We start from the raw sequence: 144,179 nt of genomic DNA, 5'->3' as shown, positions 1-144,179 counted from the left end.
ATCAAGGTTGTGTTTAACCTATGGGGGCTGGGTTAGCCCAAGCACTCTGCCAGCAAAAACGAGTTCCTGAGCTCTATTTCCAGCTGCAACGGCCTCTTGAAACCTACTACCAGCAAAAATAAAGTTTGGGAGAGCCGCACACAGCCCTCCTGAGCTCCGTTTTCACTGGCAGAGGCACTGCGGGCCAGTCCCTTGCTGTTTCCAGAATGGCCCTATGGGCCAGATTTAAGTAGCCCACGGGCCAGATCTGGCCCCTGGGCCTTGAGTTTGACACCCCTGGTATAGTGTGAAGAAACAAAAAAAAATAAAAATCATAGTATCCAAAATTTATAAGTTCACGTTCTTGGAATTCCATATAGCCCTCAAAAGCGTTGCTCCAATTTTTTTTTAAAGGTGTAGATGCTGGAGGAAGGGAAGGACAAATTGATAGTATAATGCACAGCAAGACAAAGCAGCAAGAGTAGCTTTACCAGTTTGCTTTTTTTCTGTTAGATTAATTTTTTAATGACTAGCCATGTATACTGTAGCACCTTTGAGAAATAGTGATCTCATACTCTCCCCAACCCCATCGACATTTTATTTGCATGCTCAGGACATGAATTCAAAATGTAAAATGTACCTTTGGCTCAGAAAAATGTGCCCAGTTTAGCTTTTTCATAACATATATAGATTATCATTTAAGTCACTAAACCTGAAGGGAAAGAATTAGGAGCCAAGGAACACAACTCAGCTTCTAGTCCTAGAGGGTTACAAAAGCCATCTGATATCATAAGGAGTGGCTAAAAGTTTTCCATCTTTAAAGCTAGCAAAAGGAGTGAGAGACCTCTGGATGACACACTGTAGTAATTCTCAGTGTTAAAATTTCCCAAAACCTTTAAAAAAAACAACTAAATAAGTCAGCCAGCTATGACACCTTTCCTATAGAATTTCAGCAATTATTCTCTAGAGGAGCAGGGGAAAATACAAGTTCTTCATATGGTATCTACACCAAATCATAATGGTGCTTTAGAGACTATTGTTGTTGCATTCACACAACACAGCTAAACCAAAATCAAACTAATCATATTATGGTTTAAGATAATGTGTAAATCTGGAGTGATTTAATTGATATTTTCTTCCCTCTGTCCTTGATAATTCCTGTTGTTTGACCTAAATTATTTCTTTGAGGTTATTTTATGCATATCACTATCTTGTATGTCTTAAAATCAGTTTGGTTTGTGGATCACTGATTATTGGGAGGTCATCAATCCTCCCCCCTCCCCCTTTAAATGTAGCTTGGCTTTTAACCAAATTGCTGATAGGTTTGCCTAGCATCCTTGCAGTTGGTAAAATGAGGGTAATCTTTATATTCAGCTCAGGCAGCTGAACACATTGGGCCAATCCCAACTGCACATAGGTGGGAATACATAGTATTTTCTACTAACATTTATATATCACACATATACTGGTAGTCCTTGACTTACAACTGGACACTTACCAACTGTTTGAAGTTAAGATAGACCAGCTAAGCATGTCTCCCAATCACATGACCACATTTTGGGCGCTTGGCAGTCAATCCACATTTACAGTCATTTGCAGCATCCCACTATCACATGACCGCAATTTATGACATTTTTGCCAAAAACCATAATGTACTTCTGAATTCTGGCAAAAACAGCCCAGAACGAACAACATCCACAGCATTCGCTTAGCAACCATGGCATTCATTCTATAACTGTGACATTCACTTAACAAGTGCTGCAAAAAAAGTCATAAAGTCAAGTTTGGTTCTGTGATGTCCTGTTTTATGACCAGTATATCTTACAACTATAACAGGCAGGCTTTTTGTACAGTCATAAGTCAAAGACTGCCTGTATTTCTCCCACTTGCTACTTTCTCAATTAGTTGGAACTTCAGTTTCTGACACAACTTCCCCCATATCAGGGAAGGCTTCATTCTTTTCAGCTTTCTAATAATTGTCTGCATAGCTAGGCAAACTTGTGCTTCTCTGTGTATTTATGCTTACCTATTTCATCTCAACTCCACTTTGATAGTTTTATGCATGCTTGTAAGCAACTAGTCATGGTTGGTATCTAAGATGTCAGAACTGCATAATATTGCTCAGGTTTAATATGTGATCACCATACTGACTTTTCCTTTCCCAGACAGCAAGAAAAAGATTAAACCAGGCTTCTTCTTGGAGGGAGAAGATTATGATCCTGGAACCATGTGCTCAAATATGAAACTATATTGGTCTTTGCAGATTGTTCCATTGCCATCTTTTTAGCAGGAAGAAAACAAACAGCTGGAGCTGTAAAACTGCAATTGTTCCATATTTTAGACTGCTTTAAGAATAATATATACAATGTTATTATGAAGCACTTTCTAGTGAAAATAAATTTTAGAAATACTTTAAAAAAAACCCCACAAATATCACTTCTAAACAATTTTTTTAAAAAGATACATCAAGTGCAGGAAAAAATGATGAGGTTAAATTATGTTAGCTATGGCTGCAGTTTAACTATGGATTCTATCTTACAATTTATGCAGCAGCTCACTGGAACCAAGATGAAGCTCTGAGGAAAGGGGATACTAAGGACTGGACGGATTCTCATTTTGACTTTGAGAGAGCTTCCTCTTTTCTTTGCCTCTGAAATATTCTAATCTCAGCATTTGTGCCTCTTACTCAGGCTTGGTTCAAGCTTTGCCATTTCCCAGTAAACTCCAAAGAGGCATTTAGAATTTTACTTATACATCTTTCATGTTTTCTAATGGCTTGATAGCCTAAAATAGAGAATTGGTTGTCATATTCTCTATCAATATTGACCTGCGAAGTATTTTCTTTAAAATTTAGGTTGTGCTGCTCTACCTGGTCTTCTGTTACCTGTCCCTAATGAGAAAGAGCCTGACCATGTTTTTATGATCATCTGGTCATTAAGAGACCTGTTTCCTTATTTGAGACTGTTCCACTGAGATATTCATGTAGCACAGGGATGTCAAACTCGATTTCATTGTGGGCTGTATCAGGGTTGTGTTTGACCTCAGGGGGCTGGGATGGGTATGACCAGGGTGGGCATGGCCAGCTCAACGTCACTTATGTCGGGGGCGTCTGTGGTGGCCCAAGTGCTCTGCCAGCAAAAACAGACTCCAGAGCTCCATTTTCGGCTGCGACAGCCTCCTGCAGCCCTCTGCCAGTGAAAATGGAGCTTGGGAGGGTGCCCTCCCAAGCTCCGTTTTTGCTGGCAGAAGCACCATGGGCCAGTCCTTTGCTGCTTCCAGGGTGCCCCACAGGCCAGATCTAAGCACTCCACGGGCTAAATCCGCTCCCCAGGCCTTGAGTTTGACACCTGATGTAGCACGTTTAATTTTGAAAACTCAGGGCTATTGCCTCTAAATTCTCTCTATCTATTATACTTCTTTCGTTGTTATTATAGATTTTTAAAATGCTTTTTAAGATTTGCTAATGATTTTAGATATTTATTTTTTAAATTCTGTTGTACACTGCCCAGAGTTATTTGTTCTATAAATTAGTTAACTATATTAGCAGCTAGCTGTCCTAATCAGCCAGTCAAACAAATAGCCAGCCAGTCAGACAATTTGCATTAACACAGTTGATCATTTTGTAATTTATTAATCCAGAGTTGAGTGTCTGCCCAACCCTGCTTCCAGTTTACTAACACAGTCATCCTCTAGCAATACTAGTCTTCCATTTGATCATACAATATTGTCTAACTCTTTCTCTACTTGAAATAGTTCAGCTGAAAATATTACTCACCTGTTTCTAAGTTGATAGAAAAAATATTGGCATGAAATGTCTCCAATGCCAAACCCTTTCCTGCTTCTATCACCTGTTTCCAATCACTCAGTCACTTATGTTTCCTTCGAAGTAAGGGATGAAAAAGCCTAACAGATTTTTATACTGCGAGGCTGCATTTGAGCAACATTAACAGGCAAAATGCTGCTTTAGGATTGTCTCATGCATAGGCTGGAGATAAGGTGAAGGCAACAATTATGGGGCCATAGTAGGAAAAAAAAAACCCATGTTGCCAGAGTATGTTTGTGGCATGGTTTGTTTCAAATGTGGAAAGACCTTTCCTCTCAAGATTATGAGTGAAACAGCCTTTGCCCTCCATTGGCCATCTTGTTTTATAAGTTTTTTCCATTCTATTAGCTATCTGTTCTCCTTTTTTTAGACTAACTTTTCTCCAGGCTTCCAGTTATCCTGTTTGGGGAAGAAGAGGGTAGGATGTTTTTCTATCTTACTTTAATGGTATTCTGAAACATGTTTTGGTTTTAAGATACAGCATTCTTTTCTTCATTGCAGTGTCCAAAAAAACAACAACACTATAAATGGCCACTTGCAGGTAGTCCTCAAAGCCCCTAAGAATTGATACTGAAGTAGCCTTTTGTTGTGTTTTTGCCATTTTTCTTAAATCTGTCAATTCCATTTATTTATTTCTTCTCTCCAGGAGAAGGGTTTGCCTGCCATTTGGTCAGTTTCACTTCTTCTACTCTAGGGACTTAGCTAGTTGCACAATTATGGCACAGCCTGCTTCTCTGTTGAGCTATTTCTCCGTTGGTGTCTGCCCCTTTTTAAAATTCCACATTACTTTTCTTTGAGAAATACTCAAAATGGGTGTGTGGAAAGGCCCAGACAAACCAACATGGAGCAAGACGGGAAGAATCCTGAAGTGAGACCTGCCCCATTCCTGCTGTAGCTAGAGGTTTCCCCCATAGGTTGGTGGTTTGCTGAAAGGGGATGGCAACAAGCCATAGGAAAAAAACAGTAACCCTTGAGTATAATGATTGGCACATTCATAAATGTAAAGGCAATACTATTCACTAATAGAAAAAGTCAAGATTGGCAATGGAAACTGCATACTGAGCTCGTTTGTGCCAGTTCTCTCTCTACAAGATCACACTTTATTGCTGCGTCACAATCAGTGTTTTTAATTTCTTAATTCCAAGATGGGATTCTATGTATGCTTGCATTTTACATTTTAGATAAAAATACCTGTGTGTCTCTTTCTTTCAGAAACCAGTTTTTGGCTCTCTGCTTCTTTGCAACTGTTTGCCACAGTCATGTTCATTCTTTCCTAAAGCGGGTTGACTTCCATTACTTAATTTTAAAAATAATTGAAAGATTTAATGATTCACTAACTGGATTTAACTGTATATTAACGTGTCATTATATAAATGGCCACTGGCAGGTAGTCCTCAAGTTACAATCATAATTGGGACTGGAAAATTCATCATTAAGTTGTAGAGCCTTGAGGTGTCATCTGACCACAACTTTTTTTAAAATAATTTTTTTATTATTTTTCAATAAACAAACATAGACAAACAAAACACAAAACATGAAAACATAAAACTTCTTTTTGGAAAGCGGCTTAGTCCCGGGTTACATCTTTTTGTACAGACATAAATCAAATTCATGCTCACTTTATATACCATTTCATATCTTATTTACCATTCTACATTTTCTGTACAGCTTCTCCCCTCTTTTTACTCTCTTAATTCCATTTTATTTCTTTCATCTCGATTTAAATCATTATGCTTGTATCTTTTGTCTGTTCTATTTCAATTATCTATTATCTTTTCTCATTAACACAAAATTTCTCCTGTAATCACTGATTGAAGTATGACGCCTTTATATCTTTCCCCTAAATTTAACACTTAGAATAATATGTAATTTTCATTCTGATTCTGCTTTGTACATTCTAAAGCTATGTACTATATTTTAAAATAGGAAAATAATAAGTTTATAATATAATTAAAGCAATAATCCATAGCAAATTAAACTCTATCATTAAGTCTTAAGCATTTTACACATTACTTTTAATATTTCATCCCATTTTATAATCATATAATGTTCCAGTTGTCTAACATTATTTCAAATACAAATACAACAATACAGTCTTATGTACTTTTGCAGAATCTCTTTTTTAATTATATTTTTACCCATTATCTCTGAATAAATCCTGTTTCTTTACATCTTGTTTCAAACCTTTGTAACTTCTCTTCCCTTTTTCCCTCCCTTTCTTCTCCAATTTAGCCTTTTTACCCCCCCGTCTCTTGATCTCACCCTCTTAATCTCCACTCTCTTCTGTATTCCTCTTTTCTGATGCTTTCTGACATTGTATCGATTTTTCACCTTATTTTTCCCTTTTTTGGTTGTTTTTTTAAGTCTTAAATTCTCCATTCTCTTTCCCCTCTTTCCTTTTTCTTCCCCAGCTAAAGTTGTTTGTTCATTAAAGATGGCTTCTTCTTCTTCATCCCAACCTTCTTGTTCTTGTAATTTCTGATAGGTAGAAATCGCCATTTCTAAAAAGTGAAAAACAGATCCAGAAGAGCCCTTCCTGTCTTGTTCCTCTTCTTTTAGCTTTTTAAATTCCATTTTCAGTTCATCAACAAATAATGCCATTATGAAAAAAAAATTTAAACAACCCAAATGTTTTTAGTCTTTCAAATAATAATTTCCAAAGGTCCCAAAGTCACCAAGCAATCCAATACACAAACTGTTTCATTTAGCACTTTCTTCTTTTTATACTTTCTCTTCCTGGGGTACAGTTCAATTGCAAAGTTCCAAAATATATCTTTTAGAAGTCTTGTTACAATTTAACTCTAGTCTTATAAGTTCCAAGTAGCCTCCTCCAGCAAAATCTTAATATTAATTCTTTTCCTCTCCCTTCCCACTTATAGCAAAAAAAATTTTTTCTTTTTTTCCCCAGTGTTCAGAAATCTTTAATGTCCCCTTGGCTTTAACTTTCAAGTTTAATTACCTGCTGGTGCCAAAACAGGTTTTTCCGATTTCCTTCTGCTATCACCGTAAGGAAGGAGAGTGAGAAAAAACAAACTTTCCCTTTTAACTTTCATCTGCCGCTTTTTCTGATCTTCTTTGAGAACGATGTATCTTTAATGAAATTAAAATTCCAGGGTATTTAAATGTTACTTATTATCCTGGTCAGCCAAAAACTTTCACTTTCACAGCTTCCTCCTGTACATTCTTATCCGGATGAAAGCTTCTTTGTGGCGGCCATTGCTGACCGCCGCTCCACCGCTTTCAGAAAAGGGAGTTAAGCCAGCTGAGGAGGGGGGTTGCGATTCTCCCAGACCCCTGTTGGATCTCCCCTATCTTTAGTTACCTCTATGGGGTAACTATTAGCCCCCAAATCCGACTGGATTAGGGGCACTCCAGCAGCAAGCACAGCAGGAACCGTGCACGATCGCGGATTCCTGCTGCCGCCAAAGCCTTGCAAACTGGAAGACCATCCGACCACAACTTTTGATCTTTCCTATCAGTTTCCTCATTGACTTTGCTTGTTGGAAGCTGGCAGGTGTCAGCCTTCAAGATCTTCTACTATTGCTTTGCATCTTTTGGCTGCCATAAGTAATGGGGGGAGGAGGGGGTAAAGTCTGGGAAGCAAGCTGGAGGTGTTACATTCTAGTATTGTATAAATTGAGGAGGGGGGTATAAATTCTTGCTTAGGTTTCTATTTCTCGCTTAGCTTTCCTTTCTCTGCGCAGATGCAAACCTTTATCAAAATATGCCAAGGTCAACGGACAGAGGCCTCATCACCACCTGAATCAGATGTCCACATGATCATATTCACAACTTTTAATTGGAAGTATCATTTGAACTATTGGGGGTGGGAACCTTTCCATTACTTTGTATATGTGACTTGCGCGCCTAATTTATCAGATTCAGAATTCTACGGTTGCTACCACTTCATTTTCAGTAAAAGATATATTTTCTCTAATCTATGGTGTCTAAGTATTTCTTTCTTGAACTCTGAATGGAGCACCAACTGACAGCAGGTAAGGTTGCAAATAACAGTCACATGACTGCAGGACACTGTAAATGTTGTAAGTGCAAACTTGTTGCTACATGTCCAGATTGTGATCATGTGACTGTTGGATGCTGTGATGGTCGTAAATGTGAACACTGGTCATAAGTGACTTTTTTCAGCGCTGTGGTAACTTTGAATGATCACTAAACGAATGGTTATAAGTCTAGGACTACTTGTACAGTGGATATACACATGAAAAATAAATAACAGCTCAAAAAGGAGAGAGACAAGTTCTAAGAACTGAAACTACATTTGGTGAAATGGTTGTCTTATCCTATAGCCACTCATTCTGAGAGGGGAAGGGAAAAACCCCATTATAGATTTTCGGGAAATAGTGTATTAACTGAATAATGGCTTCCCAGTGTAGGGTTTATAGGCCATGCTAGGAAGCTGAGATTGCATGTTGGCTTTTGCTATATTTTGTGATCTTATCGCAGTAACAAATGCAGAATGATTGTTGATCCAAGTAGATATATTTCAAATGGTGTTTGTGTGTCTGTGTCTGTGTCTGTGTCGGGGCATTTTGACTATAGCTATCTATGTTTATTTGCCCTTGTCAACATAGGAGATTTTTGCCCCATAAGTTATAGAGATTGTGTAAAGTTCTAAAACCAACAATCCCATCCATTATCATTATCTCTATATTTTAATGTTCTGCCAATTGGTTTTCACTAGCAGATACATTTGTGTATGCTCCACCAGTGTATCTTGCCTTGTGCCCAGTCCTCCAGTACCTGACTCAGCTATTCTAACACACATATATAGGATGGATCTGTAAATAGCAGAAGCAATGGTGGAGGGTTGTTTTTTTTTGGTTGCTTTTTTGAGTGTGATTTTATTAATAGCTTAGTTATTATTTCCCTTATTGTCACAATAAAATCAAATATATATGAGAAAACCAGTGTGGTGTAGTAGTTAAGAAGACGGATTTGCATTAGAAAGGCCACTAAAGCTTACTGACTTTGACCAATCATACCCTCTCAGCCCAATCTATTTATAGGGTGAAGATTGTAGAGAAAAGTGGAAGGAAAGAAAACTGTATGCACTGCCTTGATCTCTTGCATGAAAAGGCAGGATACAAACATACAAACTCATAAAGGTAGAGACTATTTCTGCCATTTGGCCGGCAGCCCTTGCATTATAGGTAATCCTCGACTTACAACAGTTTGTTTAGTGACTGTTCAAAATTACAATAGCACTGAAAAATATTATGACTGTTTTTCATAGTTACAACCTTTGCAGCATCCCCATGTTCATGTGACCAAAGTTCAGGTGCTTGGCAACTGGTTCATATTGATGACCTTTGCAGTCTCCCAGGGTTCTGTGATCAACTTTTGTGACCTTCTGACAAACAAAGTCAATGGGGAAGGTAGATTCCCTTAACCCAGGTCACTAACTTATCAACTGCAGTGATTCACTTAACTACTTTGGCAACAAGTCCTAAAATAGGGCAAAATTCATTTAACAAATGTCTCACTTAACAACAGAAATTTTGGGCTCAGTTTAATGGTAAGTCAAAGACTATCTGTATTTAGAGTCAACAACTTCATATTCCTATGGAGCACTTTGACAACCTCTCTTTTAAAAGACAAGTATTGTCATACAACAGGTATTAAACAATCTTTGTAGAAGATCTGAGAAAATAAAGCGAACAAGCAAAATGCTAAATAAAAATGCCATGTCATAAGTAATAAATGACATATTATAAAAGTTATCACCTGTTAAGTGTTAAACATGGAAGCTAAATGTTAGGAGGGAAATAACTGATATTTCAGAGCAGGGTATGCTGTAAACTGAAAGTGTCTTTGTCACCCACTGCCTTCCTGTACCATTGGGAAATGTTTTAGTTTTTCTCTTTTTTGATACTGCTTGCCTTTTGAGATAGGACAGCTGCCCCTATCCTGCCATTTCCCCTTCCTCTTTGGGAAAATTTAGTGGGGTTGGAAATGGGTATTATATTTAGTGCTTCCTATCCAGTGATCCCAAAGGGCTTTCCACAGATGGGGAACCTGAGGCCACAGTGGGGAAGTGAGTCATTCAGCTTTACATGCTGAATCAGTAAGAGGCCCAGGAATAGAACTCCAGAGCCCTGGCAGCAAACTCCTCCCAGACTTAGACAGTCTCATCCCCTTATCAGAGGATATAACAAGAATTGTTTTAATCTATGGGCAAACCTTTTCTTTTCATGCCTATTTTCAGAAAAGTCTTGCGTGGTTTAAATACATAGGCAAAAAGTTACTGAAGGCTCTGGTCCTATGTGCAGCTAAGTAACAGGGCATTCATCTGAATACTGTGCTGATGTTCATTCAACATGCATTCTTATGCTTAGCTTAATAGCACATTGCTCAACACAGGTTTCTAGATTTGCACTGAGCTATTTTCATAGATTGGATTCACACAGGACGCATTGTGGATCAATGCAAATTCAGCCATTGGGGCTTGCCTCTTAGTTAATTGCACACAATTACATTATTTCATTCAGGGCAAGCATCAAATAAAGCGGAGTTCAAATAGAATATCCCTTCTGAAATAAATGCTACTTAATTCAGGGCCAGGTTTTTGAAAAGGGGTGAATAGCCTGTGACCTAATTATCCCTTTAAGTCTTAGTCCAAGAGCTGGGATTTGCAATCACATAGGTAGTTATGTGATTGAACCCTAAGAACCCTAACTATTTATTTAATTATCATACCAGCTCTTTAAGCTAATACCCTAATATATCTTAAAGTTTCTGTGCAGTCTCTATCTTGATTGTTCTATAAATTACAGAGAAATCAAGCACAGGTTTGTGAAAATTAGTTCATCTAGTTAGAACTTACGTTTTGTTGAAGCAAGCAGTTAATTGCATTAAATCATGCTTTATAAGACTGAAGTGTCATCTAGTATATACTGAAGTGAATACCCTATTCTATGTTAGATAGAAATCTTATTGAAGAATATTTTAGCAATTCACCACGGGTCAGATTAGCACACAGAGCCGAGTAGCAAATCATTCAGTCACTATTATGCACATACTAAACACTATCCAGCTCCACAAGATGACAGAGACAGACAGATTGCAAGTAGCTTTTAATAGGATATTAATTGTGATTTTTAAAAGAAAACTTATAAAGAAAAACAATTTCTAAATGTTGGTGTTTTTTATTAGCCAAATGCATGTGCTGCAATTCTAGTGAAGAAGGAAAAAAAAGTGTGGGAGTGAGGTTATTTCTGAGAACTGTGCCCTTGAAAACCTGAAACATAGCCAGTACAACAAACGGTGTTGCCTGGAAAGCTACCACAAACCAAATATCCTCAGATCTAAGCTGTTTCATAGCCACCTACAATTATTCATTTTAATAGTGCTCCCTTCTGCCTGTATTGATTACACATACAGTTTGACAATTCTAACACATTCATGTGCTACTTGGATATATGAAGAGCAAAACTGTGGCAAATCTTCAAGGTATGATAAATGAACTAGCTCCAAATAATGCATATTTTTTTCAGTTGGGGTTTCTGGCTCATTGTTATCTATCAAATCCAGAACCGCCATTCTGGATCTTAACCCAGATATATTAACAATTAAGATAATCCATGATATTGGTAGTTTTGGGTCTGAATGACACAATACATCTAAAATATCAGATTTGTACATTGTAGGATAAAAATGTAGCTACACACAAGTTTGCTAAGAAAAGTTTATAAATTATTATGCAATGCAAACACAACCCAATAATACATAATATAAAACATAGATAGATTATAATATGTGCCAATCATTCATTGACATTCTTTCCCCAATATCACAATTGTAAAAACACCAAGAAAGCAGTTGACAAATGTTGTAGGATTTTTCCTGGTTCAGCCATTGTCTTATATACCTCAAAAGGTCCTTTGAAGATTTAAGTCTGGACTGGAAGCATCAAGGACTGAGGTTAGGATCCAGAGAAAAGAGCAGTCAAATACTAAAGCCTGGCTCACAATACATCAAGCTATTTCTTTTTTGAACATTGATTTTGATTTGTTCATTAAACTGTGGAAAATCACATCTGAGTGCAATAAGTGCAGCTAATGTCCAGGATATAAAAGCTAGTTCAAGGCCTAGCAAAGTCAAGGGATTCTGAATTCCATTTTCTGGCAGTTAGTAAGGAGCCAATAAACAATTCAATTCTATCCTATCCCTATCCCTGTCCCTATCCCCATTCCATTTTATTCTATTCTGGACTAGTTAATCCTACTCTAAATTGCATATGGAAATTTTTATTGCTCCACAGCCAAGAGATAATTTTTCTTTGGTTCCAGCTTTTCTGAATTCTTACATTCCACTATTCTGTTTATCCCTGTGTTTTTAAACATTTCAATAGATAGAGCTGTATTCTTGACTTAAATATGTGATTGGACTACTACCTCTGCCTGAGCTTCTTTCTCATAATCATTTTCTAATTTTTACTACTGTTTTTACTGTTTTATTATTTCTGTTCCAGCCTTAACTGATAGAATATGAAATTCCCAATCTATGTAGTATATAAAAAGTCACTGGCTCATACAACATGCTAATCCATTGTTTATGGAATAAAATAGTCATTGAAGTTCATATAGTACACTACCTCATACATGGCCTAAAGCATGCTAGTATAGAAATATAGTAAATAAACAAACCATACCTTACACGCCACAAATGGCTGATTTTCCAAAACAAACAGTCAAACAAAACACATTATAGGCATAGTTAATGTGTGGATGAACTCATTCGAAAATGCATTACCAATAAACTATATACTTTAACTCTTGATTTCTGCCTTCTTCCTTATCCATATCCCAAATTAAAATAGACATGGCATAATCCAAGATTTTTCTTCCTTCACTGTTCTAAAATTGTATTATTTTTTTTGTTTTGTGCGTTAAATGACAAATAGCAACTGAAACAATGTATTTTTATTGTTTTAAAATGTTTTTAATGTTTTAAGTGTAATACAGATAGTCCTTGATCTACAACACTTCATTTAGTGATGGCTTGAAGTTACAACAGCACTGAAAAAAAGAGAGTGATAACCATTTTTCAAACTTATGACTGTTGCAGCATCCCTATGGTCATATGAACAAAATTCAGATGCTTGACAACTGACTCATATTTACAATAGTTGCAGTCCCTAGGTCATGTAATCCCCTTTGGCGACCTTCTGACAAGCAAAGTCAGTGGGGAAGGCAGATTTACTTAACAACCATGTTACTAATTTGACAACTGCAATGATTCACTTAACAACATTGGCAAGAAAGGTCAAAAATGGAGCAAAATTCACTTACCTCTTGCTTAGCATCAAACATTTTGTATTCAATTGTTGTCGTAAGTTGAGAACTATCTCTGTATTTTTTTAAATTGTAAACCCTGTTTCATTGACTGGGATGGGCAGCTATAGAAATTGAATGAATGAATGAATAAAACGAATAAATGAATAGACATAAAATGATTTTTGTAAATATGTATAATGTTTAATCAGAATCCACAAATTGATATTCCTGCTTGCTTTTTATTATACATTTCAAATGATGGTTAAAAAAATAGCTTCATTAACTTTAACATTTGTATTTATTTATTGATCAAATTTATATAGTCGCCCATCTCACCAAAGGTAATTCTGGGAAGCACACTTTTGTGTTGCTTCAAAACTTCATCATGTATTCTACATGAAATGTTATAGGGGCAATCACATTTTTATATGCTACAGAACTAGATAAATGACTTAAATTATGACAAATACTGAAAGGCTAATCAGTATATAACACCATTTCTTTGCAAAAGAAAGAAATGTGTACTGCTTTACAAAGTTCATTTGGATATATCAACTTTTATTGCTAAGTTGCTTCAGAGTTATTTTGTATATTCTCTCTCTCTCTTTCTCCCTCCCTCCCTCTCCCATTGTGCAAGGTTGGGTACCTTTTCGATGCTTGCCATAGAAGAGTGTTCCCTGCCACACCCTGCCACACCTTAACCTTCACCCTCTTGCCTGATGCCTGGGTTAAGCAGGCAAACAAAGGTAACGATTAAATGGCAACGCCAGAGGCTGGCACTTCCTGCTATGGTACTAGAGAAGAGAACAAAATCTAAGGCTGGGTCTTGTTCTAGCCTGATAGAGCCTACAGTGTTTGTCTATCTGGAACACCTCCTTTCATCACTTATGATTTATGCATTTTTGCAATAAGATTTGGGAGGTTGCTTCCCTTTCTTTCAGTTCTGCCCCCATGCTATTTAGTTTCACACATTTTACAGTATGTTCTAGTATTTCAATAGTTCTGCATATATTTCAACTGTCACTTCAAAAAGAATTCCTGCGGACAGGAATAGGGTTATCTCAACATAAGCAAATTGCTTTTAGGCCATGGCACAGTATCATTTTTCTGCATAGAGCTTCATTCTTATGGGTGTAATCTGTTGAAAGCTCTATACAAAAAATAGGTGTAACCAGAGTCCAGGTAGGTGGATCCATCTTTTCTCTTCCTATCCTTTCCCTTTCTCGCTCTCTCCCATTTGTTAATACATTAGTTCTTTAGCCCAAAAGAAATTGGTATGCCTGACATTAATTTAGGCTTCTTTGTTTTGGTTTGGGGGATTTTTTATTGTCTCTTTTGATTATCTTTATTTTTCCAAGCATCAGGGTCTTCTCCAGTGTCTGTTGCCTTCTTTATGTGTCCAAAATATTTAAGCATTACGTTCATTATTAGCGCTTCCGGTGAATAATCTTCAGCTAGTTTTGGATGACTTTTCTTTGTGGTCCACGGTTGTTCTCAACAATTTTTTCCACAACCATAATTCAAAGGCACCAGTTTTTCCATCTTCTACTTTTCACATGATCCAGATTTCACAGGTAGCCTCAACAATAGATACTTTATTATTTATGTGTTGTTTTTGCACTTTAATATTTTGTCTGAATCTGTCATTGTCTTTCTATTTATAGCGCTGTTTTTAAAAAAACATAGTGCTGTACTGTAGCTTTCATTTGTTTCTTGCTACTGGACCATGTATCCATGTAGACAAGGACACTTGTCCACATGGATACATGTTCTGTCCTCTCTGTATCTGAAGATGTTGAGTCCAATTTACTCAGTTCAAGTATATTTTAATCATACTCCATACAGGAATTTTTTTTATGATTGTTTCTTTCTTACAACAAGAAGAAGAAAGGTAGGGCATGAGAAAGCTTTTTTGTTACAAAGGTCAGTTTTTGTGTCAGACACCAAAGTAGTTGATTTCTACCAAACAGTATAATTGGGGACCTTTTAAATGTTTGTCTCCATTAGGGTGCGGTCACTTAGCCAGAGCATAAGAAAAGTTTGTTTCAAATTGCCTGTTATTACCTGGGGAAATGCTGTGAAATTATGAATGCCATATATATCTAGATATATCGTATATACCTGTTTTATTCACATACATGTATCTAAACTTAAACTCTGAATACTCGTTCCATGACTATCTTTCAATGTTAACGTACCTGTTTCATAGTTAATAAAGTTATTGAGGGCAAATGTTATTTATAATTACTTAGCTCATTTTTTCCCTTTTCAGACACCAGATAGACTAAATCTAATATATGATGGCTTTGGAGACAAATATATTATTATATTAATGGAAAAATATTTAATATGGTGTTTCTCCAAAATACTTGTGGTTATCTCTGTATGTATATGCATACACACATAGACACGTGTCTATATATAAAAAGTAAGCATGTTAAAGGCTACGAGAAAGAATATATGTAATATGGATAGTCCTTGATTTATGACCATAATTGAGCCCAAAATTTCTGTTGCATAGTGAGACAGCTGCTAAGTGAATTTTGCCCCATTTTACGATCTTTCTTGCCACAGCTGTTCAGTGAGTCATCACAGCTGTTAAGTTACTAACATGGTTGTTAAGTGAATCTTGCTTTCCCATTGACTTTGTTTATGAGAAAGTTGCAAAAGGTGGTCACATGACCCTGGGACACAGCAACTGTCCTAAATATAAGTCAGTTGCCAAGTGTATAAATTTTGATCACATGACCATGGGGATGCTGCAACAGTTGTATGAAAAATGGTCGTAAGTCACTTTTTTCTGTGCTTATAACTTTGAATGGTCACTAAATAAACTGTGGACTACCTATACATAGTTGTGATTAGAAGAAATAGATTCCCCTCTGAGTATTTAGATATCAGGATTGAGTCTGGCTTTCTATTTTGGATATCTAGCTGTAAGTGACTAGGTTGGATCAGAACTGATACAGGTCTGTATTTTGAAGAATCTTGTATGTGTCCTCTCCCTCAAAATTCTTGAATGTATGGGTGGAAGTTTTAACTTAACCCTTCCGTTCTTATTCCCTGCTATTGCAAGTAGTTAAGATAACTGTACTAATATCCACTCCTAGCCATTTTCATCTTAATGACCACTTTAGATACGTGTAAAAAAAAGCTTTTGTGTGTACATTATCTTTGGCATGTTTTCTTTTTTTCCTTCTCTGGAATCTGAATGTGGTATGCAGATCTAAGTTCTTCATCTGTGTTTATTTTGAATATGGCAGGGTGTAACCTATGTCTGAGCTATGCCTTCAAGTGGTATTTGTCTGTGGTTTCTGATTTCAATGTGTGTATTTGACATAGGATTATTTCTACATATTTTTATGGCATTTGTACATCCCTGTTTGAATGCATCTCAGAGTATACATTTATTTCTCAGTATGCTGGGCTGAACTGTTTGTGTCCAGTCAGTGGGGTATTAACCATTAAGCAGACTAAGCAAGTGCTTAGGGCACCAGGCCCAAAGGGGACACCGCAGAGTTGAGAATATGGCTTCATTTGTACAGTTTGTACAACGGAGGGGGGCACCAAGATTTGTCAGTGCTTAGGGCACTAGTGAGCCTTAATCCACCACTGTGTCATTAAATTTTCATAGAGAAGAGGACATTTAGCATCAGAAGTTGGGTATAACTGTCATTTAAGTCTGTATTTTAACGACAAAATATTTACTCAGAAGGCTTTTCTAGCGTTGATAAACCATGTTATCTTCACAGAGGCAGTTCTCACAAAGAAATGCTTCCCTGATATTTACTAACCTTGAAAACTCTTGCAATCCTGAAAAATCAGATTGGGTTTCTGGCGCTTAGGGAATGAAATTGATCTGCCTTTGCATACATTTTAAAAACAAAACAAAACACCCAGTTCCGATCTGTCACCTTTCTTCAAGAAAGCCTGCCTGCCTGCCTGCCTTATGAGCGTTGTTTTACTTTTCTCTTTATACATAGCTCCATGAGGTTGGCTAGGCTGAAGGAATGATATGCCAAAATCACCCCCGCCAATGCCCCGACCTCTCTGGGGACTGTTCACAACCACCCTCCGCCCCTATTACCTCTCGGTTACAATGCCCCGCGCTTGCTTAGAAATAAGCAGCGCTTAAATTCAGAGAGAGGCTCATTCCTCAGCGCAGAGGACGTCACGCGCCACCTCTCCCCGCGCCTCTGCTTCGTGCGTGCCTTTGCTCACACGGCCACCGCGGCTGCACCCTTTTTTTTCTGCTTTCGCTCCCGGTTTCCTCGCTCTCCCGCCCATCCCGTTACTCTGACGCGCTGTCCTCCAACCCCCGCCGCCGCCCCGCGGGCTGTTTACTGGAGCACGAGCTGCCGAGCAATGAGCTCAGTTCCCCTTTCGCGTGCGGCTCCGGTGGGCGGAGGCTCTCCCGCTCTCCAGCCAATGAGGGCGCCCTTCCGCCAGCACCGCGGGTAAGGCCAGAATAAAAGGCGCCGGGAAACGCACGCTGCAGCCCAGATAATTCACAGTTGGCGTCAGCGCGCTTTGGAGGCTCTCTCCCTTGGCCGGTACGGTACCTGCTCCTTTTGCTTCTCGGGGAGGGCTTGAAGCCGGCACGCTCGTCCTGTGGGCTTTGCCTTCTGTGGGGGACAAGCGTGAACCATCCTCGCTAGCGGAGCTTAGTCAGGGCGGGAGGTTGGAGAAGCCGACTGAAAGACCAGCTTTTCTTCCCCCCCTTCTGTGTCTGTCTCGCTCTGAAATCTGGAAGTGAAGCTTGGGAGGGAGGCGGAAGCGCGCTCTCCTCGCGTTGGGAGAAGAACTCGATCCACGCCCCAGGCAGGCAGATAGAGAAGGCCTTTCCTGTGAGCCCCGAGCCATCTCGGACGGTCCTAGCCCGGGTATCCACCCCCTCCTCCTCCCAGCGCGCGGCTGATGTGCACGAAGATGGAGCAGCTTTTCTACCCTGACTCCTTTTTCTCCGGCTACAGCCAGGACTACAAGGCGCTGAAGTCGGGCATGGCTTTGAACCTGTCGGCCGAGCCGTTCCGCGGCCTGAAGTCCCAGCTTCCCCATCACCTCCGCGGCCAAGAAGACGGCCCCGCTGCCTACTTTCCGGGCTCGCTTCAGCAGCAGTCGGCTGAAACGGCGAGCTCTTCGCTTAAGCTGGCTGCCCCGGAGTTGGAGCGCCTTATCGTTCAGAACAGCAACGGCGTGATCACCACCACTCCCACGCCGACGGGACAATACTACTATCCGCGGGGAGCCACCGAAGAGCAGGAAGGCTTCGCTGACGGTTTCGTCAAGGCGCTGGACGATCTCCATAAGATGAACCACATGCCACCCCCCAATGTCTCGATCGGGGCCGCGGTAGCAGCTTCGTCGGCCAGCAGCGGCTACGGTGCCTCCCTTCCCCAGGAGCCGCCTCCTGTCTACACCAACTTGACCAGCTATAACCCTCCCGGCGCCCTGAGTACCACCTCCAGCTTCCCCAGTGCCAACCTGAGCTACATGCCGCAGCCTCACGGCCTAGCTTTGCCCCACCCCACGCGGGGTTTCAAAGAGGAGCCCCAGACAGTGCCGGATGTGCAAAGCCCGCCCGTGTCTCCCATTAACATGGAAGACCAGGAGCGCATCAAGGTGGAGAGGAAACGGCTGCGCAACCGCCTGGCCGCCACCAAATGCAGGAAGAGGAAGCTGGAGCGCATCGCTCGGCTGGAGGACAAGGTGAAGAGCTTAAAGAACGAGAACGCGGGACTGTCTAACACTGCCAGCGCGCTCCGAGACCAGGTCGCGCAGCTGAAGCAGAAAGTAATGAACCACGTGAACAACGGCTGCCAGCTCCTCTTGACAACCAAGATGCAGCAGTCTTTCTGAGGCGGTGAGGGACCAAACCAATCGCCGTCTTCTCAAAGACTTTTTCTGCCGTGAGAAAGGGAAGCGGACTTGTCACGCAAAAGTTTACATGGAGCCGGACTGACGTTAGGCGTCTCTGTTCCCAAGTCCGTGTTTCCTAGTTACGTCTGTGACTCAGTCTGGTGGATCCAGAACTTCGATCTGTGCTGAGTGTGTACAAGGTTTTTTTTATAGCTGTCTGTGAGCGTGATTTCGTATGTGTGTGTATTTAAAAGAAACGCGTTTCTCTCGCTCTCGTGCTCTCGGCTGCATCGCTGGATGGTGCAGTGGAACTGGAGGTACTCGAGACGGAGTCCAGAAAACTGGCCTTTTGGTCTCGTCCATGCCAGTAGAAAAAGAAATGGACTTAATTTAATTTATAACTGAAAGAAAAGGGACCAGGACAGTTTGTCAGGGAAGTGATGGAATCTCAGCCTCTCTCTTCCCCCAAGAGGCCATTGCGTGGACAAAAGGGCCAAGAAGGGGAAGCGGGTTTGTTTACTAGCGCCTTTAATACTTTTGAGTCCTCAAGTTCACCCTCTATGATTGTATTTGTGTTTTGACTTTTTATTAATTATTTAAGTAAACATGTTCCAATTACTTTATCTGTGTGCCTCTTTTCATGTGCCACAACTTACCAACTCGTTTTTTTTAAAAAGTATTTTGTGGATTTCTGTACAGGCATGGACACGACCTACTTAATCTCGGAAAAACATAGATGGGGGAAGATTTAATTTCTGGAACGCCCGGATGGCAGTACCTGGTCGTTAACCCTTCCGGTGGATGTTTGTTCTTCCTAATGGGGCTGTTAGTGGAAACCTAATTAGACCGGCCGTCAGGTGCTCGATGGAATTCACCGCGTTTCCTCTTGCTCTCTTTCCTTTCCTCATCTTCCCCGCCCGGTGTCTTCTCTGTGATCCCCCAGATCGGAGCTCTGCCGCGCGTCATTCTCCCGAGGTTTTCGGAGTCTGTTTCCGTTCCCCTCCCATTTCTTTCCCTTTTGATGTCAACATCTCAGCTTTGATGCTTAAAAGCCCCGGTGCTGTTGGAGTCAGGGACGGGAAAGGGAGGGGGCGCGCCCGAGGGCCCCAGGGCTTGGCCTCCCACACGCCTAAGCTTCACTTCCTTGATCTCGCAAGTTCTGACTTCAGCTCCAGTGGGTGGAGCCTCCGGGGCCGAGCGGGAGGGGGGGGGTCGTGCTGACGCAGGGGAAGATGCCCATATTTGGGCAGTTTCTGCCTCGTGGCGTTTCTGCTGCTCGGGCTCCATTCCGGGAACCCCCGCCCACGTTGCCAGGCAAAGGCCCCTGGACTATGTCAATTTCCAGCCAAAGAAGGAAGGGGGCGATGTTTTGAGGGCTGGGAATGTCCCAAGACACCGCAAAGTCACGAACTTTCAGTGAGCGGGCTGGGTGGAGCGCGCTTTAACCCGTGGGGGCAACACAAATGCTTGGTTCACACGTTTGTGCTGCGGGGGAATGACAGTGTCGAAGGGGTCGTGGTTGTGGATTGTCGGCTTTTGTTAGATTTCCCGTAATACTGTCTTCTTGCCGATAATCTTCGTGTGGTCAGCGCCAACTATGGCTCCGTAAATATCACGGAGTTTGTGCTAGCGGGGAGAGAGCACGCCAAGCTCCCCTCCCTTTCAGAAGTCGTTTCTTGAGAGCATATAGGACTCCTACAAACACAGATAATCGGCGTGATCGAGTTTCCTTTAGAAATAAAATGCTAAGCCAGGCCTAAAACAGCCCAGTGAGGATATTAGCTGGTTTTACTTCATCCCTAGTCCAGGAGCTCGAGCGAGAAGCTAGCAACTGAGGCTATTCTGACTCTCGGGTTCTTTCCTACTCCCTGGCTAAGCAAAGCACCTTTCCCAGAAGATTTGTTAGTGGTTCTTACGTTACCATTAGCGTTGTTTCGTGAAGGATCTAAGAGAAGTGTGTTTTTTTGCTATGCGTCAGACTTGTAAACATATTTGTTGAGGTTCTATTTTGGTGCTTTCCTAAGGAGTATTTGCCGGAGAGAGGAGACACTGACTGAATTCACCAATTTCTCTAAGCTAGACTTAATTTAGTCACAACTTGTTGAATAACATAAAATGGAGTGGGTTCACACACTGGCCTAGAGATATGTGTTTATAGTTGATTTCACACAACATACAGAAACTGTTTAGTGAATTAATGTGGTGGGGGAACTTGTTTTAGGCATTGTTAAGGCATGAACTGAATAAACACAATAGCCTGGACTCGAGCAACATGCTAAGACAAAGTCAACCAAACTATATGAATTAATATGCTGTATGCTCCAGAACTCTATTTCACTAATAATAGTTGGGGGAAACTTTAGATGGCTGGGTATTTAGAGTCACTGTAGTGCAGTGGTTCAAGTGTTGGGAGTAGCACTGGGATAATCCAGGTTTAAGTCCTTCTCCAGTTGTGGATAACACTGGGTGATTTGGAGCTAGTTCTCTTTCATCCCAACCTCTCTCATAGGGTGGGGGTTTTGCAGAAAAATAGGAGGGAAAGTTATATACTCTACCATGAGCTCCAAAAAGAAAGACAATGTAAATCTTAACTAAATTGCTAAAGAAGCAAACTACACTACACAATTTGAGCTCATCACAATTGGTTTCTGTGCTTCAGAATATGTTCCTTGTACATTTTCTTTGCCGCACTATTTGCTTCCTGATGCCTTTTACTTCAGGGAGTGCATCTGACAGGACACAAGAAGAAATGTGAGCCAGCTTAATAAATGCTTTAAGTTTTATATAATGAGAATATAGTGGCAGATCTAAACAAGTTTAGATCATCACCGCCATCTTTGCTATGCACAATGTACAAACAATTTTAAGGGACTTTCAAGAGTACGTTTTTATTCCTGCATCTGTAAAGAAGAGCAATAGAGCTATACAAAATAGGAGTTTAGTTTTCCATTTAAAATGTATCGTATTTGCATCTCTTGCTTAACTGTCTGAGTGATTCACATGTAAAGCTAAATTATCAGGCATTTTGTCTGTGTGTGGGGAGCATGATATAAACTTACCCATTATAGGTCAACACATATGCCAAAGTTTTCCTGAGTTTACGGCCGCTCTTGCTTTTGAGGGGACCATACTCCCAAAAACAGTAGATGTAGTCAGAATAAAATCTAATTTTGATTCCATTCAATTTTAAATAAATAAATATGGCTACTCCCCATATAGTCAAGTTTTCCCTCTGATCATATGAAAGTTTTAACAATTTAGTAACAATATTCAAAAGCTCTGGATAAGTGCTTCAGGCTTTACACTTCTGGCTTACTATAACGCACAAACTATGCTGTAAAGTAGCTGTCCTTTCAGCCATAATTATCTCTGAATTCTGTTGTGTGAAAATCTGAAGGATCTTTGATTGCTTATTGACTTTGCTGATGTTCCTTCTTCCAACAGATTAAAGTTGGTAGGATACTGTGACTTTGTAAACACACTTTGACTATCCCTTTTCTTTTGTCATCAGATTGATGGCCCTGAGTAACACTGTGGCTAGGTCCACACTCACATTAAACCATGGCTTATTTTAACTATGATTTGTCAAATCACACTTGTTGGGTTAAAATGACACTAAGTTAGAAATTATGGCTTAGTGTGATGAATAATTACAGGCTGCATGTCACTATATTTTAGTCTTGGTATCAGCTTGTTTTACTTTAGTGATTTTGTTTAGATGTCAAACCGGCAGCCTGCAGGCCAGATGTGTCATGAGCAGGCCACACCCACTCCAGCTCTGCGAAGGGGAAAAACGCCACGATACGTTACGTGACAGCAATGTGACACCATGAGTTTGACACCTGTGGTTTAGGCAATGGAACACCAAACATCCTATATTTCATATATGCTCCTGGCTCAAAATCCAGCATGTGCTTCCAACTGGACTTGTAAGTGAAGTTGTGAGTGGGCTAAAATAAAGTTACTCATAAAAGCAGGATGTGGTATCCTGCTTTACTTGTCTTAAAAAAATTGCTAGTCCATGATTCAGCCACAGATCAAAAGGTCAGTGTGACTCAGTAAAAAGTAAATGGGATGTCGGACCATAGAGAACATTTATAGTCCTCTAATAGCAATGGCTGAAGAAAGACATGCGCATTGGGGTTTTCCTGGACTGGAACTGCCAAATTCATTCTGGCAATTTATCTTCAAAGATTACTTGACAAGTGTTCATAAAGGCAGCACCAAGTTTATGTATGAGACATAGAGTGGTTTTGAATTGGGGGAGGACATGATTATTTCTCACGGTATAGATGCTGAAGTTGGGGAAAGAGGAACTGACAGCCACTGTTCTTGATTTGTATATATAGTTTCTGATTATATATGATGTGAAACACCAGTTTCACCAGAAAAAAAATAAATAAAACTGTTATTTTTAAAGCTTGTAAAATAACTTGTTAAGAACAACTTTGAAAAGCCTAACTTTACTAGATTGCAAAGGACTATGCAGAAGAGCCAAGCTAGAAAATACTTTCATAAGCTGAGAGGCAGAATAGAGATGTATTAACAAATGGGAAATTAGATTTTGAGTTAGGAGTTGTATCTTTACACCTCTCTATGATCCCAAGTGAGGATAGCAATGGCATACTAGGAATACAACAGGTATATAATAGGTACAAGGACATTTGAGTCAGGGTTTTGAGGAAGGTCTATTGAACAGACAGAAATTATAGCAGTCAAACTCCTCAGATGCCATTTATCACTGAGGATAAAAACTGGATTTTGATTAAGGGGCAGCTAACACCAGATTACCAAATTCTTTCTGTCTACGTTGTCTTCTTGGGTTCTTAACTACTTGTTGCTATCACTTAAAGGATCGAGGCAAGATCCTTGCTAGGCCTCCCTGGAGTTATATGGAGCAACCTAGTGTCCCTGGTAAGACGACAAGCTGATCTGGAATGGAATGTGGCTGCAGTACTTATGGCACAGCTGAAGATGAGGCAGCACACTGTGCCTGTCTTCAATTATATCTCTGGGCAACTGAATGGAGGGTGGGAAGACAGGAGAGGGAAAGAGGCAGGGAAGAAGTTTTCCTGTCTTCTATTTCATATCTAAATGACTGAAATCATAAGGGACACAAGAAACTGGGAAGATAAAAGTAAAGCATGAAGAAGCCTTTAATGCTGTGACATCATGAGGTAACTTAAAGGAAGTAAAAAAGCAAAACAGGTTATCAAGGAACAAGTAGCATAAATAACCCGGGACAAAACTGGAACAGCAAACTTGCAAAACAAGTTGTAACTAACAAAGGATACTGGGGACAACACAAACACGTAAGATTATTAGCAACCAAAGTAAATCTGGGGATGGGGAAGTGGATTTGTTGCTCGGCTCCAAACAAGCAGACGGTCAGATGCACGTGTGTGCCTGTGCCTGTGTTTGTTTAAGGTCAGGATTACTCAATACACAGTTCTTGGGCAAAGAAGGAAATTGCAGTGCTACATAATATTGACAAAAACAAAGATGCTAAAAGGTAGAATAAGGATTCAAAATACTTGGGCAATCTGAATTCATGTTGCTGAATCTTGGTGGCTTCAAACCTCTTAAAAGGGATGTGGGGCAAATTTCTTAAAGATAAATATGCAGAAGCCAGGTCCTAGATTTGTTTGACATTTATCTTGACTCTTCAAAGGACTTAAAATGGATAACTCCCAGGAAATGTCAGGGAAGCTGAAAACAAAATAAATGCCTGGCTGGCTGGCTAGCATTTACTAGGCGAATTAAGGAGGAAAATTTTACTACTCTTCCAGGAAGGCACTGGACCATGAACATCTGGGAGAAAACATTCTGCAATTGTTAGGCACAACCTCCTCTTTGTAAATTTGAATCATAGGTAGTACAGTCAAGAAAACAGCGTGGCCACGGACACAATTATACTGAGAACTGAAGATAAATGCTGAGATGTGCAGTGCCCAAGGCATATTAGACTTCAAGATCAAACTTAAACCTTGAATTTTATCCACAATCTACAGGAAAAAGGAGCAATGGATAGTACATCTCTTTTGCCAGGGTTTTATAAAGTAAAATAAGATTCAAAGAATGACAAATCATTCCTGATTTATTGGGACAAATCAAGCAATTTGATATAAGGTCAGAAAGAACTTGCTTAAAAAAAGAATAGCATCAATTTAGCTTCTGAATTGTTTATCAGAATCTAAGTCAAATTATCCATTTTGACATGATAATTTATTGAGGACCTCCATGGCAAAATAGCCTTATAAAAAAGTTTGAGGAAGAAATACAAAGATAATAGGAAGTGGGTAAGTAGCTCATATACTAATGAACAAGGTCACCTATTTTCTCATTAGAATGATAAGCAATTGGCAAGGTATAGATAACACATACAGTAAATTATCAGAAAAGTAAAATAAAAACAAAAACCAATGCTAAAATGTTATGAGCAGGAAAGTAAATGATGATGAACCTTGTGCTCAGGGGATTAGACAAGGTGAGACACTACAGGACAGTAGAGGTAAGTTAAATATAAAGAGTTGGAGCAAGAGTGGCTTAGCAGGGGAATATTTACAGAGAGAAATGATACAATTTCCTTTTGGGAGATCTTATGAGAACAATATAGACTAACACCCATTTACCTTCTTTTTTTAAAGGCATAGAATTTCTTACTCAGTGGAAGTTCCCTCATTTTTGCTACCATCTGTTTCCTTAATTCAGAATACTTGGGAAGATATGTAGCTAAAACTCATGACTCCAAGGTTTTCATTCTCGTTTGTTATTTTGCAAAACCTAGGCACAGGGCCGCACAAAGCAAGCACATAATTTAACTAAGGATAAGTACTGTAGAATGTAATTGGGTGGAGTGGGTGAGAACATTTTTCCTTGCCCTGAGGAAAGTTAAACTCATTAGACTATATGTAGAATAAAGCTTTAGAAGAGGGTTTCCATTCTCATTTCTACTATCTATGTAAACTTGGGGCTCCACCTGTCTGGTACTCAACAACAGTTTAAGTAAATGCATTTGAGCTTCAAAAAGGTTCAGGACTGTCTGAGGCGCTGCAGTGCTGTGCTAGGTTGCTACCTGTTACTTGTACAGGTAGTTGTTCTGACCTAGGCTTCCCCAAAAAGTACTAAGCAGACTTTTTGTCCTCTGGCAAAACCCCTTTTATTAAACAAAGGTGAATTACTTGCATTTACATTCAGCCAAAGGCCTGGCAAACAGTCTAATTGGGAGCATAGACCTTATCTAGCCTGGAGAGCTGCCAAGTAAATATTTTCAAATTTGTTTCCTAGAAAAGCCCCCTCCCATTTTGCTCCTTCTAATCCCTATGGGAGGAGCCATTCACCTGTGGCATTCTTCCCATGTCAACCCTTAGTTTGTAATTGTTCTTCTCTTTTGGCAGCTCTGCACATGCGCAGGCTGGGAACTGGCTCCAGCTGTTCCCCTGCCTCACTGCTGTCCAACGGTGATAACTGCCAGCTTGTCCTGGCCCCATCTCTGCTTCTGATGCAGAACCCTTATCCGAGCCTTCCTCAACCTCCAGGACTGGCCCATGTTCCTCCCCATCCTCCTCAGTGTCTGATTCTACTGCCAGCTCCATTAGCCACCGCCGGGCCACAACACTAGTCCTCAACTTACAACAATTTGCTTAGTAATCATTTGAAGTTATAGCAGCACTGAAAAAGTGGCTTATGGCCATTTTTCATATTTATGACCATTGCAGCATGCCTATGGGTCAGGTGATTTACATTTGGATGCTTGACAATTTACAGTGTCCAGCAGAGGTGAGATGCTACCGGTTCACCCTGGTTCTGCTGAACCAGTAACGTGACAGCAACGGAGACCAAACCAGTTCTCTTAAGATGCTCAGCTGTCAGGCCCATCAGGGCTCCCACCTTTATGTCCTGCTTTTGAAGCGCAGCTGCTTTGCACAGCACAGCGCCGTGTGTCAGCTGTGGGAGACGCAAGGAGTGTGCAGGATTGTAGGTGAGTAGGAAAGCCTCTGCGCATGCACAAAGTGAGCCCAAGCCATGCCCACCGAACTGGTGGTAAACTACTTTAAAACCCACCACTGGCGTCCAGGGATCACGTGAACGCTTTTTGCAACCTTCTGACAAGCAAAATCAACAGGAAAACCAGATTCATTTAACAACTGTGTTACTAATTTAACAACTGCAGCCATTTACTTAATATGGCAAAAAGGTAATAAAATGAGGCAAAAATAACTTAATAACATAAATTTGGGGCTCATTTGCTGTCATAAGTTGAGGGCCACTTGTAATCTGTTATGGTGCAAATATCTGAATTGTTCATTCCGTCATCCCTAGAGCTATGGTAACAAAGTGTGCTGCCTGCTGGCATTCCTGGTAATTAATGCTTACTTTCTCTAGCAGTCTTCTCTAAGCTGGTCCATTTTATGATAGATATTTTGAATTTCCCTTTATAGGCAGCCCAACCAGCATGAGCCTCGGTGGTGCAGTGGTTAGAGTACAGTACTGCAGTCTACTTCTGCTGCCTACTGGCTGCCTGCAATTTGGCAGTTCAAATGTTACCAGGCTCAAGGTTGACTCAGCTTTCCATCCTTCCGAGGTGGGTAAAATGAAGACCCAGACTGTTGGGAGCAATATGCTGACTCTGTAAACCGCTTTGAGGTCTATAAAGCATTATAAAGCGGTATATAAGTCTAAGTGCTATTGCTATAATGCAGCAATACAGGGAGTCAAGTTACAACCATTCACTTACAACAGCATTGAAGAAGGGAGAGAACTTATAATTTTCCATGTAAAATTTTAACATGTGTCTCCCCACGGTCATGTGATTGCAACCCAGATACTTGGTGCTGGGTTATGATTATGTCAGTGAGATGGCCTCATCATCACTATTTCCAACATTCCTTGCCAGCTTCCTACAAGCAATGCCAGTGGGAAAACTGAAGTTGTTCCAGTTCCTTTTCATCCATCCATGGCACCCCTATCCCTGTGGACCAGTTCACCTAATAGTGACATCTGTCAGACTGCTTCCTGAGACACCCGCCTCTTCCCACTTAATCATATGATCCTGGGCTTACAAGATTGCTGTCGCTAAGTAATGGGGTCATGGGACACACCAGTTAGTGACAGAAACTCAGGTCCCAATTCATTCATTCATCACATTTCTTGTATCACCCCTCTCACTTCAGTTACCCTTTTAATGTGAGGAATGGTTTTTCTCTTTTGTTTGGGGGTGAGTAGGAAGGTGATATGCCAGCAGACCCAAGTTAGGTATTTTCTCATCTAATAGCTTTGGGGGAGCCTTCTGGCTCAAAGCTCGGAGAGTTGCCAATACAGGTAGTTCTTGTTTATAGTATAATTGGGACCTGCAATTTGGTCATTAAATGAAGTGTTGCTAAGTGAAACTGATTTACTTCAGCTTTTCTTTGCTTTATAGAACTGTGAAGATTGTAAATGCAAGGATTGGTTGCAAAATCTCTTTTTAATCTAGGTCATACCTGTGAAGTGTTACTAAATGAAGTAAGTCACTAAATGAGAACTATCTGCAGTCATAGAACAACAAAGAATTTTAAAAGCATTACCTATCCCTTGTTCTCATTGTTTTTGACAGCGAATAAACTATGACTAAACTGAATGGCATAAGTGAGATATGATTTGTTGGGTTGAAAAACCTAACATCTGTTCACAACGAAAGACAGTGTAAGTTAAGTTGTCTTTCTGCATATTTTTCAATATACAGAGAAAATGCATGGTGATATAGGATGGAAAGCAGCTCACTGTTACATACCTAGTTCTGTTTTAGATGGTTCTCTATTGGCCAAATTAAAGTAGATGTGGAAAACCAACATAACAAACACTGTGGGTGTGTTTTATATAATCATTTTGATTAAAGGGGAAAAAATCAAGTTAAAACTCCTAGATTAACCAGGATTAGAGATCAGAGAAAAATAAAAATAAAACGAAACTCATTCTGTGAAGCAACAGCATCCTCTAGTGGCATAACAGGTACAGCAGAAGTTTTCCTTTTCAAATCCAAATACAATTCCTGGCTATATAGAAAAATGATAGTTTTAAGTGTAGCTAGTACTGTAGTTGACTGAAAAACTTCCAGGGTATACCAGGGCTGTAGACGAGATTGGAAAGTTTAAATAGCAAAACCAAAACAGAAGACAGCAACAAGAAGTCACTTATGCTTTGTTGCCAAAAAAACCTAGATGAAATTATTAAGATGGAGCAACACATTAATATTTATAAAATGCTTCTTAAATCTACTCATGTAATTTAATATTAAAGGACAACATCTCATATTGCTTATATAAAGTCAATACCTTAGTAATATTAAATAACTATTACATGGTATTTTAATTTCAGTAATTTATTTTGAAAGAATATGGAAAGTCCAGTTCTACTGAATACGGGGCATTATGACTGCAACTTACAGAACTCGTCAAAGTACCCAATGTGGTTGTAGTCTCACTCACCAGAATGGTGCCAAGATGTATTTGGTTAGTTATGACATGTAAAGTAATATAACACGTTGAGCCAAGTGGCTATTTACTATGTAACATGTTGAGTGGTCTCATTTGGTGATATTTTTCCCTCCCAAAAAACCAAGAGTAAGTAAACCAGTAATTAACTATAACCACAGCCAAAAACAGTTATGCTGCTTACATTCTAAAGGCAGGGGAAAAACTGGGCATTTAAGTACATTTAAGAAAGCATGGGATAAGGTCCTCCTCCTTAAGCTAAGGAAGGACATGTTTATGTACTCAAAGACTGGGTCTAGAGGATTTTTCTAGCTTCTAAAGGCCATGTGACTGTATCATAGGAAGGAGTTGACTCGAAAATTTGGTAAATGGCAATTTTCTGAAAGTACAAAATAACTATCTTTGTAGGCTTTTTCTTAAGAAACAATCTTTCTCCCCGCAAGTTTGGCTGTAGGAACTAGAGGGAAGACTGCTTTGGGGTTCACCACAAAAGGGCTGATGGTGCATCATGTGGTATCTAGTACTTTTGCTCTAAGCTTTCCTAGCAATTAGCAATATAACCAAACTTCTGGTCTGCAGCAAATTTTCCACCAGTAGTCCTTGATCCATGACTAATTTAATCACCACTTCAAGTTACTACAGAGCTGAAAAAAGTGACGTTTGACCAGTCCCCGCAGTCACCTGATCAAAATTTGGGTGCTTGGTGACTCATGTATTTATGGTTGCAGCATCCTAGGGTCACATGATCATCATTTGCTACCTTCCCAGGTGGCTTCCCTTAAATGGGTGTAGCCGTATTTGTTTAGCGACCATGTGATTTGCTGAAGAACCATGACACAAAGGGTCAGAAAATCAGGCATGATTCACTTAACAAATGTACTGTTTAGGAGCAGAGGTTCCAGTCCCAATTGTGGTCACATGTCTAGGGCTACCTGTACATTCTGAATCAGGGTGTCTTTGCAGGATTAAGGAACCTACCTACGGTAGTACTATTTTTCTTATGTTGCACATTTTTCTTAGGAAGATGAATGTATCATTAAAAAATCTAAATCATTATAGCTATGAATGGTGAAATTAAGCAACTAAACACAAAAGAAAAAAACAAAAATACTAAGCAAAATGGTTAATATCATACACTTTTCAGCAGCAGTCCAGCAAACTTTAAAACTACACAGCATCTTAAATAGAGGACTGTAGAAGGTAGATGCCTATAGTTAGCCAACTTGAGCCTATTCAATTTACAATTGTATATGGTTCTTTTAAGTTCCTCCTTATTCACAAGACAGGGGCTAAATTTTTCCCCTACTCTTTCCACTCATTATCTCATGGTCCTCAAAAATTCCTTCAACCCCCAGGAATGGATTTTCTAGTGGAGAAGTCAATAACCTATTTTATATAAATAAAATGTTTCAGGATATCAACAACTTGCACTAGGAATTGTGTATTTTCTAGAATTGGATGACAATGGACTAAACAAGATTTCCATCTCAACAGATTTAGTTCTACTTTCTTACCTAATGGATGGACAGATTTGTGGCTTGTCAGCTAATAGTTAAGTCTTCTCTTGATTTTAGTACTTTAAAAAAAAATCAGTGCCTGTTACATCACAAATGCACCGTAGCAAAGACAAACAAGAATGTATGCTATGCATTTCGAAAATCAGACCTATTTGTATGCTCCTGCTCCTGACCTCTCTCGTATAACATGAAATGCTAAATTCAGCATTATGATCTTGGAACAGTTTTCTTATTTTAAAATAAGTTCAGCAATATAGACATTAGAAGGTAACATCAGGCTTCCTTTAATGATCATTTTACTGAGAAATGAAGATGCCCAACTGAAATTTGCATCTAAACTAGTTCTATGGGCAATTACTTATACAGCAGCCTACTTTTATAGACAAACTATCTCCCCAAACTCTTTGTTATGGAGAATTTATTGCAAATCCCTTTACATTAAGCCAGGTTACTTCATTAATAGAGCATACAAAAGGAGAAATCTACAGTTGCTTGGCAAAGAAAAGCTTGCTGTCTTTCACATTAGGCTTGATGGTGTCACCGCCAGGTTGCCAGCCAGCTGGGCACACTGTAGCAAGAACAGGAACAAATGTTAGAGTAGATAATTATTTTGAAATAGGGATTTTTCAAGACAAGAAAGGGAGCAAACCTAAATAACAAGGCTGCCTCTATTTCTGTTGAAACAAAAAGATGAATAAAGAGATGAAACCAGTTAGTTGAATTAACAGAAATACACCCAAACTAGTTCATAACATGGATGTATATGTGCTTGCACACTATTTAGAATTTCTACAAAAGACAACATTTCCCAAAATTCAGTATTTTCCTGCTGGAATATATTTGCATAAAACGGTGATGTTGAGCCTTATTTTATCTCCCCCGCCCTCCAAAATTGTTATTTTGGGTTTTTTTAATCCTCTTGGATAATATGGCTTAAGATGGGTATAATGTAGATTTGAAGATATAATCAGCAAGGATCATAAAAGATTTTAGAAATTAACAATTGCAATGGCAGAAATGGCTAAATAAACTATGATGACTTCATGCTATCTGGGAACTGTTTGCACTTTGGGCAAACAAAGAATTCAATCTATATTCCTGGTTCATACAATGTTAAGCAAGCCATGGAGGAAGCAGGACTGCCAGGATATCCAAACTCAACTTCATAACGTTCTAGTATTTATTTAATGGTATTTAATGTAGTCAGTTAAAGCAATTTAAGATGTTCTTGCTCTGAGGTAAGGGTGTATTGTATATGTACACTTTTAAGACTCTACACTCTACTTCCAGTTTGGATCTAGAAGCTCCTACTCTGGCTTCAGAATATGCATGTCTGCCTGGGAAGGCAAATACCTCATGCTTCTTTACTGGCTTAATTACCAATAGTTATTTCACTAGAAGTTGTTCCTTTTATGAAATGTTTTGGACAATAATGTACACTCTAGATATATGGTCCTAAATTAGAGGACATAACAGGGCAACTAGCTATTTTTCTACATGCAAGCTAGTTGTGCAAGTTGAGATTGTTACATCAGATCAAAGGAATTTCATGTTCATTCTTGAAACTGTCTTCAAGACACAGCATGAGAAATGGAAAGATACCAAGCTTATGTTCCAGTATGCTCCAGGCAAAAGTTATTAAGAGTGTTGCGAACTGTATCTTAAGAATTCCAAATACATTAAAAGGCTCTACTGAAGAGGTTCACTATTTGGCATGGGCATAAAACGTTAATTACTTTCTGAAACAATGTCAGCAACTATCTGTCTACCTGATTACTTACAGGACTTATCTGTCCCTGATTCAGGAGGCGCATGCTCTGGGTGTCATCAGCTAAGGAGTGTCAGCTGGTGGGGCCCAGAAAGAGAGCCTTTTCTGCAATGGCGCCTACTCTTTTGAACACAGTTCCCTCTGAGATTAGATTAACTCCATTCTTGCTGATCTTCCACAAAGCCCTGAAAACTTGATTTATAGTTTAGTGCCTGAACTTGGTGCCTTGGATTCATGACAGAGCTTATCTCCTGCTATATTAGTGATTTTTTAAATGACACTTGGATGCTAGGTCTTCAATTTTTTTATACTACCGGTATGTATTTTACCTAATTTAGAGTCACATATGTGAGGTAGATGCTACATAAATCTAATAAATAATTCCACCCATCCACACCAAATATATAAAAATGGCTGACATCTTCATCAAAACCTAGGGGCAAATACTGAAATTTGGTAATCTTGCAAAACATAAGCAGCAGCTGGGAAGATTCTTGGTCTCTGCTTTGCTAAATGACAACTTCTCGTTGTAGCTTTCCCATAACATAGCTGTTGAACATGCTAGCTAAGGGATGATAAAAACTGAAGTCTAAGTCATCTGTAAGAGTTTAGACTGGGAAAGAAAGCTGCTAAGGTAAAGCCAAATTTAAGTTACCTTTCTGCTAAATTGTTTTAGAACTGTTATACAATCCCCACTGTGTCTCACTCAGACACATCATAGCACCCTAAAGAGAAACAAGGCACTAGGAGCCAATCTTAAATTGATCATCTTTCCCAGAGCACTACTGCTATATCTTTCTAAGTCCACTTCATTATCCCAGGATCTGTCACACACCTTCACCATGCTGGTCTGTAAATTGGAAGGCTTGAACCAGGCGCAGTGTCTCATCCACAGAACGTCCCACAGGTAGGTCATTGACTGTGATCTGTCGCAGGATGCCTTTATCGTCTATTATGAACAGGCCCCTGAGGGAGAAAAGGTGCAATACCAATTGCAAGCATTATCGTTTTAAAATGATAATGGAACCTATTAGAACCTTTTACCTGTCAATCAATAGGACATAGGGCTAGATCAACCACGAACTGTGACATTTTGAATTTTTGCATATGCAGCTTTCTCAATTTTAAGAGTTAAGCTAGAAAAAAAGTTAAGGCTAGGACAGAGAGATCCAGTGAATTCTCTGAACCACAGATATTCTTTTATCTTGTAAAGGCTCCAGGTCTGCATTTGCTAAGAATTGGATTACTATAGCTTCCCTATATTTACTTGACCAACATGTTGTTGTTTGAGCAACATGGATTAGTTAGACATAGCTAATAAACAGAATATAAGTTAGTCCTATGACGCCCTGGTCACTCTGCTTACATCTCTAGGAACAATATGCTAACTGGGATTATATCAGCTAAACTACCAAGATATCCGTCACCTAAGAACAGGTTTTTCCAAATTCACTTAGAATTAACTTTTCATACCTGTATGCAATGCCATCCTCTTCCTTGAGCACGCCGTAATCCTTACAAATGTTATGGTTGATGTCTGCTACAAGTGGGATATTTGTTGAACCCAAGCCACCATCCTTTCTTGCTGTATTTGTCCTACAGGGAAAAAAATAATATTCACAATACTATTGTTTTAATGACCTGAAATTCACTACACTGAAACCATTTAGGTTTTAAAAATTATTAAATTAACCAGCAACTTTAAACATAGAAGATATTTTCCTAACTAAACACACAACTTTGTGAAAGTAACTGTGTCTGAAAAATGGGTAGATCGTTTTTCTCCTCACTAAAAAAATGGATTTTCCAAAGAGCCATTTCATTTACATTTGCTGGCTCAAAGTAGTGCATACAGTTCTCTGCACCCATTTCAGGTGTCTGGCATTAATTGTACAACCAGCTTATGTCAGCTAGTGAGCCAGCTGATAACCCCCTAACCAACAACCAAGTTTTGCTAGATAAAATTGGTGGAGACCTCCACACCCATCTGTCAGTTAACATCTGCCTAAGTGCTTCTCAGCACTATAACTGCAAGGATTTCTTGTGACTGGTATATCAGTTGTACCTTCTGCCTGAGTATGACTGGAATATTTCCAGCTCCTAGGCAAGAACGAAGCCTGAGAAAAGATCTCCACATATCAGCAAGATCCAGGCCAGGGTACACTTCTTAGAAAGCACAATTATTCCTTTCTGTCAGTGTCCTATTATTAGACAGTTTTTAATATGCACCTCTGGAACTAGTTTTCCATCACAACTTCTATGAATAATTATATACTAGGAGTCTCACCAAGCCAAATGGGTAAATTGAGAGTCGACAGAAGCAGCAATAACCTCACAATTAATCTTGCGGAACTCCTCAACTCGATCGTTGAAAGCTATTATCTCAGTGGGACAGACAAAGGTAAAATCCAGTGGGTAGAAGAACAGAACCACATATTTGCCTATATGGAAGAAATGGGCATCAGTAAAACAATCACAATCAAGAGTCCCAGAATCTTTGCACTCCCATAATCTTTTGGCTAGTATTCTTGTTAAAGTTTATAAATGGAATAAAATTTGGAGTCACTAGAAGAGAACACCCATAAGTTGGTTGCATCTTATCCAGATCAAATCAGGACCTTTCTTCCAGTTATAAAACAAACATGCCATTTATCTATGCACATTCATTTGTATTTATACTGTCATTATTTTTATAAATAACCCAAGACAGTGAAGACACACAATACTCCTTCCTATTTTTTTTACCCTGTAAGGTGAGTTGTACTGACAGTAAGCGACTATCACCCAAAGTGACCCAACCAGCTTTTATTTAATGCAATGGCTACCTAGACTGAATATGTTTTTGTTCTTCATTCATAGTTATAACACTATCAATTTAAAAACAAACTCTATGAACTGTAAGCTACCTCTTCTTTGGCTTTTGGGGGACGGTGGTGCCTTCAAGTCAGTTTTCGACTCCTGGCAACTGCCTAGACAACCCCCTACAGTTTTCTTGGCAAGGTTTTTCAGACGTGCTTTACCACTGCCTCCTTCTTATGGCTGATAGACTGGGAGGTCCAAGGTCATCCAGCTGGTTCCCTAGTTATAGCCTGATGCTTAACCACTACACCAAATTAGCTCACTGATAATGTATTACATCTTACACTAAGTATGATGACATAGATCTTAAACTACAAATGTATCCTGGACTGGAGACTCTCATTATGGTTGTTACCCTTGAAAAGCATTTGAAAGCTTTAACTGGAGTGTAATGGTATGGGCAGTTTTAGTCTGGCCTCTACAGTGGCCCATGATACACCACTGTTCCACGAGCTGCACTGGCTGCCTGTTTGCTTCCAGGTACAATTCAAGGTATTAGTTATTACCTATAAAGCCCTGTGTGGTATGGGTCCAGCTTACTTGAGGAACAGTCTGACCTCTATGGGACAAGCCTGCCACACCCATGTTGGCAGAGGAGGAATGCTCTAAGTTCCACCAAGGAATTCCAGATGGGGTGGTGGTGTCCAGGAGAAGCACCCTCTCTGCCATGGCCCTTGCTCTTTGGAACATGGTACTCCCTGAGGTGAGATTGGCTCCTGCCCTCCTGACTTTCCACAAGCATATAAAGACCTGGCTCTGCCAGTTGACTTGAGGCCCAATGAGGGAATATCACACTGGAGGTGGTTGACTGATTTAATAGCACTTCCCCGCCTGGCCCCTTCTTCCCCATCTTTAGCTATAACTTGTATTTTATTGCAATTTTAATGGGATTATATACATTTATAAATGTAAATTATTCCATTTATAAATGTATGTATAAATAAAATAATGTAATTATACACGGCACACATTATGCAATATTTTATAATATGATATTGTAAGCCATCCAGAGTTGCCTTGCAGTTAAGATGGACAGCAAACAAATTTAATAAAATAAAATATGAAAGCACGTGCATTTCTTCTATAATTACCAAAGATGCCAACATGGCTAAAGTGGATTCATAAAGCATTCTATTTGGAAAATGCATCTTAGCCTTCCCATAAAGTCTAGACAGGTTAGAATACTAAGTAACCCAATGGATGCACAATTAAAAACTTAATAGACGATACAGTGCCTTACCTCTGTAGTCTGATAACTTTATATCCTTGATGTCGCCATCCACCACTGCTGTAGCACGAAAATCTGGAACTGGTTTCCCAATATATGCTTTACCAGAGGCCATTTCCTAAAATATCAGAACAATAATGTATGCCTTAAGTTGGCAAGGGCACCACTTCTCAGGAATGATTGGTTGATTCAGAGTACGTACTGTTTAATTACCTTTGATTATTTAAAGAGGCAGCACTATTTTGGCATCTCTTTCCCCATTTTCTGACAACTTTTACCCAATTAGAGCCCATAAACTCAGAGAAAGAGCAAAGTCTACCAATCCAGCATAATGCTCTATTCAAAGTCCTAGTCACAGGAACTGGTTCAATAGAATGGTTTAATAATGATTTTAAATCCACAGCAAACCCTGAGGCATGCACTGTGAGGCTATTAGATATTCATATTCTTTGTTTTGAGGAGCAACATGCTGCATTTCCTAGTTCAGATGCCTCCTTCATCTTACTAACTATAGAAAGAAAAAGTATGGTGCACAGAGAGAGTTACCAACAAAGCCATTTATTATTTCCAACCTGATCTTGACCTAAAAGGTATGTTTATAATACCCCAGAAATGTCTACTTTATTTTGGCAATAGTTTTCATCAGGGAAAAAAGCAACTTTTTGGCCTTTAAAGCAGCCAAATCATCTGGTAAGTTTAGAACATGCTTAAGCTTGAAAATACTTTCACTGTTGCAAACTGGTAAGACCAAATTGAATTTGAATAAATATGAAAAAGTCCAGTAGCCAATTTAAAGTAATAACCCCAGTTCTTATCCAAGCTTTCTAATAAAATGATTTACCACCAATTTTCAAATTAGAATTTATGAAACTCAAATTATGTCCAATGTGGTCTAAAGATTTGTCACTATTCCTACTATTGGTAATAAAACCTTTCCTTGCTCTATGTTGTTCTCAATTACTAATCTTCCGATTTAGCCCATAAATATATTCCATTATATTTTCATTTCACACCAGAAAAGATGGCTGATAAATTATTGGTCCAGTGGTACTTTTACAGAACATATAAATTAAAAAAACCCACTTTCCTCAAATGATAATCTCACTTTAGCTAAGGAAAACCTTGGTGATCCATTTTCCCCAAATACATTCCCTAAGTAAGTTTTCAATATATTTATTAAACCATAGAAGTACCTATAAGAATATAAAGGAAATAAAGGAAAAATTTCGTAAGAATAATTTTAATTCAAAGGTTTAAAGGAATTTTAAGCTATTTATTAACATCCACTTAGTAATAATGTTCAACATATTTCTTAGTATTTAGAAATACCTTTGGGTTTTATACAGTTCCAAATGTGTCAGTAGAAATCACAAATCCCATTTCTTTACCTAACTATGTATTGGGATCCAGCTAGATTTATTCCAGTTAGAACCAAAATACTCTACAATCTTTATAAAATAAGACAAAGTAGAATATTGATCCAAAATTCTTAAATATCACCAGTATACAAAAAGAAATTATATCTACACCCTTCCCAACCTTTAACATCCAAAGATTGCCTTAGATGGTGCCCAAAACTAAAGCAAATGCAATTTATTTTTTATAACCTAAAAAACAACAGCAACAGCAACAGACCAAATAAAGTCAGAATGGATTCAAACTTCAAGCATAGGAAATATTATAGTTTGGGTCAACTCAATATACATGTGAAGACAATGACCAAAGACAAGCATATATCTTTTTCAATCTTCAGAAGAATTTACATTTCATTTCTTTTCAAAATATTTATATATTTTCCTCCTTTTAAGTTCTTGTGTGAGCAGAATAGATAATAAATGTATAGTATAAAGGAGGCAATTGGTATTTTCTTTTTACTGTTATTTTCTCTGCATTAAAATAAAACTCTTGTCTCTTTTGGGAGGCTGGGGCAGGTAGTTCCCAAATAGTCTCAAATTTCAGTGGAAAATTAAAGAACTACAGGACAATTTCGTCCTTTTTTCTTAGAACAAAAATGTGAAAAACTTATTCTAGGCTTGGGGCAGAGGTTGTCCTTATATAGTAACAAACCCCCTCCCGCCATGACATTTCACAAACTGGCTGCTGTGATAGTGTGCAGCTGAACTGGCAGGGGAGGAATGAACTCAGCAGTAGCACCCAACTTCCCAGGAAGGAGACAGCACATTCCAGAGAAGGAACTAAGAGATTGTGTAGTCCTGAACTGGATGGGGGAAGGAGGAAAAGCTTTAGGATAGCCACACCTTAGATTAGCTTTGAAGGTTATAGCCTAAGTCTTGCAAGACTACATTAGATGTAAGCATATAAAGAACTGGATTCAATTGGATCTCACTGTTGTCTTTGGGCACCAGTAGTTTGAAAAGACACCTTACCCTGACCTAACCCTCTCTTTTCAAACTATTGCAGTTCTAAATGGTGGCAACCAGAAGTTGGTACAGATCATTCATGAAAATTTAAGGGTATAACTGATCCTAGCACTGCCAAGCACCACGCTCTTGCTAGAACAAGGGCCAAAATCAACTAACTTAGCTCAAAAGGGGCAGTAATGCTTTAAGATATTTGGTTTGGTCAATAGGTTAAGTAACTGCCATCTTTTGAAATAAGCTTTGGGAAGTTATGCCCCAGCAAAGGGACTGGCTGCACCTAGCCAATTCTAATGCTACATTTTGTCTTCCAACCTTGACCATTTCCAGACCTGCAGTTCTTCAGCAGTTTAGAGCATAGAATAAGAGAGTTCTATTACATGCTGTTACTTCCTGCCATAAAGAGTTCCAGCAACCAATAACTTCCAGGACTATTAGCAGCTAAGTCCTACTTATTAGGGAGATTATGAGTAGGTGGCAGAGAGAAAATGCTCTGACTATTCCTAACTTTGACATTTTTTTTTCCAGTTTTGGCAGGTGGTGTAATACTTCACAGAATTCCTCAGACTATGGCATTACAAAACTAGGCCTTGCACAATTCTCTGGTAGTTCAAAGAAGTGAAATTTGCACTAATAGGCATAATGCAAAACACCTAACTGTATAATCTTTGCATTTATCAATGCAGCTGCCTAAAAGAAAATGATATTCAGAACAAAATCATTAAGTATCCCAGCCCACAGCCATTACTGTACCTTTGGTTCTCTCCTCTTAAACCTTAAAAGCTACTCCCTAACCTTGAAAAGCTTAGGTAGTCACTTTCAAGACATAAACTGAAAATTGGGGCATGAAGATACCTTATACCATTCGGTACTTTGTTTTAAAATATGCATACCTCTATTTTTTTTTAAAGGAAAGCTGGGATATATTTTGTATAATCCCTAGCCAGCATGGTTAGGCATTCTAGAAATTGGGAAAACACTATGTAAACTCTAAAGAAAGAGGAAGGGATGCCTTTTTAGCTATTTAGATTTCTGTCTTTTTTTCAGGTTACTAGAAACCTTAAGTATCGTGGTTACCTGCTCTGCCTCCCTTCAAAAATTAAGGCCAGCCTAGAAAGCTTCCCCCTTTTCCTAAGGATTGGGGCGGGAAAAAAAAACCCTAGCAATTGGAAGGTAAAGAGGGGGGTGGGGTATATATATAGAAAGGATTAAAGGAAGCAGACAGGCTTCCTTTCTTTCTCCATCCTCTCTCTGAACAAAGAAGACCCTATTCCTCGCCTGCAGCCTGCAATTTAATTGGAAGAAAGCCCGCCTACCTGGCAGTTTTGGGGAGAATAAGAGAGACTATGCGTCGCAGAGCCCTTAATCCAGCATTAGCGTTTCTCCCCAATATCACGCCTCTAAAAGAAGAAAGGACACTACCCCCACCACGGAATCCTCCGTCCACAAGGCTGAAAACGAGGGCAAAGCGCTTCGGCGGGCCCACCCGCCCCCGAAACCTTGCCAAGCCCCCAAAACGGCTGAAAGGCACCCTTTCTGTGGCTTTTTTCACGAGCCTCGACAAGAGCGTGAAAGCACCTAACCTACCGCAGTCTCCGCGAACAGCACGAGGGAAAAGGGACCGCTTGCAGGGAAAGGAGGTGTGGCACCAGCAAAAGAAGAAACCCGCGGCTACCGCGGAGGGTTTTATACCCTGAGAGACGGGAAGAGGGCAGGCCCGGCAGCGTAAAGGCGGGGGCACGGCAAAGAGCGGCACACGTGCTCCTCTCCCTCGATCGTATCCGAAAGGGGGATATTGGAGGCGAGAACGAAGGTGGTCGGCGCGTGATTCTAACATGCAGAGCTTGGAAACGCCGTCATTGGTTTAGGATTTCTTTTTGTTTTTTTTTTCGTTTGGCCCTCCGTTCGGGCCTTTGCTGATAAACTCAGGTTCCTTGCGACGATCAGCGATTGAAACGCAGTCCGAACTGTTTAAAAAAGAGATCGATCTTCGTTACGCTAACCAAAGCAATTCGCGGAAACCAAAAGAGCGACCTCTCTCGCCCCTCTCCCCCGAGCTTCTGTTTATAGCTAAGTTATGTAAGGTTTTCCACTCGCTGTCCCTGTCTGAAAACCAAATTGGCTTCCCGATAGTATGGCTGCCAGGTGGTCGGCCAACAGGGCGAATTCTAACACTGAGAAAGCCATACTTGGAATAATTGATTCTTGACATTGGGCAAGTGTTGTTGTGGTTTTTTTTTGGGGGGGGGGGCGGGGGGTCAGAATAAAAGAATAGCCTTATATGGATGTTACAATGCTTTAGGAAATGCACCGAAGGAATAAAGGCATTTTTTTCATTATCTCCCGTAATTGCTTCACCCTAAGTTCTTTAGGGTATGGCTTGCTGTACAGTCAAGTTTTTAGGGGACGAGGAGAGCATTTCTTAAAGCTACAATGCATTCTGTGTCCCCATTCCAGTTTTGATCTCCTTTGAATTTCCAGCTGATGTGGAAATCCACAAAACGGGCTCAAGATTCCGAAAGCCCAAAGGCTCAGCCAAACGGAACACATAATAGACCAAATTAAACAACAGCCTGTGTCATACTTTCATTAACGACAGGCATAAGCTCGGGTGTGTGTGTAAAACTGCATTAAAGTACTCCGCAGCTTTACTCACTGCGCACCATGTAGGATTGTTAATGAAAATTCCTATTTTAATTTGGAGATGCCACAGCCTTTCGACCAACCCTAGGAATTGCGTAGCGAATCCTCTCGTTTCACAAACTACGTTTCCCAGAAGACATTGCACTCTTTGGATTTCCCTTTCTTCTATTCGTTCGCGCGCTGGAAGCCGATTGCTTCCAGCGCGCGAACGAATATGGATCTCGGCAAATTCGAACGGGACAATTCGGTGAATTGTTTGTTGGCCTCGGCGGTGCCTCCTGTTTGCCGGACTGAGCCCTGTAGTTTGGGCATCGATGAGGCAGGCAGAGGACCAGTACTGGGTATGGATTCAAATATATGAGGGAACACTTCTTTGGGGTACTGGCCCCAAAGCATCATCCGGGGTGAATCCGGGGTAACACGCTGGATTGTATGGATTTCTAGATAGTCTAATTGCCTGTTGGCGTGAAGCTAACTTACATATTGTAGTATCTTCTTGTAAACATAGTACATAATTAATACAGTCTTGATTTGCAGCCCATTTTCTCATTTTGTGCCAATATGCTTCCGATCCTTAAATCCACCGATACGATGTTCACATTCCTCATCTCCGGGAATGAACGAATGCAGTGTAATTAAAGTTTATTGTAAGAGAACGTTATGGAGGGTTGCCTGTTGTAGAGATGATGTTGTAGCTTAAGTACTGTGAAAGCAGTTTTTCAAGCCATTTCATTTGTATTACCTACTTACCTGACAAGGATGTTAGCTAATTTTATACTTTTTGTAAAGAGATCATAGTAGCTGAGACTGAGTAACTTTTTGGAGTTTTTTTTTTTCCAGGTCCCATGGTCTACGGAATCTGTTTCTGTCCTGTGTCTCGGCAGGGAGACCTAGAGACTTTGAAAGTAGCAGGTAAAAGGAGTGTCAGGTTCTGATTGTACTTCAGTAATTTTGCAACTGTGTCACAAGACAGAGGGTCTGTACAAAAAGGAAAACAAAAATACTCTATTTTTATTGGGGGAGCAAGGGAGAGGAATAATGTTTATTTCTTCCATGCCACGTTGTCTGAAAATGATCTTTTTCCACTTGCTTTCAGATTCTAAAAGTCTGACAGAAGCTCAACGGGAAGAAATCTTTGAGAAAATAGATGCTGCTAAGGAATATGTAGGATGGGCCCTACACATCCTCTCCCCCAATTTCATCTCAACTAGTATGCAGAGACGGTGAGTGTGGTAGAGACAAGGCAGTTTCTCTATTAGGTAGATTAAATCTTAGGTTTTAAAAGATGCACACATTTCTCTAAAATTATTTCTTTGCCTGACCTACCCTCCCTAGAATTGAAACACGTGTCCTATGGATCTAATTATAATGTGGTGTCACTATATATAACATATACATCTGGAGAGTTGGTTGAATTATTACTAACCAGCCAAAATGGTTTAGCTGTAATAGAGTATAACGTTTGTGTAATTTTTTAAAAAACCCAAATTGTCCAGAGTAAGTTAGACATATTATATATCCATATTTTTAATGTCACCCAAGGTTATAAAACAGTTTGTTTCTTTGTTTCATTGATACAATGGCCCATCCTATTTCTAATTATTTGTATTTGTCCAGAATGAAAATCATTAATTTATATTTGTTGTATTTATTGTATGAACATTGCAGCGTCACATCTGATTTTATCCGAACAACAACAATCCATTTAAGTAGACTGTACTTAAAAATGACAGTCCTCATCACCCTGGCATATTAGCAGGTAGAGATTAGAGCCTGGGTCCCTCTTATCTTAGTTACAATCCTTAAAGACAAGTTGCATTATCCAGCTAATTTCAGTTTTTATCCACCTGTTTTCTGATAAGCTTCATAGTCAGTTGTCCTCATCAGTCAATGTGATTTCCTTTTCCTTACAGGACAAAGTACAACTTGAATGCACTATCTCACGATACAGCCATTGGCCTAATCCAGCATGCACTAGATTCTGGAGTGCAACTTGCAGAGGTGAACTAGCTTAGTGCCCTAGACTGCCAGGAAGTAGCAAGAAATCCTCCTCTCTCCCTTAAATCCTTCATGGGTCTTTTTGTGTTCAGGTTTTTGTAGACACAGTGGGACCAGCAGAGAAATACCAAGAAAAGCTAAAGCAGCAGTTTCCTGAGCTGGAGGTTACAGTGAGGGCCAAGGCAGACTCTCTCTTCCCTACCGTAAGCGCAGCCAGCATTTGTGCCAAGGTAAATGCGAAACTCCTTTGTCTCCAAATCCATGTAGGCTATGTTATCTGGCAAGATGCGCAGATTGGCCCATCAGCTCAATTACCATCAGGCTTTTCTTAATTTAGGCAATAATTGTCCATTATTGAAGAAAAAAATGCCAAATTATATGGACTTTTCATATGGTACAGGAAGTGTTATCTCTTACAATCTCTAGGTAGCAAGGGACCGGATTGTGAAGAATTGGAAATTCTTGGAAAACCTGGAAGATGCAGAAATGGATTATGGCTCGGGCTATCCCAATGGTAAATTCTAGTTTATTCTTTCAGTTCCATCTCTGTGCATTTGGAGCTGTGATAGTGATGTTTAGATCAGGTGGCTTTAAAATAAGATTAGACAAGCAGAAAATGTTTGCTTTGTGAAGACACTCTAATTCAGGATGACAGCTGGATGGGCATGCTATTTTTCTGTAATACCTTTCTAGTCATCTAAGGCTCTGCACTGAAAACTGGAGGTGACCTGAATGCCAGTTGTAGGGGCCACCATGTATTGTTTTCATGCCATGGCCTAATAGGGTTTTATGTTCCTGTGCAGGAACACTGAAAAGCAAAGACATTATTTTTGGCATTCCTGAGTTCTCTTTTCCCCCAGTCTTACATTTGAATCATAATTATAGTTAAATGATTTTTCCCCTGTGAGATGTCATCATTTATTATTCCATTAGGGTAGATAGTGATGGTGCCAAAACTTCACTGTTGTTAAAACTGATGCCGTAGGTTGTATCTTGATGCAGTGATGGGTTTTCTAACCCCTACGACTCGGGTCAGGTTGTAATGTGGAACTAAACATGTTGCAATTATAGAGCAGAGTGGGAAGAGAAGAGAGTTATCCTAATGTTTGTTATACACTTTGCCTGATGTCTGCTCCTATAACGGAAGTAGTGGACTGAAATATATTATTTGATAAAAGGATTATGCAAAGTCTCTTAGTCATCCCTTCTCTCCCCAGACCCCAAAACTAAAGAATGGCTCGCTCAAAACCTGGACCCAATCTTTGGCTATCCACAGTTTGTACGATTTAGCTGGAGCACAGCTCAGCTCATTCTGGAGAGCAAAGCTGTGCCTGTTCATTGGTAAGTGGAGGAACAAGCTATGAGGTGGACTGATGGATAAAGATTATAATGGAGGGTTAAGGAGAAGTTAAATAACTTACTATTCACTGCTGCTACTATATACTGTGATGTGTCAGGAGTTTCATTCTCATAGTTTAATTCTTCCAGAAGGAAGTACGCTTTCTCAAAGGCAGCAATTGGGTTGGGGAGTTTATTATTTATTAGGTTGTTATCCTGCTTTTATTACTTTGTAAATATGTCAAGGCAGCAAACATACTTAATACTCCTCTCTTCTATTTTCTCCACAACAACCACCCACTGAGATAGTTTGGCTGAGAGAGAGTGACTGGTCCAAAATCACCCAGCCGGCTTTCATGCCTTAAAGTGGGGCTAGAACTCACAGTTTCCTAGATTCTAGGCCAGGACCTTAAACACTACAGCAGACTGGTAGAGAACAGGAAGTGCATGACATACTGCTATTGACTGGACACCAAGTAAGTAGGGATGAGTTGAATATGGATGACAAAAGAGAGTAGGTGAAGAGTTTGGGTTTCTATTTGAATAGTAGGTATGTGTGGAAGATTAAATAGAAGGAATGTGGGTTGTATTTGATATCTGAATGGGTCAGCTCCCTATCTGCAAAATTTATACCTCAAAGTGATTTATCATTTTTGAGCAAGAAATTCCCGTTTCCCTTCAAAGTTGGTTCTGCCAGTGGTCACTGGTTGCAGCAAGATTCACTGAGTACTGTATGTTTCTCAAACTAGCACAGAAGAAGATGATAGTAAAGTAGGTTAGACCTCAATCCTTCATTTCTCCCTATCTTTGCTTCCTTCTTCAGGGATGATACTGAAGATGGCCCATCCCAGCAGAGTGCAAAGTCCTTGCTCAGCTACTTTACCCGGAAGGTTTCCCTCTCCAAGCGTACACCCCATCACTTCTTTTATGAACGCAAAGTGGAAACTGTCACCAGCTTTTAGTTGGTGGCAGGTGGCTTTCTTCTTGTTGAAAATTATCTTATGACAGAAAACTGACATTTAGTTTTTATTTAATGGGCAGTCCCAAATCCTTTGCGCCATAGCTACGAAACAGCATGAAACCCAAAGGTTCAGCTGAAAGATATAAAATTAAACAGAGAAAGAATCTGGTAAATGTTCTTCCTGGAAGGCCCTCCTGCCCTTGTGACTTAATTCCTTTTTAGTTAATAAATTATCAAGAACTGATTGTGAGACTTTTTGTTTGATGTAAATTAATAAGCACTGATGCCAACTGAGATGCATGAACACCAGGAAAAGCTGCAAGTGAAAGACCACACTTTTTAAAAATGACCTCTCTTAAAGAGTAAGATGAAAGTTTCCTGACTTTTATCTGAAGGAAAATTATTGGTCTGTGCCAATTACTGTCATTTTGAACTTCAGCGTGGCATGGGTGTTGTTTTGTGCTGCTGATCTGGAACTGAATTTAGTTTAACCTAACACAATCTCAGGAGGACAAATAGCTCTTTCAATCCCAACCCTTGACCTTTCCCAAGAGGAATTAAAAAACTGTGGCCCATCTTCACTTCAAGGATACCACTAAGATTGGGCAAAAAAATGTGAAACAAAAAAAAATATCAATTTACAATCAGTCACTAAGCAACCATTTGACGTTATGACAGATCCACCAAAAAGGCACTTACAACCCAGATTCAAAGTTACGGCCACTGCTCCACCTCTCCTTGGTCATGTGACCTCAGCAACGAACCACATTTACAGCTCTTAGCATCCCAACTATGATTTAAATGTTTTTACCAGAAACTAGTGTTTATTTCTGGTGTCTTGGGGAAAATGCAGATGGCAAACAATGAGCTCACTTAAAAGGTCCTGACATTTGTGATTGTTGCATTCACTTAATGATTTCCACAGAAAAGGTGGTAAGCACTGATGATGTTACCTAGTTTGGATAATGAAATGTTTGCAAAAAAACAAGCTCAGAGAGCACCAAGGACTCCTCAAAGGTCATAAAAACAGGTACTGTAATACGTTGACATGTGTAACAACTGGCACAACTTATGATGGTAATGTTTGGCTGAATTCCAGGACTAACTTGACTGTGTGTGAATACATATATATACTGAATATATATATATACTGTACACACACACGCAAATATATACTGTATATATATATATATATGTTAAGTTTTCGTGGGTACTTACATGTCTGGTATTCAGCTTTGTTCGGTATTTTCCCACGTCATTATAGTTGTGATTTTAAAGTTGTAGAAACGTTTTGGCAGAATCTCATCTGCCATCATTGTGTTCGTCTGTGAGTATATATATATATATATATATATATACACACACACACACACACACACACACACACACACACACACATATAAGTACCCATGAAAACTTAAGAAAACATACATACATATATATATATATATATATATATATATATATATATATATGTGTTTGTTCCGAGATCGATAGCACGTGAGAGCCATTCACTTTCTCGCCGGTAGAGTAGATGCAGCGCTCTCCTAACGCCAGTGGGTGACTTGTGGGGCGCTTGAGAGGGTTGTTTTAGGGCTGATGTGAGGCGTGCAGGCTGTGCTCTGCCGGGGGATGAGAGGGATCAGCTTGTTCTGCCTCTGAAGATGCGAGGGTGCAGCGAGGCTGTCGGTCCATCTTCGAGTGGAGAGTCTTCAAGGTGTGGGACTGCATGCAGGTCTCCTAGGCGAAGGTGAGCAGTTTCGTGGCGTTTCTCAGGCTTCGTTCTTGAGTGAGGCTATGATCTGCAGAGGTGTGAGGAAGAGTCGCTTTTCTTTGATGAGTCTATGTTCTTCAATGCAATCAAAAAGAAGAAACGACCTCTTCCCTGGTCCAACACCTCAAAGCCACAGGACATGAAATTGATTTTAAAAATACCAGAACTACAAAACCGAACACTTCAACAGCAGAATAATCAGAGAAGCCATAGAGATAGAAACGCCCACACAGCATGAACAAACGAGATGACACCTCCGCCTTCCAGCCATTTGGAAACCCGCCTCATGAACAGACGAGTACCAACATGAAGAAGGACACCAGACCCACACCCATGAGAGCCACACAAGATGCCACCACCACACTTCCATGTAGAAAACAGACTCTCACCCACTCAGAAGATGAGACACCACCATGGACCAGAAGCTGCACTACAGCTGCATCACTACCCACTTCAAACCCTCCGAGCCATACATGAAGCAAACCGACACCCACTATGAAGATGCAACAGGACCACGAACTAGAAGCCAAACAGCAAGATCACAACTCTCCAGCTCAAATCCCCAGCAACTAAGACTAACCGGAGCACAGCCAAGCCCCACCTGAACAGAACACGCTCCAACCAATCAGAACACGGCTAACCCCCAACCAATCAGAACACAACCAAACCCCTACCAATGAGAACACACCCCACCCAATCAGAACACAGCCAAGCCCCCACCCAATCAAGTCCCACCCCACTGGCAGTTAAAAGGAGGAAGCAGCTGCAATCTCACATTACTCTGAAAAGCACAGAGCCGAGACAGAAGCCTGAAGATGATGAATGAGACTTCATCGAACGCGCCTAGATACTTCAATCTTACGCGGGAGAAAACCCAACAACCAAAGATCCACATATAAATACCCAAGAACTCAGAAAACATATATATATATATATATATATATATAAAGCTGGGTTATATAATGAAACTAATGAAAATTACTTTTATTTATGATAGAAATAAAAAGCACACCAAGAAATCCTTCTTAATTAATTAAGACTTTTCTTTTGTATAACTTTTTGTTTTGTCCAGTCTTGATTTCTTTGAAGTGAAGATGGGCTAGTGCTTGGAAAAGATCAAGGGTTGAAAGAAGTATTCGTGATCATGAAACTGAAATGAAGTCCCTGTTTGAAATTTCACTTAAATCATAAACTGATTTGCTGACCTTTCCAACCCATCTCCAGGCACCATATTAATCCTCTTTACAGCGTTGTTACAGAAGACACTTAAAGGAAGCATCATCAAAATACTGTTACTGCTGTTGCTTGGCATTGATATGACAGTGTCTCAGTGTGGAGGAGAGTCACTTTTTTGCATTTTGCAGGCCCTTATTTTTTAATAATGCATTATCTCTCCAGCCGTTACTCCTTCGATGTATATAATTCCATTTTGTTTTCCAAGTTTTCACATGCTCTTCTACTTCAGTTCCTGATCTCTTTCCTCTCTGAAAGCTTGGCCTGTTTCTTTCTATTTAAAGACACCCTTCCCCTCTTTGAACAAATTCCTTTCATATCTCTTCAAGAGCCTCCAAGATCTGCTTCTCTACCAAGCCTCTTTTGACATAGAAGAATATTGTCGTACTTGCGCTTGACTATCCATCCTTCCTTCTCATCTGTCTAAATTAATTTCCAGGCTTTCCATCTCCTTTCCCTTTCCTCAAAGGCTAAGTCATGTTTGTTGTATCCTCCTTGGCAGTGATAGAACATGGCCTCTTAGCAGGACATATAACAGTCCTATTTCAGGGTTATATAATCCAATCTTGAAAGCTTAGTTTAGTCTATAAATAGATAGCTTGTGGCCTGCAGATGCTCTTCCCAGCAACTCCCAAGTAGCATTGATAATGGTGAGATACATTGGGAATTGTAATTCAACAATATCTGGATGGTTTCTGATTGTTACCAAGTGCAACAATGGAAAGAAGACATTTAATATCCTGTGTGTCATTCAAAAAGTGCTCTTACTACAATGCCAATTGCCCAGATGTCTATATGCCTTCATGCAGTGTGTAACTACACTTGACTATATTTTGTCAACTGGTTTATGATATATGAAAAATAAAAATGATATTTTGAACTATAAATGGAAATTTTACCACATTTCTGTTTAATTTACCACTGTCCATAATGCCATTATGCATTTAACCGGGTTGGCTCTTTCCCTAGTCAAATCTTACCTGTTCTAGTAACAAACTTTTGGGAGTATGGAATATACAATTTGTCAAACTAATGTTAGTTTCTCATAAGCCCTTGCACCAGGAAAGTATTGGCAACATTTCAGGATATGACTAATCCTCCTTTATCTGGTGTATGGTAAACTGGGCGGAGAGTTTTCTTTTCAGAGCTGTATACGTACCTTCTAGAACAATCATTAACATCCAATCCTCTACATTGATTTTTTTTTTCACACATTCTCGTAATAAAACACAAACACGCACTCCTTTTTTTTTTTATTTCCCCACAATATTAATAGGTTTGAATCAATCCATAATTTGAAATTTGTCATAAGCGTAGCCAAGGTAAACAATATGAAGTACAGCTGATAAATGAGGATGGACGGACAGATAACGATGGGTCTGTTTTGGATGTATAATATAAGGGAGGTTTAGAGTGAGAGGATAGTTGGTGGGAGAAGCTCAAGGAGCACTATGTAAAGATGTGAACATGAGCATGACAACTCTTGGACTCTCACCGCCACCATTGATTAGATGTTTTTTGACTGGCATATATCTACACTGACCACTTCTGTTTAGATGCTGTGTATATTATCCTAGGATTTGAAACCCTTTCCTTGACATGGGTTGTTTATTATGTAATCACTCACTTTTGCACAATCTCTCTCTCCCTCTTCTCCCACTCAGATTGGGTTGCTTTGAAAAAGAAATCTGTTTTGGATGTAATCCAGTTTCGTAACCTAGCAATGCTGGTCCTCCAGTAACCATTGCTTTCCAGCATACAAATGAAACAGGAAAGTCAGCCATCCTGGTCTCTAATCTAACTTCCCCTATTTTTCCTTTTCTTTGAGCTCAGGGAGATCCTTCCATTATACTTGAGTCCTACTTGCAATTGTATTTGAAGCCATGGCAACAACCGAGGCTAACTTTTCCAGCACTGATTATTTCACTCCATCCTCCCTTGGCCCCTGTTCATTCTCTCCCTTGCAGATATTATCCTTTAGCTAATTGCTTATGAAGGATGCTTTCCCTTCAACTAATGCTCATTAGTTTTGCGTTCTATGACGACTCTTCCTTGAGACAGGTCTTAGGACACAAAGAAGACAGAGAGGGAAATGCTTACTGTTCTCTAACACCTTTTCTACTCTGGGTATTTGGGGAATCTTGGTTCCAGGCAAGTTCCCAAGAGGTGCCCTAATGGTGTAACCTCTATTGCTAGGGCATAGGGCTCAAGAGTCCTGGAAAGTGCCAGATTCACAGCCTACGCCATGAGATGCACAAGAGTTGTAGAAGATGGCAGGAAGCTGGTAGTATAGGATGTGACAGAATTGCATAGATCACAAGCGATCCCCCCCAAGCTCCAGGCAATCACTGGAGAGGGGGCTTTTTTTTTCTTCTGGAAGGATGGTTACCTTGGATTAGAATCCACTTCCACTTCCCTCCATATCTTCCACAAAAATAGAATGCTTCTGCAGATTCCTTCTTAGACGCTGAAGTAAAAGGTTGCCTCTGCAAGGGCTCACGCGATCTTTTCTTTCTTTGCCTGCCTTGTTGATGTCTATCTCTTTTAGGCTGTTGCTCTCTTTGAGGTGAGAATAAGAGGTGGAGAAGGCTGTGTCAGAGCCATCCAGCATCAGGCACTGGCAAGGGTCAGTGCTTACGATGAAAGCATCATCCCAGATGTTCTCACACAGCTCCTTGCCATCCTTATACATCTAAGGGAAAAAAAGAGGCTCGTGTTACCAAAAAAAAAAAAAAAAAGTCTTCCTTGGGAGGTACTCCTCAAACTCCTTTCCAACCTGCTTTCAGGTTGGAAAGCAACTGGAATAGAAGCTTAGAAAGTTAGGAATATAAAAAGTATTGCAATCTTCCCCCCAAAGGGCATGATGCAAAGAACCTGAGCAGTCTAACAGGATTTGATTTCTAAAAATTAGAACCATTGCTATTTAACTTTTTCAGGAAGTCATGTACCTGTCCCTAATGGTGATTGTTCTATTCCTTGTGTAGAATATAACTCATATTTCTATGTGGGAATACTATGATAGGCTTCATAATATTAAAGACACTTCATTTATTAATGTTGCCCAGATACTTTTATGGTAAAAAAAGGGTTAAAAGTGGCAAATGAATCCATAAAATGGCCATCAGCTACCACCACTTTCTAACAAAAGTATATTTCCTATCAGCTTCAAGACAAGCCACCATCATCCTTTGCCTGCACTTCAGTTTCAGTATACAAGTGACATGTTACTGAAAGAGACAATCCAATCATTTTTAGTGAGAGGTTAGTAGAAAATAATGGACAATTCTTGCTTCTTTCAATCACTATATTTCATGGTAAATAACCCTTGTCTATCAGTAACCATTCCAGTCCTGTGTGTATGTTTATAACCAAAGATCAAACTGTTGCTTTCTAAGTTCCACAATATTTCAAGAAAACAAACACAATTGTGGCAAGGAGTTAGCAATGATAAGGGAGTTGTTACTGCTACAAAAACTTTAACTTTCAGATATTTTTCATTTGAATTGGCCAGTTGCAGATTTTTTCAGTCACAAACACCATTAGTATTCATAGAAAGCTAATTTTATATAAACTAACTGTATGTAATGAGTTCATGAAGACCATTGGGAAATGGCAGGATATAGGAAACAAAAAAAACTACAAGGAAGAAAACATTTATCTATAAACATTTGGCTATATATGGCATTTTTTTCTTTCCATTTCCTATTCCTATCCCTACCCTCTGACAATACTTTTCTTTGATTTTTTTTCTTGAGTGTTAGAAATCATTCAGATTTGAGGAAAAGCAAGGCTTGCTATAAAAGTCACATGGGTTAAACTCAAATTGTTCTGGGAATGTGTTATTAACACTGAAAACTGGATTGTTTTTTAGTGTAATTGGTGCCTTTCAGGAAAATGCAGTTCCTGTTTTTCTCTCCACTTTCCAGTTACTCTTCTCAAACATGCTTCAGTTTCGGAAGCCACAGCCTACGCATCATTTTCAGGCCCTGTACAAACATATGCCATATGTTCCCTCACATAAACATACTATGATCTCATCCAATGCATACAAATTTTAAAAAACATTGGTCTGAATTCTGAAATTAGGTTTTTTTGTATTTCTGAAACTCCTGTACTCCATATGTGAAGATATCTGTACTTTTAACCCACTCCCGTCTGAAGGGGCAAACTGTTCAGCTGAAAGAGATTAATCACCCTAAGTGGCTTTAATTAGATTGTATGTATATGTGTATGTTTGTCTGTTTGTTCTGGTCCAATTTGTCTTTTGCCTTGGTTTTGCCTACTTTTGGGAATGTTGTCTCCAACAAAGTGGCCCTTGGCACAGACACCTTTATGCTGTAGCAAGAAACAGAAGGACGGTTCTGCTTGTGGCTAAGTAGCACCTTTAGTGTCCTCACCTGGCCAAAGGAATGGCATTCCTGACTACAGTTATGTCCATCAGCTCCCCAGGGCCAGTTGCCAGGGCAGGTCAGATCCTCTCTGCAAGCATCGTACCTGAGTGGACAATAAGTTTGAGTGATATGAAAGACAGCTCATTGGCATTTGACTCAATACCAACAGACCCAAATTCACTCAGTGAGACTTATGAGAGGAATTTGAATTTGAAACTCCCCAGAGTAAGCCCCTACCCTTTTCAATTTAGGGGAGAACCTCAGATTTTTATATTCAACCAAAAAAAGCTGACATTCTTTCACTTGCTGGGTTAATTTTTACACTAGTTGCTAGTAGCTTCTCTGCCCTTCTCTGAACACCCTACCCCACAAATTTATTCATTTTTAAAATAATATACTTTATCACATTGGCTAACAAAATAATAAAAGTAAAAGGATGGGAATGTTCTCCAAGCAACATTCGTATTCCCTTGCTACCCAAGTCAAATTTCTAAACCTAAATCCTTCCTTTTGCCTGATGTTAATTTTCCTGAATGGAATCACTTAATCTTGTCAGGAAATTTTTTTTTTAATTTTAAAAATATTATTCCCCTAATAGCAAGGTTGAACCAATAGAGAATAGGACACTAGTTTTCTCAAATTTTCAGTAATTTAAAATGACTACATCAGATTAGTATATGTTTGCTTTGTAGATGGTAGCAAAGGCCTATGCTGCCATCTAGTGCTTATCCAGATTTTTGCACCCCAATCATGGTAATCCTAAATAGGTAAAGGTAAAGTTTCCCCTTGCACACACATGCTAATCGTTTCCAGCTCTAGGAGGCAGTGCTCATCTCCATTACAAAGTTGAAGAGCCAGCACTATCTGAAGACGTCTCCATGGTCATGTGGCCAGCCTGACTAAATGCCAAAGGTGCACGGAACGCTGTTACCTTCCCACCAAGGTGGTCCCTATTTTTCTACTTGCATTTTTACATGCTTTTGAACTGTTAGGTTGGCGGAAGCTGGGACAAGTAACGGGAACTCACTCCGTTACGGGGTGCTAGGGATTTGAACCACCGAACTGCCTAATTAAATCCCAATAACACTTCTATAAATAATGGCCTTAAAGATATGTGTCTCTTCAGAAATATGGGCTCTTCTTTTCAGATAACAGGTAAAGGGTCATGGTTCTATTTAGCCCAATGTGCATATGTATGCTTTCAATCACGACAACAGAGCTATTTGTTAAGTTTCTCTTGTGTCTTCTACCTTCAACAGGTACTGTACTTCATTCTTCCTCCCTAGCAGGTCTTCTTCTAGATGTGAAGACGTGATAACTTACCACTGGTCACAGAAATTCTGGCAGAGAGGTACAGCCATCAGGGCTGTGGGTTTTTCAGGGTGAGGCCATTGAGCAGCAATGGGGGAGCAGTGGTAAAAACAATCCAATTGCTGAAGGTACTCCTCACACCTGCCAAAATGAACGAAACAACAGCAAGCTTAAATATTTGACCCTAAAATGCAGGGGAGAAAAGTAAGGCAGGCATCAGACCCGTCCCCCCGCTTTCTTGGTATTTAGTGATCAGAAAGGCTGGCAGAGGAAAGGTCATGAGACAGGACCCAGCTTCACAAGCCATAGGGGCCCATGGCTGACATAGGTGGGGTCCCCTTCTTTTCAGAAGAGCAGACTTGGGGATGACCTGATGCTGAGGCTTCCACAACGATTCCAAGATCCAGCACCGACTTTGGAAAGTTCCTGGGCAACTTCTGTTGAGCAACAGGCATCTATGGAAAGAAATCTTCTGTCATTATCTCTATGTCTTGGGCTTGAGAATAACTATAATATTAGTCTACTGCAAACTACCCCTCCAACAATTGCAGTCCAGACCAAGGAAGATGTATGCCAGATGAACCCAATCAAAATCTGGTTATAGACTCAGCAAGTCAAAAGTTGTGTGTGTGTGTGTGTGTGTGTGTGTGTGTGTGTATGTGTATGTATATTCTTTTGACTTATCGTGTTTTCAGGATTTTAATTGTAAGGCACCCAGTTACTTTGGTGTGAAGGGCCTTGAAATCACCACCACCACCACCATCATCATCTATATTATGGATATTTTATACCCTCTCATCCTACCATACTCTCATTTTCTCTCTCTGTTACATAATTCTACAAGTTTCTATAGAGAAGCCATACTTACTTTCTGCATAAATCTGGCAGATGCCCAACTCTTCTTTTGCGCTTGGATTGATGTTGTGCTTCCCTCCAGATAAGCAGTGATCTTCTGTATCCTTTGCATTGACCCAAAACATGGTCAGTGCCAAAGCCATCACCATTATCCAATTGGTATTGCCACCACCTCTCATGACTAGAATATCAAGGGCAGAGGAAACGGAAAAAATGAATCTGTGGAGAGGCTTACTTCTCCTCTGTTTTCAAGCATGCTAGCCAGCCAATCAGGTTATAGGAGATGGGTCCCCACGGGCCAGGTATATCTTCCCCCCAGTAATGCCCTGGATACATTGTACTTTCATCTCTGCCCAACAATTCCCTGAATCTTGCTTCTTTCTTGATAAGCTACTAAGATGCTGCAATTGCATTATTCCCAGTGTTCATCTCTAGCTGTGGTCTACTTTCATTGCTAGGTAATTCAAGGCAGCCAACTGTAGGCAATTCTACAGCACCCAGATGATGGCTAGGTGTCATGACAAACACCAGCAGCTCCCTTCTTTAAGAGAAGATATTCTTAAGAAAAATGTGAATGCTTCCCTCTTCATGGAGAAATTAAGAAATGTGCAAGCGAATAGCTCATTTATGTAAACAAGCATGCAACGGGGAAGGACACACTTCCAGGAAAGATTTATATGAACGAGGTGGGCAAAGAAAAAGAGGGTTGTGGTTTTCACCACAGTTCAGCCTGCACGAATTTTCCAGGGATTACCAGGCTGTGGAAAGTGCCAATTGGTTTATGACATGACATAAAAGTCATTGCTGAGGAATGTAACTACATGGGATGTCACAAGCAATGTGTGGAGAGGTGTCCCCGTTATAAATCTGCCCCCTGAACTAGAGGACAATTTGGCCTTGCAATGATATTTTGCTTAAATGAACACCTTCTCGGTTGCATTTGCTATTGGCTATAAACCTCACCTTCAGGGATAGATTAAATATGGAGAGAAAGGACAATTTTTACCAGAAGAACCCAAGGAAGGTTTGATCCATCTGAGGAATAGAATATTAATATGGGAGTGTTGAAAACTTGGCCACTTGAGACTACGCCTGACATCTCTTTCATTTTTATTTTCCTTGCTTCTTTGGGTTGAAAAATGTTCATTCAGATGCTTAATAATCATTCTTCTTTCCCCTCGTGGAATGGGGGAAAAAAACCCCATCGAAATGAAACACAGATGAAAGGGAGGTAGTTATGGTCAGTCAGAAAGCCTGAAGCTGATGGCGTGATGAAAAAAACAGCTTTGGGACCTGAAGCTGATGGCGTGTCAGTGCAGAGGTGTATCAGCACCACTAAGCCAGCCTGTCTGTCTCCTGAAGCTCAGCGTGCATTACCACCTATGGACACACACGTCTTGTGCCTGTCAATTCTGTCTAAGCCTCATCTGTGGAAAGATGTGGGCTTTAATTAATGTTTGCAAAGTGTTCTGATAAGCCTGAAGATAGCATTGCAGTAGAATTGTGCGGCGGGGGGGTGGGGTGGGGGGAAGGAAGATGATAGCACCAGAGACAGAGAAACAGCAGAGACATAAGATGTTTAACAGACAATATAAAGCCCATCACATCTCAACGCCTGCTTCCTGATGCAGCTTGTACACCCTCTTTCAAATTTGGCTGTTTATTTTTGTTTTATTGCACTTATAAAATATTACCAGTACAACAAAAATATAAATGTCAAATTTGATATATTTAAAGGGTAACAGTTACAAATACCCTATGTAATGTGCAATTAGAGAAGAAAAAAAATTCATGGTAATATGTAATTGCAAAGAAAGTCAGTGTAAACTTTGACAAAATATCCATCCATCCATCCATGCTCCACTGTTGTATGCCAAATGTCAACTTAATTTTCCAATGTTGCAACTTAGTTCTTTGACAATCCCTGCCCACTCTAGAAATATTAGTCACATCAGTAATCAAGTTCATAAAGTCCAAAATATTGGGGACCTCGACACTATGCATTTTGCACATACAGAAATCATTTTGTTTCTTAGCATGTTATCTTTCTTCTGTCCCCTGTGAAAGTCCGCATATCCTTGCTGCAATTGCGGGGCCTGAAAAGTAATGAGCCTTTGTTAAAAATGATAGAAATAAAACCGAAGTCTCCCCACTTCCAAGTTACAGATTCCAAACATTGTCTACAGAGGATTTTCGTTTTCTACAGAGGGGAACATACATTGGTGAATGAAAACATTTGATCCATACTTCCTGCAACTTTTGTTGTTAGATCCTCGAGGGTAAAATCTCACAACAGCAACTATTTTCAAGGCAAGGTGTCTCTCTACTCCATCCTTTCTTTTGTGATATCAAATTTTGGTGAGGCAGCCCATGAAATATGAGTCTAGATTTCCAGTTCCCTAGAAACAGTGTCACCTTAAGTAATAGGATGCAGAAATTTGACAAGAAATCTTTGTTTCAGAGCAATGGATAATGAATAAAATCAACCTAGCTAAGATATGGCTAAGACCAAATGATCTGATTCCCTCATATTAAACTATTGCTTTTTAAATCAGCTGATGAATAAACCTAATTGGTTAAGTTTAAGCACTATGCTAAGCCAAAATCAATAAAATTATTTTTGGGCAGATTTTATTAGACTTTGCTATGAGTTCTCAGATACACTTTTTGATTAAAATACAATATATGGGGTTTATCCAGCACTCTAAATAAAAAAATCATGGTTTACAAACTTCAGTTTTATTTACTTTTAAATTTTACATGTTACCTTTAAAACCAAAGGTTTCCCCCACTCCCAAATAATTGGTTATTATGCTAAGAGTAAAATGCTTAATTTTCATCAGCTTAGCTCAAGCAGGATCTACATAACATCTCCTTTAGTATTAAAGAAATTTTAGTGATAGGTACCTGCATCCAATTCAAAGTTCTATGATAGCATTTATGGTACTACTAAAAGTAAAACTTGAATACAGGTAATCCTCAACTTCCTTTAGTGACCATTCAAAGTTACAAAGGTGTTAGAAAAAGAGATTTATGACCATTTTTCACACAACATCGCCTCCCTATAATCATGTGATCAAAATTCCGACACTTGGCAACTGGTTCATATTAATGAATCCCAGAGTCATGTGATCCTCTTTTACAACCTTCTGATGAGCAAAGTCAATGGAGAAACTAATTCACTTAACAACCATGTTCCAAAATTAGCAACTGCAGGGTTCACTTAACAATGGTGACAAGAAAGGTTGTAAAATGCGGCAAAACTCATTTAACAAATGTTTGATTTAGCAACATAAATTTTGGGCTCAACTGTGGTTGTAAGTCGAGAACTACCTGTATATATGTTGTCAGTAGTTTAATTTATCTCATGTTTTGTTAGGGCGCTTGCAATTTTAGTATTAAATACCATGAGAACTGAAAAAGAATATAGATGCAGTGTGTGGAATATTAATGGTGGCACTAAGACCAGAAGAAACCACGTCGCAGGATATGAAACTGGAAAAACACAGCAGCCTGTGGAGATAAATACCTAATTTCAACCAAACCCCAACTGATTAGCTGTCTGGGAAAGGAGAATGAATTGTGTTTCCTGTGGTTTCTCCCAAACTTTCCGGGAGGACAAGATTAATGGGAATGGGAATTGTGTCATGATGTCGGGGATCTTTTCCTCCCAGATGCATCAATAAAGCTTTGACATTCAATGAAATGAAAAATGAAAAAAAAAATGGCACTGCTTTGAAAAACCATGGGCGGGAGAACCATCAGTGCAGAATCATCCTATCTGCATTTATTACTCCAAAGTTTTGGTCACATCTCCGTTTCAGCTGTCATTAATAACCGTGTGCTTCCATGTCAAGCCCTGTCTCATAAATCTTATTTCATAAAATACAAATTACAGGCTGGTTTGATGCTCAGAGGTATTTGTCAGTATTTCCCCCTCTCTGCTGCAAAAGGTGGCAGCGCTTAATTGAACTTGTCTGGGTTCAAGAGCTAAGCAGGGCCAGACCTGGCTAGTACATGGATGGGAGACTACCAGGAAATTTCAGGGTTGTAGATTAAAAGATATCCTGGAGGAAGGCAACAGCAAAGCATTTTTCATGCTGCTGCCAAGAAATGTAATGCACGTCTATAAATCCCCAGGAGTCAAGCTTAACTCAAAGGAGATATTACCTTTAATACAACACACACATATACAGTACGCAGGTCACCATAAAGAAGAATGATAGTTCTTCCTGTCATGCGTGGTCATGTGCATACAAAGGGGAGGGAAGTAATACAATGTGTTATGCACAAATTTCATCTCTTAGTACTTACACAAAAAGGCAGAATTTGGATTATGATGGTATGACATGTTTCCACCTTTGCCTGTTATCAAGGCTAGCTGCAGAAACCTCCGCCTCTTCCTTATTCCTGTTACCCCTCCCACCACCTCTGGAGTGCTTGAAAAGGGGCTAAGCCACAATTCCAATTTCAGATGATAAATTAAACAAAGCATGACTGGTGTCATCTGTACCATCTTAGCTGGCCTGCTTGTGGAAGATCAGTAAGGGTTTGTCAATAACCTATAATGTGGCATCAGATAATGAAAACTGAGCCAGGAACTTTCCAAGTAGCCATGGATTTGGCTATGAATCCAGTTCTTTGGAGTCTACTTCAGCAAGTTTCCTTTGGTTTCTAATTGTTATGGTCTCCCCATTTGATTGTAAGCAATCCCAGTTCCAGACTCTTTCTTGAAATCTCAAAGACCTGGAATAGGAATATTTGTCTAACCTCACTTTACATGCATGCTTCCTTTTTCATCCTATGCAAACATAACTTGCTTTTCCTTATGGTATTTTTCGTGACTCCAGTAGTCCCGTAAACTGGAAAGGTAGGAGACCCACTGTTTGAAAATAAATAATGGCATCCTAGTTTATAAGACTAGTTTTGCTAGCCTGAATGAATTCAAATTTGAAGCGATTGTCATCCTAAGAGTTGGAGGCAACCCCTCCATTGCTTCTGCACCCAATAAGATCCACTTTAGAGCTAAACAGCTAATTTTTTATGGAGGGATATTCTCTATGCCTAGGAGCATGAAGGGGTCATCCATTATTAAACCTTCCTTTCTTGGCTGACATTGAACAGTGACTCTCCCATGGCTTTATTATGAACCATCCTTTTATTCCCTGGCACACAGCCTGGAAAATACTGATGGCCTCAATCCCAACACAGATTAGGGGCAAGTTTCGCTGAGCAACTGTCATTCTTGTGGCCGCAATTTTGGTGATCAGTTCCTCCAGTGGTCACAGTGGCGCACAAGAAGGCAACCGTTAGAAGTAAAAAGTTCTATGAACACATGTCAAGGATATTAGACTTCCTTGCTCATTTTTTGTTTTATGAACAAGTCTGATTTGCAAGACATCTTCAAGAAACCAGCCAGAACATATCAGGTCAGATTAGAATTAACAGGATTCCATCCATATAGCTTTTAAAAGAGCATCTTATTTGGGATTTCATTTGAATCAAAGCTGACCTCCAGAATTTAGTGTGTATATTTGTGCGGGGGCAAGGAGTTGTTTTAAATTAGAGGAAAAGATTTCATAAAGTGCTTTTCCTGATTATGTATCCATAATATTTTAGTAGGCTTATGGACAAAAATCCCGGCATTTAAATTTTCTTATTTTAACAGACAGATACGCAAGTAATCGATAAATATGGGGTTATACTTTTCTCCTTCTCAAGATAAATGCTTATGGTTTCACTCAAATTATAATTCAACCCTACACCATGTGTACATAGCAACTCACTTTTCAAGTTTCAGGAACCCAAAATTTTTTACCAATATATTCCATAGATAACACTGATTTGCACATGGAAAATAACATACACACAAAAATAAACTTTCTTTAGAATCTGTAACTATAAGCATCATTTTCTGAAAAGAAGTCTCATGAAGTTCAAAAGAATTTCTCTCCCAACCACTGGGTATATATGATTGCATTCTTACTAAACTACCATCTATTGATTTAAGAGTCCACAAACATGCAGAATGAATTAAGAATGTGTGCTTACTTTAAAGCCTGCCCTATTCCTTAGAGCAATTTTCACAAAATAACAAGTAACAAGTTCTTTATTCATTTCGTATTTGCCTGCTTTCTTAATCTTAATCCTCTTAATCTAAAATTTATTAGAAATTAACTCAGTAAACTTTGCTTATTTGGGGCTCATGCTGTTCAACACAATAGTTCATTAATAAACTATGTGCCTTTCTCTCCCTATAGGGTGCCCCCCCATCTGTCTGTTTCTCTCTCACACATACAGAGTCACACACACATACTTCTAAAAAATTGAAGCAAACTCTTGTGCTTTTGAGTACAATCTTATTTATCTACATAGATGTACTATGCATAAACTCCAATTGAATACTCTTTTCTGGTTTGAGTTTACCCTATTGCAGAAGTCTCCATAACCATCATAGAGTTCCATATTTACTTTACGATGCAGGTTATATTAAAACTGCTGCCAACAAAGACCTGTTTAAAAATTATGATTAATTTCATTTATTCATAAGTTAACTGTTCATAAACTCCATTATGCACAATTTAAAGGGGGAGAGGGAGGGGAGGAGAGGTTATGTTGCACAGCCTGTCTAGTGAAGTGACACTCCCCACACCCCACAAACCCCAGATCGGGAGAGTCCTATCCATCTGGGCTTTCAGGAGATTGTGAAGACCTGTTTTTTTTTCTCCTAGGCATTGGGCAAGAATATAGAGTCAGCCCAATATAGGCATGGTGTGTGTGATAGAGTTTATGGTGCCTGCTGATCGCATTATGACTGTTTTGATATGGTGTCATTTGCTGGAGTTGAACAAATCTCCTTAGAGGTTTATTTATATTGTCTTCGTTGTTTGTTTTTAGCTGCCCAGTGTTCATATACAGGTGGTCATATAAAATGTCTAGTAGCTCAATAAACAAAAGATAAACTTTATGGCCGTTCAGTTGAGGTGGGAGGTTCCAATTTGGAATAGTGGGTGACCCCTCTTGTGGCTCATAAGAGTTTTTGAAAAAGTATCCTATATTTCAGGATATTTTTTTTTAAAAAAAACAGTTTTTCAATAGTCCAATGAATCCCCTGAATTAAATTGCAGCCCAACATTTAATCTTAGATACCTCGGTGCACCGATATCGAATGAATGAATGCATTTGGTATGACACCCATACTTTACAAACCTAGCAGGTTTTCCCTGCGTTATGCCAAGGAGGGGGTCCCTCTTATCCTTGGTTATAATATTGCAATGCCACGATTTTAATTGCATTCGAATGCCAACCCCCACCTCTCCCCCCAGTGCATCCAAAGCTATTTTAAATTAAAATTAGGTCGGTAAGAAAAAAAAATCACACCCCTCCTCATACCGAGGGAAGAAAGACGGAGCAAGAGTTTCTCCTTTGCCCTGAAATCTTTTGAGACTAAACTAAAATGGATACCTGAAGAATCTCTCTCTCTCTGTCTCTTGTCTCTTATTTATTTATTTTGTCAAGCGATTATAACAGGTGTAAGTATAAACATAGTTATGAATATATGAAATGGATACATATAAGAAAAGTAAAAAAAGAAACAATAGGACAGGGACGGCAGGCACGTTGGTGCGCTGATGCACTCTCTCTCTCTCTCTCTCTCTCGCCCTCCCTCCCTTTCTCTCTCTCTCTCTTTTCCTTCCGAAAAATCGATTCGGCAAATAGCACCCCGGTCTCTCCTCAGTAGTAGCCTTCAGGTGTGAATTGAAGCCGCACTGCAGCCGCACGTTAATTTACAGGCGCCTCTACTTTCAGCAACCCCATCCAGGCTCCGGTGGGCGCGGAGGGGGGTGGGGGTGCCTGCAGAGAATCGAGAGTTAACTTTTCAGCAACACCCCCCCCTGCCTCCAATCCCGCGATCCAAACCGAGCTGGCTTCTCCGCATCCCGAGTAGCTTCCCCCCCTCACCCCGCGCTCCGCATCCACTTCTACCGGCTTTCGCTTTCTTGCGCCCCCTTCCTGGGCCATCTGTGGGGTTACGTTGCATGCGGGGGGAGGAGGACGCGGGGGCGACGATCGCCTCCCTGTTCTCGGAGCCCCCCTCTCGACTCCGGACGGGCTTCGCAGTTGTGATCCGGCAGGGCAACCCCGTTCCGCGGGACGCCTTTACCTGGAAGCCGCGCGAGCCGCCTGCCCGCTCCGAATGCCGTCGCCTCGTTTCCCTGGGCGAGAGCTTCGCCCCAAAGAGCCCCCGATCCCCCGGTTCGGATCCGGAGGAGCTGCGCCGCCGCCGCCGCCGCTGCTCTTCTTCACCGCGCTCTGCTTTGAAGCAAAGGAGCCGAACTGCCGCCACCGCAGCTGCGGCAATATACCAACCCTCTCCCCCGCCCGCCCCCCCCCCACCTCCGCCCCCCTGGCTCTCACTCGCCTGTCCCAATCGCCGCCAGACGGCCGCCCGTCAGCTCTCGGGCAGGTTCCCCAAGGCGGCGCCTGGTTGGGTAAAGGAGAAAAGACTTTCTCCGCCGAGGACTTTCGAGGCAGGGGGTCTGGCCCGGGGTCCACGCGCTGTTCCCAAAGCAAGTCTCTATCCTCAGCAGGAGGAGGAGGAGGAATGACTTTTGCCATTCAGATGAACAGCCACCGGTAGATGAAGTTATCTAATGTTTCAAAAAGTAGTAATTGGGTTTAACCATCCCTGGGACTTCTTGTGGCAATGCGTTCCGAAAGACCTCACAAATCTCTCGCCTGGATCTACTGCCTCACTTGAAGTAATCGGGAAAGAAGAAAGTTATTTTATTGCATAAGCAGGTTGCATTTGATCTCTGTTTAAGATGTTTCTTTCTGCTACTAAAATGGGAGGATCAACAGAATTAACTGCATGAAATTAACTTATACAATCTATCTATCTATCTATCTATCTATCTATCTATCTATCTATCTATCTATCTATCTATCTATCTATCTATCTATCTATCTATCTATCTATCTATCTATCTATCTTCTACCATCTATCTGTCTCTCACATCATACAGTTCTAGGTGTTTTGCAATGCACATTCAACAGAACCACACGAAATTAATGTATTGGTTTATGCAGCTCTTCAGATAGAGAGCCACTATTTTTATTTTGTCCATCAGTAATTTGGAACTCCGAGCCTTCGCAGTATGATCCTCTTTTTAAAATGCGAGGCGCAGCTTTCACCAGCAAGAAATTCTGCCAGACTGGCCTTTGCTCTGAGCCAGCAGGGAACATCACACATTCTGATGCAGTTCAGCTACTGGAAATAGGAGATTCGGCTTTATGAACCCTGTTGGGTTCTGACTCAGCCGTCATCAGAGGCTGACATTAGCTCCTTCATGTTTTTAAGTTGCTGATCCAGCTGAAAAATAAATAAATAAGGACTCACGTCTAATATAGTTCAAACCATTTCGCAAGACATATATGTAAGCGGGCTGTTATCCACAACAGCTTAACCCCTTAATAAAAATGAGTCTTTAAGATGTGGCCAACAGCCCCTTAACTCATGTCTTACTTCTACCAAGCTCAGCATAGGTGCTTGGCATTCAGCACCATGTTTCTTACTGCCTGCATAATAAATTATAATACTTATGGTTCACAGGGCTGAATGAAAAAGAATATAGTGCATTTAAAAAGCAAAATGCAAACAGTAAATTCCATTTAAAGAATCACCTTATTTTCACTGTCTGCAGTAGAGAGATAATTTTACTGCTTTAAAGTAAATAGGCTTGACTCCTACTGACTCCTAGTGACTTCATGGATGCATTCATGGGTGCTTCTTGGCCCCAACCTGAAAAAAAATGCCATTTTTTTCTGGGATGTTTATTAGACTACCTCCTTAGGCTTTGCTCTAAGTCTCTCATTCAAATACATTATACATTCAGCACCAGCCCCGCTTAGTTTGTCAAGATAATGGGAATTTAACAGCACAGCTGCCATTACATCAGTGTCCTTCCTTTGCCAGGTTCTAGGTGGGTGCATTGACAGCAATGCCACAAGAAACCATTCAACCACCCAGGATGTCTGGGTGAGGAATGGTGAGCCAGATGACTCTGAATGAGAAAAGATGATGCCAAGGCCACAACCAAAAATTAGTAGATCAGTCACACATAACCTCTCTGGATAAGGAGAGGACAGGGGATCACACACACGCAGGGGTGGTCCTCACAAAGAGCAATCAGGATAGTGGTTTCCCGTGGGGCTGAATGGCAAAAATGAAGAAAAGTCATCACACTCGCAACTATGACACACAACCTTTGGGAATGCTAACCTCACTTTTTAATCACATTTTTAAAAAATGACCTTTTAAGCTATCTGAAGGCTAGCAGAAATATTCAAAACAACAAGTTTGCAAAGCCAGCTGATGAGTTTAACATAGTTCCAGAATTAAAGAAAAATTAAATATAATCATTAGAATTTGAAACAAATTATAAAAAGCTAAATCAGACTTTAATTCAATTCAAATAAACCATTTGTGACAAATAGACAAAGAAACAGTACCTCCATGAAAACTAAATTGTTTCATCTAACTTAATTTGTAACAGACATTTTAGATTTTGTAATTTCAGAAATTGGACGCCATAGGGGACTAATATTTCCAGGAATAAAAATTAAAAGAAAAAAAGGCAAAGAGGAGGGGGGGATTCTCCTTTGTCTTTGGGAATGTTTATTACACTACTTTAGAAGTCAAAAAGGTTGGCTGCCTTTGAGCAAACTCAAATCCTGATGACTTACACATCCATACAGGTTTCCTGACATGATACAAAATGGTTTGCCCTTGCATTTTTGGAGGCTTCTGAATTGAACTTACAGCTCCAGAAGATAGTATCAATATTGATACTATTCTTCAACATTGGAAAAGGTGGGCTGAAAATTATCTTTAATACTAATACAATACAAATACATGTATTACAAATACACATACAGTCCTTTATATAAGAGAAAAAAGTAAGAGAAAATCCCACCCAGTTTACAAGATCACTTACGAAAGGGATGTTGAATTTGTAATTATGTAATAAATTACAAAGTATACATGGGCTTCTCTCCACCCACCTCCGTTTTGCACCTAACCAAGATGCAAATGTATCCTAGAAGAATTTTTTTTTCTGCCAATCCACAAGGAATCTTCATTTGGCCCCTTAACTCACAGATGAGAATGTCTGAAGCGTTTTTAACTGGATCAGGTTGAAAGTAATGTTTCCATCCTTGAGCCAATGTATGCAATGGCAAAGGCAAACTCGTTATGCTTTAGTTGACGTGGTTCATGTTCAGATTCATGTAACAAAGACAAAATTGAACAAACCCTTTACAATACTAGGGAAGACACTTAGTGGTTCTGCACACTATGATGAGCTAAGGTTTATTTAATAATGGATTAAAACATTACAAATGGTATGTCTCATACTAGATGTGGTTTGGATTAATATTTCAAAGACTTTTGGCTGTGTGAATCAAGCTAATTGTGGCTTGTTATACTATTGTTAAATCATGGGTTAGCAAAATGTATGACTCCTATTCTATATTTAGCCATCAATTAATATCAGCTTCTGATGATTATACAGATATATGTAGAATAACTAGTCTTACATGAGATTAGGTGGGTGCAATACCTAAGGCCAAGTTCATAAATTAAGACAAGCTATTGTAAATTGTTTGAGTTCACATAATGTATTTAAACCAAAATCAAGAAACTAGTGTGTGAATAGAGCCAGCTGTGGTTTGTTCATTAAGTAAAATATATATATTTATTTATTTATCATTCCTTCAGAAACTCAAGAGGGCATATTTAGCGCACTCTCCTTCTATTTGTCTCCTCAAGAAAAACCACCATGAAAATGGCGGGTGGTGGTGGTGCTGAGAGAACGATTAAAGAATTAAAGAATTATTAGTAAAGTCCCTAACATGGTTCCATAGCTGAGGGAAGTCTTTTTGCTTTGACCATGACACCATACTCCCTTAGTGGTCCCCCATCTTATGAGTCACATAAGCTCTTAAGAGATAATATGCTTTGCTTATTTTCAGTTACCATATTGTACGATCTTAGTCCATTGATGTGTGAGCTGAAAATTTAGCATGCTGTGTAAATTTGGTTTATGTAGCAAACCACAGTTAACCCAATTATGGCTTAATGTAGTATGAGAATTATGTTATTTTATGCAGATAATAAATTTATGTTAGTAATATTTTATTCCTTTCTATTGTAGGAAGTTAGCACCCACACCTCTCCTAGAAAATTGAAATATCCTAGGAAATATTTAAAAAGGCAGAATATTTCCCCTAAAAAGAGTAGAAACTCAGAAGCAGAAACTCACCTCAGAAGTAGAAGCTCCCCCCACCACCACTTTTGTTAATGGGTGGGCCATTAAGGCCTGGGCCAGAATACTTTACATAACAAAGATCTCCAGGTAAAGCTATAGCAATTGCTCAAAAGCCCTTTTCAGTGCATCATCATCCAGCAAGGCTCAACCAAGCCTGGAGCTCAGGACAGCCTACAGAGTTGCCCCCGCATGGTCCCTGACAACCAATCAGAATACAAACTCCAATTCAAATCCCAACAAAGGTTATAAAACCCAGCCACTCTCAGCATATCAGCCCTTCTTGATCTCTTCCTTCACCTTGAAGCATGTGATCATCCTTCCTTTTCACTCTGGAGCTCCAGGCCATGTGGTCCTCCTGTCCACCATTAAACCTTCCAAACAGCCTCCATGTTTCCAGTGTCTTTTTCCCCACTTGGAACTGAACCCAGAAGGTCAATTCTTCCAACATTACAAAAAGGGTTTTCCTCCCTCTCCCTTGTGAGAATGTAAATTATTTTAAAAGGATTTCAACCAAAACTGTGGTGAGGTCAAAATACAATTTATATCCCAAATGTAGTTAGCCCAGATGGCCAAGTAAACTAGGAGCTCCTTTAAACAATAACTTACTGTACTGCATGTCACAATTATTTCCTTTACTTCAGAATTTTAAAATTCATCCATCTGTACTGGCATATTTAATCATCTTTACATTTTCAAAACTATTAAGAACTAATGAACCACATATGTCTAAGTAACTTGGGCTCTCTATGGAAGTATATTTTTATTGGGAAGGGTGTCTATTTTTTTAAGTTAAGAAACTTGCACTCTTAATACATCTAAAAGCCAGCTTTGACCTTATCTTAGTTTCCAGAAATATATGGGCTGGATCACATACTGCAATAAGATATTGTCCAGTAACTAGGGTTTGTTGAAAATTTATGGCTACCACAATGAACTGGATTCAAACATGTTACTCTAAAATCAAATGATATCATAGCTTAGTAAGATTGAATAAATATCTCTTAGTGACAAATCAGATGTATAAATTATCTGTGGCTGAAATACAGAAGAGTTTAGTCAAAAATGGTGTCTATGTATATATGCCACATGTTGCAATGATCAACAATTTATTTTATCGATCTATGATATGTAAATTCATTCATAGGAAAAGGATATTTTGTGTACTTTTGGGTCTACTGCAGATGGTGAGCACTTTTAATTGGAACAAGACAGATATTGGACATCTGGTTCTTACAATTAAAAAAAATGCATTCCTTTTAAGAATTTTTCAAAAATCAGCATGGGTAGGAAATCATACAGGTAATAATTGAGGCACAAAGATGAACCAAGGATTGCATGTACAGTCAGCAGAGGGCTGTAGAAGGCAGGAGGCCAATTGAAGCTATATTGTTCTGCAAAGCTTTGAAATGTTTATGCAGCCTGTCACCATTTCAAAGTTTAAAAAAAGAGAGACCAAAAAGAAAAAACAAAGATGACTAAGAGTTAGATCATGAAGCACAAGAAATGCAATTAAAGACTGTTCATTTTTACAGAAAACAAATAGACATGAATGACATGACAGCAGTTCCAAATATCTAAAGGAAAAGGAACAAATTGTTTACTTGGAGAAATTGAGTGAATTGCCAAGATTTGCAGCTCAGTATCAGATCATTTACTTTGTGATAGAGGAGTTAAACATGCTTCTTGTTCTGTATGCTATGTTACAATATAAGAATCAGTTACTGATGTAGTCTTAAGGTGTACGATACATTTATGTATGCATTTACTCAATTGCAACTTTGCATCTTCAATGCATTTCCTCCAATGGTAACTGTACAGATGACAACTGTCCTAAAAGGATATTGAATGATGTCTCTTTTGGAAAGGCTTAAAGAAGCTTAGGCCAGTTTCTAGGTCATTCTAAAGCTATAAGATAGATTCAGCAGGCCTCTGTGTGCACTGGCTCCACCACTGCCTATAAATTTGGTACCTCAGCATAGTTTATGGGTAAATGCAACAGTCTGGCTTTTGTCTACCTAGAGGAAGCCAGGAAGTACAACTTTTAATAAAATATTGTTTTACTCTGTTTTTATTTGGCAATTACACATTTCTACCTCAACTTCTCTAGGGTGCAAAATAACATTTATGCTTCCATTCTCCTTTTATTCACACAACAGCAGTATAGACATCTTCATCTGTTAGTGAGACCTACATACTTTCATAATACAGTGGATTGAATTTGGTTATCCCCAATTCTAGGCCACCCCTTTAAACCCTACATCTATTATCTTTTAAAAGCAAGGACAAGCATCTTCTCTAGTTACCCTTTCACATGAGCTGGATAAACAATGTTTGGTTAAAGCATAGTTTGTTGGCTTTGGCTTAATGTGTTGTATGTACCCAGCCATCATGATCTATGAACATATGTATTTTGGTTTAGAATGTTGTAGTCCATCTGATTTAATCTGTACCTTATAAACCATGGCTTAGTGATTTGTGGACATTGCTCTGTCTAAGGGCTAGCATATTACTGCTTTTTATCTTTCTTTTTTTAAGGGCATCAATGTTCTCAAGATACATTGAGAAAGTTCTAGGCTGTCTCAGTTCAAGATATCTGTTGATCTGGAGGATCTTTCCTTGAGTCTCTGCATTATGCCTATTACCATCTTACTTTCTGTTTATTTTATTCATTTATTTGTTGTTTTTCTGTCCTTATGTGAGAGCTTGTGTGACAATGATTATTTATGGTTGTTTTGAGCCTCATTGTGGTTATTTTCAGTTTAGTTTATACAGTCTGTAAGCTATTCAGAATAATTATATTAAGGAGAGAGGGGAATAAATTACTCCTATCCTATAACTCAGGGGTGTCAAACTCACATCGTCACGGCGGCATGTGATGCATCACAACTTTTCCCCCCTTCGCTAAATCAGGCATGGGCGTGGCCAGCGCGTGATGCATCTGGCCCATGGGATGAGAGTGTGACAGTGCTGCTCTAACCTGCCATTTCTCAAGCTTGGCAACTTTAAGATGGATGAATTGGGAGTTGAAGTCTACTTAGCAAAGTTGTGAAGCAGAGAAGCACTTGCTCTGACTTGAAGCAAAACTGTTAATAGCAACTCTTCCACCCTCATTTTCAAGTCAAGGAGCATTTTACCTAATAGGGCTAGCAGAGGGAGGTAGCAACTGTCCAAGATGACCATTAAATGGCTGCAGAAAATTAGAGGTGTGCTAAATCACATTGCTGCCAGCTGGATTTATGCATTTCAGGTCTATTGTGTTAATCTAGTCTGCTCGGCAACAAAAATCATTTGATGCCACCTTCTTTCAGAAGTATTTTTCAAGTTTCCTAAGCTATAGCACGGAGATTTTCTGAAGGACTCTCATTTAAACACTAGCCAGAGTTGATCCTGATTAGCCAGTCACCTAAGTGCAGCCACCTGCTGTGACCTGATAGATTAGGGCTTACCTATAAGAGGAAGACTCTGAGTGGCCTTGTAAAAAATATTTCTTATATTAATCTTGCTTTTCAATCAGATGGTACAATACACCCAAATGTTTGATATGGACAGTGCACAGACTGTTGTTTTATGTCAGACTACCACTAGTAAAGCTATTCTTAAAGTAGGAAGGCTTAGTAGCTTTGCTACAGGCAAAGTAGCTGGAAATTCAATTGCCTGGTTTCATCACAGAATTATTCCCAGCCAAGTAGCAATAGCGCCTTAGCAATAGCATTAGACTTATATACTGCTTTACAGTGCTTTACAGCCCTCTCTAAGCCATTTACAGAGTCAGCATATTGACTCCCCAACAATCTGCGTCCTCTTTTACCGACCTCGGAAGGATGGAAGGCTGAGTCAACCTTGTGCATGACGAGAATCGAGCTGCCAAATTGCAGACAGCCGCAGTCAGCAGAAGTAGCTAGAAAAGGCAATAGAAGACTGATAGTGAAGATTTTATTAATAGACGATTGCAGGGGAGAAAAACACTCTGCATATGGTCAGAAATACAAAACCCAGCAGAGGAAACTCCAGGCAAATGAAAACGAGAAGAAAAAATAACAAATCTCAGCCTCTCGCTTCAGACGTTTCCCTTGAATGACTTTGGTCTGGGCGGAGCAGTGATCGTAATGATCATTCCGGATTGATCCATTGAATAAATCACTTAATGTAGGATGCAACAATATAGACGAATCAAATCTGGAATAAACAGCATGAAAGTCACTCCAGGACCAAATAAAAAAGCCTTGGTTTTCTGCTCCTGTTTCCAACATCCCGCCTCGCCTGCAGCAATTGGTTCTTCCCATGATTGACATGCGACGTCATCGTCGGGCTGTTCGTCCGGAGACGTTTGACTGGAGCCCCTTTCTGTGCCGCCGAGCTATTTACGTCTATTAATCGGCTTGGCCCGGAAACCGGAAGTGGCGTGTTTCGGGAGACCAAGTTGCAGGAAGAAGTTCGCAAGAAGTCAGGTCGGCAGGGCGGGGGCGCGAGGTGAAGGGGCCTGCTTGTGCGGGCGCGGGGTTGGAGCTCGAGGAAGCTGCTGATGAGGGGGAAAAGTTAGAGACCTGGTAGGATCAGGCAAGCAGAGGGATAGGGAAGAAGGGGAGGAGGTGTCCCAGTCTGGTTTGGAAAAGCGTACGACCCCGAGCAGCTTGCCAGAGAATTCGATATTTTTTAGTGATAATGCTTTCCTTCCAGACAGGCATTGGAAAATGCTGTGGGAGGAAGGCATGGTTCCTGTTTTGAATATGTCCAGGGCGTTTAATATTCTGTGCATTGAATTGCACTATGAAAGAGGGCTGGAGGCTTGGCTTTTCTTGATTTCCAGTCGCGTGGTTTTGTATCTCGGTTAAAAGATCGTGGGATCAGCTGGCAAAGGTGCTGCACTTCTGGTACCCACTCTGTGCAGTTTAGGTCGGGCTTGTTACTTAGAAATGGAAACTACTGGATTCAGATTAGAGAGTAGCATATGCGTGTGTGTATTGGGAGGGAGGGTAAAAGTGAGGTTAAACTTTTGGGGGGCGGGAAATCTTGAATTATGTCTCTGTTAAATAAACAATTAATTGGTGAGGGCCACTCTTTAAATGATAAAACTGCCAAATTTTAAATTCCTGGTATCTCCAGTACTGCACAATAAAGAACATGGTTTGGAAATGTCTTGTATGAGACTGCAAAAAAACTAATGGCATTTAGAGCAGTGGGTTGCTCCAGCATCATCTGACTGAAGGCAACTTGCTTGCCAATGGTTAACTAAAGCATGGTCTTCTCAATGATCTCTTTTCTGATTTTGCACATAATTTAATAATGTACTTACAGTATAGTTGGTATTGCATAGGCTTTGCTAAATAGGGATAAGTGTGGTACAGGTATCTTGCAAATAAAACCAATCTAGTTCTTTACAGTTTAATATTTTTCTTGAAAATAGTTGCAGTTAGTGATAATTTCCTGTCAGATACACAGAAGCAAAAGAGAGTTAATTTGTTCTTTGGTTAACTTTGTGCCATTTGATGTTGAGTTCATTTATTATGATTAATAGTGCCACATGTAAAATAATTAGACTTTTTTTCAATATTGAAATATGTATAGATCATTTTATCATTTAACCTGCCCCCAAATTATGCCTTGAAATAGATAAATATTCTTATAGGGTTTTCTGGGTGAAACAAAAAAAAATGGTAAATATGTTTACCATTAAAAATCAGTTGTTACAAAATTCTCCATCTCTTTTTTTAAAGAAATATGTTTCTATCCTTCTTTAATGATACTGAGAAAGTTACTGCCTTGTGTAATTTATTTGTCTTGCATTGCAGGTTCGGCATGGAGTCTGAAGATGCTGTTGCTCCTGAAAAATTAATTGAGGATTTGAATCTCTCAGAAAAACAGAGCAGTCCTACACATCATGCATATATCCCCAGAGTCGTTAAAGAAGATATGAGTCAGTTGTCTGACTTGGGTAGAGAGGATGATGATCTCTTCCATGACTGCAAAGACTCTCTCGAATCAAGAGTGGTGGAAGAGAATCACAACATTGAGACAGATTCTTTAGAAAATGAGATCGATCTAGATGAAAAAGAATTGCTGGAACGGGAAAAAAACATGTCAGAGGAAGAAAAAGAGGTATGTTTTAAAGGTGCAAATATTTTTTTAAAAATACTAGTGAATAGCTGTTTACTATTCCTGTGACTGTATATACTTGCTTGGAAATAATTGCAGTTTGCAACAAAAATGTTTCTGTATTTATATTTGGAATGCTGATATCTAGGCTGTTAAACATTCCTTGTTCAGTACAGATTTTCTTTCAAAATGAATTTGTAATAGAATTTGCAGCCTATTTTCATATTTATTCAGAATAGTTCCCATAGAGCTTCATGGAATCTGCTTCTTAGTTAATTTGTAAAGACATTAAATATTTTAATATGTGGCATTTTGGGGATAAATACTGGATCAGCACTCTGTCGTCTCTTCTCCCTTTCTTTCTGGTTCATACGTAATTATTTCAGATCCTGTTGTGTATAATTGCAAGCTTTGTCATTATTTTTTCATAAGTTTAAGTGTCCTGTATCATGGTTTTTTTTCTTATCACAATCTTTATGAGTTTTGCTTGCCTTCTGTATATTTCAGTTCCATGTATTACATTTTGCTTGTCATTCTCTAAATCTGAAATGGGCGGTGTGCAGAGCTGAATGCAGTCTGTGTTTTTCTTGGATTTCAAATGTAAGAAATCCAAGTCTCATGGACTTTTAAAAATGAGCTGGATGAAATAATATGAAATGATATTGGTGGTTGGAGTCATTGTACTAGTCCGTTGTACAGAAGGCTGCTTTTGAAGTGAGAATAGCCTCATTGAAGTGCTAACCATAATGCTTTCAAGTAATAGGACCTGTTTGCAGCTTAATTTTCTAGATTCAGGTTTTTTTTAAGCTTTGTTTAGCTTTAAGAATGTCCACAGGTATAGTATTTAAGCATTTTGTTGCAGTATGTTTCTCATTTAACAGAAGCAGCAATATTATTCTCTTACAGTTTTAAATTCCCACGCTGATGAGAGATTATTTTCTATTTTTTATTTAATGAAATCCAGTTTCTAAGAATTAAAGCATAGAGGAAGCATTGTTTAAAGTTCTTGCTGCAGATAGAATTGAACTACTTGTGTGCAGAGAGCTAATTTTCCATGTGAGGAAAAAGAATGTGTGATTCAGCAAAATATGTACATAAGCTTGGAATTTTCCATTTAAGCTTGTCCAGTCAGCTTACAGCTTACATCTGAAGAGGCTAAAGACACGCATGAAATATATATACAATAAAAACCTTGTAGAGATTTGCTTTGTCTAATCTTTTTGTTACTGAGAAGTTAGGCAAATGTTAAAACTGACTGTTGAATCTGCTATTTCCTGAACTGATAATCTCCATCTTCCTTCCAGATATATTAGCTATGTTGTTAGGTGGAAATGATATGAATTGTAGTTTAGTATGTTTGAAATGAAAGATTATTCTGGGGTTTATTCAATTTGTATTAATTCTGAATTAATATAAAAATGGGAGAAATAAACAATACTGTATTACTGAACAAAACTCCATTTTTTACCCTTTGAATATCTTCCTTGACTCTTAAATTTTGACCCTCTCAATATGTACTTTAGCTTAATTTTCATTAATTGGATACTGTATTGTTTGAGGGTGGGATTAAATATTTTTGCTGTTGACCTTCTAAAAGGAAACATTGATATAGCTTGCAGTATTGATATAGTTTGCAGCATTGTTAAAATTAATGTACTTGGAAATTCAAATGTAGAAATGTGGAAAGTTAGTGTAATTGAATGCATTTGAAGCAGTCTATTTTTAAAATTAAAATCAGCCTAACTATTTGATGTTATAGATGATTATCAATATTTTGATAGCAGTGTTAGATGTGGGTTGTCTTACTGTGCTCTATTAAAACAGGACCCAAGGTCTGTATTAGTTATATCCATGGTACAGGAATAGACTGTTGCCTTGAAACCACTTGAGTTCTTGTGATGTCATAACACCTGATCAAGGAAACAAATTTGCAACATAGCCAATATTATTAAGGACTGGAGTCTGGCAATCATGGATGTAAGGAGAAAAGGACCCTGGGAGGGTTGTGTGCTAGAGAGAAATTGGGATAGAGAATACGTTTAGATTAATTAGAACTAAGCTATAAAAAGAGTGAGGGGATTAGGAGGTGAAGGGAAGTGGAACTGAGAAGCTAGGTCTTGTGAAAAATTGAGAAACAAAGGTACACACAATGGGGACTGTACAACTTCCAGTCTTCAAACCTCTTTTCCAGTTTAGCTATTGATTAAGTGGTGGTTTCATAAATTATTCATGTAATTTTTATCAAGAGTTGGAGACTGAGAAGTACTTGAGACTGGTAGCAAATAACATTTATTTTTGTACAAACGTTGATTGACTGCTATTCACAGAGCTAGAAGTGAGATAGGAATACTAACAATTGTTTTTTAAAACTTGTTTATATGTATGAAGTCATATTTTAGGTTGTGGCTAGATTTTGGGGTTAAGGGTTGGAGTTGCATGACTAAATCCACAATATGGGGTGTCTCAGGGCTTGTGTGTGTCATCCCTTCTTTTTAATATTTACACGAGATATATGGAAGAGTAATCCAACAGTGCAAGGTGCGGTATTAATATGCCGATGATACTTAGTTACACATTTCTACCCCTGGCTGGCCAAGCAACACTGTCCCCCAATGCTGGCCCACTGCCCTGGGGGTTGTCAGGGTTTGAATGAGCCAGCCCAGGGTTCCACAGTTTTTAGTTTATGGTTTTGATTCTTTTGTTATTTTTACTGTTTATTGTGGCTTATAAAATCTTATTTACAAACCTTTATAAAGTCTTATAAAATAAAAGTGCTTTTCATATGTATCTATTCTGTACAAAATTATCTATCTTTAGGCTTGGGAACTAGCCTGAATTGTGTCTGGGCAATTCGTATTATTAGATACCAGTTGGTTCTTAAATTTTTTAAAACATTAATATGGTTATAGTTTACCTCTAGATATCACTAGTAAATTATTCATTTCCAGACTTTTAAGTAATAAAATCTGGTAGTAGTACCAGTTAGGAGATGCCATCTAAATTTTTGAAGTATGCTTCCTATGAATTTTGAAAAATAACCATAAAGAAGGGAGGTAAGATATTAATAAAAAACTTGGTAGTGTTTGCTATATGTCATGGAAATTTTAATTTCAGACAGTGCTATCAAATGTTAATTATTCAAACATTTCTGTTGTAGAAAAGAAGAAATGAAAGCACAACATTAAAAGAAGAAGGAAATAAACAGTTTAAAAATGGAGGTAAGCAAATGGCTTATGATAATACTCAAACTTTTATTAGTGTTTGGGCCTCCAAATGCTGCCTAAAGACAGATTCTAAGGTGTGCAGAATAATTCTACCAGAATATCTATCCCAGTCAGTATGGCCCATAAGAATCCAACAGATCTGGACATCTGGTAGTGCAAGACTACATAGTAATCAAGGAAACCCTCAAAGAATTTATCTAGTCTTATTTTTAACTAGCTATCTTTGGGCTATATAGAATTCATTTCAATATAAGATTTTACCATAGTATTTAGAAATTACCTTAAGGCTCTGTAACTTAAGGATGTAGGGTTAAGGACGCTTTATCAGTTTCAAACTTGCCACATTAATCCAGTGCAATTTTGGCTTGGAGGTGGGACGTGATAGAGGATGATAATAATTTTCCTCCTGTTATGTTGATGAAAAACATCCTATGTTGGAAAAAAGCTACAAGGTTGCTTGCATTTAGATGTTAGGATTGTTAGATTCAATGAGAGCCACGTCTTGGTAGAGATAAACTTGAATTTTTTTTGCCAGCTGTTAACACTTACAGGTTTCCTGGGCATAATCTTTCAGTGATGGTTCCAAGTTTTTGTCTTAAAATGGTTGAAAAATATCCTTTGTGCATCAGACTTACGGGACCTGGGTTTATGTTGATTGGCAATTTGCTATAACTAAGGTGATTCTGAAAAGAAAGCACATTGTTATTGGATTTTCTCCTAGTTGCTTTTCCCAGTCTAGGTAGTCCTTGACTTACAACCATAAACGGGACTGGACTTTCTGTTGCTAAGCAATGTCATAAAGTGAGATGTCATGTGGCTGCATCCATTAGTGACTGTTGCCATTGTTAACCAAGAATCATGGGTTGCTGAGTGAGTGCCCATCCAAATCCAAACCCTTCTGGGCTTGGTTCCTCCCAGCCTCAAGCCTAAGTAAGATAAGGAAGTGTCTCCAGCTCCCCCAAGCTGCCTGTCTGACACCCATCTCTGCCCATTGGCATCTGCAAGCCTCAGCACCCCAGCCTGCCCTTGGAAGGTGGCACTAAGCTGCAGTGCCCCGGAAGCCCCAACAAACCTCATCAAGCGTTCATTTGCCCAATTGCCACATTTCCCAGCTCTGACCTTTTGCCTTTTTGCGCCCAGCTGTGGTGACTGAAGAGCCTTATTTCACTGCTTTTGCTGTCTTTCAAGAGAGCCTGTGGACATTTCTGGTGCACATTCTGCACATTGAAAGCTGCTGGTTGTTGTTTGGGCTGTCTTCTTCCTCCTACAAAAGCACTTCTGCAAATCCCTCCAAGGGCACTTCTGGTGTGCACTCTGCAGTACATGTTGGAAGCTGCTAGCCATTTGTGAGGTTTTCTCCTTCCTCCGGCAAAGTGCTCTGCAGGAGGAATGTTTTGCAGAAAGAAGAAGACAAATGGTCAATAGCATGCATTGCAAAGTGTACCAAAAACACCCCTGGAGAGTTTTGTAGGAGTGCTTTGCAAGAAGACAATTGGAGGGAGGAGGAAGGGAGGAGGAAGAAGAAAGCCTCATGAATGATCAGCAGCTTTCAACATGCTCTGCGGAGTGTGTGCTTTTTGACCTTACAACAATTGGCCTTCCTTTGGCTTCCATTGGCTGAAGGCCTCTGCCCTTGGCAGAACAGTTAATTGGCTCTTCACAAATATCTCAGCTACTTTGAGGGTTATGCTGAGTTAACCATCTTAATCTAGGAATTATTACAGCACAGGTGATTCTACATAAATATCATGTTCTGGAACTGAGAGAGTCAAAAAAAGAAACCTCTCTTCTACCTGAGGAAAATGGAAAAAGGGCAGCAGTGTCATCATTTCCTTTATCTTCACTGGAACCTTGAATTCTTCTGTGGCCAATTGTATGTCCAGTCTGGATTTTAGTGTTTCTGGATTCTTCAATACCTAAGTCTACTGAACTTTTTCAAATTAGGTTCAACTTCAAAAATGAAGTCTAAGAATTGGCAGATTCTTGGCATTAAAAGTGCTTGTTTTTTAGACCTTATTGCTCCTATGACTGCTCTTATAACATGGCCATGATGGCATCATGGCCTCTGTTCTTTGTTTGGAAGATCCTTGGAGTCTTTATCATATGTCTCCTGCTCTTGATCCTGTATAATATTAGTTTATGATATAATCTTTCATATTCTTGAGAACAGGTTGAATACCTTATAAATTACAGAGATATTAGTTGATAGGGTGGTCAGTTCTTTCCCAGAAGATAATGGATAATGCATTCTTCCTATCTACTGTAAATTTTCTTACTTTGTCTTTGATTTTTGCCGTCCATATATAGAATAAATAGTTAGTTTCTGATGCTCTCACTATGGCCATGCCATTGGATATTTTTAAGGAGCTATCTTATAAGTTGTTGCTTATATTTTAATTAATTAGCAGTAGATATTGTGATAAAAAAACAAGAGTTTTCAGTTATTAATCTCAATTTTTATGATCTATAAATAATTTTTATTTATGCATTTGCATCCCACCTTTTTTTATTTTTATAAGTAACTCAAATTGGCTCAATACATAATATTCCTTCCTCCTGTTTTCCTCACAGCAATAACCCTATGAGGTGGATTGGGCTAATAGTGATTGGCTGAAAGTCACCCAGACGGTGTTCCATACCTAAGGCAGGACTAGGAATCACAACCTCCCAGTTTCTAGTCTAGTGTCTTAACCATTAGACATATGTTAATATATGTATTGAATATATGTATAGTGTGCATTTGTATAGAAATACAGAAATATAGTAGACTGCTTCTAAAGAAATACAAGGCTATTCCACTTCCACCCAAGTAGAATATATTTTATCCTCCCTTACATAATATATCTTCCTATGCATCTTTCTTATAGAACCAAGGTCACTGCAAAAATATGAATGTGAGAAAACAAGTTTATTGTTCATTTATTGATTTGGAGAGAGAGTAAGATAAATAGGCTTGATCTTTGGAATGCTTTCACAAATAATGGGAGTTGAGGGTCAGTTGTTGAATGCTGTAGATGGAAGCAAAACACACATGAGAATAAATGTTTGCCAAATAGTTTATTTGAAGGGAGCTAAGATTATATATTTTCCCCTTGGTTGTTTATGTGTTTATGGCTGAATAAGGAATGCTTGTGGGAACAATGAGCTGTGTTGGCTGGGAATACAAATATGCGTGCATTTTTGTATATAGACAATGCTGAATTGTTGGCTAAGAACCCAACTTCTTTTGTAACAAATGCTGATTGATTCTATGACTCAAGAGGAATATGGTCCTCAAAATTAATGTATCAAAAAGTAAGATAATGATGGCTTGCTGAACAAAATTGGGTAAAAAAATGGCTAATTGTACATAAATGGGAGAAAATGATAACAATTTTCATACATTGATACACTTCTTACTAAAGGTAGGATAATGGATGGAGAAATGTTCAAATGATGGTAGGCAATGGATAGTAGGTAGCCTGTTGTAAGAAATTAACATTTGCCAAAGGAAGCAAGAGTTGGGTATGTCAGGAAAATGTACAGAATACAGTGGGAGTTGAATACTGAAAAACTATGTGATAAAACAAAAAGTGAGTGTCAAGCATTAATGATGTGAATGAATGTGGATTGAACATAAAAGTGTTAGGTGTTTTGAAAGAATTAATAAAATTAAATAACGCAGGGGTCAAGAGCTAGGGAAGGATCACAAAAATTGCAGTTAGATGGAGTTAATGTGATCCTGAAAAAGAGAAAAGTGGGAAATTTAAACAATAAAAATCAATGGGTAACACAGTATATGGACATAATGGAAGCAAGGCCTGATTGCAGGAATAAAAGATGACAGGTTAGTGAATGGTGTTGAAGTAAATTAGATTTGGCTGTATTTCCTTTTTTCTTCTTGCCTTGAGTCAATTTCTTTGATTTATTCTTTCTTACTCTTTTTTCTGCACCTACTTGTTTGTTCCCTCCCCCATAATATGTGTGTGTGTGTGTGTGTGTGTGAGAGAGAGAGAGAGAGAGAGAGAGAGAGGGAGGGAGGGAGAGAGAGAACAGCAAAGCTAGTCTGAAATAACAAATCAAGGAAATACAGTACTTGATGGTTTCAAATTGTTCACATCCTATTTTGGTTCTTGAGTGGTGCTGTTTTGGTTATATAAGAATTGGCCCTTTGTAAATGAATCTGTTACTATGGTTGCCCACAATTTTTTTCCTGGTCTCGGTACTTTTTAAAATGTGTGCTTGGCATAATTATGGGAATGATAGACTCTCATGAAGAAAGTCTATTTATGTGGTTGCTAGGAGTCAGAAATGACTTCATGGCATATAATCAATCATAATAATAACTGTGAACCATCTTTGAGAGCAGTGGCTGTCACAGTGTTGCTTGGGGACCGAAGAAATCAAATCAGGGTTTTAATATTTCTCAGTTTTAATTTCTAATATAATACATATTAATAGATATAGCTCACATAAAGTAAAGCTCTTTGGGATCCTCAAACATTTTGAAGAATGTAATGTCTCCTGAGAATCACCATTTGAGAACCACTGGTGTAAAGGCAAGAATAGGATTTTATTGACATTATACTTTATGAAAGCCTGGTGCGTTTTAGAAAGTACAGGTAGTTCTTGATTTATGACCATTCATTTAGTGACCGCTTGAAGTTACAAAGGTGCTTAAAAATGAGTTTTGTACAGTCCTTGCGCTTACGGCAGTTGCAGCCTCCTGCAGTCATTTGCAACCTTCCCAGGTGGCTTCTAACAAGCAAGATCAAGGGGGAAGTTGGCAGGAGCTGCTCACATGACATCTTGCTTTACGACCTCACCACTTACAGATGAATTTTCCAGTCCCTTTTGTGGTTGTAAGTAGAGGACTACCTGTATCTTTGTTTATAATCCATTCATGTATCCACTTAGGTATACCCGTTAAACATAGGAACCTGAGATACTGACTCATAAGCACTTAATGAAAATCTTACTTAAGGTATTCCAAAAGACTGCAGAAAAACCTCTGTGAATGATAGTTGGGTTTTGAAAGAAAAAACAAAGCACAAGCTTCAAATACACATTAACATTGCACATCTTTATGATTCTTGATGAGTTTTATTTTTTCTTTTATGCACCAAAGACAAACTCCTTGGGTGTCCAATCACCATTGGCTAATAAAGTATTCTATTCTATTATTCTTATTCTATTCAACCGAGAATGATACTGTATCAGAGGAATTCTACATAAACATAAGAGATGTGATAAACAGCAAGGTAACAAAATCCGTTGAAAGTGTTTGCAATAAAACAAGAGCCTAAATAGAAAAGCATCTCGGCAATGTTTCTTGGCATATTTTGTAACAAAGGTAGAAGAAAGTAGTAAAGGCAATAATAATTTCTGAAAAGAAATAAGGAGAAAAAAATCAATTCCAAGAATTGGGAAGACTCTTTAGGAAGGAGTGATGTTGGGTGTATTTTTCAGGAAGGTTTTCAGGTGTTCTTCTCCGGAAGACTACTTTATCAGAAGACTATCTGCTTCTGTTTAGATTTGCAGAGTTCAGTTTCCTGGATGTTTTGCTTAGATAAAGGTAGAAATTCAGTCTTGGAGACCACATGATTCTTCACAACAGTATTGTTGCTAGTTGTGAAGTTATGTCCGACCCATTGTGACACCATGGACAACATTCCTCTAGGCCAGACAACAGTACTAGAAATAATTTGCTCTTGTTTTCTTTCTGGATGCTTTTTAAATTACTCAGACTAATTTTCAGCTCTGGGATTTGGGGATAGTACCTCTGCAAATACTAATCAGGCCTGGCTCGGTTTAGCTGCTAAGCCCACACTAGTCTAGCCAGTTGCTGAAACATGCTGTATTTACCACCTTAAAAATTAGTGTTCTTGCATATTAGTGTCTACCTGAGTTTTTCTTGAGGAAAAAGATACATGCCACCTGAAGATAGCAAATAAAACAAAACCATAATAAAGAGCCAACGTTCTCTTGGCTAGAATTGAGTTCTTGGTTGTTATCAAATCCTCTCCTTGGCTCCTATTCTAACCCACTTTCCTAACTGGCTTTTCTTTATTGCCTTGAAGCCCTTTCACACATGCAGTTCTTTGTCAGTATTTCAGAATGGCAGGGCCTACTATTACAGACTCCTTATGCATTTGTCTTGGAGACTATTATATCATGTGGCTGTGGCTGAAACTCTGGAAGGAAAGTACAGTTTTATGTTTAGTAATATTTATTTTGATTATTAATGATTAACACTGGGATGTATTTTGATTCTGAGGAAGAGAAACAGACATTTTCCACCTCAATGCTATTTTTCATCCTTTCATCAAACTCCAGGTCTGGGAGTTGTTTAAAACGACACCTATATTTTTTGCAATTAATGCTCACACACATACTGTATATTCCTATGTAATGCCTTTCAGCACCAAAAGGATATTCTTATCTCAATTGGTCCTTTTAAACCAAGATTTTTTATGTGTGGTCTTGCATTTTATCAATATTTTTTAATTCCATAAACAATTGTCCAAAATCATTCTACAAAGGGAAAATAAACCAAGAAATAAGAAAAGAATTGACAGTTTTAATGCAGAAAGCACACCTATGCTATGTTTATTATCTAATTGTTGCTTACTGTTGCAGGATCTGTTGGTTCATGGATTAACCAAACTGTCAATGTATAGTGTAGTTTAGGATTGTTGTTCTGCTGAGATTTGGAAGGAAGGACAATGAATACTTTTGGTCTCTTCCACACCTCTGTACAGTTTCAGATATAAGCTGGTTTTTCTTATTTTTCACTACTACAGTGATGTCGGGAGCACTGAAATTCTTTTGGGGTGAAAAGATTGAACAGTAACATCATTGTTGCCTGGGGGACAACAATGGTTGGGGGCTTTTTTCATGTCCCTGTTAAGTTCCCTTCTGAAGTGATAACCATCTATCTACTCATAGTCACCTGCTTTGTAATTGTTGGGTTGGCAGGAGCTGCAGCGTGTGACAAAAGCTCTCCCCATCCCATGGCAGCAACCAGATCCCGAACACAAATTGCCAATTGTCAGCACAGTGTCTTAACGTTGTGAGTCACTGTGCTTCTCTTTATTTTTCACTGAAGTGCCAAGAAAAGAAATTAAAGAAGATATGCAGTATGTAAATTGTGTGCATCCTTTATTAGAAAAGTTGCAGACGGAAGATGTTCACTAATTGAAGATTTTCTTTCCTGGAAAATGGGTGTATTTTGCATATTAATATTATCAGTAAGACAATCTAAGCTCAATGTACATTTCCCAGTATATTGAAATCAGTTTTAATGGTGATTAAAAAATCTATTGCTGCTGTTATTTTTCCAGAAATTGCTCTGATTCCAAAAATGTCAATCCCATTAACCAGAATAGTAGAGTTCCTAATCTCAGCCAGTGAGTTCATCCCTTTTGTCGTGTGTATGAAGTTATCTCCTACAAACTCTATCTTGCATAGAACAAAGTTGAATTATTTAGACAACAGTATCGTTGTATTCCTACTTAGAATTCCAGAGGCTTTGTAAATTGTTTGCTTTTGCAGATCCCACAAAATACAATAGGAATAGCATAAAGAACAAGGAGAAGCCTTTATTAGTTTTTAATTATATTCCGGCTATCTAAATTAAATGTTAACATAACTGTATAATCTCAGAAAATCCAAATTCTGTTATGCAATATTTTCATGTTAGCATAACCTTAACATACTGTACGTTCCCTCGCTTGGGAATCTCCTTGTATGTAAATATTTTTCATAATTGAATGATACTATTTATAGATTGGCTTATCCTGAATCCAATTTAATTTTAAAGTTATGGGTTGATGCTTTGTTTTTAATTCCAAAAAGAAAAAAAAATACTGTTTTGAATTTACAGTGTGCTAGAAAAGTATACTGTGTTCCACAAATGAGTCATAGTCATATTAGGGTTAATTTTTTTCATATTTCTGCAATGTTTGCTTTTTCTTTTTAACCTTTTTCTGTTATTATTTTTAAATGAAAAAATATTAAAAATATATAAATATATAAATATCCTGCATTGTTTTGTCTTTTTCAGTTTTTTTTCAATTTCAGTTTTTTTTTTCTGCCCTAACTTCAGAGTATAAAGAAGCAGAAGATTCGTATGCAAAAGCACTGCAGGTTTGTCCGGCCTCCTGTAACACAGATAGATCCATTTTGTATTCAAATAGAGCTGCAGCACGAATGAAACAGGTAATACTAATTTCCAAGATTGTAAAGTGATTAGTTTTGTCAGAATTTTTATGTGCAGGGAGTTGCAGGCAGAAATAACACGGGGGCGGGTGGGGGGGAGAGTTGGTTTGGCATGTCAGAAGGCGGTGCAAATTTACTAAGTTTGAACAGATCTGCTGCAGTAGAGTGAGAGTATTGCCAAGCACTTGCTAATTGACCAGCTTTCCTCTGAAGCTGTGTCCATTGCCATATCTCAACTCTCACTTGAAAGGAATGCTGGGAAAGAGTTTTTGCTATAGCAACTTTTTTCAATCTGGCAACTTTCAGACTTCTGCTCCCAGAATTCCCTAGTCAGTATGCTGGGAAAAGTGCCCTTCCTGTTGGACATGTTTAGGACAGATGGTGAATGAGGTCTGGATGTTGCTAACTTAGGGAAAAGGTTTTCTGTCAGCTCTTCTCCCCTTCTCTCTGGTATGATCCCTGGAAAAATCTGATGGAGGCTTGTCCCAAAATGGCCAACGTGTGTGTGTGTATGTGTGTGTATTTGCTTCACTCACCATATCAACAGTTTCAAGAGTTGAAAACCTCTTCTTGCATACATTGAAGGTGGTTATAAAATTTTTGGACTCAAGGCTTATTGATATTAATTACGTTGTATCTTTTATTACCTGACCTGGTGGCACAGTAGTTAAAATGCAGTGGTGCAGTGGTTAGCATGCAGGATTGCAGGCTAACTCTACCTACACCCAGGAGTTCGATCTTGACCGCCTCAAGTCTTCCATACTTCCAAGGTCAATAAAAAGAAGAGCCAGATTGTTGAGAGCAATATCCTAATGTAAACCACTCAGAGAGTGCTATAAAGCACTGGAGCAGTATATAAGTCTAAGTGCTATTGCTATTTGTTTTATTTTCTATAAATGGAAACTAAGAGTAGGTTAGCCGGCCTACAGATAAAAAGAATACCTTTCTTAGCCTCTAGTTTCACTGACTTTTTGTCCCGTAGTTCTGAATGTAGAAGCTGAGCATATAAAGTTTTTATGTTACCATGTTATCTTTCCCAGTTGTTATGAATGTCAAAAAATTATATTTTATATTAAATGTCGATGTTATCTCTCATTTAGGACAAGAAAGAAATGGCTATAAGTGACTGCAGCAAAGGTATTTTCTTTTCATGCTTTTGCTCTTGGTCAGAATATTATGTTTAGAGACTAGACATGGGAGAGAATATAGGAAATTTGACAGGTATTTGATATTATTATCTACTAGGATGAAGCATGATCAATGGCACTGTTAATTTTCAAGTCTACCTCCCTCAAATATTTGGGTTACACAAGGAGCATATGATGACTGAAATAAGCAGAAAGCTAAATAATTAGTCTATTATTCATGAAGCTTTCAACTGAGCATGAATCTAGGAAGATACAGTACCTAGAAAATAATTGGGCTCCATTTATCTGATTTTAAAAGAAGAAAAGAATTGGACAGGTTTAGAGAGACTGGAAATAGGCAGGATAGAATGGAGCAGAGGAGGAACAGTGAAATCAGATTGATTACCATCACTGCTAACCAAGATATATACTAACCTATGGTTTGTTGAATATATAACAATGAACTGGGCTCACATAGAATATTAAACATTAATTAGGTAAAATAATTTATGAACTGCATTGTTGGTTTATATGACGTGAAACTGAAAGCAGACAAACTTTTTTTTTAATCCTATGAATTCAGGGTCAGTATGATAATAATGTTGGGTTCTAAACAATGTACATCTAAGGACATACCTTGATGTGTATATTTGCTTAATCTATTTACTATTTAGAAATGGAGTTGTTAAATAATACTGTAGCATGGTTTTACAGGTATCTTGTAGAAATACTGCAAGTAAGATGTATTATTGCTCTTTTTTTGTTTTTCAGCTCTAGAGTTAAACCCAAACTATATCAAAGCATTGTTGAGGAGGGCAGAACTGTATGAAAAAACAGAAAAATTAGATGAAGCTTTAGAAGATTACAAAAATCTGCTGGAGAAAGATCCATCGGTATATCAAGCAAGGGAAGCTTGCATGGTAAAGTTATTTTTGTAATCAAGGAGATGATTATCGTAATACCATTAAAGCACAGAATTTTTCAGGACACTAGTGAAAGATGGCAGTCAAAGAAGCATGATCCAAAAGAATAGGGAGTGAAGAGAAAGTCTGTCTCTGAAATCATAATCCTGATTTTTCAAGTTGGAGGAACAGTTATAAGCAGAGGTGAGATTAAGCTGGTTTGGGCGAACCGGTTGTTGAAATTCTGCCCAGTTCGGCGAACCAGCAAATCCCATCACTGGCTGGCCCCACCCCCACCCATTTTCCAGCCTTTTGGGGGCCATTTTCCAGGCCGGTTTTCAGGCTGTTTCCCAGACCATTTTCTGGGCCTTTTTCAGACCTTTTTTAGGCGAAAACAGCCCAAAAACAGACAATAAACTGCCCCCAAAAGGCCTAAAATGGGGTTAAAAACAGCCCGAAAAATGTCCAGAAAATGACCCGGAAAATGCTCAAAAACAGGTCAAAAAAGGAAGGAAGGAGATGGTAATGAGGAGATGGAAGGAAGGAAGGAGTTAATCCAGTTTTAGCTTAGTTTCTTTCAGAATTGCCTGCACAGAAGTATTGTCAATTCTTCTCCTTCTGCTATTTATTTATTATTTTTGGGTTGCAAATGGGCTTTAATTGTAAATTGCTTCTGAGGAATCAATGGGATTTGTTGCCTCTGCCAGGTGTGAAATGTTGGCTATTATGATACAATATGTTGCTTTTTAATAAGCTCAGCCTCCAATGTCTTACTTTCGTTGGTGATGGGAGCAGAATGCTTTGCTGGTCTCTCCCCATCCTTTCACTGTGGGTGGAGGCACTTGCACTAAGAAACTGAGAGTTGGTTAACCCTTTCATTTCTGGAGGTGTTGCATATAGGCCCAAGGAGACATGGCTGGGTATGATGAGTGATGTTGAGTTGGCCACGCCCACCCAGTAACATGATCACCTGGCCACACCTACCCAGCTAGTCATTAGGGCAGAGAACTGGTTGTTAAACTATTTGTATCCCATCACTGGTTATATGAGATGAATTATTCTTGAATTACAGCTTTTACTTCAGATATGAGCAAACATAGCTTTAGAGTTAAAGTGTGGGAAAAATCTGCTATGGAGGGAACAAAAGGACATTTTAATTTTTTTCTTTCTTTCCTTACTTGTTTTTGTGACTTTTTGAAGAGCATTTGCTATCAGATTCTCAGAACAGATGATAAAGCTGTAGCTTTTTGGTCCCCTCCAAAAAAATTTAATTTTAATTTGGTTTTTAATTGTAGCAATGTGTGGTTTTAATAGCCCCTTTAAAACGCGCTGGTGTGGAGAGTTGTCTAAAATATGGAAAAATCATAAAATCAGAATGTTCTTTGGAAAGAGTATCATAAAGATGTTCCACTCTTTGCATAACATCATCAACAACTAGCCATAGGCTTTAATAATACCTTTGAAGTTCCTTAAATGCTATTGTGAAGGGGCTCTCTATGTCTCTGAATTATATGACTTGAAAGAAAATCTGTAGTTGTATGATGGGTATGTCTTGGATTTGGAAGCCCAAAATTGCATCCACTGAGCTATTTCTCTTATTTAGATGAAAGCAAATTCACTGTTTGACAGGTATGCATGTGTCTCTAATAGATCAGATAATGGCCTAGGTTAGCAAGCAGTTTTTCATCATCAAGTGATGCATCAATCTGCACACTGGATAAAGAATAAATAAAGTTGCTTAATATGTTTTTGGAATTGGTCTTCTGTTTGCTTTTGTTTTTAGAGATTGCCAAAAGAAATAGAGGAACGTAATGAAAAACTTAAGGCTGAGATGTTAGGTAAGTAAATTTTGTATATAGTTTGCTAATGCAGGAGAATGGTTTCTCTAACGGGATATGCATAGTGTTGTGACTTTTTAAAATTGCCTTTTCTATAGACTTTGTAGAATTCCATAGTATCACGGACTTGTTTCAGATTCTGCCATGTTTGAAAAGAAAGGATTTGTGTACATTTATCTTGTCGGATCATTAAAAAACTGTTGGAGCTAGGTCACCCTGATCTCTACAGCTACAAAAATAGAAACACCCTGACTACTGCCACAGTAGAAATACAGATTACTCATTTTGGCTGTAAGAAACAAACTTTTATATTAAAGCAAACAGCAAAATTGCTTCTACCATGGGATCTACAGCTTGAAGTCATTCTGAAGATAGGAATAATAGACTGGATACAGAGGCTGGTTGCAGATTTTATTGATGTTAAGTTATATCTAGCATCTGGGTATAAAAGGCAACTATTGTTCTCATTGAGCCAATTGTGATGGTGATATTGTTATAGTCCTTAGAAAATAGTAAAATTTGTTCATAACAACGTGAAGTCACAGTTGCCAGTTTTTTAACTAGTGTTGACCTTCATACACATCAAGGTCTTTCCCAAAATGTCGGATGTAATAATGTAGCGCAGGAGTCTCAAACTCAAGGCCCGGGGGTCAGATCCGGCCTGTGGAATGCTTAGATCTGGCCTGCGGGGCTGCCCTGGAAACAGCAAATGACTGGCCCAGAAGAGATAGGTCCTTCCTTAGTTTAAGTCTCATGAGGTTCTCCAGGTCATTTTTTGAATGGTTCAAAACACGATAGAACAATGTTTTTTTCTGAAATTGAAAAAAAATACTAGTAGCTGTGTAATTTTAAGCTGGATTTTAGTTTCAACATGCTCTTATAGTTAAATAATAGTGAGACTGGTATTTAAAGAATTTTTTTTCAAAGCAATAGGGCTGAGTTTTATGCCAGTTTTATGCTTGTACTGAATCATACTCTTTGTGAACAGCTGATTTCAGTTTATCCAAACTCAAATGGTTTGTGAAGCAAAGCGAAGGCTTGCCCAGCTCAATCTTTGTTCTCTTATCGTTCATCCACATGCTTACTTTCGATTTTGTTTTTCATGGCCTTAAGGCAGGGCTTAATCTGGGCTGCTTCAATTCTTTCAATTCTTCATAAACTTTGTACGGTCTAATTGCAGTACTATGTTAGAGGGCAGCATGGGTTCTTCTCACCCTTTTTAAAATAAAAACGTTAACTAAGGAGTCTAGAATTGAGGATGAACACAGTAGCTCTAAATAATTGTGATTAAAAAGTCTTGTGGAAAAGCAGGTGTTCTGTTTACCTCTGGTCTGTCAAAAACATGCTGTGGGCATTATGAAACCCAAAGGAGTAGTACTAGTGGAAATGTAAATTCAAAGGGGAAAACTGCACGTAATAAATACATAATGGTGGAGCAAATTTTGGACATGTAGCATCTTTCCCCCTGGAGTCTCTTAAAATGACTGTCTACTGTTGAAAGTGGAGGATATAAAGAATATCATCCTTATGTTGGCATTTCTTGAACAGAATTCTTAACAGCCTTTTTAAGACTTCCTCCTTCTGTAAGTATCATTGTCGGAAGACATTCTTTCCATTATTGTGATAATTTTTAAATGTAGTTGATGGTGTGAATCTTTTTATGCATGTGTATTGCAGGCAAGCTGAAGGATCTTGGGAACCTGGTTCTCCGTCCATTTGGCTTATCAACGGAAAACTTCCAAGTGAAGCAAGATTCCTCAACTGGCTCCTATTCTATCAACTTTGTTCAAAATCCAAATAATAACAACCGATAACACTAGCCCAAATTGCATGTGGCAAAATTTTGGGCTTTGAGGCTTAATAGTGATGTGGTTTCGGTGAATGCAAAAAGGATGAGTAAACATTTAATGCATAACATCATTCTTTAAACTGGGAGGATTTGAACTGAGATCTATGCATTGTGTATGTGTGTGTGAGATTCTTTCAAAAGAGGTGGGCAGAAGAAGACTGTTATTTGACCTTTGCAGTGATGTTTCATGCACTTTGGGCACTGCACCTTCCATCTGAGGAGGGTGGGGGTTAACGCTTTGCAAGTTAGAAAAATGTCAGTGCGTCTAAGCCTGTAGCCATAGTACTATCATTTCATCATTTGTGAAGTTTGTAAGTCTCTTTGACGGGCAGAGAAGTGTTTCTCTATTTAGAGAATCTACTTTTACCTTACAGATTAATAAATCATTCATGGTATTAGTGCCTGTCTTTTAATTCAAAGTAGCCTTTTCAGTGTTAAATGTTGCATAACAGCATAAATTCTCTTGAATGAGGGAAAGTGGTTATTAGCACCTGCATAACTACTCCAAGCTCCCCTCCCTAGGTGATTTTATTTTATTTTATGCTTTTTTAGAAGACACATTGATGGGCTTTTAAATACATCTATTTAATTTATTTATTTATTTTGTAAATCCTCCCAAAATGAGTGGGTGTCTGGTAAAACAATTCAAGTTCTTGATCACCAAAAGATATGTTAGTTTATTTGTAACATTCTCTAGTTATAAAGCAAGCTACCTATCCCTGCTTGGATATGTCTACTAAACCCTTTATCTTTATTGGACTGATTTCCACAAAATGTGTCTTTTCTTGCAGAAGATATAGACAACTTGTTGTAATTTCTACCAGTATCATAAACAGTATATTATGGTGTTTAAATATGCTTTTATTATATTTTGTTTCATCTTTAAGGAAAGGTATGCAGTTGTATAATTTGTACCAGACACCATTATTCACCAATGGTGTTCAAACATTATTACTACACAGCCTTCATTTCAGTAAGACTTCAAGATAGACTGTTTTGATCAAAGAAAAAGAAAATACAGTGCATTTATTTCTGAGTTCTTCCTATATGAGTTGTTTGTCAATTCATAGCCACATTGTTTCTTTCAGATTCAAAAATCTTATCACAGAGAGTTGTAAACAATAATTTAAGCATTGAATCCCTAAGTGGAGCTGATTGAAATTCTACATGATTAAAACATCTTTTTGCAAATTTGAATACATACTTAGCATTTATATGGAATTGTAACATATTCAGAGTAAGAAAGCAGTGAATATGGCACATGAAACATGTATATATCCTTTCTATTAGTACTTTGTAATATCTTTGGCAAGAATAACAGCTTCCAAATATTTCCTGTAGCTAACTGGGTCTTTCTGTTCTTGCTTTTGGAATTTTTCTTATTCTTCCATGCAGAACAGTTTTAGTTGAAAAGATTATTGTATTTTCTCCCACATGCTGTTTATTTGAGATCGCCCCACATATTTTTAATAATACTCAAGCTCAAGAATTCTAAAATGTTTATATTTGTTTCTAAAAAGTATTTCATGGTTCACAAATAGAGTTGTTTATGTCAATTGCATGGGGGAGCTGGTAAAATAAAGCCTTTTCTTTAACCTCATCTCAGAAATAATTATCTAGAAATCCTTGATGAACCTGAAACATTTTGGAAAACATGTTTTGGGCTGATGAAACAAAAATTGAAATCTTCAGCCACAATCACAAAGAGGAAAAAGAGGTGAAAAAATTGGAGAAAAAGAAACATTTCAGAATGGTTAGCATAGGGTCTCTCTGTTATGCTCTGGAATTATATGGCAGCCACTGACAAAGGAAGCATTTTGTGATTGGAAGAATGAAGAGGTTAAACCAAATACGAAGATCCCTAGAAATTGTTGTCCATAGTTAATGAAATAACTGAATTTGAAAAGAAGCTAGGTAATTGAGCAGGACAAACACCTGTAAGTATTTCCAGACTTGAAAGTCTGAAAGATCTAAGGGTTCATCCAAAAATGTTCAGTACCTTGGCTAGACAATATACCTGATTGTGAAGGCAGCATTCTGTGTTGTGACTTTCAGGCCCACCCAGGGAGTGCATACAAAGAGAATTATAAATAATTAGTTTCAGCTTGAAGCTTCAAGGAAGAATGAGAAAAAAATGCCAAGTTTGTAATAGACTATTAGCTGGCTACAGAAGTATATGGAAGGAAGAGTTTTAAAATAAGACTTTGGTGGTTGCTGCATTCTCTATTAACTTGCTTTGAATCTAGAAAAAAATGTTCAAAATTAATGGAAAGGTAATACAGTATGTTTAATTTTATTATGTAGAGGTTGTATTAGCTTCTTTTCATATAGGGATTCATTAAAACATAATTTCTGATTATAATTGCCTAAACATGTATATGCATTTTTGTTCAAGATGGCATTTATGGTAAGAGATGGTGTGTGTGGTTTTGGTTTAATTGGCTTAAATTTTCGTTATATTGGTTGGAAGAAAATAGTTTAAGCGTGTTAGGAGAGAGTTTGAAAGGAGCTGCATGAATTAGGATAGGTTAAGGTTAACGAAGGAAACATGACTGACAGATTATAATTAGAAGCTGTTTTACACCTATAGTGACATTTCCCTATCATCAAGATCTGTTGGCTCTGCTGGAATGTGCAAATATTTTCAGTTGACCTGCTTCATATTGGAGTGGGGACTGTAAAGATGATTATATGACTGCTCGGTGTAAAAATATACAGGAGCAGAGATGTTGGCATTGCTTGAGAGATGTGTGATATGATAGCCATTACACACTATCTTTTAAAGTTGTTTTTAAGGAGAGACAAAGATGGACCTGGGAAGTACCTGAGAAGCTCATTACCAGCAGACCTGCAATTACTAGTGGTTGAAGATACAGGGTATTTTTGATGAAGTGGCAATTGGACAGGGAATTTAAGAATTGTCCAACAGTCTAGTATTAGCAGTAAATAGAAGAGACCAAGAACATCAATGGCACATTAATATGTGCTACTATTTGTCAGTTAGAAGGTGCTGGAGTTGGGAATGGAAATTCCTATTATTTCTCCCTAGGTGAGCCTGAAAGTCACAACACAGATTACTGCCTTCACAATCTGGGATTTAGTACAAAGAGAGGTATTTTGTCTGGCCAAGGTACTGAACATTTTTGGATGAACCCTTAGAAGACAGAGTCTCATGATACTTAGTGGTGCCCGATTTTCACCTACATTATATTTTTAAAGTAAATGCTGCCTTTGCATACAAAAATTCACTGGGTTTGAATGGATAGGTGATCCACCTGATTGAGATTGCTGGAAGAGGCAGGATTCTCTCAAAGTAGTAGTGAGATGGTAATCTGGAAATTAAAGATTCCCAAGAAGTGCTAGATGGTGGGAAAAAAGTAGTGAATTGGGCACAAATGAGTATAAGTGATGTTACCAGACTATTGATCTCCACATGTGACTGGTGGATTGTTTGAGTAGGATGATTAAAATTAGTTGGTGGTCTTGGATTAAGGGAATAGAAGTGGAGAGAGTAATGTGATCCTATTAGTGACAGATTGGGGAAGATACGATGCGGGATCCTAGAGTTGCTGTTCTAGGGGAGAGATTGCTGATAATCTCCACTTCTGGCACAGTGGCCCCTCATTTAGCTTTTGGCAGCTGGGTTGTTAATGCTCTTGGCCTTAAGTTGATCGTAACATTAATGAGGCATTTTTAATAAGCCTGTGCTTATCTGTAGCTTGATTGAGGATGAACTCATGTGTTTTACCTGGACCTCTCTGGGCAAGGGCACCAATGTTGTTCTTTTGGAGATTCGTTCTATTGTTTCATGTTGTTTATCAACCAGTATCTGGGAGTAGTGGGATTGATCTATAAAAATACAGTGCAAATGTTAATGCCAATTTATTACACTGAGCTGTAAGAACAAGTTAAGTATCCTGCTGGCTGATCAGCATAATCTTTCAATGATTTCTGGAACCGAACTTGTTGGCATTGGAGTTGTTTTGCTTATTGATACTGGGCAATTTCAGATGCCATGTCTTGTTGGATCTGGGCAGATTTGGGAGTGACCTCTAGGCACCATCAGCTTGTCCCTTGTAATCTCAGGCCTGATACATTGACAAAACTTCAGAACAGTTGTTCAGAGATCTGCATATGGAGAATATAACATTTAGTTCTTTGCCTGATCAGATCATTTCCTGGCCAAGATAACATGGCTGTCCATGACTTCTGTGGGGTGAAGGAGCATTCATACTGCCTATTCCAGGTGCTTTATTGATTCAGGTGGATTCTGGATGGGACTTGAATAATTTCCAGAGCTTGGCAATAGAAGACCACCTGGACTCTCAATAAGATTGGTATTGGACAGCGCTGAGAAGCAATCCACAGTGTTTTACCAAAGTTTTCAAGATGTCTAGCCCTTCAGTGGCTTAACCACTTACCACTGAGACAAATTAAATTACAACTATAAGCAAAGTAGACTGGAGGATAAGAAGGAAAGTAATACCATCTATTTAAAAGTGAGGAGGCATGTTGTATTCTGCAGAATGATTTCACTAGATTCAGTGGCAGTGGAGGGAATACCCCCCCCTTACCTGTTCTGAAAAATTATAAACTCTAGAAGTGGTGTAATCTACACTGTTTAGAAAGCCATTGTCTTCTGTTGGAATTGCTGTTAGCTATCTCTGCTTAATATTACAACTTTCATTAATCTTTTACTGTCAAAGAAACGAACAGATGAAGAGACAGCAACATTGCTTGGGATAGCTTTTTAAAAGTGCAGAAAGAACAAATCAACGTTTTATTTCAAAACATGGTACACAACAATTCTTGAATATTTAACTTCAGGCAAAACTGTAAAAGTTTAATAATTTTCCTTATTCAAGTCTACCAAATAAAGGAGGCATAGTGACATAATATATGGACATAAAAGGTAACATGGAGCAAAGCTTAAATATTAAGCAACTAAAGAAAAAAGTGAAAAGCAATACATTACTTCTACCACTAAAAATTTCCCTGACAGCATAATCTCAAAATGAAAACCAAGGTGGTTGAAATTCAATTCTTCATGAGCAATATAAATAGTCATCTTGTCTCTTTCAAACTTAGCCCCCTTCTTTTCTACACATAAAGTAAACTGTGGCTTCTCCACATCATTAAATTATGGTGGTAAAATATGCAGAATTGGTGTGTTTGAAGAAAAATAAAATCAGTTCTGGCTAACAGTGGGTGTTGTCTATGCAGGCACTATTGGCTCCGCCCATAATATGTGTACCCTTGTTTGTATAGATTGATACCATTTTCCTGAGTAGAAACTATCACTTTGTGCCATGATGACTCCTTCAAGCTTTATACATTTTTTCAAGTGAAAACATCATTTTAAATCAAGATGCTTAAAAAAACATTTTCCTTCAGAATAGATGCATTATCTGCATTATTTCATCAAAGTTTCTTTTTAACTTTCTGCAAACTGGTTTCAAATAATCGTTTTTGAATGAAAAATTGTAAAAAAAAAAGCCTTCACCATTTCTCTTTTGCTTTAACATCAGTGAAAAGAGTACTGCACCAAATTTCTTATGAAAATGGGCACAATTGAAATTACCATTAATCATTATTATGCAGAGCTTTTTTAAAGTAGGTGCTCTGGAATCTTTATAAATACTTTTAAAAATGTTTTCACAGATAATTATTAAATCTTTTTAATATAGACTTGTAATAAACATTTCCCTTGTTTTAAATGCTATTTAAAATATAAATCTGTTACTAAATAAAATAAAGAGGAAAAGTTATGATTGCAACTTGGAAAATATGAATTAGACACTTGCTGTATTTGCTGGAATATATAATTTTAGAAAAAAATTATCTTAATGTATTTTAATATCCTAAAGATTGAAATCTATATATTTGAAGGCATCCTTGTATTGACATGAAAACTGTTAATTATATCAATCTATATATTGTGCATTTTTTGACATCACTTTTTCAAGCTAATTGCTGAATTTTACTGCCTGACGCAAGGGTTTGCAAAGTTTTAAAATAAGAAGCAGTTTTAGAAATACTGAACAAGTAATTCTTTTAGGCTTTCGGTGTAATCTAGTGAAAATTTGGCATAACTTATTCTCATTGAAATGTAAAACCACATTGCTGTTAAAAACTCAAGTCCCGTTGAGAAAAAGATTAGAGGCTTCCTAGGATAGGAAACTTTCCAGTGTAAACCAGCTAATCTTTAAAATGCCAAGGAAGTCTCAGTGGAACATGTTAGTTATGACTAACTTAATGTGCAATACATCATCACTATGCTATAAAAAGAAGTGTCATAACTTTGGATACCAATTACTATTTCATCTTAACAGTACCTACTTGTGGCAGATACTGCTGGGTGAACAGAAGAGATAGAAAATCTGTACCTTCTGATGCAGCCTCTATTCTAGCCACTAAACTATTTCCAAAAGGGATGGTCTTTGCCACAATGACTCAAGGTAGAGTTATTTATTTTTGTCCCTTGCTGCTTTATGGAAAACCGTAAGTCTCAGAACACATCTGTCAGCCCTTAATAACACAGTTGAACTTGGACATGCTTCCAGTAAAGGATTACAGCTCTGCTAACACTTGCACTAAAGACTAATGTTTGTTAAGATGTAAAATGTAACACACAAAGAACAAAAGCAAATGTTCAGAACCTTACAGCCAATTTTCCAGGTGTCTCAATCAGTTACCGGCGCCCATTCAGACAAGTTGCATTTGAAGAGTAATATTACACTTTGTGATTCTTCATTCTGGTACTTCAAGTGGTTTCTTTCGCGTTGAATAGGCTCCTTGGCTCATGCCTTTGTTTATTGCAAAAATAGTTTATAAAATATCAACATTTTAGATTTGAAATTATAAATTTACAACACATACAGATTTCCTGGAAATGGACTATAGTCTTTTTTTTTTTTTTAAGTATCTCAATATACACCATGTTCTGGATTGCAGAAGAAAGTGGCATATCAGATGTATGCAATTTCTGGTTAGCTGACAGACTTCATGCCAGTGCAAGAAAATTCCATAAACACAGCAGATGATTAATGTCTCTGAGCTGAAAAAGAAAAATAAAAATTTATAGTTTAAGCTTATTTTCACATGTTCATACTATTATAGAACAGTTTTAAAAAATGGATATAAACTTATTCCACTGAAACAATATTAGATAAACTCAATATGAAAGCTAAACACAATGTATCATCACCATTTTTTCCTTTCTCTTATATTCTGTAACCTTTATAATTCCCAATGATTCTGGATTCCATAGGAAAATGGAGGTGAGTGTACTTTGAAGATCTAGGGATTTCATAATATAGTTTAACCTAATTTTACTGAACAGTTTAAAATACCCAATTGTCTCATTTCTGAGGCATACCATTAATGATGTAAAAGTTCTCATATAATTGGATTTGTTGAAGTTAAAATATTTAGATGTCAAGCAAAATATGTTTGATAACATACATATTGATTTTGAAGGCTTTATAACAAAATGGGCAAACAAAGAAAAAATATATTAGGAAAATAAGGCAGCTGGATTTTGGCATCAAGGATGTTAAAATAATATTAAAAGGCAATTGCAGAAAAGCTTAATATTCATTGCACTTCATTTAGAATTAGTCTTGTAAATATTCATATCAAAACTGCATTTAGGAAAGCTATTTGAGCAATTCAGGTAAATATTTGTGAGTAGGGATTGTATTCTAATCAAAATTATCCCAAAAGCTAGATCCAGATATATCCCCTTCCCTGCCAAAGCTAGATCCAGATGGTATTCATAACAAGGGTTCTTAATTCAAACGTAAAATGGTTATTTAAAAAAATAAAAATAGGTTATCTTTGTATTAAAAGAAGTGGGGAAAATAGCATAATGCTAGGAAATTACAGATAAATTGGGTCAATATCTAATCTGAGAGACAAGTCTTGCAGAAGAAAAATCAACATCTATAGAAAAGTCAGTTGTATTCCACTACCATCTTAGAAATAAGGGGAGAGATGGTAAATGTATGTTTAGGCCAGGAATATGCCACATTTCTGGGCATGGGGAAGCTCACTTGAATTTGAGATCATGTGTTAGGTATCCACTCAAAATAGCCATATAGAGACTTGCTTATTCATCAAATGCCAGCCATGGTGGATATAGCTAGTCACAAAATATTTTAACCAAGTCTCTAATCCATGTTTGAATCATAATTTATAGACTAAGATTATAGCCATCATGACCATAGCATCAGGTCCAAATTACAGAGATATTTTATACTGTCATGCCAAGAGGCAGATCGTTTAATTTGTATAATGTAACATAATGCACGTGGTATTCCCCCCACATCTGGGTACTTATGATGACATGAAAATAACGCTTGGATTGACAAAAGCTTGAAGGACAGAACACAGTGAAGAAATTTTCAGGTTTGGAGTTTAATGCTTTTTAACTGATGAAATGATGATGAAAAGACTCAAAAGAATTTATCTTAATTGGAGAAAAAGTCTTTATAGAAAAGTGAAGTAATGAATATTTGGGTGGAACCCATGCAACCTAAGAGAATGTATTGGGGATATTTTAATAAAAAAGATAATCAGTTTATTGACTGCCATAAAGATGAATTCTGCTGGAAATTGATATTGTAGAAAAGGTGAAAAGAGCAAGTAACTAATTGAACAAAAGCATTGAAATTATTTTCTATAATTAATATATGAAACTTATAGAAAAGATACAGAAAATCATATGGAAAAAAAGGAAAAAATATTCTGATAATCCAGTATCTTCTAATTATTCTAAAATATAGATTTGTCCCAAAAGGTGTTATTCAAAAATTAAAAGCAAGTATGTCCACCTCTGCATAATAAGATCTGCCAGACCTTTATCCATACTATTGTTTGCTTTGAAATAATGTGTGCCAGCATTTATTTGTAAAGTTAGCCATGATATTTAATACCTGCATTGATATGAGCAATCCTAAACTCATATGCAAAACCAGGAAACCCTAATATAGCCAATAGAAATCTAATGCTAATATTTTTCTGTATCTTGGACTCAAGTAATAGACTCCCTAATATACTATGTTATATACATAGCTACTGGTGTCTTTAGTTAAAATGACACAGGAAGCAAAGAAGGATAAATTGGGGGGCGGGGGGGGGGTAGACTCTATAAGGCAAAGAGTTTAGCTTTCAAGAGAAACTGGGATTCGCACTGCAGCTAGAATAGTCCAAGGACAGAGGCATTATATTCTAGAAGTTCCTTCACGCTGCTCAAACTGGGAACAGCAGCAATTATATTTGTTCCACTCTTAACTGCTCCAGACCCTGTCCATGATGAATGTAGACCAACTAGGGGATAATTAGCAAGGACACTTATATTCTAAAAAACCAGAATGTCCTAATTTCAGACAGTACTGTTAGGAACTGTTATCCTCAAAAAGATTTTGAATAATGAAGTTACTGGAAATGAGGAAAATCATAACTGCACCTCAGAACATTAGAAAACCATACAGTACCAAAAAAGAAAAGAAAATCTTCAGACAGGCTCGATTTCAGTAAGTAGTGGCAAATGATGTTGAAGATGTCTCCATTGCATCAGTTCTATTTAATGGGAGAAACAGCAAAGAATTCTGATTTAAGATGATGGTTAATCCCCCTGTAATTTTTCACATCCAATTTTTCAGCCTCTCTCTAGTATTCTTACACTACTATCTGCCCTTAATTTGATTCACTGATATTTATCACTTAAAAGAAATATTTGTTATATAAAAATTAGTAATTCTTTGGCTAGCAACAAGGAAGCCCACCTGACAGATGCATGAGAAAGAATACAGGATTCAAGTTGATTTGACCTTATCTTGGGTTGCTCCAACCATTAAGAATGTAAAACATTTTTATGGTGGTTTAATAGCACAAGAGGAGCCATGTTGAATCAGACCAAAGACCTAGTTTATTAAGTGTTCTCTGTTCGAACTGGCCAACCGTATAGTTACACAAAATCAAAGAGATATATCCGGCATGAGCACATTCCTGTTCTCCACTGCTTGTTTTCAGACATTTTTGATCTTACCATGATTAAAGGGCTGCTTATCTTTTATACATTTGTCTAATAAGTACTTAACTTTAAATTCATCCCTGATAACAAAATTGATTAACATCAGGTTAAGCTTGTGTATGTGCACACATATACTGAGTTCAAAATGCATACAATTATGTGTCATACCACTATATATACTTCAATAAGGCATGCATTTTGTTCTCGCTGGATAGATGGCAATGCTTTTTGAGCATTAAAGAACATAGAACATCCTTCCTAAAGAGATTATTGGCAAAGTGAATTATTGGTTTGCCTAACTCACGGAGATATTTGTTCTTTCACATTATAAATTCAAGAATAGATGCATTATCTGCATTATAAATTCAAGTCTTGCACTTTACTGCACTTAATTTTAGTTCAACCCAGTGTTTATTTTTTTTTCATACCTGGACTACTATTAAGGCATGGGCGGAACACTTATGTATGAACTCATTCCAAGTTGCTGGAGTAATTCCACTACTTTTCATATTTTATCATGCTACCCCTTGCTTGCACAGAAGTGCCTTTTTATTCACTTTTAGCTCATCTAGATACAGGCTCTGGAGTATTTATCACTTTTTTCCCCAGCAGGAACTAGATTTCTCATTTCATTTAATTAGTGTATTATTTTAACTGCTTGACCTTCCCCAAGTACACTTTTGATCCACCACCAGGCTCCTAGGAGACTCATTTGCTGAGATTAATATTCAGTAAGAACTTGTTAAAATAAACATGCTAACAATCCCAATTAAAACATTTCTATGGATAAATGATCAAGGTTATAATCCAGAGCCATGTTCATACATTCTATGTACTGTTTACTCTAAAGATTGCTCTGTAGCCAGTAAATTAGGTAAACATCTGAGAGGAATTACACTGAATCTGAAAAATGCCAAGATATGTGAGATGTTAAGATTTCTTGGAGCTAGTGTTTTTCTTGATTTTTAGCTTGAACAGATCAATTCAGTGCAATTGAACATGGTCTATTGACACAATTGAAATAAGCAGAGGAGGAAGATATGAGACTTGACCTAGAGAAAACTGGGCTCAAATCTCCACTTGGATATATATAATACATCAGGCTATTAAAAAGGTGTATGTGAAAAAATATGAATATATGTATGTATATGTGTACACATAGAATATAAAATATAAGATATATAATTTATAGTTGTACACATTTATAGTTTTATTTACAATGGAACTCAGTGGGTGACCCTCTGGTCTCACCTACTTATAGGATTATTGTGGGGATGAAATCAAGGGGAAAAAATTGTGCCCTGAGAATGGGCTTTCACAAAAAAGCAGGACATCAATAATCAACTTTAAAAATGAGATGAAAGGAGCAATAGTTTAAGAGCTAGATTGTTGATTTTGCTTTGGTAAGCTATTGTAGCTTTCATTATAATTACAACCACTATGCAGACTGAAAATAAATCAATTGCAAGTTGCATGAAAAGTTTCTCTTTAATCTGCCGACAGCCCTAAAGCAGTTGTAATTCAGCAAACCAATGCAGCAAATGTAACTCATTTCCACTAAAATTTGAGCATACAACTCGTGTAGGATCATGTTCTCACAGTAAGATGAAATCAAGTTTAACATATAGATGAATTATAGTTTCACCTCAGTTGTACAGATGCAAGACCATCATCACTATTTCTTACATTAAAAAAATTGCTGAAATAGCACAAGAAATTGCCTTAAAACAATTTGTCCAATACACTATGCAAACTACAAGAAACTGCAGTAGTCCCTAATTAATACCAAGCTTAATTAAAAGATGTAGTCAATTTGTACCTTATCTGAATTGGCATACAACGAAGCTGCCCATAAAAATTGTGTATGTGTGTTACAGACTCCTCTGTAGCTTCTTGGATAGGGGAGATTAACCCCAAATTTGGGAGCCACAAAACTGTAGCTGATAGAAATCCAAATTATGCTGCCTAACTCTTGCATGAGGCACTTTCTCCTCAAAAGAATGGAATTCCAAATAAGTGTTTATTTCATTTGGTGCTTCAACAGTTACTTCTCCCTCCAAAAACAGCCAGAATAAATTACATCCATTAACTTGATGCCTTGCAATGAATATTCATTACATACCGTATGACATTTGATTTTAAAGTTAACCACATAAATCAAAACTTTCATGGGACATAAAATGACATGAAGCAATGGCCAAAGACATCATAATGTCATTAAAAATTCAAACATATTTAGAAGAAACTTTTTCAAAGGCACCAATCTGTGAAGTAGCAAGATACTTGTACATGAGAAAATATTTAAAATAAGAATTCCTGCTTTTGATAATGGTAAGTTGGTGTATTACCTTCCAGACTAAGAATTCTGACACAATAATTTCATTTCCATAGCATAGATGCACCACCTAGTTACATGTGGCTCCTGTAAGCCTTAGTTATGATCCAGAGACCTCTTAAAGTTATTTTTTTTAATGTGGCAAAACGAAAGATTAAATAACTGATTTGGGAATAATCATATTCATTATCTTTCCTTAAATTTCAGTATTAATGAAAAGAAGTCAAACATTTATCCTGGCCACAGGATAATTCTTGGGAATGTATTCAAAGCCATTCCTTGGCTTGGAAAAAAAATATGCATTCAGTTTAAATTAATTTCTGAATCTATTTGAATATGTGGTTCGGAAATAGGATTTCAAGGTAGAAGAGTACTTCCATAAACTAAGTATGAATGTTCAACTTGATTATGTCTAGAGAGCTAGTCCACCCATTACAAATTTAAAACAAACTTTGTCCACGGCAACCCTAAACCAACCTACGTTTTCAAGTTTATGGTAAACAGTGACAGTGTATTTTAGAAAATCCTGAGCATAGCCTGCCTTTCAAAAAGACATAGCATGTTTTGTTCCTTGAACTACTACATTGGTTTCTGTTTGCAGGAAAGAGAATACACAGTATAAGACTGAAATAGGACTGAATGCCATTTTGTGTGTTTTCTAATTTCAAAAAGACTGAATACAAGTTCATTTCTTAATAGATTTGGAACTTTACAATTGATTGTGAGCATTGTCAAATGGAGTACCTCAGGAAAACAGAGACTTTCTAAAGAATATTTCTAAAATAGCTATACAGTTTAAAGCTTAAGTATTTTGGAAAAATTGAGTTAACATTTTATTATGTGAGACATACCTTAGCATCAGTCACAACAGAGCCTTTTAGTCATTATTTCTTTGGACTCCATATGTTGGTCTGATTTTTGTTTAACACTTTATCTACTTGTAGAACTCAGGTATAAATTTTAGGGCAACAAAGTTAAGCCCGCTAAGAACAGTTAACTACAAAGTAGTAGAATCTGTTGCACAGGCTATCGAACTGAACTAACTCCATTTCACTGCCCAATGCAGAGCATGAGACAAGCAGATTATTTAACAGCAAGAAAACATTCAGTAACATAGATTAGAAATATAGGAAGGCACTTCTTACAGAATTACTGATAAACATTTAGGGAAAAACAATTGAATTTATAAAAAATAGAAACTTTGTTATTTTGAACACCATTATTTTATAAGCAGCGACTGAAGCCAGTTTAGTTAATGATGAGCAATAAAAAATGATTTCCTTCAGAATGTCTCCTAAGCATTGCATAAACAGACCAGCCTCACTTCCTGAGTTTCCTTCAGGGCTTTTTGAGAAACACACACAAATAATTAGATTTAGTCAATTTTATTTACATTTTTGTACATTTCAGAGCATTACACAATTACATTTTCCATATTTTCTGACCTGCAAACAGATACCTTAAATGGAAATACTTTAAAAAATGCAGTTTGATACATCCAAATGCAACAATTACACATCTGACAATTCACAAAGTGTAATTTACTAGGACGTATCCTAAGGATTTAAGAACAAGTAGTCAGGGAAATTAATTATTTACACAACACAAAATTCTCAAGCTAACCCTTAGAACAAATGTCCTAGGAGCACCCTCCCTTCCCCAACAGGAAATTTATGTAATTCACACTTAATGCAGCATTAACAGTCCTTGATCCCATAAATGGAAGGACTGTCCAGTCTAATGTGAGCAACCAGCTTTCTCTTAAAACTTGCCAAAACCTGAAGAGTGTATGTTTATCCATGGGTGCATAGCATAATTTTGAGCATTTGAAAAAAAGTGATCACAAACTTATTTATTAATGATCAAATCTACCAGAATTCCAATTAGACTGGTTTCTAAAGGAATTAAAGTGGCTGGCAGGAACAAAAGCATTTTAGGCATAGAACCATAGGTGAACTCTTTGGGCTCACTTCCATTGGATAAAATCACAGAAATAAAGCTTACAAGTGAGATTCTGCATTTAAGGTGGGCTGTCCAGTTATGCCTGCAAATCCCATCACTTAGATTGATTTCCCGCCCCTCCCCTCTTTCCACATTGAAATGGTATATATAGTGGATAGAAACTAGTAAAAATTCCCTGCAAATAAACTGCTCTTCAGCTGAGATTATGGCTCCTGTGCTTGGGGTGAGCAAAGGAACTTCTTTTACAAAGAAATGTAAAGAGTTCTCTTGAAAAATACTGAGCTCTCGCTTTAGGTTAATCTGATTGCATGTACAATTTTTTTAAGGTTAACTTTCAGTCAAGACATTGCTACAAATGGAAATTTCAGTATAAAAAGCAGCCAACTGAGTGCATTTTTTAATCTAATTGGCCCAAGTCCTTCAAAATAGTTAACTAGGTTAGACATTTCGTGGTGCCTCACCATTTCTTGCCTACCTTACTTTGTTCATGTTTCAAACTGTGTCAGCAGGGCCCGAACTTCAGGAGTTAGCTGCTTAGCAGCCTTGGCTGCTTCTGTAATGGCCTTGCGGTAAAGACCTTTTCTCTTCTTATTAAATCGCGACTGAAAGTTTTCTAAAAAAGGGGAGAGCTGTGAAAGAGCAAGAAAAGATGTTGTTGGGGACCCAAACCATGAAATACGAGCTTCCTGTCGGACTAACAGGCCATTATCTTTTCGGCTCACAGTTATAGTAAGAATACGGGCCGGCCACCATGGGAAGCCATATATCTTGGCCCAAACAATGTCTCCTACACATATGGTCCTGCCATCTGGTGTGACACATTTAGAGACATTTTTTGAAAAGACTTTCAAAGAATTACTGAGCTTTTTCTCTTCCTTTAAAGAGGAGGAGAAGGAGGAGGAGGAGGAGGAGGAAGGTGCATGCATGCTGCCTGGAGGAAAATCAAAGCTTTCAGTAGTGCTACACTCAGAATTGGAGGACTTCAAGTCATCTGTGCTATCACTACTACAGATTGATGCACTGGAAGAGTCAGATTTCTTTTGATTAAGGGTCATGTAAACTGTAATATTGCTTTTGCTGCCTCTCTTGCCCATGGTCTGCTGTTCATCCTGATCAACAGGTACATGCACTTCACTTGTGTCCTGAACCTCACTGTTGGTCTCTTCAGGACCTTCTGAGGGGCTCTGATTTTCTGAAGGGGCCTCACCTGCTGAGCGGGTAGACGAGCAGCGAGACTGGGGCTTAGCTGCCATCTTGCCACTCTGCAATTTCTCCAGCCCTGTCTTGAGAGAGGAGTCATTTTCTTCATTTCGGTACCTTTGTGGCTTCAGACGCAATCGGGGAGGCAGGGAACCTGAGCTGGTGTTCTGAAGACGCCGTGTGAAGTGGACCTTTGAATGTGCATTTTTGGAAGTTGAAGTTGCACTCTGTTTCTTTTGTGCCTTTTCTTTGGCTATTTTCAAAACTTCCCTAGCTTTTGCATGATCCATGTTTTTGCTCTGAAGAACTTTTTTAGTATTTAATTGGGTTTTTGATGTATTTGCTTGAGTGGGAACTTTGACTACTCTACTTCTGCTGTGGACAATACTTGCAACTTTGACCACAGAATTCTTTTTCTGGCTTTCATTCTGACTTTTCCCATCAACTTTATGATCAGTTTTAATTTTTTTATTCACAGTAGTTATGCTCTCATTTCTTCGTTTCCTAGTATCCTCACATCTTGAGGAGTCACTTGCATTGCTGCCGCCCTTCTTAATTTCTTTCTTTTCTGCAACAATACTGTTCTTACATTTGTCACATAAGACATGTCTGGGTCGTAATTTGATAGCATTCATAATAGAAGTGGGTTCCTCCCTGTACAATTTTCGCTTGGGCCGCTTAATTTTTCGAGGTGGAGGTTGAGGTATTGATTGGTTATATGTGTCCCTGATAAACAAAGGAGGAGGATATGGCGCCCCCACATGGAAAAGGGGAGGCGGTTTGGAAGTCCATAGGCTTTTAACCAGGCTATGTTCTGATGGCTGGATGGGAGAAGAGTCTGGGACAACACCATTAGCTTCGCATGTCACTTGCATCTCATCTTGGAATGATTTACTTGGGAGCTGCATGGCTTCAGGTTTATCCTTGTACTCCCGTTTGGGAAATATAGTCACAGGAATTCCATGGGGTCCAAACCTTAACAAGAGAGAAACACACAGTTAACTGCCAATCTCCATTTGCTATCTTTTAGAAGTTTATATGAGGAACATTTTGAATACCATAATATACTCAAATTTAAAGGGCATTTCATGGCTCAACTGCATCTTTATTACCAAACAAGGACTGTTCAACTGGCTTGAATGGCTTTAAAATATGATCATAAATTTATATTCATCAATAGTTTAAATTTGATGTTCACATTTTTTTGACTTTATGATCTAAGGCAATAGTTTCTAAATTGTCAGTTCTGAAATATCTTTTCATTTGTCCAAACTCCATATAAATTGGAAGGGAAGTCAAATGGCAGAAGACTGGAACGGGGTGAGGGTGGGGGGAGGAGGATGGTCCCTGCACAACATATGGATAGCAAGTTCTCATTCAAACAAATTACTCTTCTAAGCCCAAAATATCAGTTCACTAGATGGTTATGCAGTCCATATACAAAGCTTAATGCACAGGAGATTCTTTTTGGCTTGTATATACAAAATCTAATGAGAACTCAAATATTTCTTTCCGTTCTATTTGGTAATAACGCAGATAACTGAAATTAATAATGAAAATGTAGTTGAACTGCATTGGCCTCATCTATTTTCAAACAATATAGTCAGTTCAAGTAAAGAACACAAAAACATAATCATAAATGGTAACCATAACTGGTTTTCTCAACTGTATACGAGCTTGAAAAAACTTTGTTTTATAACTGAAGTGCTATTGATAGTAGCAGTATTTTATACCTACACTGGAGAATTATGTAACTGGCATAAAAATAATTTATAGAGTTTAAATTAGAGAGTATGGTTTAATCATTTTGTATCACTCAAAATGATTTAAACAAGATCATTTGTTTGCTTATTATTATGCGGTTAATAATATTATCTACACAGGAGTTTCCAAAATGGCTGGAGATGGGACATAAAGAATTTCCATAGGATCTTTGTAATGACATAAACTTTTTGGAAAATTTAGCATTAACAAAACAGTGTTTTTCAAAACGGAAATCAAACAGACTGGGAACACCAGGCAAGCTGATGGGAAGAAGCAAAGTATTGATAATGGGAAAATTGGCAGCAAGTCACTTAAAAGTTAAGAGGAATGGAGACCTGACATAAGTATACTTTGGAGCATGTGTAAAATTGTAGAGAAATAGATAAACTGAGGGTATTAACATATTAAAAGGGGAAGGTGCTACCAATAGGTGGAATACATACTCCAGCATATGTTACACTATAAGAGAGGTATAATGAGATGGTCAGGTGAGTCTGCCAATTGTTAAGATATTCCCAAACTATTTATCTTATAATACCATTCCATTGATGGAACTATGACTTTAAATAATCAAATCACTTAATATTTATTGTTGTACTATCAATGTTTCACTTTAAGCATGGAAATTCTGCTATTCTTTTCATTTAGTTATATTATGACTGAATATATGTTCGTCCTACTTACAATCTCCCTTGCATCTTCCCTCTGCACCTAAGATAATTTCACAGAAATCATCTACTTAAGACCTAATTTTTGATTAGGAAACACTACATCTATAAATTCATTGTTTTCCCCTGTGAATCTTTACAAATGGTTGTCCAATCTTTTCTTGAAAACCTCCAGTGATAGTGCACCCACAAGTCAGGGAGCCAAGCTGTTCCACTGATTAATCATTTTCACTGTCAGAAAATTTCTTATTTCCTGACAGAATTTCCCTCTGATCAGCTTTTACCCATTGCTTCTTGTTCTGCCGTCAGGTGTGATGGAGACCAAATTGACACCCTCTTCCCTGTGACAATTCAAAAGCATTAGAAGATCACTATCATGTCTCCCCTGAGCCTTCTCTTCAAAGGCTAAACATGTCTAGTTCCTTTAGCCATTCATCACATCATTTGGTCTCTAGGCCTCTTATCATTCTTGTTGTTGCCTGCACTATTTCTAGGGCCTCAGCATTTTTTCTACTGTGTTCAAATTACCTATTATAGTGCAAATATTTTGGCAGCCTAGTCATAACTAGTAACTCCTTCAAAAAGTCTTACTAAACTTGCCATATTTTTTTCCATGTGAAAGTTCTACTAATTTGCAACATCTCAAAACCAATCAGTCAAATCCAGCATAGTCAGGGACAATGATATGATTCAAATTTAAAATATATACTGAACTCTTGAGCATAATCTAGATAATGCTAAGCACTTTTCAAGAACTAAAATAATAAGTATAGTTAACTTTTTCATTGAAATCAAGGCTTAAGGCTTCATACTGCATCTATTATTCTAGCTAGTATTAGATTAGATCAGCTGCTTTCTAACTAACTCACTAATTCGATGTCCTCACTTGACAATTGTGAGGAAATCTAATACTGGACTATATTTCATCTAACCAGCTCTTTTCAAGTCCATCAGACTATCACTCAGCTTTTCTATGATGACATCTATCAAGCGCATTATAGCCTATTAATTATTTTCATGAACTCCTGAGCTAGGAAAGTTAACATCTGAAAATGACATGCCAGGCCTTATTGGTTTTTAAATCGATACCAGGGGTGTCAAACTCACAGCCCACAGGCCGGATGCATCACACACTGGCCACGCCCACCCCTGGTTAATAAAGAGGGGGAAAGTCATATGTCACGTGACGTGACACCACGAGTTTGACACCCCTGATCTATACCAACATACAGTACAATAGCTTATGAACAGCGAGCCCCAACTGCTGCCAATGTACATTTTCCAGCAGAATTCAATGCAACATATTATTAATTCCAGTATTTAAGATTCACAGAATTCAAGACAGTTTAGCTTGCCATATTTGTTTTTATGTACATGCAAACACTTCAAAAAAATATGCAAACATAATTTTCCTTCCGCCAGGCTCTAACTGGTCTCCTCCTCCCTTTCATCTATTTGTATTGCTGCCATAATTCAAGACATACCTTTCCCTGCTTCTTTCCTACAAGCACGTTTAGGAGTAGCAGAGTAGCTGCTGTTTCATGGCTTGTAGTCAACCTGGTAAAATAACTATATGCCTCAACTCTGCTTAGGGCCAAATATTATCCTAATGATGCCTGTGGCTACAAAACCTTTACTTTTATTTGCACTATAGACTTTATTTCACTTGATGTTTTTTTAAAAAGTGCTAGCCTCCAACATAGTATTTTTTAGTTTTAGCTACATCTCTGTTCCAGAGCAGGCCTTCTGTAGTAGCAGAGAGCCTCATGATGATGCAATTCTCTTAGTAAATGAATATTTTGTGACTGGTCATGCTACTACTGCCTTCCCTATTCTATTTTGTGAATCCAAGCTTTCTCTGTGCTCATCGGATCCTACAAAAGGATGCTTACATATTTCTTTGTATGATACTTTTATAGCACAATCCTGTAACTATTTGTATATAATTGCTTTAAAATATGGCAGTATAAAATTGTAAACACTCAGGAGAAAAAAAAAACATGCCTACTGCAGCTCAGGGACAGAAAAGAATTACTGCCAGCATTCCTCATCATCGAACCTCTTGGACTGCTAGAAGTGAAGGTCAGCAATATCTGGACAGACAGGTATCATCTTAAGAGTATAATCTTCTACTGCATGAAATGTCTTCTTAATTGAAGGTTTATCCTGCCATTAAAATCTGATGTCCAGAATTAAATATCTGAAAATAAAAATTACTTATATAATGGTGTATTTAAAATTGGCTGGACATACATAATTAGGCTGGGTTGAATAATGCAGAAAGCATTTTCCATCTTAAGCTGATTTAAGAGAACTAAACCATATGCAAAAGGCAAAGTGGGCAAAAAGTCTTTTACCAAAAGAGTGTCATAGCAGTCGTTTGATTATACTAGCCCTCATCATCATGGTAATAACATGCAAAAATTCTATAACCTGATATCCCTGAATGCATCTACAGATACTCTTTGCTTTATAATCATTCGATTAACAAAGGGTCAAAGTTACAACATCACCAAAGAAAGGACTTATGACAATTTCACCCTGAAGGCATTTGATTACAATTTGGGAGTTTGTCAACCGGCTTGTATCTATGATGGTTGCAGCACCTTGCAGTCATACGATTAACGTCTGGAAGATATCATCTCAGAATCACTCTACCACATCTTTCAAAAATCCTGGAACACCAGGGGAACTACCAGAGGACTGAAAAAGACCTGATGTGGTTCCCATCTTAAAAAAAAAGAGGGGAGGGGGGGGCGGGAAACAGATCCAGGAAATTACAGAGCAATCAGCCTATGTCAATACCCGGGAAGATACTGGAAAGATGATTTAAAAAACAGACCTGCCAACATCTAGAGACCAGTAAAGTAATAATTAGCAGTCAGCACGGGTTTGTTAAAAATAGATCATGCCAAATCAATCTTATTTCATTCTAAAACATAGTGACTAAATTAGTAGATCCATGAAATACTGTGGACATAATATACTTAGACTTTAGCAAGGCATTTGACAATGTAGACCACAATCCACTTCTTGGTAAGCTGGAAAAAAGTGGGATAGTCAGCATCACCACTAGATGGATTTGTAACTGGCTGACAAACTGAACTCAATGAGTAGTCCTTAATGGGTCTACGTCTACATGGAGGGAAGTAAATAGTGAGGTACCACAAGGTTCCGTCTCAGGCCCAGTAATTTTTAATATCTTTATAAATGACTTAGATGAGGGAATAGAAGGGGAACTTACAAAATTTGCGAATGATATTAAGCTGGCAGGAATAGCTAATACCCTTAAGATTCAGATGGATCTTGATAGACTAGAACACTGGGCTGTATCTAACAAAATGAAATTCAATGTAGAGAAAAGTGAAGTCTTACACTTAAGCAAGAAAAAGCAAGAGTACACAATATAGACTGGGTGAAACCAAGCTTAATAGCAGTAACTGTGAGAGGGATCTTACAGTCTTAGTGGACAACTAGTTAAATGTGAGCCAGCAATGTGAGGCAGCAGCCAAAAAAGCCAATGCAATCCTAAATTGCATTAAAGAGGGATACAATCAAGATCAAGTGAAGCACTGAACCTCTATAGAGCCTTAGTAAGACCATCCTAGAACACTGCATTCAGTTTTGGTTACCACACTATTAAAAAGATGTTGAGACTCTAGAAAATGTGCAGAGAAGGACAAGATTAGGGGACTGGAGGCTAAAACATATGGAACTGGGTATGGCTAGTCTAATGAAGAGAAGGGCCAGGGGAGACATGATAGCAGTGTTCCAATATTGGAGGGGCTGCCATAGAGAAGAAGGGATCAAGCTATTTTCCAAGGCACCCAAAGGCCAGAGAAGCAATAATGGATGGAAACTGATCAAGGAGATTCAACCTCTAGAAATAAGGAGAAATTTTCTGACAGTGAGAACAATCAACCAATGGACCAGCTTGCCCTCAGAAGTTGTAGGAGCTTCATCACTCGAGGCTTTCAAAAAGAGATTTGATTGCCATTTGACAGAAATGATGTAGGATGTCCTGCTTCAGCAGGGGTTGCACTAGATGACCTACAAGGTCCCTTCCAACTGTTAATCTATTAAATCTGTGGCCTTCCCAGTTGGCTTTCAACAAACAAATCCAGATTTACTAAACAACTGTATGACATTATTAACAATCATAGTGAATTGCTTAAGAGGGGGTAAAAAAGGCTGTAAAACCAAGTCCAGTTATATGATGCCTTCTTTAATAACCACACTGCTTAGTGACTGAAATTCCAGTCTCAGTTGTGGCTGTAGGTCAAAGACCAACCGTATAATTGTCAAAAATTGGGAACATAAATTTCTTATCGGTTTGAGGCAAGCAATGCATGAAACTTGCAGAGTTAGCTTAAGAATGAGAGCTTAATTTTTAGAAAAAAACCTTAAAACTTCTTACTCAAAACTCAGGAAATAATAAATCAGAAATCACAGATACATGCCACATGGTTCTGCCCATTTGTTTGCCAAGCATATTGCAGCTCCAGCTATCAAATAATTGCTTATCTTTTCATTATAATACATTTATAATGTGTAACACATTTTGAACACAAATTCTTCGCTATGACTTCCACACAAGGAAGTTTACTTACAACATACTGTTTTTAAAAAATTATTCTAACCAGCTCAATGGACAAAAAAGAAAAGGTAATTAAAACCTACTTGTTCTAAATGATATCATCACTATTGAAATGTAAAGCAGTATGGAGTCATTTTTACTATGAATTTCAATAAGACAAGATCATTTTATAAACCACATAGTGTTGGGCCAAGGATTTTCAAACTTGGCAAGTTTAAGACTTGAGGACTTCAACTCCCAGAATTCCTGAGCTAATCTTACTGTAGGAGGAATTCTGGGAATTGAAGTCCATAAGTCTTAAAACTGCCAGTTTGAAGACCCCTGTGTTAGGCGCAGTGTCTTCAAATTCCAAAGAATCTTTACCTACCATGAGCAAGTCTATATCTTAGCCTTGTAAGATGATGCCCTATAACAGTGTCTGTTACAATTGCATCAACTATATTATTGATTTGTAAGAAAACATATGAACTTCATGAAAACGTTAAACCTTGGTCACGTTTTATTATAAAACTGTATAGAACTGCAAAGTATCTTAACTATTTCCAGATTTAACTGGCACCTAGCAACTAAAAGCACCAACCCACAAATACTTCTCTTAGCATCAGCAATTTCTCTGTACCATTTTAAGATTCTTTCATGTTAAATAGTTGTGCATTACACAGCAAAATACTAACATGCAGCATGATGTTTATTTCTAAGAATACCGCATTCACGACTTCATTTTCAAATAAGTGCACAAAATAAGAAAACAAAAATGAATAGCAATCTTTCTAGGCTGCATTTTGCTAATGGAAGTTTTGTTCTTTACTTTGAAGCTACAACATGCTTCAAATTTGTCAACCAGATTAAAAGCTATATGCCTGTTCTTTTCTTTTCTTATCGTCTTTCTCCAGTATGTGTATGCGTGTGTGTATATCTATCCATCCACTATATAACAGCTGAAAAAGCATTACTGTGAAGTACTGAAATAAATGAAACAGTAACATCTCCTACTTATGCCTGTATCAAATGGCTTATCAACTATGCAAGAGAAGAGGCAAAGTTTCCCATTCTTTGTTAAAGAAGAATGTTAAAGATAGCTCTAGAAACATCAGAGCGTAGACAAGCTACTAATACAAGCATTGTTTAGGAGTATGCATGCTTGATATGTGAAACAACTTGCTGTTTTAATTTTTTTTATCTAATGGGGTTGAATTTCACTTTATCCAGCAAAGAGCACTGATGTTACTGTTTTCCAACCCTATTTCAGTTCTGCATAGTTCGAATATCATACCTGCAAAAGAAAATGTAAGGTAAGACACTTTACCAGATCTATTAAGGCTATATATCAAGGAAAAAAACACAAGGACATTAGGTCTTAAACTGCTGTGGATAATGTCAGACTATCCTTTCCACTAGCACCAATGGGCTGACAGACCTGAGAATTTGAAAGCCAGCATATGTGGTATATTTGTTACAGAAAACATATAGCAATATCAATGGCAATACATGATCAATTCTATATACCTTTAAATACCTTGTGGACTTTTAAATACCTTGTGGACTATGAAGATGTGCATACTGGAAATTCATTATACTCTCAAATATTATAAGAACCAGCCTTCCTATAGCTGCCTCTGTGGCATAATTATAATACAATTACATTTTATAATCTTACTATACACTCTGAAGGAGTTAGAAACTGCATTACCTATATTTGTTTATAAGTAAGGCAGTAAGAATGGTCATACACTATCAAAAATTCTATAAGCCCGTCAGGCAATTTTAGTATGTACCAGAAATTTGGTAGTTAGATATATTAAATATGTAAGCATTGCACCCTAGTGTGATTACATGTCATCAAGTCAGTGTTGACTCTTAGCAACCACATAAACAATCTTCTCCAGGATGATGTGTCCCCAATCTGGTTATTAAGGACTCCTGAGGGTACACCTATTACCGGTGTAATTGAAACCATCCACCTTGCTTGTTATCCTCTTAACCATTGTGTTAAATTTGCAGTATTACAATTTTAAAAGGCTACTGGCCCCAATAGCTTTATCTTTTTCAATTGCCAAAGTTCCTCCTTCCATTTTTTAAAGTTTCAGGCTTCCCAGTCCTTTGGTATCTCACAAGGCTCCATTTATATGTATTTTTAAGTGGCAACGCAGTGATGTATACAATGTTCCTGGAAATACTTAACCCACAAGAATGAATTTAAAAATGTAGGACTTTATGATACAAACAGTATTCATCTTCCTCTTCAGAATGGAAAGATACGTGGGCCCAAGTTCTCAGAAATCCTGCTAGATGACCTGAGTTATTTTAGACAAAATTTAAGCTACAATCTTTTGTTGTTTCTTTGTAAACAAGGGAAGCAGCTCAGCTTTACTACATAGGAATGCATTTCCTTAATCAAGTATACTGTGGAAAAGACAAAAAAAGATTGCTTCCTTCAGTGCCATGTATTTCCTTTACACAATTGAGTGTCCATGTAAAAATGAGAAATCTTTTCCAAAGTAAGCTTTAATGTCGATACTGGGATTGTTTACAAATATACCTTTTACCTGATGAACTCAATTAAAGGGTGTGTCACAGCATGCTCTGGTGCCAGTTCCTCAAAGCCAGAAAAATTAAGGCTTGTGCCAGAACAAGTTGCTTTGTAATATACAAATAAGTGCAGTTTTCATCCTGCCTGCAAGAAAGAAAGCTATATACGCAGCAGCTTTCAAATATCTATTACCTGCATCAGAAGACATTCTATCATTTTTCCCCATAGTAGCAACTGATCATTTCTGCACTATAAAGCTAGGAAGGAAGAATCAAATGAAGGAATGCTAAAATATCTATAGCAATAAGGTAACTTCTTTTTTTTTGACACAGCCACAACATTGCCAGTATCATCTCAAGCTCAAGAGACACGGGGAAAATTGTACAGCCAACTCCATGTGGGATGGATAGCAACCCTCACAGACCACTTCTTTGCTTAAAAGGAAAAACTAAAGCTGGGAGTGAATCTTAACACAAAACGAAGGACGAAAAGGCAAATACTAGTCATTGAGGTGGGGAAGGGAAGGGGGATGGATGACTTTCCTGGCTTGGGGTTTAGGCCACGAGGCTCACTAAAAGGCCACTCGCGCCCCCTTGGCGGAGCCATAAAGCCCTGCACCTCATGGCTCGCCCCACCTTCCTGTGCAAGTCGCCCAGGAGGCGATCGAGGCCTCGACTCGGCGGAGATTATTGGGGGAGGGAGGTTATATAGAGGAGGTCCAAAGCCACTCCGGGCAGCGCCCGATGCGTCTCCTTTGAATAACCCCGGAGGTCCGGTGGGAGAGGGAGGCTTAGAGCGGTCAGGGCGCGGCCGATCAGGTTCGCTCACCTTTTGGAGAGATCCATGAGGACTCCGGAGAAGAGCTTCTCCCCGAACCGGAACGACACCACCAGCGCATCCTCGATGATGTGATCCAGGGTGACCAGCACCTCTGAGCCCGGCAGCAACAGCGCCTCCTCCTCCTCCCCCGCTGCACCGGCAACCCCCGGCTCCGCAGCCCCCGAAAGCTCCGGTTGCTTTGCAACGCTTGCCGTGGTACTGGCGGCGGCGGCAGCATCCGGCTCCTCCTCCTCCGGCCGAGGCGGCTCCTCCCTGGGCTCCGGCCCCGCGGGGCCCCCAGCTGCAAGTAGCAGCGGAGGTAACAGCGGCAAGCCCGGTTGCGGAGGCTGCTCGCCTACCTCTTCCTTTTCAGAATGACCGGAGAGCGTGGCCGTCAGCGAGCGAGGCTGAAGAAGCTCTCCCACGGGGCCCGGGTTGGGCTGGGCCTGCGGCAGGTCTCGGGTCCCCGCTGGGCTCTTGGGCGGCGGCGGCTGTTGAGCCTCTCCGCCCGGAGTTGGCTCGGGATCCTCCCTGGCAGCGTCGAGCACCGCCGACTCCACGGCAGCCTGCGTGCCGGCGGGGAGCGCGTCTGCGCCGGCTTCGCTGCCTGGCATGGGCTCGATCTCGCTAGCTCCCCCATCACCCGGCACCGCCGCAGTCGCAGCCACGGCCGCCATTTTCTCTGGTGTCGCTTCCTCCTCCCTCTACCAGCAGCAGGATCGATAACCGTGGCCTTCTTCCCCCGCCTGGCTAGGAGGGGGACGCCGCCTATCGGGGGAGGCAGGGATCTTGCCGGTTCCCCAGCTCCTATTGGGTTCGGCACAGATCCATCAAGCGCAGATGTAACTTCCCATTGGCCCGGGGAGGAAACGTTGACGTTGAGGGCAGGAAGAGGAAAAAAGAGGGCGGAGATCCCGGTATCTGTGTCGACAAAGATCAAAAGGGGGCAGGTTAATGAGCAGCTCTTCTTCTATTTGTGGGGGGGGGGGGAGAGAAAAGCCCGCCCCTCTCGCGGAAGCGCCTCATTGGCTTGTCAAGACGTCTAGTGAAATGTAGGTTTTAAAGCAAGCTAGAAAGTGGTTATCTTTAGCACCCCCAGCACCCCCCCCCAGGCTGTCCCGTAGGATGGTCGTGTGAAGGAGGTGGGGAGAACGCAAGGACGGATTCTCTTCTCCCCACATCCAAATCTCTGCGCTCGCTTGATACCGTGCTTGGTACGGCCAGTCCAATTTCCAGGGTGGGAGAGAACTCGAACCTATACTGTGGCTTCTCGAACCAACGAAACACATGGAAATTGCCCTGCTTAGCGTTAACCAAGCCAGCCCTAGAAGCCCAGAGAAGGGGATTGAGGGCGGGGAGAGAAAAGCACAACACGGCCCATGGGCCGTCTTGGGAAAAAGAAAAGGTGGGAGCCGGGATATTGATGGAAAACGCTGCGCCCGGATTTGGGAATGCTCAATTTAATAGAATGGAAGAGTTCCCCTTTTGAGGAAGCCCTTTGGATGCGACTAAAATGTTTCGCTGTAGCTGCACATGATCAGAAATCTTTCTCTCTGCTTTAATTTTTGAAGAAATGAGATAGTGTTATTACAATACGATGGATTAGCATCAGCTGTGGCTTCTTCCTTTCAGAATATATTCAGTATTAAGAACATGGTCTCCAGGTTATTTTAGGAACTATTTCTACCACATCGTTTTCCTATAGTTAATGAACATGCTGTAGTCAAGCCATGTGTTCATGGCTTATGAAGTACAATAAACTACGTGTTATCTTAGTCTAGCTTTTCACATGCTGAACTAAAGCATGTCTCTGGTACAAACCCAACTGGAAAGTACAGTACATACACACTTGAAGAAAATGCTATAAGCCTCACTGGGCCTATTTCAAAGAAGTAAACACCAGTCAACTTTATCAGATCAGGTTATGCTAACCCAGCATACCAGCTGCTCAGTCCTTGCATAACTCATAAAAACGTTTCTCCATTAATCCTACTGCACTATATTATTCATCTTGTTTCAAGAGACAGTAATCTCATAGTTACAATAAAATCTTAAAAATCATTTTTTATCTTAAATCATCAATTATCTTAAATCATTGTAAAATTTCAAGAATCAGTTGACTATACCATTTAATACAATGTGTGAATAATGATTTGCTTTACACTGCAAGATGAACCTCTTCAAACATCTTTTTTGTTTGAATTTCAAATTGACATGTCTTATAACGAGCTGGTTTTGATTCAGTCTCAAAAACATATTTCCAGAAAGGATGGCAAAAAATCAGCAGTCTGATAGCATTTTTCTAGAGAACATAATTAGATTAATAGTGTTGGAAGGGACCTTACAGGTCATCTATACCATTTCTGGCAGTTGGCAATCCAGTCTCTTCTTGAAAGCTTCCAGTGATGGAACTCCCACAACTTCTGAAGGCAAGCTGTTTCATTGGCTGTCACTATCAGAAAAATTCTCCTTATTTCCAGGTTGAACCACCCCTTGTTCAGTTTCCATCTATTATTCCTTGTCTGGTCTTCAGGTGCTTTGGAAATTAACTTGACCCCCTCATCTCTGGCAGCTGCTCACATATTGGAACACTGCTATCATGTCTTCCCTGGTCCTTCTCTTCACTAGACTAGCCAAGCCCAGTTCCTGCAACTGTTCGTTGTATGTTTTAGCCTCCAGTCCTCTAATCATCTTGATTGCCCTTGTCTGCACTCTTTCTAGAGTCTCAACATTTTTTAATAGTGTGGTAACCAAAACTGGATGCAGTACTCTAGGTATGGTCTTACTAAGGTTTTATAGAGTGGTATTAGTACTTCTCTTGACCTTGACTGTATCCCACTATTAATGCCATTTAGGATTGCATTGGCTTTTTTGGCTGCCACCGCACACTGTTGGCTCATATTTAATTGGTTTCCACTAAGACTTCAAGATCCCGTACTGCTATTAAGCCTAGCTTCACCCAGTCTATATGTGTACTTTTGCTTTTTCTTACCTAAGTGTAAGACTTTATTTTTCTCTACATTGAATTTCATTTTGTTAGATAGGGCTCACTGTTCAAGTATGTCAAGATCCATCTGGATCTTAAGTCTATCTTCTAGGATATTAGCTATTCCTCCCAGTTTAGTATCATCCACAAAAATTGTAAGTTCCCCTTCTATTCCCTCATCTAAATCATTTATGAAGATATTGAAGAGTACTAGGCCTAGGAGAGAACTTTGTAGTACCCCACAGGCAGAGGTGGTATTCAGCAGGTTCTGACCAGTTCTGGAGAACCAGTAGGGGAAATTTTGAGTAGTTCGGGGAACTGGCAAATACCCCCTCTGACTGGAGATTTTACAATATCCTTCCCCTGCCACTCCCATAGAACCGGTAGTAAAAAAAATTTGAATCCCACCACTGCCCACAAGGGTACCTTTCCATTGAGTTGGAAAGGTGTTGTCTAGATCCATCCCTTTTTTTGCCATTATAGAATAACATGGCTGTCCTACGATGTTAGAAAGCCTAGAGAATTACTGCTTGAAAACAAATGGAAAAAATGGAATGTGTGGAATCATTTGCACACTTCGTTGGATCCTGATTGTAGTGTATCAGATGTACTATATAACTTCTCATCCTGCAAGAGAGCTGTGTCAGTTTGCAGCTACCTTTTTTCACATACAATTTTAAAAATCAAAATGTATAATATAAGGAATGTTTGGGATTCAAATAAGCACATTCAGTCAGATACTAAGTCTCATTTAGTTCAGTGTGTTTTAAAGAGTAGGATTGTACAGTAGCCCTCCTACTCAAAAAACCTTGAATAAAGATATTTGGATTTGTATGCAAACTTGGTCAGAACTAATAGAGGTACTGAGCCAAACAAAAATTCAGAATAACAGAATAGCAGAGTTGGAAGAGACGTTGGAGGTCTTCTAGTGAATCCCTGCTCAGGCAGGAAAGCCTATATAATTTCAGACAAAGAGTTGCTCAATTTCTTCTTAAAAACTTCCAGTGTTGTGTGAGAGAGGGCCCATAACAAAAACTCAATCCTCTCATTATATATAAATGAGAGGATTGAGCAGCAAATGCTGAGAATATCTTTTAATTCAGCCATTGAATACAGATATTATATCTGGGTTTACAGATCAATGGGAGGGAGTCAAACTCTTTTCATTGCCACAGAGTCAGCAAATGAAAAGAATTGATTGATTCTCAATCATGATGTAAAGTATCTTATTCACAATATAATTTAAAATTTTGGAAAGCTGGAAAGGGGTATGGTTTACAAAATAAGGGATTTTGTTAGTTTTAGGAGGGCCTAAGTCAGTCAAACTCTGGCCCATGGGGTGCTTCGATCCAGCCTGAGCGGCCAGCCTGGAAACAGCAAAGGGACCGGCCAACAGTGCCTCTACCAACAAAAATGGAGCACAGCGGACTGTACACGCCGCCCACCCCCATGCCCCAATTTCAGCTGTGACGGCCTCCTTCAGCTCTCTGCCAGCGAAAACCTGCCCCATGTAAACCCACAATCTCCATAGCTGGGTAGGGGCATGTCTCTAGCTCTCTAATAGCCCACCTCCAACCATCTTTTCTCTGTCTTTATTATACTGTGACTTTTTGCTGTTATGGGAGGTTCTGCATTCTCAGCAATGACAGCAGTTGATTGAGCTTGTCTGGGCTGGGGAGCTAAACAGTGTCTGATTAGATTAGAACTGGATAAGAAACTGTTGGGGGATTGCTGGGTAGTAGACTGTTGCTGGGGCTGTTGACTGACTTTACACCAAAGTAATTTGTGTGAATATAACATAAATAATTTGCAACAGCTTTAAAGAGTAATTTACTCCCTGTACAATGAACTCCCTGTACACTTTCCTCCTCCTATTTTCCCCACAGCAGCAACCTGCTGCATAACTCAAGAAGAATATTTCTTTATTTCTGAATGATTTATGGTGGGCACACTTACACAATACGATAATGTGGCATTACATAATTGGAGCCCCCTTTTCAGAGGATGTTTTCTCTGTATGCCAATCATGCAACCATAATGTTTCATATTTCCTCAAAGGTTACTTTGAGTCATGCAAGGTGCAATGATAAATGAATGCCACCCTCTTGTCTCTGAGCTTATCTTGCACACATTGGTTGGTAAGCACTTGGTCTAATGCAAATTATGTCTGAATGTTTGTAAATGTACCTAGATGTGTCTCAGCCCCATTAAGATGGGAATAAGGTTGTCAACTTTTCAGTCAGCCTTTATTAACAAAGTAGTTAAGTATCTCTGTGTTTTCATCTGTTGAATGCTTTTCATGCTTGGATTTTCACCCAAGTAAAATTTGTTGAAAAGCAGAATACTCCTTAAATTAAGGAGGCAGCAGTGAATATATTTAGGAAGTTGTTATTCACTAGGAATATGGAGATCCAGGTTCGGCTCTGTTCTTAGCTTGATGGAACTTATATAGTGACTTGGTTTTGGGGGGAACATTGAAAGGAGTGGTGTGTAGATCGCCTTGTAATCCTGAATGAAAGGTGTGATATAAATATATTTAAAAAAATTTAAAACATGAATGGACCACAGTTGGCTAGGTTTATACATGTTGACTTATAAATTTCATAAATCATAATAAGTTTAAGTCACATGACGCACCCATTTATTAGCCTTTATTTATGCAAAGGCCATATGCGATGCAGTTTTCTAGTGTATTGTGTTGTATCTGTCTCTATATAGATGGTGGTGGGGAGGGGAGAAATGTCCTGAATAATAAGTAAAAGAACTGGCAAAAATTAAGAGAGCCAACAGAGAGCAAGTTTGCATGTCATATAAAGCTATAGTTTGCTTAACCTTGATATGCCTAATTAATCACAAATGGTTGAGTTCTCAGAACACATACTATATAACCAATGGTTTACAACTTACAGTTGGCTGAGTTGATCCAATATATTATGTCAGAACTAATCAAGCCAGAAGTATTCTAGATAACCATTGCAGTTATGACTTCATTTGAATTAACTAAAATAGATATACTGGCAGATGACTCTTAAGAAAACACACCTATGTGAATATATTCTATGCCTCTAATGAAAGGGGAGCCAGTCCACATGGCTTATGTGGAAAAATTCTGTTATTTAACATGTCACACAAAGGTTAATATTGTTCTAGGATAAAGAGTTCCTGCCTTCATTTGTGTGAGGTTGGCCTGGTAAGCAGTTCTTGTGGAGTTTTGTACTATGAAATATAAATCTGCTGAAGAATTATGTGAGTCATATTCATGATATTTTTCCCTTGGCCCAGAAAAATTGCCCCCAACCCTGATAGCCGTGGTACTCTGTCTTTAATCTGGTATCAAAACATCTGCAGTGTTATTGTGGAAAGGTTGAAAGTAAAAGAAGTATTTTCCACAAGAAGACGGACTTTGTTACTGCTGATACTGGTACAGTATTTTTGCCGTAGAAGACATCCTGAAAAGGAAGGAAGGAAAAGGAAAGGAAAGGAGAAATCAATAAAATGATACAGCTATCAGATCATTATGAAAATGAGGAGAAGGGGAGCCCACCCCCGCACAAGAAAAATGTGTGCCTCTGTGGTTAACCTCCTACAAAAACATTATAGGGAACAAAGTTAGCTCTTGGATAAGATGTTTGATTGGAAAAGCATGACAAGCGTGTATTTTTTTCAGCTGACAGACTTAAACAAGTGTTCTACAGGAAAATCTGTTGATCAGGAAGGTCTGTTGAACTGAAAGCCCAACCCCATTAGTCTTCGGGGGTAGACTGCTGCCTAGTATCTGTTAAGAGGTATTTTGGAAGCCCTGTAGCTTTTGTTACTATAAGAGATAAAAAGGTATTTCCTGTCTCGGTGCTGGCCAACATTAGCTAAAGGATGAAAGAAGAATGATAGCATTCAATCATATGAAGGACCAAAAAATGCCTCCAGAAGTTGTGGATCCTGTTGTACTGGAAGTTTTTAAGAATAGATTGGACAGCCATTTATCTGAAATGTATAGAGTTTCCTGCCTAAGAAAGGGTTGGACTAGAAAAGACCTCAAAGGACCCTACCAACTCTGTTATTCAAAAATTAGGGCCGCCATTGCCCATTTCTTTTCTCTTGTAGGCTCCTCTATACATTTAGGAGCCCATGAAAATAAAAGTTGAGAAAGTAGAAGTTCTCCCAGTATCCAGATGGTGCAAACATTTTTTTCCACTGGAGGTCTTCCAGCAGTCAGAAATGGGCTTCAGTGGTAGAAGAAGCAGGCAGCAAAACAAGCTTCTCCTTTGATAGGCAAATGCCCGTATCTAAGGAGAAATACTTGCATTAATAAACACTTGCTAGCACAACTGTAGATTTTCATCTTGAAAATGAATTCTTCAGCAACTGTGTTACATCAAATTATTTAATACAATCTAAACATTTTGGATTTAGCATAGCCTATCAGTTATTCCTGCTGGGAATTATAGGAATTACAGAATGGGATATTAGGAATAGGGTAATTAATAGGTGGAGGAAGCCTTTAAACACTGTAGGGTACTTATAGAACCTCTCTTCTACTTCCTTTATTCCACTCTTAGCATGAGCAATAGTTCTTGGCACTCTTTACACCCTGCCTTAATCAGCAGATTTATTTCCTGCAACTCAGTCAATTTGCATGATTAGAAAAGTAAGTCCTTTGTGGGCTACATTCTCCTCTTCTTGGCAGAGGTCTTAAGTTTTGTAGCATTTGCCTGGCAGGCAAAGTCATTTACAGAATAGTATTGAAATCATCATGATAGCTGCATTGGTCCATGAGAAAAATAAATCTGTGTCCCTTGTAGAATAGTCCCATTTGTTGTTCAGTGCTTCAGTTACTTCCTGATTTGACGGGTTGATGGACATCATTTAATTAGGCTTGTCAATCAGTGCTGGCTTCTTGTGTAACAAACAATGGTACTTAGACTTATATACCACTTCACAGTGGTTTACAACCCTTTCTAAGCAGTTTTACAGAGTCAGCAGGTTGTCCCCAACAATCTGGGTCTTCATTTTACCAACCTTGGAAGGATGGAAAGCTGAGTCTACCTTGAGCTGGTGAGAATCGAACTGCCAAACTGCAGGCAGTCAGCAGTCAGCAGAAGTAGCCTGCAGTACTGCATTCTAACCACTGCGCCACCACAACTCATATATTTGCTTTTTATAAATAAGCTCAGTTTGAGTTTCTGGGCAAATTTACTTTATAGACCTTGGCTTTGAATTGAACATTAGCAATAAATCATTTAAGTGTATGGTCTGGAGAAACATGTTTCCTGACAGCGTGGTCCTCTTTCTATCAACAGAAATCTGAATGTAACCTGGGACAGTTTGGTTACTGGGATACATCACCATCAGTTTGGGAGCTGCTCCACAGAAAGGGAGTTCAGAAATGTTTCTCAGAAATCTGCCATCTGGGTTTGGGGCTAACAGGTAGTGGGGCTGCACCACCATGGTCCCCTTTGGTTTTTTATACCACTTATCATGATATTCTTCTGAACCATCTCCAAGAGACTATCTGCTATGATTCTCTTTACTAAAAGTAGTTCCATTTGTTGGTGCTGGGAGACAAGATATCACCCTGGAGATTTCTACTTTGGGGAGGCCTCATGAGTTTCTCCATTCTATTTTAAGTTATAAGACAATGCTGGGGTAGGTCATCCATTGGCATTGGGTTCAGTATCATCAACTGGCTGATGATAGCCAATTATATATCTTGTCACTGGGTTGAAGTGGGGGTGAGGTGGAAATGTTAACCTAGAGCAGGGGTGTCAAACTCAAGGCCCGGGGCCCAGATCCGGCCCATGATGTACTTAGATCTGGCTTGCGGGGCGACCCTGGAAACAGCAAGTAATTGGCCCTTGGTGCTTCTGCCAGTGAATACAGAACTCCAGGAGGCCGTTGTGGCCAAAAACAGAGCTTGGGAGCCCGTTTTCGCTGGCAGAGCACTCAGGCCGCCACAGGCACCCCTGACATGAGTGACGTCAAGCAGGCCATGCCCACCCTGGCCTTGCCCACCATGGTCCCGCAAGGTCAAACACAGTCCTGATCTGGCCCTCAATGAAATTGAGTTTGACACTCCTGACCTAGAGCCTGGACTCTTACCAGGTTTGAATAGGGAAGAGTAGACTGTGAATGAATCCTTCCAAGAACAGTAGTTTTAGATTTATGGATTTCAAGTAAAGTTCATCTTTGATTCTGGGGTTGTGCTTCCTCATTCAGAAATAGCTGCAATTTGAGGGTTCTTTGAGATCAAGGGTCTTCAAACTTGGCAAGGGTCTTCAAACTTGGCAAACTTGTGGACTTCAACTCCCAGAATTCCTGAGCTAACATAACTGGAGGAGGAATTCTGGGAGTTGAAATCCATAAGCCTTAAAGCTGTCAAGTTTGAAGACTCCTGCTTTAGATTTACAACTCCGACAACTCTGGCTAGGAGAGCTTTTGCTTTTGCTGTAGTGTGTATACCAATTGCATCTATTCCTGAAATGGAAGGCTCTGTTCACAATCACTACTTACAGTATTTCCTAGTCACCTCCCATTGGGCTGAGCTATAAGTATGGCTGTTTGTGGAAGAGCATTTGGAAGCTACAGCTGGTACCAAATGAATGGGCCAGGCAGTTAAATACTATATATTATTGGATGATGTCACTGTTTGGGAAATGCACTGGTTGCCAGTCAACTTCTGGGTATGCTGATTATAATTTTGATGCTGATTATAATTTTTATGGCCCTATATGGCTCTGGATCTGGTTGTCTGAGGGGTTGTCTTCAGGGATAGCTGTGGTATGTGATCAAAACAATCAAGGGTGATTGAAATTCTGCCTCACATGTATAAAAACAAAACAGGCAGCACTCCAATCTCCTTGTCACAACTACCTTGATTATTTTCTTTAGACCCTATGGATAACCCTGGCATTTGATAAGATTTGGGTGGCTATATTTACATTTCCTGGTGGCTGTTTTAAAAGAATCTGTGTGCTGTAACTATCTTTTATGCAGAAACCTTTTCCTGTTCCTGCATGTTGACTTTCTGAAGAACTAGAAAGAAATGTGCTCATGAGTAACGGTTAACAAAATTCTTGTCTTTTAGAATTCCAAACATCAAATGAAAATAGTTCATTGTTCTCATTAAAAACCAATTTATTTTTTTCCTGAATTCTCACAGGAAAATAATTAAACAGAAGGCTGATGAAGGGTCTAATCTTAGATGATGCATTGCATTGTTGAAAAATGAAAAGTCACAAGAGAATTTAGCTTGGAATATTCCCATACGCAAATGAAAGTGATGTAATATAACATTGCTCAAGGAAAAAAATTTTTTTAAACCAGACTAAATACAAAACCCAGGTTTTCCTGTAAGCAAGAGGTTGAAATGTTAGAACCAAACACACTCTTTTCCTGTTCCTCTTTGCCAGACTTGGAGATATAAAATATAAAGAAACAGTGAATTGCCACAAACTTATGCTGAGTTTGCTCCTAGGGATACATCTGGTTTGTTTCTACAAGCACATCTTCAGGATAAAATGCAGCATCCGCTATCAAGTCCCTCTAGAGTGACAATTGTGATTCACAACAGCGGGCCCATTCACCCTGAGTATGAGGCAGGAGAATGGGGTTGATTAGCAACTGCAAATGGCTAAGATGGATGGTGAAACCATCAATGCTGAGCAGCCTTTGTGTATTTCTGGAAGAGGGTAAAACCTCAGGTCTTTGCTCTTTCGGGCCTAGTCCACAGAATACCCCCATTCATCAAAGACTGAGGAAGTGAGACTTGCTGCACAAAGGGACTCCTCTTCCGGCTTCCCAGAATTGGCTTATCTCCATATTTTCCAAACCCAGCTCAGACTCCCCTCTATGCAGATAAAAAGAAAACATCTCTGATCCAGCGTCAGCTGCTTGTTTGGGCTGGCGATCATCATAGTTATATTTTTATCATTTTGTGCAACCTATTATTTAATTGGACTACATTTATTTTGGGTGATGGCCATGGTGGGACAATTTTCTCTGGCTTCTAGGCTGACTCAGAATGATAGAGTTCTTTCAGTGTTATAGTTTATGTTATTATTTTATTTTTCATGCTTTTGAATCGGTGTTTGATTTTTGATGGCCACTCTCAGAGAAAGTGACTGACTTAAGATCACCCAGGTGCCTTTGTGTCTAAGGTGGGATTAGAACTCACAGTCTTCTAGTTTCTAGCCTGATGCCTTAATCACTAACCAACCTGATTCTGCTAATGGTTTATTAGAAGCCTCTTAATCATTTTTGAAGCTACTGCTTCAATTATAGGCTCATAACTTGGCTTAGAGAATTGAAAATGCAAAGGCTTGAGAAATCCTCCACTGTAGCTTACCAGTGGCTTAATTACCAAGGAAGAGAACACAGGGCAACGATAGAAAGTCATTAGTAAATTTTAACTGATCTTGAAAAACAGCTAAGGAGGGTCTTAGATGGAAGAAATATCAGGGCTATAAGCCAGATTGGGAAGTCATAGGATCCCAAAAGAAGGCAATGGCAAATATTTCTGCCAAGGAAACTGTGAATGTTAATGGACACACCAGAAACAAGCTTGTCTTAAGGGAGATCTTTAGAATAAAAGTTTCTTCAGGAAGAGAGAATGGATCAATTCAGCAAAAAATGGCAATGTAGAAGTAGACTAAAGGATGAGATTAATTGTGCCACTCCAGATTTTGGTTGCATCTACAGATTTTTCAATTCAGAGATCTGTTATGGTTACATGTCAGAACATAAGTATATTTTGAACCAGTGCAAATGAAATTGCAGAAGACCTGAAGTGTGTTGAGGCTCTTCTGGAGATGTTCCTGCAGAGTATTCCTGAAATGGTGGCCTGCAGTCTTGAGTCCTTCCTCTTTGAGCACATTTGGCATTGCACCTGCCACTACAAACAGAAAGTAATTAGGAAGAAGAACCTAGGGTTTCTCATTCCAGCTGTGAATTGGAGAACAGAAGAGATGTTGCAGCTGTTCAGTATTGTTTTGGGGTGGGATAGAGGAACCAGAAGATAAAATGAGCACTGGAAGGCCAATCTTTTTTAAAACACTGCAAGGTAAATATAGCCTGTAAGTAATTGCACAGACATAGGGGGCAATGTGAAAAAAAAATATGATTGCCAAGTAATAGGAGCCAGCAAGAGTTTTTCTTCAACAGTGTTTGGATAACATGCCAGTCTAGAAGCAACTTGATTGTGAGGCTATAGTGTAGAGAATCTTGGCACGATCAATTTGACTGATTATCTCTCACTTAAAAGTGAAAGTACTTCTGCATTTCAGCCTCAGACTTAGTGTGAAACTACCATGATGTTCTAGCTCAGGGGTGTCAAACTGGATTTCTTGGAGGGCTGGATCAGCATTGTAATTGTTCTCCACAGGCCGGTTGGGGGAGAGGAGGAGATGGGATGGATGCCCTCCTGCAGCACCCTGCTGGCCAAAATAGGATGTGGTGGGGGTGGGGGTGGAGGTGCCTGAAGCCCATTTTCGCTAGCAGAGGCACTGAGGGCCAGTCCTTTTCTATTTCCAGGCCGGCCTCATGGGCTGGATCTAAGCACCCCGCGGGTTGAATCTGGCCAGCGGGCCTTGAGTTTGATATCCCTGTTCTAGCTCAGGGCTTAGTGTTTCCTCCCCCTCTCTAAACTAGGTATGGGTGTGGCCCACAAGTTTGACGACCCTGCTCTAGCTTGTTCAAAATTGATTTTAATGCTAATCAGGAAATCACAACTAGTACACAGCTGTAGCAGCTTTCATGTTAATTGAGATAACACTATCCTAAAACACCAATATTGTGGAGTTGGTTTGTTACTGGATAGAAATTAAGGTGTTGGGTGTCCCCTCCCCCAATTCAGCAAAATATAAAATATGTTTTTTAAATGGAGGCTTACTTGACTTTTCAGTGGATGTTCAGAAATGTTTGGTTGTAGTCTTTATGTTGGAAATGCAGTACTTTCTGAAGGCATATATAATTTGATCCTGTATATAGGTACTCCTTTTTAGTGACTGCCTCATTCAGTTAGTAATGATGAGAAAATAATCTTTATATTTACAACCTTCACATGTCTGTGAAACAAAAGAAAACTGGAGATCATAAGCAGTCACAGTTTCACTTCACTTAATGACTGACTTGTGTTTGTGTTCTGATTGTCCTAAATGAGGACTATCTGTAGCGGTAGTTTCTTATTGACTGGGAGAAAGTTCAGATTCACAGATGTTTATGTGCTGTTAATTATAGTTCAAAAATCTGGATTTGGTCCATGTAGGATTAGCTCTGGACTTGTGCTTAGACAGTTGGCAGAATGATTACCCTGTGTTCCTGGAAAGTCACTTATATACCAAACGCTAAAGACTGGCTCAGTGAAATCTGTCCACTTTCAGCTATTGAAATGAATTTTTTTGGTGGAAAGGAATAACTAAGCAGTGCAATTCCATGTGATCAAGGTTTCATGTTTAAAAAAATGAGTCATAGTAATGCTTACACAGATGTAATTATTGCATCTGAATTGTAGTTATGTAAAGTGATTCAAATGGTTTTTGTGTGTTTTTATCTTTGTATGAATGTTTGTTGCTTTGTTTTATTGGGCTTTTAATATTTTGTTTTGTTTTAATCATATTCACATTTTGGTTGTCAAAGAAAAAAAAACCACGTAAGTAAAAAGAACACTTGCCCCAAATCTTTCTGTCTTCTGATTATTTCCAGTGCCTGATGGCAAATAACAAGTCAGGGAAACCAAGCTTGCAATGAACCCCCCCCACAACCCCCCACCCCGAAGTTGTCTCTCCCAGAGAATCACCTCTGTGAAGCTTGAAGCTGGCAAGCAGGAGCAGAACTTGAGACCAGACCAAACTATTATGAGAGTGTAATAGTGATGTCCTCCACATCCATAGCTGAGCCAGGAAAGTAAGAGGCAAAATATGTATATGTAAATCTAAGGCTGTTATAAATAGCGGGCATAATTCTACAGTGGCTGTCCTCCTTCATGATTACAGCTTCTTGTATTTGCAGTAAAAGTGATTTAACTACCTAAGCCATGTCCTCAGCTCCTCTCTGCCAACCCTTGAATGCAGATTTGAGATCTGTTGCATCCCCATTGAGAATGAAGTATTGAGATCTTCAGTCTCTCAATGCAGCACATTATGTCCAGCCGTCTGCTTTGTCTCACACTTCCCAACCTTGTTTTGAAAAGGCTGTAATTGCCAAATCATCACACAGGCCACACTTCCTATGCATCATAGCATGTTGAGTTCTAGGCATGATTGCCATTGCATAATAAACGATGGAGTTCCAAGTAAAATCTCTCCAACATAGATACTGGGTGGGTCCTTGGGTCATATACATACACATTCAAATTAGCAGTTTAATGCTAGTTTATTCCTAACATCAACAAAGACTGAGGCAGATTGGAGCAATTTATGTTTCAGACAAATATTGAATGCTGCCTTTACTAGCACACGTTATAGCACAATAAAAACAAAAGCAGAAAATTCTAGATTAAAAAAAAAACAAGAATTCTTTATTTGACCTCCATTTCTATACATGTTCATTGAAAAAAGTCTGCCTTTTCTTTTATTAACTGGGCATGCAACTGAAGGGGAGAAAAGAAAGATTGCTGTTCAGTAGAAATGGGTTAATGACACAAAAAGAAGTAGCCACCCTAATTACATTTCTGATGCAAAGACATGCATTTGAAGATCCTTCAGTTAGTCAGTTATGCTGTCTGATGCAACTTTGCTGTTATACCTCCCATTTTCTGTTTGCAGTGGAGAGACAATACATTTGCAAAACAGTGAACAATTTAAGGTAACAATTAAAGCCATGTAATGCTCCATGTTCATGTACTGTCATTTTCTTCTCATTACCAAAGGCCACCCAGGGTTTCCTCTTCCTCTATGCTTAATTTAGTCAATCCGGCATCAAACTACCCTTGCCTGTTACTTGTTCTCTTTTCTTTTATTTTGTCAGTCATTTTCACTTTCTCTTACTTCTCCAGCCACCCCTCCCCTCCTATTTGTTTATTCATCACGCCTTGAGCCATGCTTACATAGTTATGAGTACTGCAAGGTGAGGCATTTGATTAGTGTGGAAATTGGAGAAGCTGCTTGGTGGGGTGTTCCCATAACCGTACCAAGAAACATCACTCTCATACCAGCAACAGGACAAAATTATTATTATGGCTTGTCACACAATCAGCTAGATGTTTAGACAGGATTTGGCATTTTTTTCCACCTATCACTTCCTTCCCAAGGACCTGAGCTATGTAGATGTGAATGTTTGATTATGTTAAGGTATATCCTAGGATGTAAGCTATTCCGAGTAAAGTTGCCTTTTGCAATTGACTGGTCGTGATTTTGTCAATGCCAATGGTGTTCAAATATGTTCCAGTTGTTTTGAGATTGCACCCAAGTACTAATTGTAATAGGCAAGGTCGCTGTTACAGGTTGCAATTTTTTTAAAATTTTAATTGTTATTAGCCTGGAGTTGTTGTGGTGAAACAAGTGGCCTTATAAATTGTGTAAATACATACATGCATAGAAAATCATTTATTGTGCAACTCTCAATCTTTCTTTCATTTTTTTCTGTAAATATGACATTTTGGCCATTGCTACCTTTAGAGATAAAACTGGAAATAAGGGAAGATGAAACAGGAAACACATTGACCTTCTGTTGACTGGATTACAAATCTCATCAGTGCTCCACACTCTGGAGGAAGGGCATCTTTTATAGACAGATAAGGGAAATCTTTTGTGAACCTGCCCTAAAGGAATGGAGGCTCCTTTGTATAGATAGGCACAAAATACAATCCCTGATTTATTTAATTTTTTTTTTTGGGGGGGGGGCGGGGCAGTCAGCCAGTAAAAGAAATCTCAGCTTAATTTTCTCTTTCCACAAATAACTGAAGTCATCCAAAGAGAAACCAATTTTGGAACCAGTTGAGGCATGGTTACCTTAACAGACTAGGTTTAATCCTAGCCAGTATGACCGCAAAGTAGACAGAGGTCTGTCAGGCTCTTTATTAAGCTTGTCTTGCACTTTCAGTCTATGGAGGCTGCTGGGCCTTCATATGTGGCTTCCTCAGACCTCAGAAGAACATTGTTGCTGGGTCCTTGGAGCAATCCTGCCTGAGTTGGGTTTCATAACCTGGATGATTAGCTGGGTCCAGTCCAGAGGAGCAGGAGATCAGTTTCTGTTCTCTGAACTGGTCTAAATCTCAACTCTAGAAGAACCATGGCTTCTGGAAGCCAAGGACTTTTTTTTTTTGAGGTGATCCAGCTGAAAAACATTGGTGATCATGGCACCCTCCCCTCCCCCAAACCCTCCTTTCAAAATTTACTAATGCTTCGTCTGGCTCCAGCCCTTGAGAATAACAACTCCCCCCATTCTCCTCAGTCTTTACATCTCAATAGGTTTCTCAGCCCCTAGTTCTTTTTCCCTCATCTATTTTCTATCACCTCCCCTCATTTGTTACATATAGGCTGCTTTTCAGGTCCCCTGTTCCTTTTTTCTTGCCTTTCCTGATGATTCCTGAAGCTAACTTGTTCTCTCTCTCTCTTTCTCCCTCTCCCTTTCCCTTTCCCTCTCCCTCCCCCTCCCCCCCTCTCTCACGCAAAGAAAAGGGCTCCTAGAAAGCTTGCCTTCCTTCTCTAAATACTGCTGCTAATCCACAGGGGTGGTTCCTTCAGGGCTGCTTAAAAGCTGTTTTTCTGTGAAGGCTATATTGCTCCTTCATTGCCATTTACTGTTACATCCCCCACAGAGTGGTTTGTAAATGCTATCCTTGTTTTCATTGCTGTTCTCTCAAAAGGATTATATTCTCTTAAAAAGCTCCTTCCCAAGTGACTGATACTTCCTTTTTCCTTACCACTTCCCATTGACTGTTACTTCCCCATTGAGTGCTTTGTGGAACTTTCATTGCTGGCCCCTCAAATTCTGTTTCCCTGTTGAGGGGCCTTTCCCTAAGGATTGTGTCTTCATCTGCATTGCCACTTCCCATTGACTCTAGTTCTCAGGCTGCCCTCTCTGAATGCTTTTCTTGTTTTTATTGCTATTCCCTCACCACTATTTACTGTTTTAAAGCGATTTCCCCACAGAATGGTATTTCCATGAGTTCTACTTCTGTTTTTCATTGTCATTTCCCCTCTAGAAAGATTTCATTTTCAATAAACAATTATTAATACAGCAAATATTTGCAACCAGTCTTAAAAGGAGACACTATTGCTAATGTAGAAGCTGGGCACCTTCACCTGTAAACAATAGCTGACCTTAACTTGGCTTTGTGCTAACATTAAACAAGGGGAAAACCTTCTACGCACCAATTCCACCCACGCTTTCTACAATTTTGTAAACAAGAAACTAAAAAACTCAAGATCCATCCCACCCCTGAAAGGACCTAATGGTAAAGACTGCAACGATGACACCATTAAAGTCAACCTCTTTAACACATTCTTTGGTTCATTATTTCTAAACAGCAATGGATCATGCCCAGTATTTCCTGGTCGAATCACAGACAACTACAATGATCTAATACATATCGATTTTACAGAAGACAATGTTGAAAAAGCATTATACAATCTAACACCATCTCTATCTATTGGACTGGACGGAATATGTGCCTACTTCTTAAAAAAGCTATCCACTGCCATAGCCAATCCTCTAAGCATAATCTTTGAAAAATCTTTCAGGACCAGCACCTTGCCAAACTTATGGTCACTAGCCATGGTCATCCCCATCTTCAAAAAGGGAGACCCTAGCCTAGTTGAAAATTACAGACCAATCTCATTATGCTGCATCATCTGTAAAGTCATGGAATCAATTATTAACCAATCTATTACCCTCCACTTAGAGACAAACAACCTACTCTCCAATAAACAATTTGGTTTCAGGAAAAAACTATCCTGTAATCTGCAACTCTATCTTGTAATCTGTAATCTGCAAAAACATATGGACTACACAACTTGATCAGGGCAAAGCAATATACGCAATCTACATAGACTTCTGTAAAGCCTTTGATTCAGTGGTGTACAACAAAATACTTCTAAAACTAAAATCTAACGGTATCTCTGGACAGAAGCATTCCTGTCAAACAGACAACAAATTGTCAGAATTGGAAGGGTCCTATCAAATTCTGTACCTGTCAACAGTGGTGTCCCCAAGGCAGTGTTTTAGGACCAACTCTCTTCATACTCTACATAAATGACCTCTGTGATCATATTAAGAGCAACTGCATTCTCTTCGTTGGTGATGTAAAGCTATTCAACACCACAGGCAATACTGCTACCCTTCAAAAAGACCTCGACTATATATCAGAATGGTCAAACAAATGGCAACTTCAAATCTCAACAAATAAATGCTCTGACTTACGTATTGGCAAAAAATATATATCAGAAAATAAAATACAAGCTGAATAGTCAAGACCTTGTTGATGATCCAAACTCTTTCAAGGACCTTGGAGTACTCATCTCTAATGAGCTAAGTGCTAGAGCCCACTGTAACTACAGAGACAAAAAAGGCATTAAGAGTTGTTAACCTAATCCTACATAGCTTTTTCTCTGGTAATATCACACTATTAACTAGAGCATACAAAACATTTCCTAGACCAGTACTTGAATACAGCTTATCAGTCTGGAGCCTGCGTTACGAATCTGATATTAACACAGTTGAGAAAGTCCAGAAATATTTCACAAGAAGAGTTCTCCACTCCTCTACTCGTTGCAGAATACCTTATGCCACCAGACTTGAAATTCTAGACTTAGAAAACCTAGAACTACGCTGCCTTCGGTCCGATCTAAGTATAGTATATAAAATCATACACTGCAATGTCCTACCTGTCAATGAATATTTCAGCTTTAACTATAACAACACAAGAGCAAACAATAGATACAAACTCAAGGTTAACTGCACCAAACTTGATTGCAGGAAATATGACTTCAGCAACAGAATGGTCAATGTCTGGAATACTCTACCTGACTCTGTGGTTTCTTCCCCAAACCCCAAAAACTTTAACCTTAGACTGTATACTATTGACCTCACCCCTTTCCTAAGAAGTCTGTAGGGGGTGTGCATAAACGCACCAATGTGCCTACCATCCCTGTCTTGTTTCTTTTTATTTTTCTTACATGTATCCATTTCATGTATTCATAACTGTGTTTATACTTATACCTATTATCTTGTAAGTGATTGACAAAATAAATAAAAACAAAACAAAAAAAACAGTGCACTATTTTTCAAAAGCTAGAATTGTGGTCTATGCAAAACTGTTAGAGAAACTGTTCTCTGTACATACATATCTGTAAAGTTCTATTTAGGTTAATAGGATCTAATAGTTGCAAAGTACCATGCTTAAGATGTTGAATCTTCCATGGTATTTTGATACAGAGATCAAAGAGAGCTGGTTTCCTTCCAGTTACATGGTGTGGCAGGTGGTTGAGGAACAGGCAAAATTAGTGATTGAGGAACTGGCAGAATTAGTGGTTGTTTGGCTTTTTCTTACATCCTATGGTAACGAATGAAACCTAAAGTCCTTAACTCTTCTGGTCTAATGTAGTCTTTCCTCTTTTTCAGCCAGGGCTTTTGCCATAACTTTATGAACCACTTTGACCCTTAACTGATTGAGGTGCTTGGAGGTTGAGATCTGTCTATCTTCCATTTGTTGGTTTAGGCTTTATCCCCTCCATTTGGTTGAAGATCATGGCCCTCTGCAGCCATGTTGGATTTGGTTACTGAAGAAACTGGACATTGGTTTTTGTAAAGGCATTTGTCTCAGCAATTCCTGACTGGTATTTTGCATCATGCTAACCAAGTCTTTTAATCATGGGTTTCACATTCTTGAAAAGAATCCTAGTGTCATTATTTGGCAGGTAGACATATGTTATACAGAGGGTTGATTTACATTGGTGTCTCTTGCTAGCTAGGTCCCTATGGGTGCATTATAAATTTGTCACTGTTCTGTTGATGACAAGTTTTGTATGGCCCAGAGGTTTCTTGGTTTTATTAGTAAACTGTCATAAGAGCGCTACAACTATTACTCTTGAATGGTCAGTGTTTCTGGGGTCAATCTTATGCAGCTCTGATTGGTTCCCATAGATGTTTGTACAACACACCATAGTTACCCATGTCATCCTTGGAGGTGATGGGGCAGCACAATTTTACTTTCTCCAGTCTGATGACTTCGCCATCATTTGGCTTTGTGGTGATTGCTATTGTCACTCCCAAGCCGAAAAAGTCCATTCAGGTGCATGCGTTTTCCAGGGCTGCCCACCAACTATTTTTGGACATTAGTCACAAGTAAGAAATAAATTCATTGATCCCTCACTATCTTGATCACTCACATGCCTACCCTTTTTGTGTGTTTGTTAAAGATAATCTTTCTAAACATGACCAAGCAAGGAAAGCACCCAACAAAATGCCAACAGGGAAGGACATGGAAAAGGAATGGAATAATTGTTCTTCTGTAAATCTGAAGGAAAAGGAGCTGAAGTTCTACCACTGGACTTTAGAAGTCTTAGAGAAAATTGCAGAACAACTCTGAGAGCACGGACACCATCACACAACAATATTGGAGATTATGCAGGTGAGGGCTTAAGATTGGTGTCTGTTTGCCAAATGTCAATATCAGGTTTACTTTTTTCTAAAACTTCCTTGCTACTCCTATTACATGGGTACTTTCAGAAGGTATAATGGACATCATCTGTTTTATGATCATCAGTTACTTATTCCAAGAAAGATCTTCCCCAAGGTGAGATTTCTGAAGCTTTTCTTACATTTTTAATGGAAGCCTTCCTTGGAAAAAGCAGGAGGAATAGCCATATGGTACAATCCTTGCCTCATCCTCCCCACCCAAAAGCAAAGCAATTAGCAATCAGGTAAGCAAATGTAATAAGAGGCCTGGTAAAATTCCAGGGCTTCCGCAAATGATGGGAAGTCAGAGGAGTTTCTATACACAGCTGGGCTATTATGCTACTACTACAATGGTTTGCCTATAATAACGTGCGAACGTAGGCACTTTGATTCAACCAGAAACTGTTAGGAAGTCCCAGAAAGTAAAGTGCAATGTTAACATGTGATATATGTTTGGCAGGGTAGCAAAGGTTGAAGATGAGCACACATGAGCTTCAGTCATGAACCACACTACTTTGACATCACTGCTGATGACTGCAGAAAGGAAGAAACCTTGTGCACGTTGTACGGAAGCATGGTGCATAATGCCCCAGTGCTTACAGAACGTAGAGGGTAAGATCTATCTGGAGGAAATGCAAGAGGATGTGCCTGAGTTTGGGGAGGAGGAAGAGGAAGAGGATGCAGATGTGCTATTGCAAGACAAAAATTTTGATCATGCCCAGCAGGTTCCACCAAACAATTATGGTGATAGGTTCCTGCCCCAAAACCAGTCGTGATCTGGAAGGGGGATGCAAAACATTCCAATTATACCAATCATATTTACTATGTTACACCATTTGTCCTTATAAATGGGCAAATATTAAGGAACCAAAAGTGGAACATCAACTAGAAAGAGAGGTGGAGAGCAGGGAACTAAGAAAGAACATGCCCTTGATCAAGATTTGGAGCCCAAGGGGATATCCAACCAGGTCTGAGCCTGCTTCCCAAGTTTGTGTTTACATGTTTTTATGGAGGTCTCTGCATTCCCTTTTAATTAGTTGTAGATATCCTTTCAAGATGCACAGATTGGTTATTAGTATTTCTTTTGCTGATCTGAGTAACAAGCTGGAACAACACTTGTATACGGTAATCCCTATGAGATCTTTGGTATTGGGCATTGTGTCCAAGTGATGCATAACACCACATTTTGCTGCAGGAGAGGTTAAGAGTTTTACATAACTATACAAACTATTTGCAGAATCTCTGCAGGGTGGAATACAGTCCACAAAGGGTGACCTTGATTGAGGTGCTTGTGGTGCATTTGTATGTACATGTGATATACATATCCATAGAATTAAGCACATAAATATTACATATATATTTCTCCATGTTAATGAATCTATATGTACAAATATTTACACATAAGGAAGCGTGTGCATATCAAAGTAGTAATGGGCACAATGTATCTGGCAGGCTGCAGGGTGGAAGCAAGATTGACTGATTGATTGATTGATGCTCAAGATTACTTATTCATTCGTTGCTGAATAAGTAGAGATGTTCAAATATACTCAATGCAAATAAGTACTGAATTCCACCCATGTTTATGTTTGGGCTCTGTTACAGATTGTCCACCGTTAAATGGGAACACTCAGGATTACTGACATGCCGTGTTACCCACCTTCTTTGAGAGCAAATGGAATCACATGACACATTTTGCCTCTCTTTGCTTACCAGCCTTAATGGTTTCCTGCAACCATGACCCATGCTTCTTTCTCATGGAAAAAAACACCCAGTGCTTCTTATACAGATTTGGGCAATCCCTCATTTCTCTACTGCACTAATGGCTTAAAATCTGTTTCTTTATTTCTTCTTTCATTTGCTATGTGAATTGAAGATTTGAGCTCCTCCTTTAATTTTAAGACCCAGGAAAGGCAGCAAGACAGCCACAAGGAGATACTCTCCTGGGCTCACATTCCCTATGTAGATGAGAAGTCTTCTGCTTCTCAAGAAAAGCAGTTAGCTCTCCCCTTTCCTATTGTGACCCAGAGTTCCTTTATCCTGTGAACATAACAAAGGGGACTGCCCCTCCAGCAGGAACCTCCCCTCTAGTATCATTAACAGAGAGAATATTTTCAAGGATTGCCAAACAGGAAATCAGCAATTGTACCTTGAAGCTTCTTGCCCTCCACTAAATTTCTGTTAGTGCCATTTTGCTGATCCTGCAGGATAACATCACCCTACCATAGAAGACTGTAGCTCAATGCAGAGTGGTGTGCCTCCCAAATGTTGTGCAGAACTGCCCAAGCATTTATCACAGCAGCTGCACATTTTTCTCTGCAACAGGCAGATGTGCTCTCAGCATTGCCAACGTGCCTTTAGTCTCCCGAATGGATGTGACACAGTGTTATGACAGTGATTGATGACGCAATTACAATTTTGCTTTCACCTGTCAAGAGGGCCATAAGAAAGGCTTCACAATCCCTCTGGGGCAAGGGATACACATGTGATGGAAAATCCTTAGCTTGCGGGGTTGGGGTGGCGGGAGGTTACCCTGAAGACTTTATTTCCCCCATGATGAATCTTTCCAGAAGAATGGGGAGCCTTTCTACCCTGCTTATTTGGACTTTATTTTGTTCTCCTTTATGCACGTTGCAGTGAAGTTTCAAGGTGATTTGTCACTGTTTTTCTCCAATGTTCTAATATGTAAAGGGATAAAGCCTCTTTTTTAAAAATGTTGTCAATTCAATTCTTGGTATTTCCCACCAGATGGCGCCATCTCATACATTTATTTTAATTGCTCAGTAGATACATCACTGATTTCACTGAGCATACTTCCCTTCCAGATAGATTGGGCTACAATTATTGTAATTTCCAAACAGAAGTGGAATAGGGCATGTTGGCTGAGAACTATAAAAAGACCAGTGAGGACACCTGGATCTCATTAGAACAAGAAAGGCCAGCAGATACGATTTTGGAATGACTTTGAACTCTTCAATAATACCAAAGGCAAATTCAGTTTCCAAGCTAGAATTGAAAAGATGTTGCCCTAGGGCCTTTTGTCACTTGCACCAATGTTAGCATGAGCATGTCTCAGCAACCTCTTGTTTCTGCCGTGTCCTCATGACATGCCTTTATCTCATCCTCAATTTATGCCTCAGGTTGTCTGTAACTAATTTGGTATTAAAGTATTGCAGGCAGCACATCTTGATATGCTTAACCTACCTCAGCCTGTTCAGAGTGGGGTGGGCCTTGTCCTAATTCTGGTTTCTGGGTAGTATCATCCATGGCCATTCTGCTTTGGAAAGTAAAACAGCCAGTTTCTTTCAAATTGGCTCCCCCCACCGTCCCCACCCAATACAAATTGGTCTTAAGTTTATTTCCAGCTCGGACACTGGAATCAGCCTGTTGAGCAGCCAATCAGAAGTGCCCGCCTGTGTTTTTGTGTACATGATGAAACAAGAGATAATGTCTTTCCACCACTCCACTTGCATCTATCAGCTGTTGTGTGGCTGAGTTTTGAACATGGTTTAAAGCTCTTCTGGATGCTATGATGGATTGTAAAGCTGGCCTGCCCAATAGGCGGCCAGATGACTAGGGTGGGGGTGGGGGAGGGATGGCGTGTCCATTCATTTTTGTAAGCCAAAAAACTTTTTTTTGGCAAAGAAAATACAACCTGGAACCTGAAAGGAAAGTGTTCCATATTAGCATTCTTGGAATACCCTCACCTGATTGGTCCAAATGGACCACACTGTGGTTGGTGGAAGAACTACTGTGATTGGCTCGTAATGAACTACCTGCGATTGGCCATGCTGATCGCGGGAGATTCAAAGAGCCGTCATTGGATGCGAGCCGCTGGCAATCCCTATAAGAAGGGCTGCCGTGGCTCGCAGGTCCAGCACAGATCTATATACCAAATAAAGAGCTGAACTGTCACATTGGTCTCGAGTCTCTTTTCCCACAATCAAACACTGGTGACGAGGGTGGGATACTGAGGCAAAGAGACCAATCGAACACGTGGCACCCCGAGCTGAACAACCGACAAGATGGCCGGCAGCAACTCGCCACCCGCACCCTTCGACCAGGCAGCCAAGGACTGGGAATCATACATTGATCGATTCCTCATGTTCCTCAAGAGCAATAATCTGAAGGACGCGAACGATCAAAGAAAAAGAGCTGTGTTCCTGACAGACTGAGGGCCCGCAGTGTTCAAGATGGCCAAGGTGCTGGCCAAGCCACAAGATGTGAAGGAGATGGCATGGGCAGACCTCGATTGGCTACTCTGAAGCCACTATGCACCAGCCGTCCCCAACCTCATCCGAAGGCACGAGTTCTACTGACAGAACCAGAAGGAGGGGGAGAGCATCAGAGATTTTGTGGCAGCCCTGAGGAACATTGGGGGTGCGTGCGGTTTCTCCGACATGGACGAGGCTCTGAGGGACCACGTGGTTCTCGGGCTTAGAGATCCCACGCTCCAGAGCAGGCTGATGGCTCGAGCAGACATCACCGTCATGGAAGCCATCGCTGAAGCCACCGCATCCGAGGCTGCAAAGAAGTCAGCAGCTAAGATGCGCCAGATGAACGTGATGGACCAACATTTAACTGCAGAGACCAACCCAGCACCAGAAAAAAGGCTAGAAGCAAGCAACAAAGCAACAACAACACACCACGAGGACATTGATTCCTCCCCTGAGACTGAGGACGAGGAGGAAGAAATCCACCGGCTCCAGTCAGAATGAGACTGATGAGAGTGGAGAGGTCGTAAGTCGGGGTTTCAGTGCACCAGGTACAGAGGAGACCACCCCCGTTCAGAGTGCCAGTTCTTAGACTCCATTTGTGGCACTGTGAGAAACGGGGGGCACATCGCCAAGGTCTGCTGCAACAAACGGACTTACAGCCCAAGGCGACGTGACAACACTCCACCCAGGAACCAGGACAAACACACAGAGAGCCGCTGGAGCCACGACGGTCAGAGCAAGCGACTCAGTGAAGCCCAGTGTAGAGAGGAAACACATCAGACGGTCACCATCGGGCAAACCAAAAATTGATGAGCAATTGGATAAGCTCATCGCACAAGGGGTCCTGGAACCAATAGATCACGCCAGGTGGGAAACCCCAATAGTCACCCCAATTAAGCTGGATGGGTCCGTGATAATCTGTGGTGACTACAATGCCACCCTAAACCACATGCTGCAGCAGAGTACTTACCCCGTCCCGGTGGTACAGCACCTCCTACACTCACTGGGGGAGGAAAAGTCTTCGCAAAGCTTGACCTGGTGCAGGCATACCAGCAGCTGCCAGTCGGCGCCGAGACTGCGGAGGCTCAAACCATCGTGACCCACTGGGGAGCATTCCATTGCAAGAGGCTCCAATTTGGAGTCAGCTCGACAAGGAGGCGCTAGCAGCAATCACCGGCGTGAAGCGGTTCCACGAGTACCTGTACGGTAGGAACTTTTCACTTATCACCGACCATAAACCACTGCTGGGGATCCTGGCAGGGAACAAGGCCACCCCTAACATCTTGTCACCACGGATGACGAGGTGGTCTGAGTTCCTTGCCGCCTACAACTATCAACTAATACACCACCCCGGGAAAAGCATTTCACACGCAGACGCACTAAGCTGCTCCCCCCTGCCAGACCTGGAAGATGACCCGGCATCTACAACATCCACCCTGCAGATAGAGACATTGGACAACCCACCAATGACCGCGTCAGACATCGCCAGAGAGACTATCTGGTGCAGATTTTGAGCTGGGTGGAAAAAGGGTGGCCAGAAACCGAGGGCAGCGACCAGTTTAAACCGTTCCGGAACCACCAGACTGAATTATTTACTCAAAAGGGATGTATATTATGGGGGGACAGGGTGGTGGTTCTGGAAACATTGCAAACGAGGGTATTGGACATGCTGCACGAGGGACACCCAGGCATTGTTAAGATGAAATCCCTAGCCGGTCTGGTGGCCGGGAATGGACAAGACCATAGAGACGTGGGTGGCAACATGCGACAAATGCCAAAAAATCCAGGCCAAACCCCCTCCTCCGCACTGACCCTCGAGTGGGAAACACCCAGGGACCCCTGGTCAAGGGTCCACATAGATTTTGTGAGACCCACTAAGGGACACACATTTCTAATAACCGTTGATGCTTACTCAAACTGGTTAGAGGTGAGCGTCATGCAATCTACCACCACAGAAGCAGTCATTAAACTAACCAAACTGTTTGCCACCCATGGACTACCAGACTTGCTAGTGTCTGATAACGGCCCGCAGTTCACGGCATTGGCATTCGAACAATTACTTGCCAAACGGGGCATACGACACGCATTGACAGCGCCCGCTCACCCGGTGGCAAACGGGCGGGTGGAATGAATGGTCAGGTACACAAAAGATGCACTAGAGAAAATGGACACAGGGAACATACACGAAAAAAATCAATAAACTACTGACAATAC

General features: G+C 39.1%; 6 protein-coding genes across 15 annotated transcripts; 3 read left to right on the top strand and 3 right to left on the bottom strand.

Moving 5' to 3' along the window:
* The first annotated feature begins 17,440 nt into the window (after positions 1–17,440).
* JUNB (JunB proto-oncogene, AP-1 transcription factor subunit) lies at positions 17,441–19,575 on the top strand. Of its 2 annotated transcripts, XM_026696307.2 has the most exons (2): positions 17,441–17,651; positions 18,072–19,575. In XM_026696307.2, the coding sequence occupies exon 2, from the start codon at positions 18,100–18,102 to the stop codon at positions 18,955–18,957; it is 858 nt and encodes a 285-aa protein (XP_026552092.1). In that variant the 5' UTR covers positions 17,441–17,651; positions 18,072–18,099; the 3' UTR covers positions 18,958–19,575. The 2 variants fall into 2 exon arrangements, with proteins under 2 accessions (XP_026552092.1, XP_087780720.1); XM_087924594.1 differs by lacking the exon at positions 17,441–17,651 and having other exon boundaries at positions 17,871–19,575.
* An 11,631-nt stretch (positions 19,576–31,206) lies between these two features.
* On the bottom strand, positions 31,207–40,840 carry PRDX2 (peroxiredoxin 2). Its single transcript, XM_026696312.2, has 6 exons — positions 40,767–40,840; positions 36,814–36,919; positions 35,002–35,155; positions 34,188–34,310; positions 33,550–33,680; positions 31,207–31,514 (listed from the first exon to the last, which is right to left on the bottom strand). The coding sequence occupies exons 2-6, from the start codon at positions 36,914–36,916 to the stop codon at positions 31,429–31,431; spliced, it is 597 nt and encodes a 198-aa protein (XP_026552097.1). The 5' UTR covers positions 36,917–36,919; positions 40,767–40,840; the 3' UTR covers positions 31,207–31,428.
* A 998-nt stretch (positions 40,841–41,838) lies between these two features.
* Positions 41,839–46,363, top strand: RNASEH2A (ribonuclease H2 subunit A). Its single transcript, XM_026696311.2, has 8 exons — positions 41,839–42,163; positions 42,663–42,734; positions 42,919–43,045; positions 43,736–43,823; positions 43,913–44,050; positions 44,247–44,334; positions 45,038–45,161; positions 45,982–46,363. Exons 1-8 carry the CDS (start codon positions 42,037–42,039, stop codon positions 46,118–46,120), a joined length of 903 nt encoding a protein of 300 aa, XP_026552096.2. The 5' UTR covers positions 41,839–42,036; the 3' UTR covers positions 46,121–46,363.
* Positions 46,364–48,856: 2,493 nt separating this feature from the next.
* RTBDN (retbindin) lies at positions 48,857–64,132 on the bottom strand. Of its 2 annotated transcripts, none has more exons than XM_026696309.2 (6): positions 63,848–64,132; positions 55,697–55,864; positions 55,199–55,283; positions 54,841–54,969; positions 53,524–53,620; positions 48,857–51,818 (listed from the first exon to the last, which is right to left on the bottom strand). In XM_026696309.2, exons 2-6 carry the CDS (start codon positions 55,860–55,862, stop codon positions 51,522–51,524), a joined length of 774 nt encoding a protein of 257 aa, XP_026552094.1. In that variant the 5' UTR covers positions 55,863–55,864; positions 63,848–64,132; the 3' UTR covers positions 48,857–51,521. The 2 variants fall into 2 exon arrangements, with proteins under 2 accessions (XP_026552094.1, XP_087780719.1); XM_087924593.1 differs by having other exon boundaries at positions 55,697–55,880; positions 63,849–63,986.
* Positions 64,133–72,369: 8,237 nt separating this feature from the next.
* On the top strand, positions 72,370–91,642 carry TTC1 (tetratricopeptide repeat domain 1). 8 transcript variants are annotated; one of them, XM_087924585.1, is made up of 8 exons: positions 72,370–72,444; positions 73,802–74,108; positions 77,263–77,323; positions 85,416–85,528; positions 86,629–86,665; positions 87,427–87,575; positions 89,341–89,395; positions 91,073–91,642. In XM_087924585.1, exons 2-8 carry the CDS (start codon positions 73,809–73,811, stop codon positions 91,207–91,209), a joined length of 852 nt encoding a protein of 283 aa, XP_087780711.1. In that variant the 5' UTR covers positions 72,370–72,444; positions 73,802–73,808; the 3' UTR covers positions 91,210–91,642. The 8 variants fall into 8 exon arrangements, with proteins under 8 accessions (XP_087780711.1, XP_026552104.2, XP_087780709.1 ...); XM_026696319.2 differs by having other exon boundaries at positions 72,424–72,460; XM_087924583.1 differs by having other exon boundaries at positions 72,424–72,482.
* A 13,342-nt stretch (positions 91,643–104,984) lies between these two features.
* PWWP2A (PWWP domain containing 2A) lies at positions 104,985–118,039 on the bottom strand. Its single transcript, XM_026696313.2, has 2 exons — positions 117,165–118,039; positions 104,985–107,752 (listed from the first exon to the last, which is right to left on the bottom strand). The coding sequence occupies exons 1-2, from the start codon at positions 117,830–117,832 to the stop codon at positions 106,063–106,065; spliced, it is 2,358 nt and encodes a 785-aa protein (XP_026552098.1). The 5' UTR covers positions 117,833–118,039; the 3' UTR covers positions 104,985–106,062.
* Between the last annotated feature and the right edge of the window lie 26,140 nt (positions 118,040–144,179).

This window comes from Pseudonaja textilis, chromosome 2 (genome assembly GCF_049901715.1).
Source record: "Pseudonaja textilis isolate UNSWEBS1 chromosome 2, rPseTex1.2, whole genome shotgun sequence".
Lineage (NCBI taxonomy): Eukaryota > Metazoa > Chordata > Lepidosauria > Squamata > Elapidae > Pseudonaja > Pseudonaja textilis.
Note: the sequence above shows the minus strand (reverse complement) of the source record. Positions and strands in the feature narration are given on the sequence as shown.

Excerpts from the sequence above, each read along its gene's own strand:
- JUNB (XM_087924594.1), top strand. The coding sequence starts at position 18,016 with ATGTGCACGAAGATGGAGCAGCTTTTCTACCCTGACTCCTTTTTCTCC.
- PWWP2A (XM_026696313.2), bottom strand. The coding sequence starts at position 117,832 with ATGGCGGCCGTGGCTGCGACTGCGGCGGTGCCGGGTGATGGGGGAGCT. Across the intron at positions 107,753-117,164 it reads CTCATGGATCTCTCCAAAAG|GTTTGGACCCCATGGAATTC; the intron begins GTGAGCGAACCT and ends TCTCTTGTTAAG.
- RTBDN (XM_026696309.2), bottom strand. The coding sequence starts at position 55,862 with ATGAGAGGTGGTGGCAATACCAATTGGATAATGGTGATGGCTTTGGCA. Across the intron at positions 55,284-55,696 it reads CTGCCAGATTTATGCAGAAA|ATGCCTGTTGCTCAACAGAA; the intron begins GTAAGTATGGCT and ends TTCTTTCCATAG. Across the intron at positions 54,970-55,198 it reads TGTGGAAGCCTCAGCATCAG|GTGTGAGGAGTACCTTCAGC; the intron begins GTCATCCCCAAG and ends TCATTTTGGCAG.
- PRDX2 (XM_026696312.2), bottom strand. The coding sequence starts at position 36,916 with ATGGCCTCTGGTAAAGCATATATTGGGAAACCAGTTCCAGATTTTCGT. Across the intron at positions 34,311-35,001 it reads CAATTTACCCATTTGGCTTG|GACAAATACAGCAAGAAAGG; the intron begins GTGAGACTCCTA and ends TTTTCCCTGTAG. Across the intron at positions 33,681-34,187 it reads GAGGATGGCATTGCATACAG|GGGCCTGTTCATAATAGACG; the intron begins GTATGAAAAGTT and ends TTTCTCCCTCAG.
- TTC1 (XM_087924585.1), top strand. The coding sequence starts at position 73,809 with ATGGAGTCTGAAGATGCTGTTGCTCCTGAAAAATTAATTGAGGATTTG. Across the intron at positions 85,529-86,628 it reads CTGCAGCACGAATGAAACAG|GACAAGAAAGAAATGGCTAT; the intron begins GTAATACTAATT and ends TCTCTCATTTAG. Across the intron at positions 87,576-89,340 it reads AAGCAAGGGAAGCTTGCATG|AGATTGCCAAAAGAAATAGA; the intron begins GTAAAGTTATTT and ends TTTTGTTTTTAG.
- RNASEH2A (XM_026696311.2), top strand. The coding sequence starts at position 42,037 with ATGGATCTCGGCAAATTCGAACGGGACAATTCGGTGAATTGTTTGTTG. Across the intron at positions 43,046-43,735 it reads TCAACTAGTATGCAGAGACG|GACAAAGTACAACTTGAATG; the intron begins GTGAGTGTGGTA and ends TTTTCCTTACAG. Across the intron at positions 44,051-44,246 it reads CAGCCAGCATTTGTGCCAAG|GTAGCAAGGGACCGGATTGT; the intron begins GTAAATGCGAAA and ends TACAATCTCTAG.